Here is a 144,179-nt window from a genome sequence, read left to right as displayed (position 1 = left end):
ACCCCCATAGTCATGATATGCCGACTGAACCGGGTCACATCGGAAAGGACCCGATGCGCCAATATCGGGGGGGGGGGGGGTTACTCCAAGTCAGACAGCTGGTACCCATGCTGAAGTAACGTTTTTCAAAAAAGCCTCACCTACACATACTTACTTTTGTGAAATTATACCCTTTTCAAAGTGCAGAAACTTAAAATAGATACCCCATATACATACTAAAATCATACTGTTTGCAAAGTGAGGTAACATGAATTCATGAGATTCCCTTTTCATCATTTTATTCGGTACAAGCGTAAACGCGTCAAATAATTAAATAACACCAGCTGAGCGCGACATTACACCCAGGGGGGGTTGGCACGAGAGGGCGCCGTCTAATCTGGATGGAACGTTTCAAAGTCAGTCGTCTGTAGGCCATCGTCGAGGCAACAACGTCCCTTTTACAAACAGATGAAATAATTACAGCGATTTCTTTACAGAATAATCCTCAACAAAACTTAGAAACATCACGTAGAACAATACAGGCTCTAAAAGTCTGTTGCAAAACAATTCAACCAGCAACCAGTTTGACGCCACAATTTCTTGCTGGAGCCTGAGTTCTACTTTTATTGCGTTCAAAACTGTTCCATTTCAAACTGCATACTAATTAGGTAACTTGTCACTGATAAAAGTTACTCAAAATATTTTGAAAAATTTTGAGCAATAGTACTAGAGTGAAATATAAACGTGCCTCTAAATTCTCCATGAATTTCGTAACCTGCTATGATCCCGTTGAAGAAAAAACTTGTGGTTACTCTCAACAGTATGCTTGACTCTGATCAAAAAGGTGTCTCAAAAAACACTTTACATCAGTTTTTCGATTATTTTTTCTGCAAGACGAGTTTTTCATTGCTCATCATGAATATTAATTTATGCAACTATTTCAACCATTCGTGTCATACAACTCCCCCCTAATTACACCATAATTTGCCTTCTTGGAACACGATGAATCGCGCATGCGCTAGTCGTAAGGCGCTCTGTGATTGGTCGTCGAAAACATGTCTTGTTGCACGAGATTTCCTATTGCATTGAGTCAAATATCACGTTATGGCGACTGTAATATAAAAAAAATAAAAACTTAATAACGGCTAGTAAAACCAAAAAAAAATATACATAAATAAACAAAAAATAATACGTTTGACCGTCGTATCTCTTCACAAATCATAATCAATATTCCAGAAATACTAACTTATCAATCCAGGCGAAGGTATTGTCATTTATCATTTTCTTCAAGATTCCATACTCAGCTCCCTCAACGTCCAATTTAAGAATAACGTAATCTTCTTGTCTTGTGTTGTTCTGAATCCATTGTGAAAGGTCGATCACAGGTACAGTAACATGGCGATTGAGATGTCTGAGTCCACCTTTATTATTTGTCTTTTTCTCATTTGTAAATGCAAACAGTGATCCACCACCCCACTGCATATCTCTGTTGTTGTTAATTTTTCCGGGATACCACGCACCTTCCAAATACACAGTCATGTTGCCTGTAGAACATAGAAATATTACTATCCTCGGGGGCGGACATCCGGGCATTTTCACCGCCTGGCAACCATCGCGGTGAAAACAAAGGCCAAAAACTCGCAGAAAACAGTACTTTGGGATGGTTGTTGAGACTCCCCTGAACAGTGTAACAATATTAGCCCTGCGTTTGTAACATATATAAATTTGGTTGTTCAGGATTACTTCAAAGTTAAGTTTGTGTTGTTTTCTCGAATTTTCACCGGCTCCACCGGCGTTCTACAACAGCGCGCACATGCGCACAGAGCCCATAGAAATACATGGTACAGTGGTGCGCGTCTTAGCACCGTGGAACGTCTTGTGACGTAGCTCCGCCCCCGAGGATAACCTGGCTTATATTTACTTTTTTGTAACAATTTATATACTTTTACAGCAATTATTGCCTTAGAGGTCGATATTATATGGCCATCTTATTAGCATTTTTTTTATCTGGTGACCAAACTTCAAATCTTATAAATCGATATAAAATGTCAACCAAGTTCAATTTTTTTGTGAATAGCACATTTTTTTCAAGATACTAGTTGCATTTTTGCTAAAATTTAATTTGTTCGACACAGAAACACGTACACAGAAAAAAGAAATTTGCACAGCTAAATGTCCTTTATAGACAGGTGGTCTTTATATGGAGGTGGTCTAATTTATTCATTTATTCACGAATATTTATTAAGGACGGAGATTTTAAGGGAGATCACAAGCTAAACAGACAATAAATAAAAACAATGATAAATAGTGTGTATACTGTTGTTGAAGAGTAATGAGTGAGTGCAATAACCTAATATCTTATTTTCCTTGTATAGTATAAATCATTTTTTTCCACAAAAATTGGCAAAAATTCCCGTGAAAGCTTTCGAAAATTTCCAGCAGCAAAAATTGTTGGATTATGGAAACAAATGGCCGAAGAAGAAGTTCGAATTCACAACATTAACTACAGCAGGGAGAGCCTCTAACGACTGAGCTGCCCTGTGTTGAATAATCATTGAATAATTCTTAAATTATTCATGAAGTCCGAAGAGCTTACTCAAAAGTGTTGGTCTACAGAATAGAAAGATGTTTTTTTGGCAGAGTCTTATAAATTGCACTCAGAGCTGGGTGTTTGTTTTTTTCGCTGAAAACACTTGTGTTTAGAAGTGGGTATATAAATAGAAAAAAAATGGTTTAGAAGTGACTAAGGGTTATGAGAGTTGGGCTGCACACCCTTAACCACTTAATGTGGAAGTAGCCCCCCCCCCCCCGAGGGACTGTATATTAAGAGGAGCTTTTATCGATCTTTATAACCTTAAAGCGGGAGGGTTGTCACCTGCGCACGCGGGAATTGAGTCCCAAGCCAGTCCCAAGCGATGATAACAACACACGCTAAGAACGCAAAGGCTCATGGGTAGACGCTTGTTTGTAAACAATGACACGCTATGGCCACGTGACGCATGCGTAGGTGACGACCGTGACTTCCCCGCCTTAACAGTATAATTCTCAGTCTGTTTTCTCCGTATTTCATTTTAGTCATATTACCCTATGGGAAACTAGCTCACACTGAATTGTAGTAAGCGCCACACGTCTAACAGTCAATGGGCACGCCCGCCTTAAAATTGATATTAGACGGAATCCGATGCAACGTGGGATTTTTTTGGCGCTCTTGTTAGTAGCAGTTGCTATACAGTTGTTAATGAGTCGACCTCTGTCACGTTTATTGTATGCACAGTGTTGATTATTAAAGTTAGTTGAAATTGTACTCTTTTTACGATTCTTCCGTTCCAATTCATCACCCGGCTGTTGAGAAGACCGAACATTTCTCCCCACAATATCAGGTTGTACGTTTATACTGTCTGTTTTGAATTCATAAGGTCTAAAATGAAAAGAATTAAATGGCGATGGTCGTCGCGCCGCGCATGTGTGACATTGGTTTTGATAAACATTGATTTTCCCACAATCCAATGCGATCTTCTAAAGAAAATCACGAGTATGTGTGTTGACCAAAGCACAACGTACCTTAATAACCACCAGTGACCCTATCGATACCTTACAATCACCAAAAAATACATTACATGCTTGATAACAACTCAGTTTATATCTCGCGCACGCGTGGCGCGGCGACCACTGCCCTTTAACAATACAATACTGAGATATTCTTGTGAATGGCAAAGTTACTTCTTACTGTTTGTGTCTCCAACACCAACTGGTATATGGGCATTTACAATTCCTTGTGATATGTATGAAGCAAAGTACGGGCGTAACTTATCATCTATCTCAAATGAATGGATTTCAAATTCGCTGGCATTCGGGTATACTTCTCGGAACATCGTGACAGATGAGGCCATGTTTGCACCGCAATCTAAAAATATTTTTCTTGTCGGCGATGATTTCTGGTTGTACGTCATCCTCCTAACAAAAATAAACAATTCAATTCCTGGTTACTATTGAGAGGACGGCGTGTTCGAATTGCATGTATTTTACACGCGTTGTGTGCATTGCTATGAGTACCTATCGAACAGGACGCGGCGCGACAAGAACCGCCCTTTGCTGTACAGTGGCGGCGACACAGGGGGGAGGGGCAGAGGGGGCGTTCGCCCCCTCGAAAAAATGTTGGGGGCGTTGTCCCTCTAAAATAAAGCTGAAACCCTTTGTGACAGCAAAATTTGAACCTCAAAACACAGGACATAGCGCTTCAGAGGGTCTATATTTCAAAATGTATAAGGGGGAGCATGCCCCCGACTCCTAGTAAGATCGCGCCTTCGGCGCAAGGTTGGTGAACTGATCTCGCACCCCCACCCCCCCTGCAAAATTTCGTGCCGCAGCCTCTACGGTATGTTTAAGTAAATATCCCAATCGTCAAAAACTGTGGAAAATTGAGGATAAGTGAACGACTAAACACGGTTCATCTATTCTTAGACTACTGTTTGTCAGTTAACAAAATGCACATGCACATGATGTACTATGGAAAACCATTTGAGACCGAATTCATAGAAAAGCGTAGTTGAAAGTTATACACTTACATTTAAACTAAGGCATTCCCGACTGTTATATTCGTTTCTCGAATTCGGTATTATGGCAAATAAGTCCAACATGCATGATAAAACTCCCGAGCGTGGCATCGAACATATGGAGACTTGTTTAATAAAGATACTAACAACACACGTAATTACTAAATGTGTTGTATGGAAGTGTATGGGTTTAAATGATAGGTCCATGTAATTACCAACGGGAAATTAAATTCATTGAACATTTTTCACTAAGAACAACCTACATCGATCATTGTTAACCTCGGAAACGACCACTAATTCTTATTTGTAAACGAAAAAGGTAGCCATCGTATCGCATGCGCACAAAGACTTCCTTTTTGCCATCATCAGGCAGTTCAACGCAAGACAGATGATTCCCATGATATTAAGAAACGCATATAACCGTCGGAAATACTTTAGTTTGAGTATAATAAGCATGCAGCTTTCAACTCGGTTTATCGTGATACGGCGTCAACATATATAATTAAATAGTGAATAATAATTCTACATGACATGGCTGCATAATGAGTGTCACTCAATGTAATAATGTCGAAATATAAGATTTTCGTGAATTTGTTATAACATTTAAATCATCAAAGCAAAAGAATAAATTAAATACAAGAGATTCTCATATGCATTGAGTCAAATGTAATTAAGGCAACATTTATTATACATTATAAAAAATAATACAGGCAAGTAAAACCAAAAACAAAAAGAAGATATAGTTGTATATATTGTATACAGATGTTTGTAACCATGACAGCGATCCCTCCACAGAGAGTGTGTTCGCAACCAGCATAAAGAATAACTTCATATAGAAGAGTAACAAAGCCTACAGTGTGGAATAACTCTACATATTTGTAGTGTTCGCTTTCAATGCCTTTGAACAAAATTTAGTTTTGGATACCGGCGCTATATAAGTTTTTTTTTTAGATAGATAGATAGATAGATTTAGATAGATAACACCGCTAAAATATACCAGAATTGGCATTAGTAGGTGATGAAAACAGTGACAGTCAAATAATCTAAAATCTTATCACGCTAACAACCTGTTAAGACTTAGCACACTGTAGTATTTTGCTGACCAAAGACAGTCTTTATTATGTCAATGTGTTGCCTCCATGGCTCAATGAAAAACGTGCTCAAGCAAACTGTTCAAATCATGGCCTGCCCGGATGTTGCTCTCAGGTGTCTTGTTAATAATTGAAGCTTTGTCAATTATTTTCTTTCACTGTTTTGTTTTATTATTTGTCAATAACCTCATCTACAAAAGATGTTCACCAAGAACAGCTATAAAACAGTATTGTAGCCCACCCACACGTATAAATTAATGACAATATAATTTAATTACCTTAACGAGTTTCCCGTGTAAGTCGACTGTGTGGCTCGTTCTTTTATTGCCTGATCTGACCGTGGATAGTTACATAACAACTTACTGTGTTGTCCTACATAATACCCACAGATAAAACACATGACCAGTAGGGTAACAAACTTTACTTGTTGTCGCTTCATACTGCAAAACCCAAGGAATCAAATACTGAAATCATTTTATGTATACCACGAGGTCCATAATATGATCTTTCTCTCACTGGTTGGCTTATATATAATGCACCTCTCAGTTTATTGTTTTGTTTTTGGAGTTCCTGGACTTGTAAATCTCTCTTTACAACTTATATTAAAGCGCATGATCGTGAATTGGGTTCCAAACGACGATAACAACGTTAACGCACACTGGAAACGTAAAGGCTCATGGGTAGACGCTTGTTTGAAAACAACGACACGCTATGGCCGTTTGCCGCATGCGCAGGTGATGACTCCCCCGCTTTAAACGATCTATTATTGAGTATGTTATTTCTACCTATCAATATTTGTTCACGCTACTTTTTCGTTACTGCTCTTGATGTAATATAGTGCCGATTACGTTTCAAAGTACAACGATAGCTATCTCTCCTGGTGTGTTGATGCCGGTTAATCAAGTGTCTGGGGTTGTTACAAAGTGCATTGGTAATTGCTTTCCAGATGCTTGAGTTAGGTTTATGTAAATATCTTACACTCGCTGTATGAAAAGCATTATATGCTCAGATAAAAAATACGAAGCATCTATAATTAGGATTGCTGGATACATGGTGATGGCGACATTACTTGCTAGTCCACAAAATCTAAAAGCACGTGTTTTACAGTAATTATGATAAAGTCATCTGCTGATTCAGTTCGAGAATTGTATAGTACGTGATGCATATAATATAACTTAATTTATAACCAGACACCACACATCCCTGGTGGAGAGTAGTTTATCAGCCACTGTACTACATTCAAGTTTATTGATCTGGTATCATTCCCGGGGGTCCGACTTAAAGAATGATCTGGTACGCATGTCTGTGAAAGAAAACGCGTTAAAAGGGTGTTTTTTTAAAGAAAGGCACGTTAACGCGCGTTACGCGTATAGAGTTACCACTTCAGTCAAAATGGACAAAAAGGGTGTCTTTTCTGATACTGCCAACGTGATAAGGGTGGTTATTTTTAAATGAGATTATCGTTTCAATGATCGCAAAAACGAGGAAAACGTCCGGCCCCTAGTTAACGACCCTCGGACACGGGCGATCACGGCATTTTGAAAACCCCTTCCACAGACATGTGTTCCAGGTATTTCCACAAGTCGGACCCACGGGGTATCATCATTGTAAAACATAATAATTATGTGTATCCTGCATGTGTTAAAGAACTGACTGGCGTTGATAATGAATTGTATCACTGTTTGTTATATTTTCCAGTTCACAATACACCCACTAGAATAGGTTTGTATGTGTGATATCTATGGGGAATTCTACATCACAGCTAATAATCTATGACAACAGTGTAAATATACTAACCTCTTTGTTAACTGTATTATATCCAAAGACAGGAGCATATGCCGGTATGTTCACATGTGTAAAATTAAAAAGAAACCTGGGGATTACCACCTTTGGAAGTCAATTAATTGAATAATGCTTAATAATTATGTATTAACAGTATTGTATCACCGCTGATAAAGTGACATCAATTGTTGAATTAATGTTTAACCTTAGACACGTGATCGTCATACTTTGTACAAATAAAGTTTTTGGAAGTTTATGGGGAAGTACAATATGTTGCTATTCTGTTAGTAGTAATTTAAAAAATAGTTACAAACATATGAAAAATATCATCGTCATGACTGATTACTAGATATACTAAATTAATATAGGAATAATTGATTAATAATTGATACTGTATCACGTGCAACATCTCACTACAGTAACATTACCCTGCACAACGTACTCCGCGCTAAAATTGGTCGTATATACGTTTTCACAGAAGTCGGACATTAATAAATAGTTCGGTTGTCACATACATTTTGTTTCTACTTTTTATAGTACGTTTTTGGGTAAAAAAAAAACTTTTGGAATATGGCCGTGCGTAGTGAGGTGGCAGAGGTAACTATTGCGTAAAGTGCAAAGAGCTGTGGGAAGAAGTTTGCACAGACCTGTGTCATATGACGCCTTGCTAGCCGATTTGGGCTAAAATAGCGCTCCGCCGCCTGTTTACACTAGTATTTATACACCGAATAGGTTTGTATGTCTGATATCTATGGGGAATTCTACATCACAGCTAATAATCTATGATAACAGTGTGAAAATAGTAACCTCTTTGTTAACTGTATTATAGTAATCCAACGACAGGAGCCTTTATTTTCACATGTGTAAAAAGAAACCTTAGGTCCCCCACCCGTGGAAGCCAATCATTAATTAAATAATGCTTAATAATTATGTATTAACAGTATTGTATCACCGCTGATAAAATTGTTGAATTGATTTTTAACCTTAGACACGTGATCGTCATACGTTGTACAAATGTTTTAAAATAATTTTTTTGTAAGTTTATGGGGAAGTAAAATATGTTGCTATTCTGTCAGTAGTAATATAAAAATAGTTCCAAACATGTGACAAACATCATCGTCATGATTGATTACTAGATATACTAAATCGCGTTAAAAGGGTGTTTTTTTTTAAAGAAAAGCACGGTAACGCGCGTTACGCGTTTATAGTTACCACTTCAGTCAAAATGGACAAAAAGGGTGTCTTTTCCGATACTGCCAACGTGATAAGGGTGGTTATTTTTTAAATGAGATTATCGTTTCAATGATCGCAAAAACAAGGAAAACGTCCGGCCCCTGGTTAACGACCCTCGGTCACGGGCGATCACGGCATATGACCAACCCGTACTTACACTGAAGCCTGAGGGTTAGACAGCTCAAATATCGCGAGATAAGGCGCGAGTTCAAAGTAAATAGGTTTTAAAACACTCAACGCATTTAGGGTATGTATTTTAGCTTTCTATCAGTGAAAAGGATACGAAATTTTGACCTTTTAAAACGTGTTCAGGGTCACTTTTAAAACCCCTTCCACAGACATGTGTTCCAGGTATTTCCACAAGTCGGACCCCCGGGGTATCATCATTGTAAAACATAATAATAATAATTATGTGTATCCTGCATGTGTTAAAGAACTGACTGGCGTTGATAATGAATTGTATCACTGTTTGTTATATTTTCCAGTTCACAATACACCCACTAGAATAGGTTTGTATGTGTGATATCTATGGGGAATTCTACATCACAGCTAATAATCTATGATAACAGTGTAAATATACTAACCTCTTTGTTAACTGTATTATATCCAAAGACAGGAGCATATGCCGGTATGTTCACATGTGTAAAATTAAAAAGAAACCTGGGGATTACCACCTTTGGAAGTAAATTAATTGAATAATGCTTAATAATTATGTATTAACCGTATTATATCACAGCTGATAAAGTGACATCAATTGTTGAATTAATGTTTAACCTTAGACACGTGATCGTCATACTTTGTACAAATAAAGTTTTTGGAAGTTTATGGGGAAGTACAATATGTTGCTATTCTGTTAGTAGTAATTTAAAAAATAGTTACAAACATATGAAAAATATCATCGTCATGACTGATTACTAGATATACTAAATTAATATAGGAATAATTGATTAATAATTGATAGTGTATCACGTGCAACATCTCACTACAGTAACATTACCTTGCACAACGTACTCCTCTCTAAAATTGGTCGTATATACGTTTTCACAGAAGTCGGACATTAATAAATAGTTCGGTTGTCACATACATTTTGTTTCTACTTTTTATAGTACGTTTTCGGGTAAAAAAAAAACTTTTGGAATATGGCCGTGCGTAGTGAGGTGGCAGAGGTAACTATTGCGTAAAGTGCAAAGAGCTGTGGGAAGAAGTTTGCACAGACCTGTGTCATATGACGCCTTGCTAGCCGATTTGGGCTAAAATAGCGCTCCGCCGCCTGTTTACACTAGTATTTATACACCGAATAGGTTTGTATGTCTGATATCTATGGGGAATTCTACATCACAGCTAATAATCTATGATAACAGTGTGAAAATAGTAACCTCTTTGTTAACTGTATTATAGTAATCCAACGACAGGAGCCTTTATTTTCACATGTGTAAAAAGAAACCTTAGGTCCCCCACCCGTGGAAGCCAATCATTAATTAAATAATGCTTAATAATTATGTATTAACAGTATTGTATCACCGCTGATAAAATTGTTGAATTGATTTTTAACCTTAGACACGTGATCGTCATACTTTGTACAAATGTTTTCAAATAATTTTTTTGTAAGTTTATGGGGAAGTAAAATATGTTGCTATTCTGTCAGTAGTAATATAAAAAATAGTTACAAACATGTGACAAACATCATCGTCATATTTGATTACTAGATATACTAAATCGCGTTAAAAGGGTGTTTTTTTTTAAAGAAAGGCACGGTAACGCGCGTTACGCGTTTAGAGTTACCACTTCAGTCAAAATGGACAAAAAGGGTGTCTTTTCCGATACTGCCAACGAGATAAGGGTGGTTATTTTTTAAATGAGATTATCGTTTCAATGATTGCAAAAACGAGGAAAACGTCCGGCCCCTGGTTAAGGACCCTCGGTCACGGGCGATCACGGCATATGACCAACCCGTACTTACACTGAAGCCTGAGAGTTAGACAGCTCAAATATCGCGAGATAAGGCGCGAGTTCAAAGTAAATAGATTTTAAAACACTCAACGCATTTAGGGTATTATTTTAGCTTTCTATCAGTGAAAAGGATACGAAATTTTGACCTTTTAAAACGTGTTCAGGGTCACTTTTAAAACCCCTTCCACAGACATGTGTTCCAGGTATTTCCACAAGTCGGACCCCCGGGGTATCATCATTGTAAAACATAATAATAATAATTATGTGTATCCTGCATGTGTTAAAGAACTGACTGGCGTTGATAATGAATTGTATCATTCATTGTTATATTTTCCTGTTCACAATGCACCCACTAGAATAGGTTTATATGTGTGATATCTATGGGGAATTCTACATCACAGCTAATAATCTATGACAACAGTGTAAATATACTAACCTCTTTGTTAACTGTATTATATCCAAAGACAGGAGCATATGCCGGTATGTTCACATGTGTAAAATTAAAAAGAAACCTGGGGATTACCACCTTTGGAAGTCAATTAATTGAATAATGCTTAATAATTATGTATTAACCGTATTGTATCACAGCTGATAAAGTGACATCAATTGTTGAATTAATGTTTAACCTTAGACACGTGATCGTCATACTTTGTACAAATAAAGTTTTTGGAAGTTTATGGGGAAGTACAATATGTTGCTATTCTGTTAGTAGTAATTTAAAAAATAGTTACAAACATATGAAAAATATCATCGTCATGATTGATTACTAGATATACTAAATTAATATAGGAATAATTGATTAATAATTGATAGTGTATCACGTGCAACATCTCACTACAGTAACATTACCTTGCACAACGTACTCCGCGCTAAAATTGGTCGTATATACGTTTTCACAGAAGTCGGACATTAATAAATAGTTCGGTTGTCACATACATTTTGTTTCTACTTTTTATAGTACGTTTTCGGGTAAAAAAATCTTTTGGAATATGGCCGTGCGTAGTGAGGTGACAGAGGTAACTATTGCGTAAAGTGCAAAGACCTGTGGGAAGAAGTTTGCACAGACCTGTGTCATATGACGCATTGCTAGCCGATTTGAGCTAAAATAGCGCTCCGCCGCCTGTTTACACTAGTATTTATACACCGAATAGGTTTGTATGTCTGATATCTATGGGGAATTTTACATCACAGCTAATAATCTATGATAACAGTGTGAAAATAGTAACCTCTTTGTTAACTGTATTATAGTAATCCAACGACAGGAGCCTTTATTTTCACATGTGTAAAAAGAAACCTTAGGTCCCCCACCCGTGGAAGCCAATCATTAATTAAATAATGCTTAATAATTATGTATTAACAGTATTGTATCACCGCTGATAAAATTGTTGAATTGATTTTTAACCTTAGACACGTGATCGTCATACGTTGTGCAAATGTTTTAAAATAATTTTTTGTAAGTTTATGGGGAAGTAAAATATGTTGCTATTCTGTCAGTAGTAATATAAAAAATAGTTCCAAACATGTGACAAACATCATCGTCATGATTGATTACTAGATATACTAAATCGCGTTAAAAGGGTGTTTTTTTAAAGAAAAGCACGGTAACGCGCGTTACGCGTTTAGAGTTACCACTTCAGTCAAAATGGACAAAAAGGGTGTCTTTTCCGATACTGCCAACGTGATAAGGGTGGTTATTTTTTAAATGAGATTATCGTTTCAATGATCGCAAAAACAAGGAAAACGTCCGACCCCTGGTTAACGACCCTCGGTCACGGGCGATCACGGCATATGACCAACCCGTACTTACACTGAAGCCTGAGAGTTAGACAGCTCAAATATCGCGAGATAAGGCGCGAGTTCAAAGTAAATAGATTTTAAAACACTCAACGCATTTATGGTATGTATTTTAGCTTTCTATCAGTGAAAAGGATACGAAATTGTGACCTTTTAAAACGTGTTCAGGGTCATTTTGAAAACCCCTTCCACAGACATGTGTTCCAGGTATTTCCACAAGTCGGACCCCCGGGGTATCATCATTGTAAAACATAATAATAATAATTAGGTGTATCCTGCATGTGTTAAAGAACTGACTGGCGTTGATAATGAATTGTATCATTCTTTGTTATATTTTCCAGTTCACAATACACCCACTAGAATAGGTTTATATGTGTGATATCTATGGGGAATTCTACATCACAGCTAATAATCTATGACAACAGTGTAAATATACTAATCTCTTTGTTAACTGTATTATATCCAACGACAGGAGCATATGCCGGTATGTTCACATGTGTAAAATTAAAAAGAAACCTGGGGATTACCACCTTTGGAAGTCAATTAATTGAATAATGCTTAATAATTATGTATTAACAGTATTGTATCACCGCTGATAAAGTGACATCAATTGTTGAATTAATGTTTAACCTTAGACACGTGATCGTCATACTTTGTACAAATAAAGTTTTTGGAAGTTTATGGGGAAGTACAATATGTTGCTATTCTGTTAGTAGTAATTTAAAAAATAGTTACAAACATATGAAAAATATCATCGTCATGATTGATTACTAGATATACTAAATTAGTATAGGAATAAATGATTAATAATTGATAGTGTATTACGTGCAACATCTCACTACAGTAACATTACCTTGCACAACGTACTCCGCGCTAAAATTGGTCGTATATACGTTTTCACAGAAGTCGGACATTAATAAATAGTTCGGTTGTCACATACATTTTGTTTCTACTTTTTATAGTACGTTTTCGGGTAAAAAAAACTTTTGGAATATGGCCGTGCGTAGTGAGGTGGCAGAGGTAACTATTGCGTAAAGTGCAAAGACCTGTGGGAAGAAGTTTGCACAGACCTGTGTCATATGACGCCTTGCTAGCCGATTTGGGCTAAAATAGCGCTCCGCCGCCTGTTTACACTAGTATTTATACACCGAATAGGTTTGTATGTCTGATATCTATGGGGAATTCTACATCACAGTTAATAATCTATGATAACAGTGTGAAAATAGTAACCTCTTTGTTAACTGTATTATAGTAATCCAACGACAGGAGCCTTTATTTTCACATGTGTAAAAAGAAACCTTAGGTCCCCCACCCGTGGAAGCCAATTAATTAAATAATGCTTAATAATTATGTATTAACAGTATTGTATCACCGCTGATAAAATTGTTGAATCGATTTTTAACCTTAGACACGTGATCGTCATACTTTGTACAAATGTTTTAAAATAAAATGTTTGTAAGTTTATGGGGAAGTAAAATATGTTGCTATTCTGTTAGTAGTAATATAAAAAATAGTTACAAACATGTGGCAAACATCATCGTCATAATTGATTACTAGATATACTAAATCGCGTTAAAAGGGTGTTTTTTTAAAGAAAATCACGGTAACGCGCGTTACGCGTTTAGAGTTACCACTTCAGTCAAAATGGACAAAAAGGGTGTCTTTTCCGATACTGCCAACGTGATAAGGGTGGTTATTTTTTAAATGAGATTATCGTTTCAATGATCGCAAAAACGAGGAAAACGTCCGGCCCCTGGTTAACGACCCTCGGTCACGGGCGATCACGGCATATGGCCAACCCGTACTTACACTGAAGCCTGAGGGTTAGACAGCTCAAATATCGCGAGATAAGGCGCGAGTTCAAGGTACTAGTAAATAGATTTTAAAACACTCAACGCATTTAGGGTATGTATTTTAGCTTTCTAACAGTGAAAAGGATACGAAATTTTGACCTTTTAAAACGTGTTCAGGGTCATTTTGAAAACCCCTTCCACAGACATGTGTTCCAGGTATTTCCACAAGTCGGACCCCCGGGGTATCATCATTGTAAAACATAATAATAATAATTATGTGTATCCTTCATGTGTTAAAGAACTGACTGGCGTTGATAATGAATTGTATCACTGTTTGTTATATTTTCCAGTTCACAATACACCCACTAGAATAGGTTTGTATGTGTGATATCTATGGGGAATTCTACATCACAGCTAATAATCTATGATAACAGTGTAAATATACTATCCTCTTTGTTAACTGTATTATATCCAACGACAGGAGCATATGCCGGTATGTTCACATGTGTAAAATTAAAAAGAAACCTGGGGATTACCACCTTTGGAAGTCAATTAATTGAATAATGCTTAATAATTATGTATTAACAGTATTGTATCACCGCTGATAAAGTGACATCAATTGTTGAATTAATGTTTAACCTTAGACACGTGATCGTCATACTTTGTACAAATAAAGTTTTTGGAAGTTTATGGGGAAGTACAATATGTTGCTATTCTGTTAGTAGTAATTTAAAAAATAGTTACAAACATATGAAAAATATCATCGTCATGATTGATTACTAGATATACTAAATTAATATAGGAATAATTGATTAATAATTGATAGTGTATCACGTGCAACATCTCACTACAGTAACATTACCTTGCACAACGTACTCCGCGCTAAAATTGGTCGTATATACGTTTTCACAGAAGTCGGACATTAATAAATAGTTCGGTTGTCACATACATTTTGTTTCTACTTTTTATAGTACGTTTTCGGGTAAAAACAACTTTTGGAATATGGCCTTGCGTAGTGAGGTGGCAGAGGTAACTATTGCGTAAAGTGCAAAGACCTGTGGGAAGAAGTTTGCACAGACCTGTGTCATATGACGCCTTGCTAGCCGATTTGGGCTAAAATAGCGCTCCGCCGCCTGTTTACACTAGTATTTATACACCGAATAGGTTTGTATGTCTGATATCTATGGGGAATTCTACATCACAGCTAATAATCTATGATAACAGTGTGAAAATAGTAACCTCTTTGTTAACTGTATTATAGTAATCCAACGACAGGAGCCTTTATTTTCACATGTGTAAAAAGAAACTTTAGGTTCCCCACCCGTGGAAGCCAATCATTAATTAAATAATGCTTAATAATTATGTATTAACAGTATTGTATCACCGCTGATAAAATTGTTGAATCGATTTTTAACCTTAGACACGTGATCGTCATACTTTGTACAAATGTTTTAAAATAAAATGTTTGTAAGTTTATGGGGAAGTAAAATATGTTGCTATTCTGTTAGTAGTAATATAAAAAATAGTTACAAACATGTGGCAAACATCATCGTCATAATTGATTACTAGATATACTAAATCGCGTTAAAAGGGTGTTTTTTTAAAGAAAATCACGGTAACGCGCGTTACGCGTTTAGAGTTACCACTTCAGTCAAAATGGACAAAAAGGGTGTCTTTTCCGATACTGCCAACGTGATAAGGGTGGTTATTTTTTAAATGAGATTATCGTTTCAATGATCGCAAAAACGAGGAAAACGTCCGGCCCCTGGTTAACGACCCTCGGTCACGGGCGATCACGGCATATGGCCAACCCGTACTTACACTGAAGCCTGAGGGTTAGACAGCTCAAATATCGCGAGATAAGGCGCGAGTTCAAGGTACTAGTAAATAGATTTTAAAACACTCAACGCATTTAGGGTATGTATTTTAGCTTTCTAACAGTGAAAAGGATACGAAATTTTGACCTTTTAAAACGTGTTCAGGGTCATTTTGAAAACCCCTTCCACAGACATGTGTTCCAGGTATTTCCACAAGTCGGACCCCCGGGGTATCATCATTGTAAAACATAATAATAATAATTATGTGTATCCTGCATGTGTTAAAGAACTGACTGGCGTTGATAATGAATTGTATCACTGTTTGTTATATTTTCCAGTTCACAATACACCCACTAGAATAGGTTTGTATGTGTGATATCTATGGGGAATTCTACATCACAGCTAATAATCTATGATAACAGTGTAAATATACTATCCTCTTTGTTAACTGTATTATATCCAACGACAGGAGCATATGCCGGTATGTTCACATGTGTAAAATTAAAAAGAAACCTGGGGATTACCACCTTTGGAAGTCAATTAATTGAATAATGCTTAATAATTATGTATTAACAGTATTGTATCACCGCTGATAAAGTGACATCAATTGTTGAATTAATGTTTAACCTTAGACACGTGATCGTCATACTTTGTACAAATAAAGTTTTTGGAAGTTTATGGGGAAGTACAATATGTTGCTATTCTGTTAGTAGTAATTTAAAAAATAGTTACAAACATATGAACAATATCATCGTCATGATTGATTACTAGATATACTAAATTAATATAGGAATAATTGATTAATAATTGATAGTGTATCACGTGCAACATCTCACTACAGTAACATTACCTTGCACAACGTACTCCGCGCTAAAATTGGTCGTATATACGTTTTCACAGAAGTCGGACATTAATAAATAGTTCGGTTGTCACATACATTTTGTTTCTACTTTTTATAGTACGTTTTCGGGTAAAATCAACTTTTGGAATATGGCCTTGCGTAGTGAGGTGGCAGAGGTAACTATTGCGTAAAGTGCAAAGACCTGTGGGAAGAAGTTTGCACAGACCTGTGTCATATGACGCCTTGCTAGCCGATTTGGGCTAAAATAGCGCTCCGCCGCCTGTTTACACTAGTATTTATACACCGAATAGGTTTGTATGTCTGATATCTATGGGGAATTTTACATCACAGCTAATAATCTATGATAACAGTGTGAAAATAGTAACCTCTTTGTTAACTGTATTATAGTAATCCAACGACAGGAGCCTTTATTTTCACATGTGTAAAAAGAAACTTTAGGTTCCCCACCCGTGGAAGCCAATCATTAATTAAATAATGCTTAATAATTATGTATTAACAGTATTGTATCACCGCTGATAAAATTGTTGAATTGATTTTTAACCTTAGACACGTGATCGTCATACGTTGTGCAAATGTTTTAAAATAATTTTTTGTAAGTTTATGGGGAAGTAAAATATGTTGCTATTCTGTCAGTAGTAATATAAAAAATAGTTCCAAACATGTGACAAACATCATCGTCATGATTGATTACTAGATATACTAAATCGCGTTAAAAGGGTGTTTTTTTTTAAAGAAAAGCACGGTAACGCGCGTTACGCGTTTAGAGTTACCACTTCAGTCAAAATGGACAAAAACGGTGTCTTTTCCGATACTGCCAACGTGATAAGGGTGATTATTTTTTAAATGAGATTATCGTTTCAATGATCGCAAAAACAGGGAAAACGTCCGGCCCCTGGTTAAGGACCCTCGGTCACGGGCGATCACGGCATATGGCCAACCCGTACTTACACTGAAGCCTGAGGGTTAGACAGCTCAAATATCGCGAGATAAGGCGCGAGTTCAAAGTAAATAGATTTTAAAACACTCAACGCATTTATGGTATGTATTTTAGCTTTCTATCAGTGAAAAGGATACGAAATTGTGACCTTTTAAAACGTGTTCAGGGTCATTTTGAAAACCCCTTCCACAGACATGGGTTCCAGGTATTTCCACAAGTCGGACCCCCGGGGTATCATCATTGTAAAACATAATAATAATAATTATGTGTATCCTGCATGTGTTAAAGAACTGACTGGCGTTGATAATGAATTGTATCACTGTTTGTTATATTTTCCAGTTCACAATACACCCACTAGAATAGGTTTATATGTGTGATATCTATGGGGAATTCTACATCACAGCTAATAATCTATGACAACAGTGTAAATATACTAACCTCTTTGTTAACTGTATTATATCCAAAGACAGGAGCATATGCCGGTATGTTCACATGTGTAAAATTAAAAAGAAACCTGGGGATTACCACCTTTGGAAGTCAATTAATTGAATAATGCTTAATAATTATGTATTAACAGTATTGTATCACCGCTGATAAAGTGACATCAATTGTTGAATTAAAGTTTAACCTTAGACACGTGATCGTCATACTTTGTACAAATAAAGTTTTTGGAAGTTTATGGGGAAGTACAATATGTTGCTATTCTGTTAGTAGTAATTTAAAAAATAGTTACAAACATATGAAAAATATCATCGTCATGATTGATTACTAGATATACTAAATTAATATAGGAATAATTGATTAATAATTGATAGTGTATCACGTGCAACATCTCACTACAGTAACATTACCTTGCACAACGTACTCCGCGCTAAAATTGGTCGTATATACGTTTTCACAGAAGTCGGACATTAATAAATTGTTCGGTTGTCACATACATTTTGTTTCTACTTTTTATAGTACGTTTTCGGGTAAAAAAAACTTTTGGAATATGGCCGTGCGTAGTGAGGTGGCAGAGGTAACTATTGCGTAAAGTGCAAAGAGCTGTGGGAAGAAGTTTGCACAGACCTGTGTCATATGACGCCTTGCTAGCCGATTTGGGCTAAAATAGCGCTCCGCCGCCTGTTTACACTAGTATTTATACACCGAATAGGTTTGTATGTCTGATATCTATGGGGAATTCTACATCACAGCTAATAATCTATGATAACAGTGTGAAAATAGTAACCTCTTTGTTAACTGTATTATATCCAACGACAGGAGCATATGCCAGTATGTTCACATGTGTAAAATTAAAAAGAAACCTGGGGATCACCACCTTTGGAAGTCAATTAATTGAATAATGCTTAATAATTATGTATTAACAGTATTATATCACCGCTGATAAAGTGACATCAATTGTTGAATTATTGTTTAACCTTAGACACGTGATCGTCATACTTTGTACAAATAAAGTTTTTGGAAGTTTATGGGGAAGTACAATATGTTGCTATTCTGTTAGTAGTAATTTAAAAAAAATAGTTACAAACATATGAAAAATATCATCGTCATGACTGATTACTAGATATACTAAATTAATATAGGAATAATTGATTAATAATTGATAGTGTATCACGTGCAACATCTCACTACAGTAACATTACCTTGCACAACGTACTCCGCGCTAAAATTGGTCGTATATACGTTTTCACAGAAGTCGGACATTAATAAATAGTTCGGTTGTCACATACATTTTGTTTCTACTTTTTATAGTACGTTTTCGGGTAAAAACAACTTTTGGAATATGGCCGTGCGTAGTGAGGTGGCAGAGGTAACTATTGCGTAAAGTGCAAAGACCTGTGGGAAGAAGTTTGCACAGACCTGTGTCATATGACGCCTTGCTAGCCGATTTGGGCTAAAATAGCGCTCCGCCGCCACTTTACACTAGTATTTATACACCGAACTTGACACTTCTTTTTACAATTTAAGTTGACTTTTAATCACATATTTCAGTGAAGTAATGTTTGGTGAGTAAAATATTAATGATCATATATACATAATTCAATCTTTGGAACAGCATAAACACAAGTACATATGAACTATAGAGGGCGCCATTGCATCGCAAAGCTTAGTTTGGTTCCCTGTCCAAATGTCAACGCTGAGGGCGGTTAAGAAAATAGTACTACTACTTGTAATACTATTTTCTTAACCGCCCTCAGCGTTGGAATTGGGACAGGGGACCAGACTACGCAAAGCTATGTTGTGTGTATAAAAACTACTGTACTATCCTCGGAGGCGGAGCTACGTTACAAGACGTTCCACGTTTCTAAGACGCGCACCACTGTACATGCATTTCTATGGGCTCTGTGCGCGCTGCTGTGAAACGCCGGTCGAGCCGGTGAAAATTCGAGAAAACAACACAAACTCAACTTTGAAGTAATCCTGAAAAAATAAATTTATATATGTTACACACATAGGGCTAGGGCTCGCTCTTATTGATGCTATCGGGCGACGTAGAATTAAATCCAGGCCCACCCAAAAAGATTAAAAGAAGGACAACAAATTATAAAAGAAACCACGACTTCATGCAGTTCTTCGGTATCTACCCGTCATGAACTTGACGACACCTCAGACAACAATGGTGCTATTGTTCGTGAAAACTGTGATGTCAGTTGTGAAGCCAGTGGTGGAGCGTTTACTTTAGTGGATGTCATGGGTGAGATACGTAACCTGAGACATGAAATTACAGATAGTATAACAATAATAATAATAATAACTTGATTTAATTTAGCGCAACAATTCCAACATATGAAGATCAATGGCGCTGATACAATTAACAATCAGTTAAATATTAAAAGCACAATTAAATAAGTGCGTTTTCAGTCTGGATTTAAAAATGTCTACTGAAGGACTAGAACGAACAGACAGAGGTAATTCATTAAAAAGTTTCGGGCCTAAATTTTCAAAAGCACGGTCTTTGTATAACACCTTGGACTTTTTACTACTCATCTGACGAGTTTTAATAAGAAACTTCGATTCAGATCTTAAACTACGACTCGGTACATAAAATTCGATTAGTTCACATAGATAATTTGGGGCAAAAGCATACAAAGATTTATACAATAGTAAAGTAATTTGAAACTGATTCTTTGTACAACTGGTAACCAATGAAGTTTAATAAAAATGTCTGTAATGTGATCATATTTTCGAGCACTGAATGATGATGGAATGAAGATTTTATCCAATGAAGTAAGAGATGTTAGTAGCAAAGTGAATAACAATAGTGAACAGGTGTCATATTTAATGGGAGAGAACAAAAGGCTTAGTGATCGTTCAAACTGGTTGGAATAGGAGCTTGATAAAATGAATTTTGATGTAAAGTGTCTTTCCAGTCAAACACACAATTTATGTTGGTGTTTGTTAACAATATATAACCAACCTATAGTATTAATAGCAAATGCGTATAGACCACCAGCGGGGTCACGTTATGCTGATAAAGATTTCTTTGACACATTGGAAACAGAATTATTGTTTTACACTTCAAAATACAATTGTCAGTCAGTTATACTGGGTGATTTTAATGGGGGAACAGGTAATCAACAAGGTGGTATTGACTTAGATACTACTTACTTGCCAATTGGAAACATTGAAAGTAATGGAGATATAATAACTCGTGTGTCAATGGACAACAACGTGAATCTGTATGGATTAGAATTACTTGATTTTTGTTCCACAAGCGGGCTTTATATTGTAAATGGGAGTCTATATAAGAATAGAGGAAGTGGAAATTTTACATTCATTTCTGAGACTGGTTTAAGTGTAAATGACTATGTTCTTGCAAGTACAGAGTTTTTGGGAAAGATTACTGATTTTACAGTGGGATCACGTATTGAATCAGACCATATGCGAATAGAGTTTATAGTAGCTTTTCAGAATGGGGTTGTTAATGACAACAAAGAAGTGCATCTTGCTACTCATCAACACAATATACCCGGTAAACTTAGATGGGATCAGAGCAAAAAACAGATGTATCATGATAATTTCTATTCCACTAATCAATTACGCTACTGTTTCCATAAACTATTGAGCAGGGTGATGTGGCTAGCGCCACAGTTTCCTTAAATGACATAATGTACTCCTGTTGTAGTCACATGAAATTTGATGTAAACAATAGCACGAAAAGGAAAAGTGATAACCCATGGTTAGACAGAGAATCTGGTAAAATGAAAAACGAAGTCTACCAGGTCCTTAATCATTTTAGAAACTGTAGAACACGGCCAAAATTGGAACTCTATCTAGAACTGAAAAAAAAAGATACAAAAGCTTGATTAACAAGAAATAGTTAGCTTATCAAAGCAAGATGCGTGACAATTTGGTAAACCTTGCTACACAACCTAACGCTAGGCAATTTTGGCGAAACTTTAGTGATAAAACAGAGAGTATATCAAATAATATTACACAAGATGAGTGGTTTGATTATTTTAGCAAGTTATTTAATCCAGAAATTACAACAGATGGAAGAATGGCAGACTTCCATTCATTGGTCCAAGAATATGTTAATGAATTGAATTTTGATGACTTGCATAATATTAACTTGGACTGTAGTGATTTAAACTGTCATATATCTATGGCAGAAATAAAAAAAAAAAACATTTAACAAAATTGAAAAATAATAAAACGCCTGGTCAGGATGGAATACCGACAGAATTTTGGAAACACGCCCCACAGGAGATATATAATATGTTACATATTTTATTCAATAATGTTTTGGACAGGGGTTTATTTCCCATGGAATGGGCTATAGGATTAATAATTCCAGTTTATAAGAAAGGGTCTAAAGGTGAACCGGGAAATTATCGTAGTATTATGCTATTAAATACTACTAGTAAATTGTACATAAGTATTTTGGCAGGTAGACTTTCGGTATGGATTGATAATTATTGTAAAATAGTTGAAGTACAGAGTGGCTTTCGGAAGGGAAGGGGTACCATGTATAATGTATTTATTCTGTCTACACTTATTGAAAAATATGTATTTCATTTAAAAAGCCGTTTATACTGTGCATTTATGGATTACGAAAAAGCTTTTGACCGTGTTCATCATTATTCCCTGTTCTATAAATTAGCCAAGGCTGGTATAAAAGGAAAACGCTTATCATCCCTATTTTCAATGTATACACATGTTCAAACTGCTGTCAAAACACCAATTGTGGTCACCGTTTTTTTCAAATTAAACGTAGGTTTGCAACAAGGGTCAGTTTTATCACCACTATTATTCTGTTTTTATGTTAACGATATTGAAAATGCACTTTCACAAGGGGTTGAGACTTGTATATTCCAATACTTTGAAACTAATGTATTTACTTTATGCAGACGATCTCGCGCTTTTTAGTAGTTCTCCTATTGGTTTACAGCGTTTGTTAGATAGATTGGCTGATTATTGTAGCAGATGGAGATTGAATGTAAATCTGAATAAATCTAAAATTATTGTATTTCGGAAGGGAGGGAGATTAAAACAAGTTGAGAAATGGTTTTGGAAAGGAGGAGAAATAGAAGTTGTCTCAAGATACAATTATCTCGGTGTAATTTTCTGTAGTTCGGGTATCTGGTACCAAGCACAAAAACATATTGCAGATCAGGCAAGGAAAGCTTTATATTCCCTACAAAGTATGCTTTATAAATTTGGGGGATTACAACCAAGTATTGCATTCAAAGTTTTTGATTGTAAAATTCTCCCAGTTCTTTTGTAGGCAGCGCAATTTGGGGAGTCCATAAATGTAATGATATTGAAAAAAATCACCATAAATTTTGTAAATTTATTCTGGGGGTAAATTTGAAAGCCACAAATTGTGCTGTCAGGGGTGAACTGGGTAGACACCAAATACATACATTTATTAACATTGAAAATAATTCGTTTTTGGTTGAAATGTATAAAATTAGACTCCCCAGAAACTGTTAGAGATTGTTATCAATACCAGTATACTCGGGCAAACCAGGGGTTAAATTACTGGGCACTGTATGTCAAAAACTTGTTAAATAAATATGGTTTTGGTGAAATATGGGTAAAACAACATGTGGCTAACTATGACCTCTTTCTATATGAATTTAAACAACGAAGTTTTGATATTTCTGTGCAAGAATGGTCTAATAGGGTTGTAGGGTATCCCAAAATGCGTACATACTGTAAATTTAAATGTAATATGACTTGTGAAAAGTATTTAGAATGTATTTCAAATGTTAATTATAGAAGGGCACTGTCTTGTTTTAGAACTTCTACACATGACCTAAATATTGAGACTGGGAGAGGAAAAGGGGTTCCATTGGAACTGTGGTTTTGTTTTATTGTAATCAAATTGAAAATGAATATCACATGCTTCTAATTTTCCCACATTATGCCAATCTTAGGCTAAAATTTATTCCACATTTTTATTTTTCTCCAGCAGCAGAATGGAAATTTATTTCGTTAATTAATTCAATTAATTCAACTACATTATATAGCGTCCGGATTACTTTCGGAAATTCCGTCACGTTTCGGAAAGTTTTAATTTTCACAACTTTTGAATATTTATTCATACTTTTAGGTTAGTGATGAGGTTATAATAATTTTTCATTTCACTTTAATTCTGTTTTTGCACCCATCAGACCCCTTTAAAAAGTCATTTCTGGCCATTGTAATGGCCTTTATTTTTTTAATGGCCAGAATATCAACCAGAACATTTTTAATGGTCAAAATATTGACCAGTATTTTCAAACTGGTAGTTATAATCACCACTATTTTTACACTGGTCAGAATAATAGTTATTTTTTATTTAATGATGGAGTGGGTGACAATCTATTTTTAATGGTATTATAATGATCATTTTATTTTTCAGTACATGAATAAAATGGTAATTTTTTTTTCATGTCACAGATATACCCAGTAATGGCACATGGGGATTGACAGCTCTCCTCTTTTTCCTCCCTCGCTTCAGTTTGCTTCAATTTTAAGCCAGTACAATTGTAGGTAAACATAAAATACAAGATTTTGAAAAATTTGAAATATGGAATTATATATCTTGAAAAAATATGAAGTTTTGGGTTAATTTGTTTTTAAAATCACAACAAATCATGCACTTGATACTGTTGACTTAGTAATATATAGTGTAATGCAAGCAAATAGAGGGCGCTGCAAAGTGCAACAAGTCTCAAACTTCGGCTGCAACTTCTCCAGCTATTTTTCTTTAAGAGAGGACGATATCATTCAATCATCCAGTGCATTGCAACTATAAAGTATCAGTGAGTACGCACGTGAATTTTTGCAAAATGGGCATCAGTATACAACAATATAGAAGTAAAATTGGTTGTTTCCAGCAACCCAAGCCGAAAGAAAGAACCGGCCATATTGATTATTCATTAAGTGGCATACCACCTGTTAGATTCTTTTGCCTAATGTTACTTGTAATGTGCGGTGACGTGGAATCCAACCCCGGTCCTAAACAATCAACATTGACAGAGGATGGTATAATCTCAACGGAAAGTCCACAATCTATGAAATTACGGAGTGGCAATAAAACCAGTGGTGCTAATATAGATGACACGAGGGCACCATGGGAACAAATGTTAAAGGAGATGAAATAACTAAATGGCAACATGGATAATCTCGCTAGTAACCTAAATACGAAAATTAATAATCTCAATGGTGAAGTTCAGAAACTAAGAAGTGAAGCTAAAGTAACTAATGACAAAATGAAGAGTCTCGAGTCTGAAAATAAACAGTTAAATGAGAAAATCGACCGATTGGGAAATAAGCTAGACACGTAACAGGGCCAACTAAAACGCGACAACTTAATATTCCACGGCATCAAGCAAGACGTAAATGAGACATGGGATGATTCTGAAGAAAAAGTTAAACATTTTATTAAGGATAAATTAAACATAGCAGACAACATAGAATTCGAAAGAGTCCACCGAATGACCGGGTCACGTGTTAAACCTCAACCCATTATCGCCAAATTCAGTCATTTTAAAGACCGCTCAAACGTGTTAAAGAATGCGAGAATAAATAGAAGTTCGTTGGATGCTGGTATGCGTGTCGGTGAAGATTTCTCAGATTTGGTGAGAGAAAAGAGACGCAAGTTATGGCCGAGTATGCAGAACGCACTGGAAGAAGGTAAGCGCGCGCAACAATGAGATACGATAAGTTGATTATCGAGGGTGAAGTTTATATCTACGACCTTAAAACTCAGACCGTGGTTAAAAATGGATAAAGGTTCGGCCAGGGCTTACGCAATGATATCAAACTGCAGCAGAACTCTAAAAATACTATATTTGATACGAACTATACAACTACTAACAATCTTAATGAATCGTGTGATCATAATGTTATTAATTGTATATGCTGGAATGTCAATAATGTTTGATCTAAATGGTCAAACCCTGATTTTCTTTCTTATCTAAAGAAATGTCATGTGATTTGTCTCACAGAGACATGGGCCACTATAAATGACACATTTTCCCTTGATGGGTATAAACCCTTATTTATGCCACTTTTGGTCACGTGCATCATTGTTCTCGCCAACGATTTATTTTTGCAAACAGGGTGAATTTATATGCAAATTGTAAATAGCAACGCATTCGCAAATATGCAAAGTGTAAACGGTCACACTTTCATTCATATGCAAAGTGTAAATGCTACACTTTGTATCAAAAGTGTAGCGTTTACAATTAACATATCAATAGAAGTGTAACCGTTTACAATTTGCACAACAATCAAAGAGTTACCGTTTACAATTTACATTACAAATTAAACAAAGTATATGCATTTAATCACACAAATCACAATGAGGGTGCAAATCAAACTAATTTAATTATACTTTCTATGGAAAAAAAGTACTACAACACTACAATTCAATATTGACACATTTGTTTCCGTCCTGGATCTTAATTTTAATTTGTTTAGAACAACAATCATTTGAACGACACATTTCCCTGAATTCTGCATGTGATGTTGCAGTCACTGGTTCAGGCGGTGGCTGTTCACATCTTTGAACCTTAGGCTTGTGTACGGAATCGGAATCGTCAATTACGATGGCTGAAGTACTTGCTTTCGGTAGTGGAGGTTGGAGAGCATCAGATACGATTTTCTGAAGAGAGTTACTTGTTAGTTTATATGTTCTCAACCCATCATCCGATCTGTGACCAGTGCGTTCTTTGATTAGTTGCTCATCAAAGCCTTTTTCATACAACGAAGTCGCCGCAGTAACCTAAAAGTATGAAAAGAATGATTTGAGAAGTAAATAAACCGACATTTATTTGCATCGAGTTTGAAATACGTTTTCACAATGTACAATATTTGATTTCAATCGGCGAAATTCAAACACATTTGAACCCATCCCAAGATCCCACCCACCCCAGAATCACTTGAGACAAACTTACCCGAGTGTCCAGTATGATACCCATCTAATCCAGCCAGATCACACATTCTTTTTGGATATTGTCGTAAAGTATTTACTCCAATCTTCTGTTTAGAAAATTTGAGCCCTCCGCTGGACGTCAGTGGACGTCGGTAGAAGGGATCTTTTTGGTGGAATACATTGCAAATAACGTTTCAACAACTGAACAACACAACGCGTGTTGGAAGGATCGCCGTATTGGCGCACATTTTTATACGGGATTTTCCGCGAGTAATACAGTCCTCCTTGATTATTTTTACACGGTCTACCATTAAATTCAATATAGTCAGCTTGATTGTCTGATCCTTGTACGAACTGTTCGGCTGTAAGGTTACTATGTTCGTCGACTGCTCGGAGAGCGAACACTTTACACACATAAAAGTAGACCGCATAACTCAAATTTGTAGCAGATTCTATGGAAAAAACCTTATCCCACAATTTGTTTTCATCATCATCTGTGTATGGTTCAGCTTGACGTTTAATAACACCTATTCTCCGTCTGTCTATACTCTTCATTACACCGTCCAGGGTGTGATGGAATTCCATAAATTCCCGAGCATGTGTATCCATAAAGCACAAGTCAACTCTTTTGCATTCGTCACGTAAATATCTCTGAATTGCGCTACAAAGCACACGCAGGCTATTAGATGGATATTCTGTTCCGTCTTGTCGATGAGCCTCGACAACAAAGCGACACAACCAAAATGAAAGTTCACGTACACCAAGTTCGCTGCATAATCTGGGAACAAATGTGAACACGTCACTACTGCTTACCCCGTGCTTCTCGACTCGTTCATTTCTGGCTCGGCCCCATTCATCCCACACAGACACTCCCCAGTTAGTACATCTACGCGTGTTATTTGGCACTCGCGAATTCTGAATGGCAGCTATCTGTTCATTGTCTACAGGTAAATCGAAACGTTGACGTTCTTGTTGTTTTGTTAACTTAAAATCTTCTTTTTCGTCGTATTGAGAGCAAAATCTCTCAATGTCATCGTTGTACTCCGAATCGGAGATGTCACTGTATTCGACCAACCATCACTGAGCGCTGCCTGCATTCGAAATGACAAGACCATGCTTTGACACGTGGAAAATTCAAATGTATTCAAAATATTGACCAATGAGTGGAGTTTATTTGAAAAGACCATTCAGCAAATAAGGTTTATTGGTCATATCACTTAACATCCAATCGTATTCGATGAACGCAGATGAGCTTTACTAATTTGAATCTCAAAGAGCATTCTCATGCAAATTTGAAGTGGCACAATCTTACGCACAACCGAAACAGTCACTAAAAATCTCTTGCAATTTAATCGTTTTATGCATGGGGATGCGTGGTATAAGCCGTTAATCGCAACTCGTTGTCGTGCGTTTACAACTATAAAGGCCACAGTTTTTGTCAGCATCTTGTAAACGCACGAGGCCTCGTGCGATTAACTATACATAGTATTCGACCCAAGCATTGTTACCTTGGCAGGTACTCTGGTGGAATTCTATCGTTATGCAAAACGCATGGTTTCAAGTCAGTAAATCAATTGTATAGCAAGTCTGCGGATATAATGTGAGTGAAAATGAAAACTAATGATAATGTATTACTTATAATTGGTATTGTATATTTATCTCCCGAGGGCTCTTCTTCATATTCTGATATTAATTTATTTGATGTACTTGAAATTGAATACGCTAAATATTCCCAAATGTATCCCAACTACCATTGTTTGGTCTGTGGTGATTTTAATGCTAGATCTGCGAATCTGGTAGATTATTTAAGTCAAGCAAATACTGTACATGTTCTCTGTCATGAAGAATATTTGAGTGATGATATTTTACCACCAAGACGGTCACATGACACAGACAAACCGGTACGGCCAACGCCTTTTAGAGTTATGTAAATCATCTGGGTTACGTATTATGAATGGACGTTTTGCAGACAATAGCGGCTACTTTACGTGTTTATAAAGTCAAGGTGGTAGTGTTGTGGATTATTTGTTATGTAATACCTCAGTTATGAAAGATCTAACAAATTTCTATGTGGGTGACAGAATTGAGTCAGATCACCAACCTTTAATTTTTAGTGTGAAACAAAATCGCAATGCTATAGTAGCTTCGAATGTTGCACCGGTTACAAGTGATGATCCAATAATTTATAAAATAGCCTGGGATGAAAAATATAGCGAAAATTTTCACCGTTTTTGGAACGGAGAACGCGCTGCTTTCATGTTGGAATCAATTTATGATTTGATGAGTAGCAATAGTTTGGATGAGTCAATTACTCGTATTGTTGATCTTTTATATACTGCCGCAGCTGAAATGAAACATGTGGTCAAAAATGGAGACCAAGGCAGCATGAAAATTCAACAGTTTGGTATGATCAAGATTGTTCTGTTGCAAAAACCATGGCAACTAGAGCACTGAATGAATTTAGACGAACCAGAACACATAACTCGCTCGATAACCTAAGAAAGCAAAAAGCCAGTTATCGGAAATTATTGGCACTAAAGAAAAAACAATTTGAAGAGAGAGAGAAATTTAAACTACTGGAAGCATCCAAACAAACAAATTCAAAAAACTTTTGGTCTCTGCTAAAAACAAATAAAAATAGCCCTTCTTTAAATATTTCTAACGATGAATGGTTTGGTTATTTTCGAAACCTGTATCATGATTTATATTTCAGCTTAATGGTGGTTGCCATGGCATCTACTGATATGGGTTAAATGACGAGACAAGTCAGCTTAATAGTGGTTGCCATGACATCTACTGATAAAGGTTAAATTACTGATAAAGGTTAATGATGAGGCCAGATGGCGAACTAGTCGAAATCAGCCGAGACATCTCATGAGTTTGCAACTTTTAAGATTACACGGTACGATGGTCGTAACCCAAAACTAATGGTGTTTGCGATTTTAAACTTATGCGGTGTCTTTGTGGAATGTTATTGCAAGACTATTAAAACCCATAAATATAAACTGACGTTGACAATATGATAGTAGTTTTCTTAATAGAGTGACGATTAATCAATTGATTATGATGTGTAAAACTTTCATGTGATTGGCTGTTTGTTTGAAGGCAAGGCCTTAAAGTCTCTTATACTGTATTGTAATTGGCTAATGGGTGACAAGTAATAAAAAGTGATTTGAAGCTGTCTCGGGTGAAAGCTGGGGACAAGCGGAGAATCGAATGGACATGAACGGAGATTGTGTGTGTTTTTGTGAGTCCAGCGTGGGGAACAATCGAATCCCGGTTACCTAAGTGAAAGGTTTCAAAACATCAAAAATACCTATCACACCTGTTCAATTATAATGAAGGTGAAATTGATGTGGACTTTTTTTACGAAGAGGTTAAACAGTTTGTGGACAATTTTAACTTTCAAGAAAGTGACCAGGATTGTAACCATATTAATTGTGACGAACTTGGGGGCGAAATTACACTCGAGGAAGTTAACAAAGTAATTCATGACATGAAAAGGGGTAAAGCTACAGGGTATGATGGCATACCAGTTGAATTGTTAAAAAAATGTCCCACCGAATTTACAGTTTTACTAGTTAAATTATTTAATAAGTTATATTCTGCTGGTTACTTTCCGAGTGATTGGGTATTGGGGTTGATTTTACCGCTATACAAAAAGGGTGACATTCAAAATGTTAATAACTATAGGGGAATTACATTATTATCACTGCTGGGTAAAGTATTTGCTTCTATAATATATACCAGATTGAACAAATGGGTCGAAAGAAATTGCCCTTTGAACGAAAATCAAGCCGGATTTCGCAAGTCGTATAGCACGCTAGATAATATGTTTATATTAGACACCATCATAAATAGATATTTCACTCTTAAGAGCAGACTTTATTGTGTGTTTGTCGATTTTGAAAAAGCGTTCGACCATATTAATCATTATATGTTAATCTTTAAATTGCTAAAAAATGGTCTTCATAGTCGCTTTTTCAAAATTGTACAGTCTATGTATAGCAATATAAAGTCTCGTGTACGAAGCCCAAAAGGGGTAACGGAAACGTTTAAATGTCTATGTGGGGTTCAACAAGGCTTTATTTTGTCACCTCTTCTGTTTGCTTTGTTTATAAACGACCTTGGTGACTATTTGGAGCACAGACTTTCAGGTGTATTTGTTGGTTTACTTAAATTGTTTTACTTACTATTTGCTGACGATTTAATATTATTTAGTTCGAATGCAGTTGGTTTACAAAGACTGCTGAATGATTTATCGGAGTATTCGGGTAAATGAAAACTCAAAGTCAATATTAGTGAAACAAAAATTGTAGTTTTTAGAAATGCCGGCAAATTAAGGCATTATGAGAAATGGCACTACAATGGTGAACAACTTCCGGTTGTGCCTCATTTTTGTTATCTGGATATTACTTTTTCGAATAATGGTCGCTGGTTTAGATCCCAAAAAGTGATTGCCGAGCAGGCGAGTAAAGCAATATTTGCTTTAAAAAAGATACTAGCAAAATACAGTGATATTGATGTACAAATGTATTTAAAGATTTTTGACTGTAAAATTTTACCAATATTGATGTATGGCAGTGATGTTTGGGGTTTTGACAAAGGGGTAAATATTGAGGAAACACATCGCAAGTTTTGTAAATTTATTTTAAATTTGCTTACAACCACAGCAAATCCTGTAATTTATGGAGATTTAGGCAGACAACCACTAATCCATTTGCGTTACATACGTATTATTAAATTTTGGTTGAAAATTTTAAGAATGCAAACACAGCGTTATGTTTACCAATGTTACCTTTTCCAGTATAAAGAAGCGGAAACAACCGTAAATGTTGGGCTTTCCAAGTCAATGAACTACTATTTTCGCACGGTTTTGGTTTTGTTTGGTTAAAACAAGGCGTGGAAGATAACTGTTCCTTTTTGTCTCTATTCACCCAAAGAGTTCATGATATGTACAAACAAACTTGGTTTACAGATCTCAACAATTATCCTAAACTCGATAAATACAGAGATTTTAAGATCGATTTTGGATGTGAAAAATATTTGCATTTAATAAAAGACAACAAGTTACGTTCTGCGCTATGTCAGCTTAGAACATCATCCCACAACCTTCGGGTTGAATCTGATCGTAAACTAAACATACCGAGGAATATGAGAATCTGTAAATTATGTAATTTAGGGTTGGTTGAGGATGAATGCCATTTTTGCCTTGTATGCCCACGTTATGTAAATGTTAGAAAAAAATATTTACCTATATTGTATCTGTCAAATCGGACTTACGAAAAATTTCTTCATTTAATGCAGTTTGACAACTTATCTGTACTTCAAAATTTGTATTCTACGCTTCTAAACACAGAGACAATCTACTTAACCAGTTGTGACTAGTAGATTCAACAATTATTTAAAGGAATCCCTCTGTATGTATTTTTCTATTTTTTTTTATTTATTGTACCATAGGCCTGAGGCCATTGTACTGAATAAAATTCATATCATATATTCATAACTATTCTTATTCATAACTATACTAAACTTGACAATCAATACAAGCACATTCTGTGACAGTATTCTTGAGATAAAAATGGACTGACAATGAGACTCTGTACTACATCCTGTTCTTATAAAGGCAATGTCCAGCATTATTATATCTTGAACAAACAAACCTTCGAAAAGATTGCAACCCCCAAAATACTCAGCAACTGACTTTTCACCAAAAAAAGTCACATAAACAGCTAGTTACTCCAAAAAGTCACAGGGAGTTACTCCAAAAAGTCACATAAACAGCGAGTTATTAATCCGAAAAAAAGCCTGTCTTTATGAGTGTGGTCAAACATAAACAAAATTCCCATTTTAATAATGACAAAAAACTGAAGTTCAGTCTTCAAATACACCCAAACTATAACATTTTACATTGAAATTACTTAACCAGAAACTTTTCATAATGTGTGTTATACACTGTAGAAGTTTATGTAGAAGGGGCGATGGAAGGTGATTTTAAAGTGGCTTAGACACAATCAACTAAAACATATCCATGATGCTCTGCTTAATTTTTACATTTTGCTATTTTCTCTATTATGAATTGTTTAATGCGATATGAAAAATATCTGTGAAAATATTCCACGACTATTGCATGTGTACAAAACAGTGTTGGGTGGTTCAGTAAGTTATATGGGGGGGGGGGGTCTAGCATAGAGCTCCATGTGTGTAGCTAGCTCACTTCGGAGTGAATGGCATGTTTGTTTGTTCACGGTATTATAATGTTGGACAATAGTAGTGTTCATGCTACATGAAGTACTGGCTAAGATTTAAGCTGATTTAAGCTGACATTTTGACTAGACCCAATTGCGTCCAACACATACCAGGATTTTGGCAAATTTTCACCATTTTGTATGAAACTATTTTCACAACAACATTAATGTTTTACAATAAATTATACCAAACATATGTATAATTTAGTAGTAGTAAAACTTTTTAAGTTTTATTGAATTAAGAATGCACCAATCTCACTAGGAATATATTCAAATTTAACCCTTAGTGTGCTATTAATAACGGCTCATCAAAGGTATTGAATTACTGAACTGGAACATATATCTTTGTATAGTTTCCAAAACTAAAATATTATTTCATGCTCTGCCCCCTCTCATTTAACAAGTTCATTATTTAAAATCATTTTAAAAATGTGACTGGAATGTCCAGGCCCAGATTGGTCCAGGCCCAAACTTCTGCTGCTGCAACATCCGTCCATTCCTGCATGTGCATACAATTGTTTCTATGAGATTCTGCGTACAGCCAGTTTATTGTTTGAACTGAATAACACATTTCTAGAAGTTTATTTTTACATTTCCAGATAATACTATATATAATTTAACAATTTCAGGAATAGATTAGATTGCTTGCTATTCCATTAGAAGTGTGATTTTTAACAAGCGTTCATATGTTTTGCTAACCAAAGGGAAACAAAAGCATACTGACAGGAAGTCACCACAGCCGAAAGTATGACAAAGGCTTACACTTCAAAATGACTGAAAAGTAAATATTTTATAACCAAAGACCATCTATGCATAAACAACTAAAGATCTGGGAGGTACAGCTTTGAAAAGTAAAACAAAAAGTCATATGGGGGAGGGAGCGGGTTAAAACATTGATTCAGCTCAGTGTACAAACATATGAAGTACAGAAATTGGATAATTAATGAAAACATTAGACAAAACAAGACAAGTATGCCATGTTTTGTTTTGTTTTTGAAAAATCGTGATGTAGTGCACAGCCATAGAGACTTTTTTAGTGGATAATAGTATTTTAGGTTTGCAATGTCATACTCCTCCAGATATTCCTCAAGTTTTCTTGAGAGGCGATTAGCTTAAGGAGGGGGCTGTGCAACATGTTTTTTCTCCTCTTTGTTTTTGTGCTATTCTTTTTCTAGTGTAAAATATTTTTTCCCAAGATGTAGGCGTGTCAATTTTTTTCCTATTATTGATCTCTGCGTAATTATTTCAATAATATTTTCCTGTTAATTATTATTAAGAAGAGGAAAGATTGTGGAGTGAGTGTGCGTGTGTACACAAGGGTCAGCAAGAAGAACCATATAAGATAGCTGAAAATCATGAAATACCAGTTGAAAGATGGTGTCACTTTTATTTAAATTTTATTTAAATCTGTGTGCAAGCGTAAAACTGATAAACATGTGAATGCTAAACCATTGCATCCATCAATACTGATTAAACTTTGTTTTCCCTTAACGTCCATAAATCCTGGTTCTTCAACTTCTTACGTCCCATATATATAGTTTTTTTTCCTTTTTCTAAATTGTCATTATCTGCAAAAAAACAAAAAAATTGTGGTGTCAGTGTATGCTGGCATATTTCTGGCAAATAGCAATGTGGATAAAAGGACATCTTGTGATATGTTAATTTCTCCCCTATGCAACTCAGATATACTTCCAAAAAAATTATACCCGTTACATTCTGATTGAAAAAATATAAATATCGAAACATGCATCTAGACAACAGAATAAAATAAAATAAAAATTGTTTTCTAACCGAATATATTAAGGGGTTGTGCCATATATACACACAGTTTATCTCTTGAGCGACTAGGACAGTACACAGTCCCTCTGTGGACAGTACATTGCTGTACTTGGGAACCTAATTTCTGAGAACAATAGGGGAATTTAACTTCCTACAAGACAAGAGACAAAAGAATGTTATGTAACAATGCAGCTGCATGATTTTGTCTCTCAAAATAGGAAGCTGTGTACATACAAAATTATAGAGTCCCTCCACAATGGGAATGCTACCATGAATGTACAAATTCATCGATCCCCTGGGACTTTCATAAAATAAATAATTGTATTATAATTATGATCCAAAGTTTATACCATATTTGCTCTATTTGCTCTAATATTGCATTATGAAAATATTACTTATTTCGACCATTGAAGATCCCTTTAATTTACCTAAGCGCATGTGCTGCTAATAGAGTAATTATGGTAAGTGTAATATTGTCCAGTCTCATATGTGCAATGTGGGTTATAACCTCCTGTATAGATAATCTCATTAATACATATACCTAGAAGATGTATACATCTGAAACAGTTTTTACTAGTATTCCCATTTGTCAGTGTATAACAAGTGCTCTATGCTATATCTGTTCTAAATATGATGAAAAATCCACTTGTTATAATGAGTCTACACAAATTTTGACAGATTATTGTTTGCTTTTAGGCAGTTTTGTTTCTTTGCAGAGAAAACTGATTTCATAGTGGAATAAAAACTGTTAATTGTTAGTTTCACTCGCATCGATAGAATGGACTTGGCTATTCAGTTTTGATCAAATTTAATTTTTCTGATTATATTCCAACATGGACGTACTAGAGATGGACGCTGCACGGTGTTTACTCGCTTTGATGTATGTGCGTTGCCGCCACCAGATTACTGTTAATCCAGATCGTGTCTGCATAATTTCCTGTCCACGGGAAACGATCACGAACACGCCCGATTATAGCTCAGTTCATCTTTGTTTTGTCTCGAACGCCCCCGACGATCTGTTTACGATCGTCAAGCGAAAACAAAATGGCGACGAACAGGCAACAGAGAAAGTTTGGTTTCGGTTCGGATTTTGTAGATCCCGACATTTTAGAACTAGACGATAATGATTTTGATATTGAAGACATTGAAACTGTCGACTCAGCCGTCCCTGAAGAGGACGAACAGCAGTATTGTTTCTCGAGAGAGCCCACCATGAACGTGAAAGCTAATGTTAAAGAAGTCCATTTTTAACATCGAATTACAGCGGCCGAACTTTTCCGAACATTTTGAGCTTTGTGCCATCTGGAAATTTCACTCGAATTGAACATCGGATAAAAAAAATCGTCATCCGCTCACATCGGGTTTACAGGCAATATTAAATTAAAATTGTTAACAAATGCAGAAGATCGGTACAAACATGCTCGTAAACTTGCCTAGAATGTACGGATCTGCGTTAAACCTTTGATTTACAACTTAACATTGCACCAGCTCATGGGCAAGGTCTGTATTTTGTTGACCCTGTAGAACATAAAATTTAAGATTCAAATCTTGTCCTGAAAAATCCAAACTAAGATCGGGCGGCAAGATGAAAGTACGCCTGCCTTTTCATAAATTTAAGATGAGTACAATAGAAAGACAATGCGTCTTAACATGTGTGAATCACCGTGCAGCGTCCATCTCTAGTACGTCCATGATTCCAACCACAAAATTGTCTCATTTTGTGTAGCTACACCCTAGCAGCCATGTTTGGCTTATGAAACGGGAGAAGATGTAACAGTGGTGTTGACATAGATTTATTATCAGTTTCTCTTAGGTGTTAGTTATAATCCTCTACCAAATTAAGGTTACTTGAAAGGGGTACCCACAGTAGCATGTCCCTGTTCTCTAAGGTCTATGATTTAAGTACCGTTATATTTTTTGTCCAAGTTGAGTCAGAGTACCCATAATCAATTTGGCTGACCCAGAAACGCCCAGGACTTTTACTGACTGCATATTACCCTTCATTATGATTTGCTTAAGTCTCGCCCATTTTCCCCCTGGATCTTCAATAGTAGTGTTCATGCTCACAAAGTACGAGCTAAGATTTAAGCTAATCTCATATGTTTGAGTTCATGCACGGAAGGAAACAATAGTTAGCACGGGGTAAAGAACGCCCAAACTTATTAAGAATAGGCAAAATATTCAGGAATTTTAACTATGATTGCTCAGTTAGAGTAACTAAGAAGGTTAGTTCTACAGTTATAAAACAATACCAAAGCAAATTCAGAAAGTGCAAATTGCAGAATAACAGGAAGTAGCAGAGTCTCAGCAGTTCATTTAAATCTTTTTTCTTGAGTCAATCTTTCTATATGTGTTAACCTTGATTGTCATGCAGGAAATGGCACACCGAAATAAAAAGTTATGAATATAGTACTAAATCTCCTAAATGAGCATTGAATACAATGTTTTTTTAGCCGAGCAATGCGTTCATGCATGTTTTGTTTTGTCTGTGCTAAGGCTCTGTACTGACCAGATTTACTCTGTACTTAGTATTTCTTAGCCTGTGTTCATGCACATTTTCTTAGCATGGGCTAAGGTATTGGACCTCTTAGCCTTTGCTAAAGAGCTCTGCGTGAATGCTACTAATAAGTGTCTTCTGTTTATTCCTTTCTTAGGCGCACACATTAAGGTTGACTTCCCTTAGATTTCCCAATGTACAGTACACTATTGCTGGTATTGTTTGAAGAGAAAAAAAAAACAATACACATATTTTTCGAAAATTTAAAAAAAAAAACATTTTGCAGTCAGTTGAATTATTAATAATTTGAAAACATTGCCATTAATGGGAACAAATTTACGTTGATGTTTTTTTTTTCAGATTTCAGGAGTTGGAAATAACCTTTGTTTATACTTTTCTTGTAATAACAAACATAGGAGCCAATTCTCATTAACACCTACTTGAGCTTGCTGTTTGACAATTATGAATAATAATGAAACAGTACTTACACAGTGTGCCATGACTGAACAAAAACTTGCGCATTTATTTTTTTCCAAAAAATAGGTATGATAGTACATAGAGCAAATGCCACAGTGTTTTTTAATTTATATAATTTTTGAAAAACAAAAACGAAAGCCCCAAAAGACTACATTAACAACAACAAAAGTATCTAATATTGTATTGAAGTCATTGTAAAATGGTAAAATAATTACAAATTCATACCTTGATGTGCCAGTTGCAGTACTGCAATCGTCCTATGATTCAACATCATCTAAATACTCCGCAGGTTATGTAGTCTACCAGCAGTCACTGGCATCAGCATTACTATGAAATTTCACTGGGGATCGAGACAATATTCGCGAAATTTCATTTAAGTGTACTTGCAAGCGCCAGTGAAACTTGGAAAAATAAATTCCCACACGTATATTGACTCACACGAGATAGCAGGCTTTTTTCTGGGCCATTATATTAGTGACATGAACAAAAATACTGGTCATTTTATGTATGTAATGAAAAATAATATGACCAATAAACTGCCCATCAAAAAAAAAAATTTCATCAACTCCATCATTTAAAAAGCAATTGTAATTATTCTGACCAGTATAAAAAACATGGGTCATTAAAACCACCATTTTAAAAACACTGGTAAATATTTTAACCACTTAAAAAATTCTGGTCAATATTTTGGCCATTAAGAAAATAGTGGCCATTATAATAGCCAGGAGTGACTTTTTAAAGGGGTCTGAAGGGTGTAAAAAACAGTGTTAAAGTGAAATGAAAAATTATTATAACCTCCTCACTAACCTAAAAGCACAAATAAATATTCAAAAGTTTTAAAAATTAAACCTTTCCGAAACGCAACGGAATTTCCGAAAGTAATCCGGACGCTGTTATTAGTAAATCTAGGCAAGTTTATTTTCTTTTCAATGCAGAAACGCCGAAAACTTATGGAATGACTAGGAGATTTATTTATTTATTTTCAAGAATATTTAATATTGTACATGTAAGGCCCATGGCCTATAGTACTGAATAAAGATATATACATGTATATACATAGGGCTAATCGTGTTACATTGTTCAGGGGAGTCTCAAAAACTTGAACCATCCCAAAGTACCGTTTTCTGTGAGTTTTTGGCTTTTGTTTTCACCGCGAGGGTTGCCAGGGTTGCGGTGAAAATGCCCGGATGTCCGCCCCGAGGATACTGGCACTCCAGTATAACAGTAAAATAATAGTTTGCTATACTAGTATTTAATTTATGAACACGGAGTAACACATGTTTTGTATTGTCATCTATTGTATTGGTTTGAATGATAATACATATTATATTGTATTGAGGGGAATAAAGCGAAAATAATGGAGGGCCTTTTTGGTCATTAGTGAGTGCTTATCATTTTACACTATATTATATAAGAGAATGAACACTTTCTCGTACGTACGGTACGTACCAAAGTTATTTCTTCAATCCAAACGCTTTAAATTTTAGTCCATACATGGGTGCTAATTGGTTGGTACTATTCAATATGTTAATCGGCTCATCAGCTAAAAATCGTGTGTCAAATTACCCGAAATCACAATACTATAAAATACTTTATTTTAGCTATAATTGATATTCGCTGAAAAGACTTTTGGGGTGTTTTGTATGGAATTTATTTTCACTGATTTTTGACGAGTGGAATGTAAAATATAGGAATCATTCCTTCAGCAAAAATTAATTCCAAGCGAAAATAAAATATTCTACAGTATACATGAAAATAAAGGGCAATAGTTATCGCCAGGGGCGCTAACCAATCGGCTTTATATCAGAAAATGTTTCCTTGAGCATTTGTACGAAATTTCATGTTGAGGTCTGGACGGAATAGAGGGCGCTAATGATCGCTAATCCTCAAGGGCGGACATCCGGGTATTTTCACCGCCTGGCAACCAGCGGCGGTGAAAACAAAGGCCCAAAACACGCAGAAAACGGTACTTTGGGATGATTGTTGAGACTCCTCTGAACAGTGTAACAAGATTAGCCCTACGTGTGTAACATATATAAATTTGGTTGTTCGGGATTACTTCAAAGTTGAGTTTGTGTTGTTTTCTCGAATTTTCACCGGCTCGACCGGCGTTCCACAGCAGCGCGCACAAAGCCCATAGAAATACGTGGTACAGTGGTGCGCGTCTTAGCAACGTGGAACGTCTGTGACGTAGCTCCGCCCCCGAGGATTGGTTTACATTATATCAGAAAATGATTTTCCTTCCGACTAGAACAAGTGCACCAAGTTTCATGTTTCTATCCAAAGCACAGTTACTAGAATTACACTGTGACCGTGCTCAAAGTGCACAATGTTTCCTCTTTTGTACTTCTTTTGTGCTTATCGCTCAATTGATATAGCGCCATCTATAGTTCAGTATTGGTAATTGCACGTACACGGCGTAATTTCCAACTTTCTTAGTTCTTAGAATTCGTTCATATGCTTGTAACGTGAATAACGAAATTGAAACCAGGGATTATTTCTGTCAGACTGTGTATGTATGTATGTTTATACGGAGACCATAAACACCGTGCGAGAACACGTAATTGTAGCTTGTGATTTTATCGAGTAAGTTAGAGGGCACTGGTGTTATTGCGGAAGTCCCCAGGTCGAGCTTCAGGAAAGGAAAAAACGCGAACGACCATAAACAAAATCTTTTTTTGATGGAAATCAAAATGATCACAACGCTACTTTGATGGTCACGTAAGTTCATTATGTCTTTGATGACGAACGACAATCGATGGACCGTTGTATTTTGGTTGTTTTTGTGTCTCATCGCTTTAAATATCCACGGACCATCTGCGAAAATTCTGCAACTTTCCAACGATCGTTTGAAGATCTTAGCAGCCGACAACGGAGAAATTAAGGCAAATTTTAGTACCCAGTATGACGGACTCGTTAATAGCGGAAACCAAGATGTGTATAAATTCAGGGTTGACAACACGAAGAATGAGGTAAGTAGTGATTAATTAACGTATTTATTATTGTGTTGTGTCGACGAGTTTGGCGTAGTAAAATTATATGAAAGATATGCTCTACCGATCTGAAGTGGTCGCAACACGCAAGCTTTGCTCGGACGTGTGTTTAGGATCCATGTAACCATATCGTTACTCACAACTCAATATACTAGTACTTCTATTCTGTTACAACACTTTGATGTACGTGTGTTGAATACACAATGCCTCACGTGATATGTCAGGTGACTTGAGGGAGGTGGATGGTCTTATCACGGTTGAGATCTAACGTTTGCTTACAATCAGTGTTGCAATTTTTCGCAACATAAGCTACTTCACAGTTTTTTTTATTTCAACTACACATGTATACTTAAAGTATAGGTCAAGGTGGCAACAATTGTGGTGTGTATTGATTATAATAACCATTTTCAATAGCATTTTTATTTATTTATTTATTTATTTATTTATTTATTTATTTATTTATTTATTTATTTATTTATTTATTTATTTATTTATTTATTTATTTATTTATTTATTGCTTCCCTTTTGTAACAGGGGCTCACTATGTAAATTAGGAGCTGCACCAAATAAAAAATACATTTCACTCAAAGACTAATGAAAAAACTTTTGATAGACAAAAAGAAACTAAGTTACATGAACCTAGATAAAAAAATATAACAACAACATAAACATCTAAAAGTAGAAAGAAAAAAATATAAAGAAAAAATATGAAAACTAAAATATAAGAAGTACATTGGAAAAATATTAAATATTATCTGTATACTTCTTTCTACTGTCCATGGCATTAACTAAGAAATTTTTTGTAAAAGTATCAATTTCGTCACACAGGACTGAATTATACTGCCTAGAACGGCTTCATTTGCTGTGTATCAACATGCTCCTAGAATAAACTTTCCCACTGTACGTTGCAGTCTTTCTAATTTTTCCATATCTGTTGAACTAAATACTAGTAACTCACAGGCATACTCTAAGGCAGGTCTAAAAATGTGGTTCCACAGGGATATACCATAATCTACTCTATTTACATTGCTATGGTTACCAAGAATTGATTTCATAATGGGGAATAACTTGTTAAACTTTTCAGACATTTTTGTACATTGTGTATGATCTGACAAGTTTGTTAACTTTCTTGTTAATGATCAACACGTTTGACTTTTCCTCATTAATTGTCATCTTCCATAGTTTGCAGAAATGGTTTGTGACATTTAACATGGATTTGAGTTGGTTCTCATTTGGTGCAATAAGCACCACAAATCAGCAAAAAACAAGCCATTTATACAAATTTCTTCTAAGTTAATAGATACATTAGATGTTAATTTGTCTCATGGAAACTGTTCATGAATGTTAAAAACAACGAACAATAGCTACGAATTAACATACTAACATATAACATACTACATCCAGGCATTTCTGTGATGTTTTAGGCTCGGTTTATTTGAAGATCGACCATCATCAGTTCATTGAATACATCTGTGTTTGGTGCATGTTTTCAAAGAGCGTTGTCGTTTCTCACAATTTTTACTATGGATCACTTGGAACTTGCCTTACTACTTTGAGCCTGAATTTCTCTGCTGAGTCAGTTGACAAATATTTACGAGCAGCACAATAAAAACAAAACGTGATTTTTTTTTTCTCACATGCTCAGTGTTTAATAGTGACTCCACATACATAACATAGTGAATAATCATTTGACGAATAATGGCTGTAATTTTGAAATCCCACAAATTATACACGTAAAGAAAACAAGAAGGAGTGTTTCCTGTCATTGGTTTCTCTGCTGAGTTGAGTATCAAAATGTTTACGTGCATGACAATCAACCATAAAATCACGGAAAGTATCCTTTTCATGCTCAGTGTTTGTGATTGCAAACTGAAATAATGATTTTTACTTAACATGGTAAACAATAAATAATTGTTTGACGAATAATGACTGTAATTTTGAAATCTAGTCATGCAGCTGATGTATAGCAGGTGGCCAGTGGGGTACACATAAACCAGTCTCTAACAGTAGACATATTTGTTATCAACCCAATGTGCACAACAAAATAAACAAGCAAAACTGACAATAATGGCGCTTTCCGGTGTCATGAAATCTCACCTATCAAGAAAACTAGTTTACTGTTGTTTCAGTATTGTTTTCTCGGCAAGGTACTTCACGGGGACAGCATCAAGTTTCAGTCGCTTTGACATATAAGTACCTAAGTTGTTTCAGAATCATCTGATTTCCTTGGTAGTCATTTTGTGTAAAATGATTTTCACACACAACATAATTATGAAAATAATTTTGGTCGCAGTCATTTGTGCATTTGTGATGGACATTATTCTCTTGAAAGTTGCGCAATGACTTATGACTCTCTTTATGTGAGTACTAAATAACCAAGCCTATGACGTCATACCGCTTTCATTCTCGGTTTACCCAATAAAGTACGGTACGCTTGAAAATTGCTGAAATGGCGGCGACTTTTCAAACAATTTTATGACACCAAACGCAGGGCTGAAAACTGCCCGAGTCTGACAACATCTAAATGCAGAGAGTGTATTCAGTGCATGAGAACATATATATATATATATATATATATGTATATTCTTCAAAACAATGTTCCCTCGCTGAGCCAAGAAAAAATATCAGGGAAATAATATAAAAAATCTTGAAAATTATTATTTATATAATATACCGGTATATATATTCAAATCAAAGTTGAAAACGAATGATTTATAATTATATTCTTATAGCTAATAAATAGAATTTAAATAAAAAGTTTCTAAAAAATCTTAACATGGTTATTTTTTTCTTAAAATACATGAAAATACAAAGTGTTATTTCACCTAAGAGAGTACCTTACAATTATATTTACAGAGACAATCTTTAGTACAAAGGGTACATTACTTTGGGGCATGTAAATATACCTTTCTCTTACGTGTTAAGAAAAATGTGAATTTATAAATCTTAACCACCAAATTATGTGTAAATAATATGGAGGAATAACCAAGATTAAAAATAACTAACTTGCATAGAAATAAAATGTTCATTTGCTTAACAGTTTAATTTCCAAAAAACTATGGACATTTAATGAAAACCCATTTTATCTGAAGCTACATCATCATAAGTATTGGAAAATTATTTAAGTATTTATAGAGGTTGAAATTAAAAATTAAAGCTACCTGTTGATTTGAATTACTTGGAAATAAACTTGCCTGTCCCAATTGACGCAACATAATATCACATTAAATGGGTATAAAGTACAGTCTAGGTGTAACTTAATGCCCAATGCCCAATCACCTAGCTTTTCTTTTCGTAATTTCTGTTTTGTCATAAATGTTTTGTAGTAATAACTTATAAGAGTAAAAATTATGCATATTACTCTTCACAATTTGGCTGTCTGCTGGTTTTGAAAACAAGCTAAGTTGTCTTTCACCTTTTCACCACCAGTTCCCTGTTTTCATCACAAATTCACAAAATAGTCCAGTTTATAATCTGCATGTTCCTTCAAAAGATTAGAGCAAAAATAGCCCAATTTTTGAGTAAAAACTGAAAATTTACTCATATTATGTCTGTTGGCTCCAGAATTAGGACTCATTTCCAAATATATTTGAGAATGTAAGAAAAAAGTGCAGAAAAAGTGTGGTGGTGAAAAGGTTAAGCCAGATTTTGAAAAAACAATCTAAGGTAGATAAATTACTCGAGGACTACTAGTATTCAGCTCACTGTGTTGTGTTTCACATGGGGCCAAGAAAAGTAAATATTTACACATGTTTATTACCATCTGTTTAAAGATGTTTGATGCTACAACAGATAATGACTTCATCACTTCAAAAAAATAATTTGAAATTAAAACAATTTTTTGTTGCTATCCACTGTAGCAGCAAACAACTGTGAGCCAATTATCAGAATTTTTTATTCAATAATCTTTTAAAATTAAAAGTGCATTTTTTTTCATCTTGGGAAGAAAAACTATTTCAGCAATGAAATGCTTCATGTAATATACTATATGTATATTAATTATGTTAGTTTGAAATATGGATAATGTTATGTGAAGGTCATTTTAAGGGATGTACCATTTGAATTCTAAGGTGGGTGATTCTCTGTGAGAGCTTTACCCAATTTTTTTTTTCATGGTTAGTTCATGAAATAGTATTTTAATTTTATACTTAACTCAGAAATAAAATCATTGAAAATGTGATTAAATGCAGCTTGAACCTTTTTGTCTGTTTTGTTCAATGTGATTTTTTGTCAATGAATTCTTTATGTGTTACATAATGTATGTGTGTTCTTTATAAGAAATTACGAGACCCCCACCAGGTCATAGGTCATACATGTATCAGGACTTGTAATGCCATTAGTGTTGTTTGAGGGTGCGTGATAGTCCTATCATTGGGATACCATAGCAATCTGCCCAAAAATATACAATATAGGAATGACTAAAACATTTTTTTTTTATTTTTTAGTAAAAGCGAAAAGTATAATTTAGAACATCTCATCAAAATACTGGCGATGTGGAACTTAAAAGTAAATTTGATATAGTTTGGTGAACACAGTTGTCAGGTGTTTTTTGCTGATAAATATAAAATAATTAATGAGAAACTTACAGTAATCATGCATGTAGATTGCATCATGGGAAATACATGCAGATATAATAATTATTTTTTATGATTGAGATGTTGATTATAATTAGGGTTTTGACAATCTTTAATTTTGAGTACAAGTCTTTTATGTTGCCCTGGGGATGTTGTTAATGTAATGAAGATGGGGGTTAATATGCATTCAGTTCATGTGATCTTGTATATATTTTATAAATATCGGTTTTGCTCTATTATTGACACAATTCAAAATGATATTAAAAAGTGATGTTTTCAATTTTTTGTAAAAACCACAAGTTCGATTGCTTATATATTGCATATATAGGTACTACATGTGGACCTCTCTCAGATTTGTTTATTTTGTGATGATATCTTTAATTCTCGAATTGTGGTGATAATTTTTGTATTGTTTGGTAAAAAGTTATACTTTCCTTATATTGTATACAATTTATTGATGTGAGTAGGTGATATATAACTTGTTAACTACAATAAGGGAGAATATCCTCACTTTTTGTGTATTTGTGACATTCTAATTTCCCTAACTATAATTATATACATGAGTAACATTTAAACTAACTCACATTATAGAGAAAGGCATTTTCTCAATTTTTCACAGCAGTGGATATTTGTATCAGTAAGTTTTCATCCATATATTAATTGAGATATATAGTACATGTATATTCATCTAGTGCCAAGGGCTCTGCTCTCTTGGGATCTGTTTTGGTAATTAATTCTTTTACATGAAGTCGCTTAATTAATTTCGCATGTTCTGGGTGTTCTTGCATTTCTAACTAATGAGGGAGTCAAGAGAGATGTTAATTTAGGTGATACATTATTGTATATTCATTTCCATTTTCTGATGCTAGGTTATAAGTGGTAATGTGCAACATGAATGTGACAGTTGAATGATGTGAATGTGATAATGTGCAACATGAATGGACAGTTGGGACATGAATGTGATAATGTGTAGCAGGAATGTGACAGTTGGGTGACAAGAAGGTGATAAGTGTGCAACATGAATGTTACAGTTGAATGATGTGAATGTGATAATGTGCAACATGAATGGACAGTTGGGACATGAATGTGATAATGTGTAGCAGGAATGTGACAGTTGGGTGACAAGAAGGTGATAAGTGTGCAACATAAATGGGAAAGTTGCGTGATGTAAATGTGATAAGGCCAGACTTTTATTATCCCTTGTTTCGCGAACCTGCCGAATGAACGTGAGCTGAAAATGAAATAAAAATAACATTTTATTTCAGCGTAATTTCTCGTGCCCGCCGACTTGCAAGTGCAAAAAAATGCTAAAGAAATATTATTTTTATCTTTATTTCTTTACTGCCCGCCGCATAACAAATCCAAGTTGCATTTTCGTGGGAGTATCATGATCAAAGTACCGAAGTCTCATGCAGATGAGAAACAAGGTTATACATGGAATAAAATGTTATTTCATTTCTTCTCACAATCAATGATCTCACTTACAATTCTTTGAGAATCACACAAATCTAATGGAAAAAAAAGAATTAATTTTATTTTTTTTCGCCCTCCTTAAAAAAATTGCCTTATAAAAACTTGAGAAACAAGGAATAAAAAAAGCCTGGCCTAATGTGCAACATGAATGTGACAGTTGGGTGACATGAAGGTGATAAATGTGAAACATGAATGTGACAGTTGGGTGATGTCAATATGATAATGTGCAATATGAATGTGACAGTTGAATGATGTGAATGTGATAATGTGCAACATGAATGGGAGAGTTTGGTTATGAGAATGTGTCAAATGTGCAACATTAATGTGGCAATTGGGTGATGTGAATGTGATAATGTGCAACAGGAATGTGACAGTTGGATGACAAGAAGGTGATAAATGTGCAACATGAATATGACAGTTGAATGATGTGAATATGATAATGTGCAACATGGATGGGACAGTTTGGTGATGTAAATGTGATAAATGTGAAACATGAATGTGACAGTTGGGTGATGTCAATATGATAATGTGCAATATGGATGTGACAGTTGAATGATGTGAATGTGATAATGTGCAACATGAATGGGAGAGTTTGGTTATGAGAATGTGACAAATGTGCAACTTTAATGTGGCAATTGGGTGATGTGAATGTGATAATGTGCAACAGGAATGTGACAGTTGAGTGACAAGAAGGTGATAAATGTGCAACATGAATGTGACAGTTGAATGATGTGAATGTGATAATGTGCAACATGAATGTGACAGTTGAGTGATGTGAATGTGATAATGGGCAACATGAATGTGACAGATGCGTGATGTGAATGTGATAATGGGAAACATGAATGTGACAGCTGAGTGATGTGAATGTTATGTGATAATGGGCAACATGAATGTAACAGTTGAGTGATGTGAATGTTATGTGATAATAGGCAACATGAATGTGACAGCTGAGTGATATGAATGTGGTAATGGGCAACATGAATGTGACAGCTGAGTGATGTGAATGTTATGTGATAATGGGAAAAATGAATGTGACAGCTGAGTGATGTGAATGTGATAATGGGCAACATGAATGTAACAGTTGAGTGATATGAATGTGATAATGGACAACATGAATGTGAAAGATGGGTGATGTGAATGTTATGTGATAATGGGCAACATGAATGTGGCAGCTGAGTGATGTGAATGTTATGTGATAATGGGCAACATGAATGTGACAGATAGGTGAAGTGAATGTTATGTGATAATGGGCAACATGAATGTGACAGTTGAGTGATATGAATGTGATAATGGACAACATGAATGTGAAAGATGGGTGATGTGAATGTTATGTGATAATGGGCAACATGAATGTGGCAGCTGAGTGATGTGAATGTTATGTGATAATGGGCAACATGAATGTGACAGCTGAGTAATGTGAATGTGATAATGGGCAACATGAATTTGACAGATGGGTGAAGTGAATGTTATGTGATAATGGGCAACATGAATGTGACAGTTGAGTGATATGAATGTGATAATGGACAACATGAATGTGAAAGATGGGTGATGTGAATGTTATGTGATAATGGGCAACATGAATGTGGCAGCTGAGTGATGTGAATGTTATGTGATAATGGCAACATGAATATGACAGCTGAGTGATGTGAATGTTATGTGATAATGGGCAACATGAATGTGACAGTTGAGTGATATGAATGTGGTAATGGACACCATGAATGTGAAAGATGGGTGATGTGAATGTTATGTGATAATGGACACCATGAATGTGACAGTTGAGTGATGTGAATGCGATAATGTGCAACATGAATTATACAATTGAGTGATGTGAATGTGATAATGGGCAACATGAATGTGACAGCTGAGTGATGTGAATGTGATAAATGGGCAGCATGAATATGACAGATGGGTGATGTGAATGTGATAATGGACAACATGAATATGACAGATGGGTGATGTGAATGTGATAATGGACAACATGAATGTGAAAGATGAGTGATGTGAATATAATGTTATGTGATAATAGGCAACATGAATGTGACAGCTGAGTGATATGAATGTGATAATGGGCAACATGAATGTGACAGCTAAGTGATATGAATGTGATAATGGACAACATGAACGTGACAGATGCATGATGTGAATGTTATGTGATAATGGGCAACATGAATGTGACAGTTGAGTGATGTGAATGTGATAATGGGCAACATGAATGTGACAGTTGAGTGATGTGAATGTAATAATGGACAACATGAATGTGACAGATGCGTGATGTGAATGTTATGTGATAATGGGCAACATGAATGTGACAGTTGAGTAATGTGAATGTAATAATGGACAACATGAATGTGACAGTTGAATGATGTGAATGTTATGTGATAATAGGCAACATGAATGTGACAGTTGAGTGATGTGAATGTAATAATGAACAACATGAATGTAACATATGTGTGATGTGAATGTTATGTGATAATGGGCAACATGAATGTGAAAGACGGGTGATGTGAATGTTATGTGATAATGGGCAACATTAATGTGACAGTTGAGTGATGTGAATGTAATAATGGACAACATTATGTGACAGTTGAGTGATGTGAATGTGATAATGGTCACCATGAATGTGACAGATGGGTGATGTGAATGTGATAATGGACAGCATGAATGTGACAGTTGAGTGATGTGAATGTGAGAGATGGGCAGCATGAATGTTTCAGTTGAGTGATGTGAATGTGATAATGGGCAACATGAATGTGACAGTTGAGTGATGTGAATGTAATAATGAACAACATGAATGTGACAGATGTGTGATGTGAATGTTATGTGATAATGGGCAACATGAATGTGAAAGATGGGTGATGTGAATGTTATGTGATTATGGGCAACATTAATGTGACAGTTGAGTGATGTGAATGTAATAATGGACAACATTATGTGACAGTTGAGTGATGTGAATGTGATAATGGTCACCATGAATGTGACAGATGGGTGATGTGAATGTGATAATGGACACCATGAATGTGACAGTTGAGTGATGTGAATGTGATAATGGGCAACATGAATATGACAGATGGGTGATGTGAATGTGATAATGGACACCATGAATGTGACAGTTGAGTGATGTGAATGTGATAGATGGGCAGCATGAATATGACCAAGATCAGATTTCTTAAACTAATACATGTTTATAAATTTCTATAATACATGCTCATTTAATAAGTCTGGCAGCAAATGTGTCCCCGATGAAATATTTTCTAATTAAGGGGTGGGTGAATATTAGCCATTTAGAATTTTACATGCACAACCTAAAGTCTAATGAATTCAGAAATTAATACTATTTGTTTTCCAACACTTGTTTTTGTACAGAAACATTTTTTTTTTGTACACATGTAAACATGTTCATTTGGGGAAAGCACTCTCAAACATACATGTAACAGGTGACTTGAAAACTTCTTGACCAATTGCTTTGATATTTTAGATGCAGACAATTTAAGTGGACCTTAGTCATGTTTGTTCATTTTTTGATGATACCTTTAATTCTCTAATTTTAGTAAATATATTTGGCATTTTTGATTAAAAAATGCAATTTTCAACTGTCTGACTACAATGTACACAGAGAAGCCGACAGACTGCTTGCTTAAAATTAGCAATATTTTGGATTAGCTAACTAAAAAGACAGTAGTGTTTTACAGTAGTCACAGGAAATAATCCAACGAAATGGCCGGGGCAAATGTGCTGTTGCAAATAATCAATTCTATGTGTCAGCACTAGCACTTGCAATTTGCACATACAAAAAAAAAAAAAAAAAAAAAAAAGTCAGGAGAGACAACGGTGACATTCAATGTCCAGAACTGTCGCCTGGCACAAAAAAAATTTCAAAAAAAAAAAAAAAAAAAATAATCAATTCTAGACAACCTCGATCCTACATTGTATATCCAATTCTAGACAACCTACATTGTATATACTTTCCGACAGCATCCTACACCTGTCCTGTATTCCATATGCAAATTAGATCTAATTAGAGAAAAGCTCATACTTACCGTTAGCAGTTGCTGAACATAATTAGAAATTACTGAAATAATTGACTCGGTGTACATGTACAAGGATGTTAAGTATGCTTAATAGAATGTAAAATGCTATGTAAAGTTACGGCCTCATCAAAGAATTATCTTGTTTATAATATTCACTTGTAATGATCAGGTTTGCATCTTTTGTGTGTGTGTGTTTTGTAACATATATTTAGGGTTTAAGACCAAGTCACATGGTTCTTTTGCTCTCAGTAAGATTAAGCGTTTATTCTTGAATGTGCCTATTGAAAGATTAATTACCATAAAACAAATATTTTTAAAATTAGATCTGTTTTAGATCTGTCTACCCTATTTTTGTCTTCAGTGTTATTACAAACACACTGTTTATTTAATTTGGCCATATAATTTATAGTTAATTTACTTTTTCCAAAAACCTAATTAAAATTAATAGCATTAGCAGGTCAATGCACTTTTGTAATAAAATTATCTTAGATAAATGAAATGACTAAATAAATTATAAATAACAACGTTCCACAACCAATAGATTCAATGTTTTACCTTTCCACTCTGTAGCTACATGTATTATCAGTCTTATGAACAGCAATTGTATTTGAGGTTTTAAATTATATATTGTTTAACTATAATTATGGAGGGGGGGGGTTATTCCTTAATGCTATTTGAAGAACCCTGTCTTGTATCTTATCATTAATTTGGATCAAGAACTGATTCCAAAAGAAAAAAGTATTCAGTTGGTTAAAAATTAACAATAAGAAATAATTACAAAAAATACATATAAAATGTTACACTTAAATAATTTTGTGGTAACAGTCATAGCTTTTAGTTGTAAACCTTTCTTGTCCACATTTTTCTGTACTTTTTTTTTAAATATTTTTTGTGCCAGGCGACAGTTCTTGACATTGAGTGTCACTGTTGTGCAAATTGCAAGTGCTGTGTGGCCATCTCTCTGTCAAATGGCATTTTTTTTAATGCGCTATCCTGGCATCAACCAGGCTCGATCGAACACAAGCACCTGCGGACCTTAACCAAGGTTCCCCCAAAGTCGCATTCGTTGGTGAATGAATCTCGGCCAGTGGAATTGGCCTGCCCATTGAGTCTGTGGCACACTCACCCAAGGTAGGGGTCAACCCTTTAATGTTCAGCCTAAGGTAGAATTTGAACTACCAATCATGAGTCTAATGCCACAACCACTATGCTACCAGTGACCGGTTCTTCTGTACTTTTTTCTTATATTCTTCTTTTCTGGGAATAAATCCTAATTTTGGAGCCAACAGACAAAATTCAAGTCAATATTCAGTTTTTACTCAAAATTTGTCAATTTTTGTGCCAATCTTCTGAGGGAAAGGGCAGACTTTATACCCCCTGGTACATGAAACTGGTGGTGAAAAGTTAAAAGAAATCTTTAACATGGTTGGGGCATTTCCACCAATCAGGTTGCAATATGCCCATTCAATAAACACTTGAGGAATACAAATGGAATGGGTGTTGAGGTGCAGGAATGACCTGGTTCTTTTGAAGCAAAAATTGCATTGATTATATGTTAGTTCTGCTTTCAATACTGAATATAGTGAAATTAATACATGATCAACGAAGTCAACTTGAATAAATACATCTGTGACTGCAGCCATATTAGTAGCCTGTTATAGAATTTACATCGATGGTTGAGTTGTTGAAGATGTCTACAAATTTGTGTACCTGGGTGTAACCTTAACAAAATCAGGATAATGGGAAACATGGAAAACAGTATTTCAAAGGGGAGTAATGCATTCATGCAGCTCAATAAAACAGTAACAAAATCAATAGAGCAACTAAACTCATATTGTACAAATCATTGGTGTTGTCAGTGCTGTTATATGGATCTGAAACTTGGAGGATTGCAAAAAGTGACAAAAGAAAACCCAATACTTTTCAAACCAAGTGTTTAAGGAGAATATTGATGGTAAAATGGCAAGATCATGTAAGGAATGAAGAACTATTAATAAGGATTGGAATGGAGAAACTGAGTGCTATTGATATGGGCCCAGAAGGGAAAAGGAAACTGGGTAGACCCAAAATAACTTGGCGACGCATTGTTGAGGGGTAAAGAACCATGGCTGGATGGAAGTCATGGGCTGAAGCTAGAGTTGCAGCAGCTGATAGGACAGAATGGAGATGTTTGGTGGAGGCCCTATGTGCCACTAGGCATCTGGAGAATAGATAAATAGATAGTTAGATAGAAATATAGAATTACAAGTGCACAACAAAGGATTTTTATGTCCTACATGTACATCCTACATGTCCTACATCATCCCATGCATCGATCATTACCTTAAAACTGTACCTTGCTTGTCATTCTATAACCTATACTTACTTGAATTCCATTGTCAAATTTTGGCATCAGCTGATTTTGTAGTCTTCTCATCTCCACAAAAAGTGTTGATAAAAATTGACAAACCTTTTGATAAAAAAATAAAAGCAATATCTGAAACTGTCTGTATGGCCCCAAAATGGTGATGAAATTGACTTTAAATTTGACAAAATGTGAAAATATTTGAACTGAAATTTTGGGTGGGAAAAATATCTGGCACTCAGAAGGCTTAATACTTTTTAGTGGTTTCTTTTCCATCTTTGATAAAATAAAATGATTGAAACTTTTTTTTTCCATTTCAGAGTTATGCCATACGTGTACATGTAAATAGTACAAATGCAGTAGTTGAATATCCAGTCTTGTTTGTGGTTAGACAACAGAGAGGCGTCATGTCATGGCCTGTGCCAATGTATATACTTAGTCAGTGAGTATGCACGTTATAGCATATTACCGATAATGCTAAAAATATACAAATATATATTGTACTGTCAAATACTTTTATCTAGTAAGTGGAATTTATTTTGGCTATATTGTATGAAGTTTATTTTCACTGATCCTGTGGAATTAATTTTGTTAAAAAGACATTTTGTCTATATTGTATGAGGTTTATTTTCACTGATCCTGAATGAGTTATTGTAAAATATAGAAAAAATAGATTTTTTTTCCCACTGATATATTTCTTCAGAGAAAATAAAGTATTTTATTACAGACTCTAAGTTTGGCTACATTGGAAATCATAAGTAGCCATCACATTATCTGCTATTATATTATATTATAGCATTATCAATACCAGTAGATTTTATCATGTCATTTCAGTAGATTATTTGCGATAATGTATCCCATTGGTCCTGATTATCGTGAAAGTAACTGCTATATTCCCTCTGCAAACATGAAGGGTTAAAATTATTTGACAAGTGTTGAGATCCCATAATGTGAATACTGTGGAATACTTTATTTTCGCTGGAATTAATTTTCGCTGAAAAAGTTTTTTGGGCATTTTGTATGGAATTTATTTTCACTGATTTTTGATGAGTTTAATGTGAAATATAGGAAAAAAAGTATATTCGCTGGATTTTATTTTCACGGAATCATCCCTTCAGCGAAAATAGCGAAAATAAATTCCAAGCAAAAATAAAGTATTCCACAGTATACAGTGTAGCTATTTTTTTTCACAAACCATGAACTTAAAAAATAACCTTGAATTTTCAAAATGAAATGCAGTGAATAATTTGATTTTTACAGATTTGCAGAATTTTATTTAATCTAATGGTTGAAAGATTCACTTTGTACATTTGTAGTTGACTTTAGAAAGAGGACACTACTGAAACATGTGACCTGGACTAGCATGTTAATAAATGTGAAGCCTTCTATGAGTGCTATAATGTACTTGTTGATACATTTCAAAAATGTTTTTGTTTATTTTCTAGGTACAAATACAGTAGTGTTGCCCGTACACTTTGTCCATTTGATATGGGTGATGAACTTATTAATGATTTTTATATTGATGTGTCCTGTGCATCTGTTAATTTTACTGATTACACACTCTATGCAACAATTGTCCATGATTTTCAAATGTCGTAAGTATCACTTCTGATTTTCACTTTTTTGATGATGATGACTTTAATATATTTTTGCAACTTTATTAGTTCCCATTTGGACGCAGTTCGAAAACGGGGAATTATGGATTGACCTCTGTGTGCGTTCGAACCTGCATTCTAGACCTGCCTGGAATGATTACATTCAAACTTCACACATACATCATAGACATTATGCACATCAATTTGTTTCATGATCTGATTCAAGAGGGCCGATTGGTGGCCATTTTTACTGAAAAATCATCAAAATCAAGCATTTTTTCAGCTGTTTACAGATGGATTCTGTTCAAACTTGGTACATACATTGGACAATATGTGACCTTGATGCACATCATTTTGTTTTTCAAATCAGATTCGAAATGGCTGACTGGCGCCATATCTTTTCCATGCTTTGACTATGTTCATATTTTTAATATTCATTGTACGTTATCTCATATTTGGTGATCCGATTCAAAATGGCCGAATGTTGGCCATTTTTGTGCGAAAAAATCATCAAAACTCAAACATTTTTGACATTCCAAAACTGGATCTTGGTCATTTAGGGATGGATTTCATTCAAACTTGGTACATACATTGGACATTATGGGTTCCAGATGCATTTCATTTGGTTTTTCAGATCGGATTCAAAATGGCTGACTGGTGGCCATTTTGTTTTAATAAAACAAACATGGCTGCCACCAGGGTTTGACCGGACTCCACACAAAGAAGTTCACTGATTCTGTTATAAACCTTTTGGATTTCGGCATTCCCATGATGTATCATTTGAAAGAAAAGATGAATAATAATAAGGTTATTAGGAGGAGACCTCAATGTATGCGCTGAGACGGTATGCTGCCGCATCGATCTCCGCTGCACGTCGGTCGATACTACCGCTGTACTGTCTTTGTGCATACTTTGAGGTATCCTTGTAATAACCTCATATTATTATAATATGTCATATTATATGACTGGCTTCTGTTCAATTTCAGAATGAATGAGCTCAAATCATTGAGTGTTTCTCCATCCAAACCAGAGGTTAGTGTTCTTTTAATATACTAGACACTCATCTAGATTTTCCAATTCAACGTAATGTTGATATTTATAATGTGGAGATTAACATATTTGTAGATGATGCTCGCTCAGTCAAGAACTTCAGTCCTTTTTTAACTCATAATATAAACGTAACTATAGGCATGTTGCAAGGACAAACATTGCTAAATATAAGTGATGTATGTAGATTGGAACATTTCTAAACATGGATTGAATTATAAAGCATCACTTGCAACTTAAATAACTTTGACGCCATATTGTTGAAAAGCTGGAACTCCATCTGTGAGTGATGCATGAATTTCATGGCTTTGGTTGGATAGCTGCTTTACCCTTTTTGTTAGTACAAGCCAGCCAAATTGCAAGCGAACAAAAAAATCACCTTCAGCTTATAGATTAACATTGATAGATCTTTGTGATCATTTCTGTTTCTTTATTGTAAAAGTCAATGACGACACAATTAATTTCGTAATTTGATTTTCCCTCAAAGACATAATATCCCCCTGAATCTGTCACATGATGAATCAAAATATCCATTTGCACTCTTTTTCGAGGGGGGTGCTCGGGTGAGCGTCCACCCCTAAAAAATCGTGATTGTCTGAGTCGAGACCCCTGGGCGCTGACGCGGTCAAGTACGATATATTAAGTATTCTTGTTTTTCTCTTTCAGTATTATTATTTTTTATTTCCTGAAGGAGTTGAAGCAGTCCATGTGATTGCTAAATCAAAAGACCATATATGTGCTACGCTCTCCGTGCAGGATATATCAGTATGTATGCCTCTTAGTGTATCAATTAAATGATGTTTATAAAAAGGGAAGGTCTGAATCTAGAAGTACTGCTTATGATGTAATATTGAAAAAATGTATATCGTGAAATATATAATTGTAGCTTGAATTAATTTTTGATGAAAAGACTTTTAATTGTTTTATATGGAATTTATTTTCACTGATTTTTGATGTGCTGAATGTAAAATATTTGAAAAAATGTATATTCGCTGGATTTTATTTTCACTAAATCATCCCTTCATTGAAAAAATATTCTGATTGAGAATAATTATATTTTACAGTATTTGGTTATTGCACTTTGTACCTGTACTACTATATAATTGCTACCATTGAATGTTTATTTTATAACAACATTATTTTCCATGCATTTTTAAATTGTACATGATTGGTTCGGTTTTAAATAGACCTTATTGTGAATGGCTGCCAACATCTCATTGAGAGAGTGAGTCATATGACACCCCCAATAGTGTTCAATTATCTAACGCCAGCACATCCACTGTTCCTATGTATTTAGAAAGTGGACAAAATGCAATAGAGAATGGAATACAATTTATGTGAAAAAAAATTTTTTCACATACTGAGATTGACGACCAATTGTGAATAGGATAGGATCCATTTGACGATATGTCAAATATGATGTACATGGAAATATAATATCCGTTAATTTTGAAAAAAAAACAAATTTTAATTGGCTTTCTTTATTTAGTATAATAATGTGTTTCAGCATATCAAGAAATACTCAGAATAGTTTTCTATTTATATTAAATTTATCTTTGTAAATTATTGGTTTTCAAACAAATGATATTTTTTTTTCAGTGTCCTGTGTTTGACCAAAACCGCAATGTTGAATTCACTGGTATATATCAAACTTTGACACAGCAGGCATCCATAACAGTACAGGTGAGACTATACTCACCTAGTGGATCACAAGTAAAACTGGTACTTCCTTAGGGGGTCAGGTTTGTCATATCTGTTACAATACATGTAAGACAGTACTCAGCTGAATAAAAGGGGTTATAGGTAAGGCTATACTCACCTAGGGGGTCACAAGTAAAACTGGTACTTCCTTAGGGGGTCAGGTTTGTCATATCTGTTACAATACATGTAAGACAGTACTCAGCTGAATAAAAGGGGTTATAGGTAAGGCTATACTCACCTAGGGGGTCACAAGTAAAACTGGTACTTCCCTAGGGGGTCAGGTTTGTCATATCTGTTACAATACATGTAAGACAGTACTCAGCTGAATAAAAGGGGTTATAGGTAAGGCTATACTCACCTAGGGGGTCACAAGTAAAACTGGTACTTCCCTAGGGGGTCAGGTTTGTCATATCTGTTACAATACATGTAAGACAGTACTCAGCTGAATAAAAGGGGTTATAGGTAAGGCTATACTCACCTAGGGGGTCACAAGTAAAACTGGTACTTCCCTAGGGGGTCAGGTTTGTCATATCTGTTACAATACATGTAAGACAGTACTCAGCTGAATAAAAGGGGTTATAGGTAAGGCTATACTCACCTAGGGGGTCACAAGTAAAACTGGTACTTCCCTAGGGGGTCAGGTTTGTCATATCTGTTACAATACATGTAAGACAGTACTCAGCTGAATAAAAGGGGTTATAGGTAAGGCTATACTCACCTAGGGGGTCACAAGTAAAACTGGTACTTCCCTAGGGGGTCAGGTTTGTCATATCTGTTACAATACATGTAAGACAGTACTCAGCTGAATAAAAGGGGTTATAGGTAAGGCTATACTCACCTAGGGGGTCACAAGTAAAACTGGTACTTCCCTAGGGGGTCAGGTTTGTCATATCTGTTACAATACATGTAAGACAGTACTCAGCTGAATAAAAGGGGTTATAGGTAAGGCTATACTCACCTAGGGGGTCACAAGTAAAACTGGTACTTCCCTAGGGGGTCAGGTTTGTCATATCTGTTACAATACATGTAAGACAGTACTCAGCTGAATAAAAGGGGTTATAGGTAAGGCTATACTCACCTAGGGGGTCAAGTTTGTTTTATGCATAATAATACATGTAAAACTACTTATTACCTACTACTCAATGTTGTGATTTAACAGGACTTGAGGTAGAACACTGCTCAAAAATAAAATGAAAAACATTTACAAGATGAAGAAAAACTAAAATATAGGTCATATACTCCATGAAAATTCATTGGCAAAATGGAGTGAAATATCATGTTTTGTCAGTTTTAGTGTAATTTTAAGGATATATATCAGTATGTCAAAATGTTGCTTTATGCCATGGGGTTAAAAATGATATATTTTAATAATAATTTCTTACAAATTACCGGTACTTGTACAGTACAAGTTTTAACAAATTGATATTTGGGTTTTCATAGATGAAATGCATTTTCATTTTTTTCCAAAAACAGATTGGACACTGATAAAAAACATCCACATACATGTACATGTTGACTTCAAATATACCATACTGTCGCTGCCATACATGTATTTGCTAAACTTTGTGTACATGTACAACAAAGGTTGAAAACTCCCAGAAAACTGTAGATTGGGATAGTTGTTGAGACTCCTCTGATTAGTGTAACAAGATTACCCCAATATGTCCAACATACATGTATATAAATTTGGTTGCTAAGGATTAATTCAAAGTTGAGTTTGTGCTGTTTTCTTGACTTCAGCTGTTTTCACTGGCTCTTCAACCGGTGTTTCACAGCATGTCGCGCAGAGCCCATAGAAATACATGGTACAGTGGTGCGCGTCTTAGCAGCATAGAACGTTCTGTGACATATCTGAGAATTTTTGAGGTTCATATACAACAGTGACTGTAGAGACATGTGATTGATTTGCATTATGACTGGGCTGAAGCAATGATTGATAATGATGGCAGTTTTGATACATGAACAAAAAATTACTTTATTTACACAATAACACGTACTTGCAAATATGTTGAAAAATGTTTACCGGTAATAACATTTTATACATTTGTATCTAGTGATTCAATGTCAGTACATGTATGAAAATATCAGATTATTTTATTAGTTTTAGATTAGTAAGAAGTCCTGTGACAAATTAATTAAGTATTAATTAACGAACTGTTTCTACTATTTTTTTGTAGCGTGATGATTTTGATGGTCGTGACATGTTTATTGTTGTTGTAATTCACCCTGACGATGCACAATGTGCTGGAATTATAAATCTACAGCCTGCCATGAATAGTAAGAATATTGACTATAGTAGTGTAGACAGTTACCTTGGTAATGGTAGGTCTTTAGACTATTACATGTACTTCATGGTTTTCATTTCATGAATATTCATAGTTTGATGTAACACATTGAATGGTAATGAATATTCATAATGTAACATGTCAGGAAATGATTATGAATATTCATAATGTGGTGTAACATGTCATTGGATGGTCATGAATATTCATAATGTGGTGTAACATGTCATTGGATGGTCATGAATATTCATAGTGTGGTGTAACATGTCATGGAATGGTCATGAATATTCATGACGTGGTGTAACGTGTCATGGAATGGTCATGAATATTCATAGTTGTAGAGCATGTCATGGAATGGTCATGAATATTCATAATGTGGTGTAACATGTCATGGAATGGTCATGAATATTCATGACGTGGTGTAACGTGTCATGGAATGGTCATGAATATTCATAATGTGTGTAACATGTCATGGAATGGTCATGAATATTCATAATGTGGTGTAACATGTCATGGAATGGTCATGAATATTCATAATGTGGTGTAACATGTCATGGAATGGTCATGAATATTCATAATGTGGTGTAACATGTCATGGAATGGTCATGAATATTCATGACGTGGTGTAACATGTCATGGAATGGTCATGAATATTCATGACGTGGTGTAACGTGTCATGGAATGGTCATGAATATTCATAGTTGTAGAGCATGTCATGGAATGGTCATGAATATTCATAATGTGGTGTAACATGTCATGGAATGGTCATGAATATTCATAATGTGGTGTAACATGTCATGGAATGGTCATGAATATTCATAATGTGGTGTAACATGTCATGGAATGGTCATGAATATTCATGACGTGGTGTAACATGTCATGGAATGGTCATGAATATTCATGACGTGGTGTAACGTGTCATGGAATGGTCATGAATATTCATAGTTGTAGAGCATGTCATGGAATGGTCATGAATATTCATAGTTGTAGAGCATGTCATGGAATGGTCATGAATATTCATACAGTGGTGTAGCATGTCATGGAATGGTCATGAATATTCATAAAGTGGTGGAGCATGTCATGGAATGGTCATGAATATTCATAGTTGTAGTGCATGTCATGGAATGGTCATGAATATTCATAATGTGGTGTAACATGTCATGGAATGGTCATGAATATTCATAATGTGGTGTAGCATGTCATGGGATGGTCATGAATATTCATAATGTGGTGTAACATGTCATGGAATGGTCATGAATATTCATAATGTGGTGTAACATGCCATGGGATGGTCATGAATATTCATAATGTGTGTAACATGTCATGGAATGGTCATGAACATTCATGACGTGGTGTAACATGTCATGGAATGGTCATGAATATTCATGACGTGGTGTAACGTGTCATGGAATGGTCATGAATATTCATAGTTGTAGAGCATGTCATGGAATGGTCATGAATATTCATAATGTGGTGGAGCATGTCATGGAATGGTCATGAATATTCATAGTTGTAGTGCATGTCATGGAATGGTCATGAATATTCATAGAGTGGTGTAACATGTCATGGAATGGTCATGCATATTCATAGTTGTAGAGCATGTCATGGAATGGTCATGAATATTCATAGAGTGGTGTAGCATGTCATGGAATGGTCATGAATATTCATAATGTGGTGTAACATGCCATGAAATGGTCATGAATATTCATGATGTGGTGTAACATGTCATGGAATGGTCATGAACATTCATGACGTGGTGTAAGATGTCATGGAATGGTCATGAATATTCATGACGTGGTGTAACATGTCATGGAATGGTCATGAATATTTATGACGTGGTGTAACGTGTCATGGAATGGTCATGAATATTCATAGTTGTAGAGCATGTCATGGAATGGTCATGAATATTCATAATGTGGTGTAACATGTCATGGAATGGTCATGAATATTCATAGTTGTAGAGCATGTCATGGAATGGTCATGAATATTCATAGAGTGGTGTAGCATGTCATGGAATGGTCATGAATATTCATAATGTGGTGTAACATGCCATGAAATGGTCATGAATATTCATGATGTGGTGTAACGTGTCATGGAATGGTCATGAATATTCATAGTTGTAGAGCATGTCATGGAATGGTCATGAATATTCATAGTTGTAGAGCATGTCATGGAATGGTCATGAACATTCATGACGTGGTGTAAGATGTCATGGAATGGTCATGAATATTCATGACGTGGTGTAACGTGTCATGGAATGGTCATGAATATTCATAGTTGTAGAGCATGTCATGGAATGGTCATGAATATTCATACAGTGGTGTAGCATGTCATGGAATGGTCATGAATATTCATAAAGTGGTGGAGCATGTCATGGAATGGTCATGAATATTCATAGTTGTAGTGCATGTCATGGAATGGTCATGAATATTCATAATGTGGTGTAACATGTCATGGAATGGTCATGAATATTCATAATGTGGTGTAGCATGTCATGGGATGGTCATGAATATTCATAATGTGGTGTAACATGTCATGGAATGGTCATGAATATTCATAATGTGGTGTAACATGCCATGGGATGGTCATGAATATTCATAATGTGTGTAACATGTCATGGAATGGTCATGAACATTCATGACGTGGTGTAACATGTCATGGAATGGTCATGAATATTCATAGTTGTAGAGCATGTCATGGAATGGTCATGAATATTCATAGAGTGGTGTAACATGCCATGAAATGGTCATGAATATTCATGATGTGGTGTAACATGTCATGGAATGGTCATGAACATTCATGACGTGGTGTAAGATGTCATGGAATGGTCATGAATATTCATGACGTGGTGTAACATGTCATGGAATGGTCATGAATATTCATGACGTGGTGTAACGTGTCATGGAATGGTCATGAATATTCATAGTTGTAGAGCATGTCATGGAATGGTCATGAATATTCATAGAGTGGTGTAACATGTCATGGAATGGTCATGAATATTCATAGTTGTAGAGCATGTCATGGAATGGTCATGAATATTCATAGTTGTAGAGCATGTCATGGAATGGTCATGAATATTCATAGAGTGGTGTAGCATGTCATGGAATGGTCATGAATATTCATAATGTGGTGTAACTTTCCATGAAATGGTCATGAATATTCATGATGTGGTGTAACATGTCATGGAATGGTCATGAATATTCATGACGTGGTGTAACGTGTCATGGAATGGTCATGAATATTCATAGTTGTAGAGCATGTCATGGAATGGTCATGAATATTCATAGTTGTAGAGCATGTCATGGAATGGTCATGAATATTCATAGAGTGGTGTGGCATGTCATTGAATGGTCATGAATATTCATAGTTGTAGAGCATGTCATGGAATGGTCATGAATATTCATAGAGTGGTGGAGTATGTCATGGAATGGTCATGAATATTCATAATGTGGTGTAACATGTCATGGAATGGTCATGAACATTCATGACGTGGTGTAAGATGTCATGGAATGGTCATGAATATTCATGACGTGGTGTAACATGTCATGGAATGGTCATGAATATTCATGACGTGGTGTAACGTGTCATGGAATGGTCATGAATATTCATAGTTGTAGAGCATGTCATGGAATGGTCATGAATATTCATAGAGTGGTGTAACATGTCATGGAATGGTCATGAATATTCATAGTTGTAGAGCATGTCATGGAATGGTCATGAATATTCATAGTTGTAGAGCATGTCATGGAATGGTCATGAATATTCATAGAGTGGTGTAGCATGTCATGGAATGGTCATGAATATTCATAATGTGGTGTAACATTCCATGAAATGGTCATGAATATTCATGATGTGGTGTAACATGTCATGGAATGGTCATGAATATTCATGACGTGGTGTAACGTGTCATGGAATGGTCATGAATATTCATAGTTGTAGAGCATGTCATGGAATGGTCATGAATATTCATAGTTGTAGAGCATGTCATGGAATGGTCATGAATATTCATAGAGTGGTGTAGCATGTCATTGAATGGTCATGAATATTCATAGTTGTAGAGCATGTCATGGAATGGTCATGAATATTCATAGAGTGGTGTAACATGTCATGGAATGGTCATGAATATTCATAGTTGTAGAGCATGTCATGGAATGGTCATGTATATTCATAATGTGGTGGAGTATGTCATGGAATGGTCATGAATATTCATAATGTGGTGTAACATGTCATGGAATGGTCATGAATATTCATAATGTGGTGTAACATGCCATGAAATGGTCATGAATATTCATGACGTGGTGTAACATGTCATGGAATGGTCATGAATATTCATGACGTGGTGTAAGATGTCATGGAATGGTCATGAATATTCATGACGTGGTGTAACGTGTCATGGAATGGTCATGAATATTCATAGTTGTAGAGCATGTCATGGAATGGTCATGAATATTCATAATGTGGTGTAACATGCCATGAAATGGTCATGAATATTCATAAAGTGGTGGAGCATGTCATGGAATGGTCATGAATATTCATAGTTGTAGAGCATGTCATGGAATGGTCATGAATATTCATAAAGTGGTGGAGCATGTCATGGAATGGTCATGAATATTCATAGTTGTAGTGCATGTCATGGAATGGTCATGAATATTCATAGAGTGGTGTAACATGTCATGGAATGGTCATGAATATTCATAGAGTGGTGTAACATGTCATGGAATGGTCATGAATATTCATAGAGTGGTGTAACATGTCATGGAATGGTCATGAATATTCATAGTTGTAGAGCATGTCATGGAATGGTCATGTATATTCATAATGTGGTGGAGCATGTCATGTAATGGTCATGAATATTCATAAAGTGGTGGAGCATGTCATGGAATGGTCATGAATATTCATAGTATGGTGTATATGTCATGGGATGGTCATGAATATTCATAAAATGATGTAATCATAGACCTTAACTTTTAAGGTCTATGATGTAATGATGGAAATTCACTGAATTAAATGTCATTTCTTAAATGTTTTAACAATATTAGAATTCATCTTAATAATAATATTACTGTATTTTGGATTCATTTAGTGTATTAATCCTTTGAGTTTCCACATTTTCCTTATAAAGGCTTTTTCCTCTCAGGACTCACTCTCTATTTGGATGAAGCATATACACGACACTAACAAAATATAACAAAGAAGCTCAGACTTAAACACAAAAGAAAGTTTATCGGCTTAAAGCTAGATTTAGATTGTGTTATAATCCACCTCTCCCTTGGAATAGTTGTGTTGTGTCCATGACATTTTGAATGCTTGTTTTGTAAATTTGACTCCTAATTGTTTAATTGTTTTCCAGATCCCAATCCTGATTTAGAACTGAGATTAAAAAATTTGACAGTCACAATAGAAGCTACTATATCAAGTAAGTCATTTCTATCATATTATGAGAAGGTATCGTATTACAGGGGCTATGATTTTAGACTTTCAATCAGTGAGTTGTTGAATCAAATCTTGTTGGTTCTTAATGTTCTGTTCTTGAGTAATGCACTTCACTCCTGTGCTTCTTTTGATCTAACAGTAAATGGTAGAGTAGTGATTTCTATGTGTGCTCAGCTTTGATGTGCTATTCAGCTGTTCAGGCTGTAAGCTCCCCAGAAAATTGAAGATGGTTTACGAATTGATTCATATGACGTAGTGGTAGTAATGTTCAATATGAATAGTTTCTCTGATTTTCTGATCAGATTAACGCTATATCAATGCTTACAGTATTATTATTATTATTATTATTATTATTATTATTATTATTATTATTATTATTATTATTATTATTATTATTATTATTATCATCATGTGAGACAGGAAATGGCATTGTTTTTGCAGCACCTGATTATAATGCACTGTATTGGTCGTCAACCATGAATATAAACTCTTATGTATTCTGTTTTTGTGACTAGGCAGGCAGTACTGGATAGCTATTTCAGTCATCGTTGCTTTCTTCGCTCTGTTCTACATCATTGGTGGTGTGGTGATTTTGGTGCAGGAGATTAGGTTTGTATTTGTTAACCTCTATATACTGCCCTCTAGTGTTGAATAACTGTATTTTGTGAAATTTAACTTACTGAGTACCATAATCAACCAACAATACATATCTAAGAATTTGGAAATTTGTTTGTATATTTGCAAAAATAATCATTGCATATTTTAAGAGCTCAGTAATTTATCATTAACTGTTTGAACATCAGAGTCTGCTTTTCTCCTTCACAAAGTTGAGTAACATAATTTTTTTTAATTAATTAGTTAAAATTTCATAATATATCATAAAATTGTTGAGCAAATGAGAATTTATGTCTGTTTGCTAAGCTGTTCATATTACTTATTTTTCATTGTCGTCCATCAGCGTCAACTTCAGGTTGACTTTTGAATACTTTGTTATACTGTGGGTGGAGACTAGTCAGATTTGTTTATTTTGCACTGATACCTTCAATTCTCTAATTTTAGTAAATATTTTTGTCAATGTTAGTAAAAAAATTATATTTTTACCTTCTTGAAAATTACTAGCCCTAATGCTTTGATATTATATATGTAGACTACTTGGGTGGACCTCTGACAAATTTATTCATTTCGTGACAATAAGTTTAACTTTAGTCAAAATTTTTGTCAGTTTAGAAAAAATGCAATTTTCAACAGTCTTATAGCAGACCTATTTCAGCTAACTGGCTGCTTGTTTCTATGGCAAACTATTTTTAGTCTACTAGCAAGTTGGTTTTATCCCTGTAACACCAATCTGCTAAAATTAAGCACAGTGAATATTTCCTATTATTTAGTTATTCCAAAAAATATCTCTTTTCAATTCTGATTGTTTCAACATTGGAGATTAGGACAACCCACTCCTGCAAATAACTGTATTCTATTGTTTGTGTTTAATGATAAACATTATTTTTGAAATATGAGATTATTAATTTCAACAGAACTAGCAGAAGGGATGAAGAACTATTACATTCAGGAGAAAGTGGTAAATATATTATTTTATTATTGACACTTATATTTCTATTACTTGTCAGTAATGTTGTCAGTGTTATGTTTCATTTCATGTTAATTAGGCTTCCTCACTCATAAGACCTTAGTGATCCAGACTTCATATATGGTGATGGTTTGTTCCCATATTAGCATATTATGATATATAACATATTCTACCATTCAGCAATATTAGCATAATGCCATATAAGTTATTCTATTATTCAGCAATATTAGCATAATACCTTATAAGGTATTCTACAATTCAGCAATATTAGCTCAATACCATATAAGGTATTGTATCATTCAGCAATATTAGCATAATGCCATATAAGGTATTCTATCACTCAGCAATATTTATGCATAATGCCATATATGGTATTCTACCATACTGTGTTTTATATGTAGTAATATTCTGTACTTACTACTATGTTAATAATATACTTAACTATAAAAATGGATATTCTGTTTCTGTGAAACCGGTCTAAGCTGAATTCATTTTATAGACAATTAACCCTGTAAACCTTTTTTTCATAAACAATCTCAACTCAACCAACATATATTGGTAGTCGTATTACTATTCAGATTGGACCGATTTTACTGTATATGGTGCTAAAGTGTTGAAATACAATTGTGCTTTCTTTCTGTATGTATGTTAATTTTTATGCATATAGTACTAAGTTGTTAGCAGTCGAGTGCTTACTGTAAAATACTTTATTTTAGCTGGAACCAATTTTCGCTCAAAAGACTTTTAGGATTTTTTCTATGGAATATATTTTTACTGATTTTTCACGAGTTGAATGTAAAATATAGGAAAAAAGGTTTATTCGCTAGATTTTATTTTCACTGAATCATTCCTTCAGCGAAAATTAATTCCAAGCGAAAATAAAGTATTTTACAGTAAGTACCTTCTTTTGTTATTTCTGTATGACTACTATTTAGCTATCTATGGTGCTACAGGGTCTTACTATGAAGGACAAACCAACTCACAAAACATTATTACAGCCTAGCAAAATAATAATATTACAACAAAGTCAGTTCCGCCAGACAGTGTAATGTTGATATCTTGCTGAAGTATGAAAGTAATTAGCCTTGTATTAATTCATATTAAACAGTACTGTCATGTTAACCCAAATAATATCATTAACATAGCATGGTACTAATATATCCCTTTTTTTCTTGAGATGATTTGGTTGGCCCTGAAAATTTTGGTTGGGTTTTGATTCAATAACTATCAGCAGTGGCAGAAATATACATGGCCAATTCGGTCATAAATTTGTCTATTACACTGAAATGTTCTCTGATAGCCAACTCAGTAAAATGCATATGTCATTTTGAAATAAATTGCCTTAAAGATGACAGAGTGGGATTGAACTTGAGAAAAATGCCTTAAATACTAGTCTAATTTGGCAATCACCTAGCATCATGAAGCAAATTTTTCTAGTTAGTATCTTTGTGATTTGAAAAATTGCAGTTATCCATAATCACTGTTTCGCCTGGCATTCAAAACTTTTGATTTTTCCACCAGGCGTTTTATCCACGTCTTTCACATATTACGAATGGAAAATTACTTAAATCAGTGTTTGCTACAGTATGTATACATCTCAGCATATTGAAATAGTCAACACTATCAGTAACACTTTGTAGTTGTTCGATGGTAATGTCAACATCATTGATACTGAATCATGAAAGCTGCCTGTAATCTCTATTCCATGTTAAGTAGTTTTCAATATACCAGTATTCATAGCATATAATGCCAGATTTCTGTGAAATGCTCTGCTGGTCTTAATAAATTGTAATTATTCTAAAATCCCTGGAGTACTACACTGCATTATTTACGGTTATATTTGGCGTTTTTCACCACATCACATGCAGTTGTAATTTCTTTTTCACATTTTTCCTGTGATGTCCACAGTGTTAAATCTTAGGTCAGAATTGATAAGCAGGCTACTAATTACTTGTACATAGTTGCTAATTACTCTCACAGTTATAGACAAAGAGTAAGATACAAGGTGCCACGGTGTCTGAAGGAAACTGACTTTGTTACAGTATTATGATTACATGTTTAAAAACAACATAGCTATCAATATAGCTATGTATTTTGCAGTCACTGTAAAATACTTTATTTTAGCTGGAAATAATTTTTCTGAAAAGACTTTTTGGGGGGTTTTGTATAGAGATTAATCACTGATTTTTGATGAGTTAAATGTAAAATATAGGTAAAAAGGTATATTCGCTGGATTTTATTTTCAGTGAATTACCCATTCAGCAAAAATAAAGTATTTTACAGTACTGTAATATTACTTGGTGGGTTGCTTTGTCCTTCGCAGTAATATTTATTAATATAAATGCTTATTTGTACTTATTTTCTATATTTAGACTTCAATGGTTGAATATATATGGTGTGAATAGTTATTAAATGCTTAATTGAGCTTACTTTGTGTACATACTAATAGACCAGATTGTGCTAAGTTAATTGTTGGCAATCGAATGCTTAAACATGATTGTGCTTAGTCACTGTATGTTTAGTATATATGGTGTATAAGGTGTAATTATCTGTATGCAGACTTATTTAAACTGTATACTGGTGTTATTGTGTTGATAGTGGAATATTTCTGTATGTATAATGTATTCTATATACTGTAAAATGACTAATTTTCACTGGGTTTAAATTTCACTGATTTACCATTTCAGGCATATTCAGTGGGTTTTAAATTCACGGGTTTATCATTTAGATAATATGTTTTATGCTAAATTTTACATATTCACTGGGTTTTAATTTAGCGCATTTTCCAGTCAGCGAAATAAGCCAAATTAAAACCCAGTGAATAATTAACCATTTTACAGTATAGGCAAATGGTCATCACTATTACCAGTACACTGACCAGTAATCTTAAACTGAAAAGCAAATATACATTCATGTATGGTATGTGGCTGAATTGTTGACCATTTGGCTAATATTTCTGGGAAAACTAGCGTAAACATTGGTAAAAGTAAATTTGTGATGGTATAATGGTGTTGTATTTTGTGGGTGTTTGTGTTCCTCCTTTTATATTGCTTAATAAATTGCCTTCTATGTAGTCATTCTTTCTCAAATAAGATAATAATTATTGTTGGCGTTTTAAGAACTGCTCAAATTTTGCTCTGTTAAGGTGACTTTATTTGCAAATCACAATTCTATTGGTGTTGTGTGTGATATGTTTAGTGAGAAAGAGCCCCCTAGCTTATTGATAATTATGATGACATCCTTGTAACAATATAACTTGCATCATTCAGTCCCCTTAAGATATTGTAGCATGATTGTTCATATTGGCAATATTATGTTTCATATTTCATAAAATGTACTCTTTATCATTTTAATATTAACTAATTCATGTCAACATATTTTGTTTTATACTCACAGATTTATTGATTCATTTACAGTTAGCATTTTTGTTTTTTCGTATACCCACATAAATTACGATAAAATTTACATATACTTTGCATAACATCCAAATCACATGTAAATTACGGTACACATACTTTATTTACATCAAATTTGCATAATATGCAAATTTCCATACAGTGTACATATTATTTGCCATTTTTGTATATTTTGTCTAATTTACGCATAAAATGCTAACTTTGTAATTGCATATAATTTGCATATATTTCCATATTCCAGCATATTAGAACTATTCCTATATAATTTACACACAATTTTTATTTGTCCAATTGCCACATGATTACCTCATTTGCATAACTAAATTTCATTAACATTTCATGAAATTTTTCTAATTTACATTAACCCTGTATTTTGCATATGATTTGCATACACATGTAATTTTCATAAATGCCCACATGTCCATATTATATGTAACGTAACATACATATTTACTGTCATTTCATTATTTGTTCAATTTATATAAAATCAAAATCATTGTCATACTGTCTACTTTGCATATCCATATATCATATATCCATATACTTTCACATCGCTAAACTTCCATGTGTGCATAATTTTCATACTTTCATATAATTTTTCACACGTCACATTTTGCATGAATAAATTCACATACACATAGCTTATGATTTTCATATTCTTACGATTATTTAACAATTATTATGATTATTACAAGTTCTGATTTATTGACAATTCCACAATATTTGAATGTATATTTAATGCATTGCATGAAACCTGAATATGTTACTAATTTTTTGTTTATTTTTCTTTCAAATTTTATTCTATGTTTGTGCCTTGCTGTGACAACATAATAATTAACTTCATAATTTTGCTGCCTTGTTCCTGTTTTCTATCATCTACAGAACCTTTCCTAGGTATGAATAATAATTTATGCATAGTGTTTATACAATCTGCATAAAATTACACATATAATTTGCATATATTATAAATAGATAAGTTATGCATAAAATTTGCATAATTGTATGTGCTACCGAATAAAATCATCTTTTTTTCATGTAATTGTAAAAGGTTTATAGGTAACTGTATCTGTAATTATGGGTGTGACAATTTAGTTAAAAAGAATAATTTTTGTGTTTCTTTTCATTATAAAGTATAATGTGTCTTCTCCTCTGAAGAAAAGTAAGCACCAAGATACATTGTTTATTAAACCTTTGGGCGCCAAAGTCTTTTGTCACCATTCACAGATTTTAAATCCACACAATTTTTTCATATTTTTGTTAAAATTTTGTTTTAAACTGGTAGCTGATGAAAAATTATGTCTATTTGGTTCAAAAATTGTAGAAAAGTATGTAAAAGCAAGCAAAATGTTGCACCAATATTTTGCTGGGAGAATATAGGGAACTCAAAGGTTTAATCGAACATCACCAAAAGTTTCAACAATTTGATAAATCAAAAATTAAATTTTTAGCTGTTTATGTTATGTATACATGTGTATAGTCAGCTGTCTAGGTGATGTTTACATGTGTATAGTCAGCTGTCTAGGTGATGTTTACATGTGTATAGTCAGCTGTCTAGGTGATGTTTACATGTGTATAGTCAGCTGTCTAGGTGATGTTTACATGTGTATAGTCAGCTGTCTAGGTGATGTTTACATGTGTATAGTTAGCTGTCTAGGTGCTGTTTACATGTGTATAGTCAGCTGTCTAGGTGATGTTTACATGTGTATAGTCAGCTGTCTAGGTGATGTTTACATGTGTATAGTCAGCTGTCTAGGTGATGTTTACATGTGTATAGTTAGCTGTCTAGGTGATGTTTACATGTGTATAGTCAGCTGTCTAGGTGATGTTTACATGTGTATAGTCAGCTGTCTAGGTGATGTTTACATGTGTATAGTCAGCTGTCTAGGTGATGTTTACATGTGTATAGTCAGCTGTTGAGGTGATGTTTACATGTGTATAGTCAGCTGTCTAGGTGATGTTTACATGTGTATAGTCAGCTGTCTAGGTGATGTTTACATGTGTATAGTTAGCTGTCTAGGTGATGTTTACATGTGTATAGTCAGCTGTCTAGGTGATGTTTACATGTGTATAGTCAGCTGTCTAGGTGATGTTTACATGTGTATAGTCAGCTGTCTAGGTGATGTTTACATGTGTATAGTCAGCTGTCTAGGTGATGTTTACATGTGTATAGTCAGCTGTCTAGGTGATGTTTACATGTGTATAGTCAGCTGTCTAGGTGATGTTTACATGTGTATAGTCAGATGTCTAGGTGATGTTTACATATGTATAGTTTGATGTCTAGGTGATGTTTACATGTGTATAGTCAGCTGTCTAGGTGATGTTTACATGTGTATAGTCAACTGTCTAGGTGATGTTTACATGTGTATAGTTAGCTGTCTAGGTGAAGTACACATGTGTATAGTCAGCTGTCTAGGTGAAGTATACATGTGTATAGTCAGCTGTCTAGGTGATGTTTACATGTGTATATTCAGCTGTTGAGGTGATGTTTGCATGTGTATAGTCAGCTGTCTGGGTGATGTATACATGTGTATATTCAGCTGTCTAGGTGATGTTTACATGTATATAGTCAGCTGTCTAGGTGATGTTTACATGTGTATAGTCAGCTGTCTAGGTGATGTTTACATGTGTATAGTCAGCTGTCTAGGTGATGTTTACATGTGTATAGTCAGATGTCTAGGTGATGTTTACATATGTATAGTTTGATGTCTAGGTGATGTTTACATGTGTATAGTCAGCTGTCTAGGTGATGTTTACATGTGTATAGTCAACTGTCTAGGTGATGTTTACATGTGTATAGTTAGCTGTCTAGGTGAAGTATACATGTGTATAGTCAGCTGTCTAGGTGAAGTATACATGTGTATAGTCAGCTGTCTAGGTGATGTTTACATGTGTATATTCAGCTGTTGAGGTGATGTTTACATGTGTATAGTCAGCTGTCTGGGTGATGTATACATGTGTATATTCAGCTGTCTAGGTGATGTTTACATGTGTATAGTTAGCTGTCTAGGTGATGTTTACATGTGTATAGTTAGCTGTCTAGATGATGTTTACATGTGTATTGTTAGCTGTCTAGGTGATGTTTACATGTGTATAGTTAGCTGCCTAGGTGATGTTTACATGTGTATAGTTAGCTGTCTAGGTGATGATCACATGTCTAAAGTTAGCTGTCTAGGTGATGTTTACATGTGTATAGTCAGCTGTCTAGGTGATGATCACATGTCTAAAGTTAGCTGTCTAGGTGATGTTTACATGTGTATAGTCAGCTGTCTAGATGATGTTTACATGTGTATAGTTAGCTGTCTAGGTGATGTTTACATGTGTATAGTTAGCTGTCTAGGTGATGTTTACATGTGTATAGTCAACTGTCTAGGTGATGTTTACATGTGTATAGTCAGCTGTCTAGGTGATGTTTACATGTGTATAGTCAGCTGTCTAGGTGATGTTTACATGTGTATAGTCAACTGTCTAGGTGATGTTTACATGTGTATAGTTAGCTGTCTAGGTGAAGTACACATGTGTATAGTCAGCTGTCTAGGTGAAGTATACATGTGTATAGTCAGCTGTCTAGGTGATGTTTACATGTGTATATTCAGCTGTTGAGGTGATGTTTGCATGTGTATAGTCAGCTGTCTGGGTGATGTTTACATGTGTATAGTCAGCTGTCTAGGTGATGTTTACATGTGTATAGTCAGCTGTCTAGGTGATGTTTACATGTGTATAGTCAGATGTCTAGGTGATGTTTACATATGTATAGTTTGATGTCTAGGTGATGTTTACATGTGTATAGTCAGCTGTCTAGGTGATGTTTACATGTGTATAGTCAACTGTCTAGGTGATGTTTACATGTGTATAGTTAGCTGTCTAGGTGAAGTATACATGTGTATAGTCAGCTGTCTAGGTGAAGTATACATGTGTATAGTCAGCTGTCTAGGTGATGTTTACATGTGTATATTCAGCTGTTGAGGTGATGTTTACATGTGTATAGTCAGCTGTCTGGGTGATGTATACATGTGTATATTCAGCTGTCTAGGTGATGTTTACATGTGTATAGTTAGCTGTCTAGGTGATGTTTACATGTGTATAGTTAGCTGTCTAGATGATGTTTACATGTGTATTGTTAGCTGTCTAGGTGATGTTTACATGTGTATAGTTAGCTGCCTAGGTGATGTTTACATGTGTATAGTTAGCTGTCTAGGTGATGATCACATGTCTAAAGTTAGCTGTCTAGGTGATGTTTACATGTGTATAGTCAGCTGTCTAGATGATGTTTACATGTGTATAGTTAGCTGTCTAGGTGATGTTTACATGTGTATAGTTAGCTGTCTAGGTGATGTTTACATGTGTATAGTCAACTGTCTAGGTGATGTTTACATGTGTATAGTCAGCTGTCTAGGTGATGATCACATGTCTAAAGTTAGCTGTCTAGGTGATGTTTACATGTGTATAGTCAGCTGTCTAGATGATGTTTACATGTGTATAGTTAGCTGTCTAGGTGATGTTTACATGTGTATAGTTAGCTGTCTAGGTGATGTTTACATGTGTATAGTCAACTGTCTAGGTGATGTTTACATGTGTATAGTCAGCTGTCTAGGTGATGTTTACATGTGTATAGTCAGCTGTTGAGGTGATGTTTACATGTGTATAGTCAGCTGTCTAGGTGATGTTTACATGTGTATAGTCAGCTGTTGAGGTGATGTTTACATGTGTATAGTCAGCTGTCTAGGTGATGTTTTCATGTGTATAGTCAGCTGTCTAGGTGATGTTTACATGTGTATAGTCAGCTGTCTAGGTGATGATCACATGTCTAAAGTTAGCTGTCTAGGTGATGTTTACATGTGTATAGTCAGCTGTCTAGATGATGTTTACATGTTTTTAGTTAGCTGTCTAGGTGATGTTTACATGTGTATAGTTAGCTGTCTAGGTGATGTTTACATGTGTATAGTCAACTGTCTAGGTGATGTTTACATGTGTATAGTCAGCTGTCTAGGTGATGTTTACATGTGTATAGTCAGCTGTCTAGGTGATGTTTACATGTGTATAGTCAGCTGTTGAGGTGATGTTTACATGTGTATAGTCAGCTGTCTAGGTGATGTTTACATGTGTATAGTTAGCTGTCTAGGTGATGTTTACATGTGTATAGTCAACTGTCTAGGTGATGTTTACATGTGTATAGACAGCTGTCTAGGTGATGTTTACATGTGTATAGTCAGCTGTCTAGGTGAAGTATACATGTGAATAGTCAGCTGTCTAGGTGATGTTTACATGTGTATAGTCAGCTGTCTAGGTGATGTATACAAGTGAATAGTCAGCTGTCTAGGTGATGTTTACATGTGTATGGACAGCTGTCTAGGTGATGTTTACATGTGTATAGTTAGCTGTCTAGGTGAAGTATACATGTGAATAGTCAGCTGTCTAGGTGATGTTTACATGTGTATAGTCAGCTGTCTAGGTGATGTATACATGTGTATTGTCAGCTGTCTAGGTGATGTTTACATGTGTATAGTCAGCTGTCTAGGTGATGTATACATTTGTATAGTCAGCTGTCTAGGTGAAGTATACATGTGAATAGTCAGCTGTCTAGGTGAAGTTTACATGTGTATAGTCAGCTGTCTAGGTGATGTTTACATGTGTATAGTCAGCTGTCTAGGTGAAGTATACATGTGTATAGTCAGCTGTCTAGGTGATGTTCACATCTGTATAGTCAGCTGTTGTTTACATGTGTATTGTTAGCTGTCTAGGTGATGTTTACATGTGTATAGTCAGATGTCCAGATGATGTTTAGGCGAGAAGTAGCCAGCAATCTAGGTGGTGTTTCCGTATATATTGGCATATGTATCCTATCCTATCATGTGAAGTAATTTGGGCCAAAAAAGAAGCTCATTATATGAAGCATGAAAAATTGCTATAATAGTCCTATGACATATTGTTCTCTAGTTGTTTACTAGTACAGCAATGTGGTAATAATAGTATCAAAACTATTTTAAAAAAACGCTTCTTAATATAAGTTCAAGAATGTGCACTTGATTTCCCAGGAGTATTTCATCACAGTCGTCAAAGACAACACCCAACTAACCCTCCATCCAATGACATTGAGATGACTGACTACTCCCCCTTTCTTAATTATGGTGCCATCCAAGAAGACACATTGGAGGAAAGAGACAACAAGCATACAGATCGAGGTGCTTGCATAAAATAGCCAGTCAGTGGCCATCTTGGATTGTTACCATGGTACCCGTTGACCAAGAGATGACCTTAGCTATAACTATTACAATGTAACACACTGTGTTTTGGATTATATCTATTTTTAGTTCCATACGCCATATTTTTAAAAACCCTAATATATAGCAAAATCGTGGGATGTAAACGCTGTGGTCATTTCTGGTGTAGGTATCATAAATCCATCATGGCTGGAAAAAGACTTGCTAAATTTTATAAATATATATACTTTCTGCATCATCTAGCTTTCTGGCTCTATTCCTACAACGTAATTCATGTGTTGAGGGTGCTCTGTTCACTCTCACCAAAGTGAGGCTCACTTCTAGGTGTTGAGGGCGCTCTGCTTACACTCACCAAAGTGAGGCTCACTTCTAGGTGTTGAGGGCGCTCTGCTTACACTCACCAAAGTGAGGCTCACTTCTAGGTATTGAAGGCGCTCTTTATTCCCTCCAAAATGAGGCTCACTTCAACTTCTAGGTTTTAATTGTGCTCTGTTAACTCTAACCAAAATGAGGCTCACTTCTAGATGTTGAGGGCGCTCTGCTTACATTCACCAAAGTGAGGCTCACTTATAGGTGTTGAGGGCGCTCTGTTATTAAATAAGGCTCACTTCTAGTGTTAAGAGTGCTCTGTTAACTCTCACAAAAGTGAAGCTTACTGTCATAATTTCATATTACATTATGTCTGTAACGATTTAAAATTATATATTGTATGTTCATTTCAAATATTGTGTGTTGCAACAGCAGCTGCCTTCTTGCCAAAGTAAATGTTTGATATGTGGCTGCTTATGTGTATAGCTACTCATATACAGCTGCCTAATGCAGAAGTCTGTGATAAATATTAGAAAAAACTCAGAGCTATGCCACTTCATTATATATCACTTATTATTGTATGATATTGTAAAGTTATGATATCATAAAAAATCCTAATTCTGATTTGGTGATCTATAACACCTGATATCATTGGTTGAGCTGATTGGTACGAGTGACATCATAGGCCTGTATAATCCATGATGTTGCAAGTATCAACCATGCTGCTCTACAAATAAATTATATCAGGTGATATCTAGCATTTTTATTATATGACCAACCCCTAGTGTGAAAATAATAACAGAGAAATCATGATTTAAGAAACTACATGAATCTATGCTAATTAGGTGTGGCATCTACACATGTTGGTGACCTTTGCAGTTACAGTCTCGGTTTAGGAAATCGGCCAAAATAATACCCTTCCTAGCAATATTTTTTCGAAATAAACTTACAATCAAATTTTCATTACATCATGCAAGTAGTTATCCAGTCTAAAATGTTTACATTGCAATAAGAAAAATCACAGTATTCAGAAAACTGATATGGGAATTAGCTGGAATAGATTTTTACTGAAAAGACTTTTTGGGTGTTTTGTATGGAGTTTATTTTCCTCGATATTTGTTGAGTTTAAGGCAAAACATAGGAAAAAAGGTATATTCGCTGGATTTTATTTTCACTGAATAATAGTGAAGATAAATTACAAGCAAAAATTAAGTATTTGACAGTAATTCCAATATGTCGAATAAAGCACCACCTAGTGGCGGTGTACAGATTTTTATATTATTAGTCTATAGAGGGCGCTCATTAATTATTACTGGATGAACACTTTGTGTCACACTATAATGTACTCCTTTGTGTTTATTGAGTTATGTTCCCAGAATATTATTTTATTAAAAGGTAGATTTGTAGGTACTGTGGATTATGATAATTTAAGGTTATGCTAATCGATTTACTATGGGGGATATTGCAGTTATATGTCAGTGAAACTGCATTGCAGGTCATTGCTAATGCTTACCATATATGGTGGTACTCCCATGATGCATCTCATTATGTGTGAAAGATAACAGTACTCTTGTATACCGATTATGAGTCTGTTGTAACAAACGCTATGCTACTAGTGATCGATCCATCAGTTGTTAACAGTGAGATGCATCATGGGAGTACCACAACATAAATGTACTATAGCACTATACCACATTAACCTTTTCAACTCCCAAGTAAAACTTTGTCACTTTTCATCTATATAATTGCCATATAGGAATTATTTATTTCACAAATTAATGCAGAAATAATATGAATGTGCAATGTTTTAGGCCAACATTTTGGCAGGGAAAATAATGGTTTACGGGTTAAGCAGACGTGTATTCAACATGTGCCTATTTGGAAATGTTCACACATTGTTACTTGATGTATTGTTGCTATGGTAATATATGATCAACTTCAGTTGCTACGGTACTGATTTGTTGCTTGGACTGCTCCCATATCATCACATGATGTACAAATTGTTGTTCATTGCAACATTTATCATTGCTATGGTAACACATGATCAACTTTTTAGTTGCTATGGTACTGATTTGTTGCTTGGACTGCTCCCATATCATCACATGATGTACAAATTGTTGTTCATTGCAACATTTATCATTGCTATGGTAACACATGATCAACTTTTTAGTTGCTATGGTACTGATTTGTTGTTCCAATACATCACAAAAAAATGAAAAACCTTTTCACCACCAGTTCCCTCTTTTTATCACAAAATAGTCTTGTTTATAGTCTACACTTTCCCTCAGAAGATTGGGACAAAAATAGCCAAATATTTTGAGTAAAAACTGAAAATAGATTCAAATTTTATCTGTTGACTTCAAAATTTTGGTTAATTTTCAGAAATATTGAAAAATATACGAAAAAAGTGCAGAAAAATTGGGCAAGAAAGTCTTGTGAAAAAGTTAATTATTATCTATGGCAACTTCTGCTGTTTTCATAGGAGATAGACAATTTGCGTCTTTCAAGTGCAAGTAATATGTTGTTTGATTACATCACCAACCTTGCAGGCTCATTTGAAGTTTATGTGTGATACACTCCGCTAATTGCATATGTTCTCCTGAATTGTACAAAAAGAACACACATTTCAGGAGTACACAGCACTCACTATAAGTCATTCATTCACCTGCACTTGATGTTATTTCAAATGGATACTTGGATAATACCTTAGTTGTTTTTTGACAACTTACTATGAACAAAACACAATGACAGGATGATTGTGATGATATATTCTTATTACAAAAATACCATGTGACACGGAAATCTACAAATGGTTTATATTTGTTGACTTGTGTAATTGTAGGCAATGACGATGCAGACATTGAAGCCCCGATAGCAAATGAACAACATAGACCTCATTATGGTACAACTGAACTGCAAGATCCTTTTAATAAACAAGGTATAGTTTTGTTTTCTTACCTGTAGGGATTAGGGATGTATTACCCAGGTATATGATGGATATACCGGCCTTGTTTGAGGAAGTCTGAAAACTGAAACTATTAATTTGGGTTTATTCATCCAGGAAATCTGTTTTTAAATTGATACAATGCATATATATGTTATCATACATACATGTACATACTCGTTCTGGTTACTATTTTGAAAGAAAACAGATCTACAACTGAACATCTTAATCTGTCTAATATTTATTGTTAATAGATGGTTCAGTGGTTTAGTGAAGAGTTTCTTAGGGACCCTTCATCCATAATTCTACTCCTAACCATGTTCCTCTAGTGCCCCCCCCCCCATTTTGACTACATGTATATGCCCCTCTTCATAACATGTATAGTTATCTGAAGGGCCATATACCAAACATTGTGTGACTCTAGTGTTTAAGATTAAAGGTAGGGGGCCTAAGGAACTCCCTTCGCTTAGTGGCAATGTTTACCTTGGAGTTGTACCGTCGGTGTACATTGTTTTGAAAATTGATATTAAAGTGGCATTCAGCTTTTGTAATGTTGTTAAAACTCCCTATATAGAGTCTATTGAAAGGCATTTATGCTTGAGAAAATGTGTGGATAGCAAGAAATTGGCCTGAAACAGACAGCGACTGGAAAGAACTTTCGGTGGGCCACCCCCAAATAAAGACCTGAAGTTCAGCTACTCGGCATTGTTGTTGAAATCAGTTGACCTACGGAGTCTCAAGCAAATATGAAAGCGAGGTTTACAGCAGACAGCGCCATTTTTGTTTTTAGCGTGTGTAAGTGTTTTTGTGTTTGTCATGTTTACTGTTGTTCGTCATTGTTTACTGTCAGGCGGTGCTGATAATGGTGGCACATCACATCATCATCATAGACATCGTCGTTATCAAGACTCTGATGATAGCTCTATAGATGAAGATGAAATTGATATGTTACATGACATTGAAGAGGAGAAGGACATATACAGAACCAAGGTGAGTACTGTAAAATACTTTATTTTCGCTGGTTATAATTTTAGCTGAAAAGGCTTTTTGGGTGTTTTGTATGGAACTTATTTTCATTGATTTTTAACAAGTTGAATGTAAAATATAGGAAAAAAGGTATATTCGTTGGATTCTAAGTGAAAATAAAGTATTTTACAATAAATGCAAAGCAAGGTATACGAGTCATAATTCAATTCAAGATGGTCAATCCAAGATATCGCAATTCTAAATCATTGTGCATTGTGGGATAGTTATAACCAAATCTAACACAACTCTGCCAATCATAAAGTGTGTCTGCTCCTGCTCTTCCCACAATCCACTATAATTTGGAATTGCCATATATGTTTTACATTTGGCCAACATAGTCCAAGCCGTGTGTTCAGTGTCAAACTGGTATATGCATGCACTTGAAAAAGCAAGATATATTAAATGCTGACATTTCATTTGTGTGTGTGTGGGGGGGGGGGGGGGTTGTTGTGGCATTCTCAATGGCTTGTCAAACATGGCTAATATTTCATTTTGTTTAAATATGTTGCTGTACTATTATTTTTAGGAACTTCTATACATTTCATGTTATCTTATTCTATATGGGGACATTGAGATTATTGCAGTACATGCAGTATTAATTAAGGAACACATTTTGCTTAGATACGTTATTTTTCAGAAACTTTCATACAAGTTATATTACTCTGTGAAGAAAATTGAGAATAATACAGTACATGTAATACATTCGAGGAACATGAATATTAATTATTATTTTTATGTAATTATGGTGACTTTTCCAGCCTGTGTTGTATTTTTTAAGTTTCAGGACTTTTATACTTTTGCTATACAAAAACAAAATATTACATGTAAAAATAGTCAGATTGTACAAGCTTGTACTAAATTTGAAGCTGAATTAGCAATTTATGATGACAACATTTGCAAGTTATCAACTCTTTGAGAAATTCAAGTGCTTGCTAGGCACTAAAGATAGCTTCATTGTCAATTGCTTAAGAAAATTTATTGATTATATATCTAAGCTTTAGTTTAGTCTATTGTTTCATTTGTGTTTTTCTTGACCATTGATTTATTGGATGTTTTTATTTTCATTCATGCTAAATTTTGTGTCAAATAAAATATCTATCTATCTATTACATCGTTCGTTTGTTGTTCATCCATCTAGGTTCTCAATGGATAAGGTTGTAATAGTTATGCTATGTTTTTTTTAAGCATTTATAGTCTAATCCTTTTAATGCCAGCATTTTATCCATCAAAATTTCAGTTCAACATTTTGCACATTTTTTTGTATTTTTCTAAAATCTATTTAATTTTAATCCAAGTTAACAAAATTTTCTTTACTACAAATTATTATCAAAATTGTTAAAAAAAATATGAAAGAAATTACAAAGATTTATTTTTGAAAAATAGCAAAAGTTGACTTTGTTGATCAAATGGTTAATGATAAACTTTGTTTACTGCTCTTTTTAAAATGTGGAATAAGTCATGATCCAAAAGTAGAATCAAGTTTACAAAACAAATTTTTGGCACAATTTCCACATTCTGTATCTAAATATGAAATTAAGGACTTACACTGTCTACACTGTTAAACCTGAATAACTGTTTCTGCTGATGACAGTTGCTTACAATTTGAATGTTTCAGACGTTCCTGTATGTGAGTGACTTGGCTCGCAAAGATCGCAAAGCACTGAGAAAGAAATACAAGCTATATCATTGGAACTTGCTGCCAATATCTGTATTTTATGCTCTGCCTGTCATTCAGCTAGTCATTACTTATCAAACAGTAAGTATATCGTCATGGTGATATGCAAATGAGAATGGTGACCGTAGTTATAGAATATGAGATCGTTGCAAGGATGCGGTAAAGTATGCAGTATCAACGTGTCTATCAACCGACACACAACACATATTGATGCAATTGAGTATGATCTAATACTTAATTTTGTGGTGTCCTTGTAGTGACACTAAAGTGTATGTTATAACATTTTCCTGTTCAAACTGCTGATGGGAAACCCATAACTGACCAATTTCCTTATCTTAAAAATATTGTTAAATCACTAAATATTTAGAATTTACAATTCTTGTAAAGGTAAAAAAAAACAGCAAAAAGCACTCTGTAGCTATGGAGATATGGTGACATAATAATACCAAGGAATTGCAACACAGAAATCATGACCAGTCATTCAGGCTTATTTTCTTACATATAACTTGTTATTATTTTAAAACTTATTTTTGCTGTACTTATCCTATGTAAATCTTTTTTACACGGAAGCAATAAAATTATTATTATTATTATTATTATTATTCTAGTTCTAATGTAATGTTTAAATATATATTTCATTATTTTGTTATTATTTCCAGATGTTCAATGTATCTGGTGATGAAGATATTTGCTATTATAACTTCCTGTGTGCTAATCCTTTGGGAGTAATCAGGTAAACTATGATATAATTTACAATCCCTTACTTGTCCCCAGTGAAGTAACAGCTTGTAATGTTTCATTGAATTAAGTATGGATCCTGACATATATTGTATTTTGCCACAGAAACCATTTTCCAAGTTCAGGAGTGCAAGACATATATATTTTTATGTGCTATTGTAAAATTCTTTATTATAGCTGGAATTAATTTTCGCTGAAAAGACTTTTTGGGTGTTTTGTATGTACATGTAATTTATTTTCACTGATTTTTGGCAAGTTGTATGTAAAATATAGGAAAAAAGGTATATTCGCTTTATTTTATTTTCACTGAATCATTCCTTCAGCGAAATTTAATTCAAAACAAAATAAAGTATTTTATACTATCTCATTGTCATCCAGGCTCAGTTGATAACAAACAGCTGAAGAATGCATGTTAATTTTCCCAAATTTTGCGTACATCAATTAGTGGTTTCAGTGTCGCTGTAGAGTTTCTGTGCACTCATCCAGGGAACCATGGCTTCATGTCGGCCTCATAGAATCTTAAAACATTCACCCAGGGTAGAGATCTACTCTTGTTGTTGTTCAGTTCCAAATAAGCTTAAAGGGGAACAAAGGTCTGGCTTTTGTCACTCTGTACATGAAATTTAAGATCTATGAATGAATTCTGTTGATAGGAACAACTTGTATGTGCTGTGAAATGCCCTAAATATCGGGTATAAAACGGGCTGTGAAGTAGATGACAAACGTCCACTTTGCCTGGTGTCATTTCGCCTCTAGAGGGCCAGTCAATGATGTCATCAGTGAACACTGATAATTGAACCCATTGTTACTTAGTCGTGAGTCTGATGCAACAACCAATGCTAAGCTCCTGCTAATTAGTACTCACTTTGATGTCACATATACAAAAGATGTCATATTAGAATTTTGTATTTAAATGAAAAGTGTCATTTACATGTGTTTTACATGCATGAGACCCATGTTGTACACATTGCAGTGGAGCAACTGTGGCACCCAATACTCAGTATGCATTTGTAGCTAATTTGAACTGATCATTGTAATTAGTCCCCGTTCGGACGAAGTCCGAAAACGGGGACTTATGTTTTGACCTCTGTGTGTCTGTGCGTGCGTGCGTCTGTGTGTGCGTCCGGACCTGTATCTTAGAAATGCCTGGACCAATCACAATCAAACTTCACACATACATCATAAATGATATCATACATATGCACGTCAATTTGTTTCACGATCTGATTCAAGATGGCCGAATAGCGGCCATTTTTGTTCTAAAAATCATCAAAATCAAGCATTTCCCGGCTGTTTACAGATGGATTTTGTTCAAACCTTGTATATACGTTGGACATTATAGGACCTTGATGAAAATCATTTTGTTTTATGATCTGATTCAAGATGGCCGAATGGCGGCCATTTTTGTTCTAAAAATCATAAAAATCAAGCATTTCTTGGCTGTTTACAGATGGATTTTGTTCAAACTTGATATATACATTAGACATTATGGGACCTTGCTGCAAATAATTTTGTTTTTCAGATAACATTCAAAATGGCCGACTGGTGGCCATTTTGTTTTAATGAATGGGTTTCCAGACCCATATGTCTGACTTGTTTTGACTGATTATGTTCAAATTTTTAATATTCATTATACATCATGTCACAGATATACGGATATAGTGGTTTGACGATCCTTTTCAAAGTGGCCAAATGGTAGCTATTTTTGTGCTAAAAAACTTGTTTTATTTTTTAGATCAGATTCTGAATGTCTGACTAATGGCCATTTTGTTTTAATGAATGGGTTTCCAGACCCATATGTCTGACTTGTTTTGACTGATTATGTTCAAATTTTTAATATTCATTATACATCATGTCACAGATATACGAATATAGTGGTTTGACGATTCTTTTCAAAGTGGCCTAATGGTGGCTACTTTTGTGCTAAAAAACTTGTTTTATTTTTTAGATCGGATTCTGAATGTCTGACTAATGGCCATTTTGTTTTAATGAATGGGCTTCTAGAGCCATATGTCTGACTTGTTTTGACTGATTATGTTCAAATTTCATATATTCATTATACATATATTCATAATGGCTGATTTTGTTTTAATTAATGCTGTTCCAGAGCAATATCCCTCAATACTCATTTGACGATCAGATACAAATGTCAATCATTTAAATGTTAAACAATCATCATATTCCTGACATGTTTATATTCCAGCTATATTACTATAAACAAAACTTTATATCTTAAATTTGATAACTAACGGGGACTGTGCCATGCATGGCTTGTTATGTTTATATTTCAGTGCTTTCAACAATCTATTCAGCAATATTGGCTACATTTTACTTGGCATATTGTTTTTAATAGTGATTTGGAGAGAGGATGCGATTCATAAGAAAGCTGTGGAGAGAAATGATGAATTTGAAAAGGTATATATATATTGCAGTTATTGTAGCTTGAGTTAATTAACCACTTGATATATTGTTATTAGATGAGTAAGAATGGACTCTCGCTACACTACACAATATCTATACACTGTAACCTTATTATAAAAACTCTTAAACAATTACTATAAAACACTTTGAAATAGCTACATGCCATTTTAGCAAATTTGACTCCATGCATGAACTAACTGAATCTTAATTTAGCTAAAGTGCCAATAAACTTTCTGTGAGAATATACTCTATTCTAATTAGTGATATCTTAATTTAGCGAAATTACGGATTAGCTAAATTAGCTAAAATAACATGCTAGCTAAAAAGACATGTTTTACAGTAGTTTATTATAGTGAAGTATTAACTATAATGAAGCATATACTGTACTCATCTGACTTAGCACCCACGCTACTCACCTCAAAAAATCACATTTTTTAAGGGGTGGGAACTAAGTCAAACCCCAACAATAGAAATCTTTCGAGGGTAGGGGGGAGTTAGTTAAGCATGGCTGCAAAATTGGACAACAAACAAATGTATGGTATGATAACAAATATTGCTCACTCATCAGCAACTGTCTCATGGACCGCTGTGACAACGCTGCACATTATTGTTTTGCCCTGAGACACATACATGTATATTTAATAACAACCAAAACGAACAACAGTGTTGTTTATCTTTTGGTGCAAATGACAAGTTCTTGCCAACCAATCACTGTACACATGCAAGCGTGCAAAATGAGATGAGCTATACTTTCATTTATTACTTAAAATTCAATTTCTTTCCCTTCATCTCATAGGGGTATGGTATCCCAAAACACTTTGGTTTGTTTTATGCCATTGGTATAGCACTGATTATGGAAGGATTTCTAAGTGGTTGCTACCATGTATGTCCAACATACTCAAACTTTCAATTTGGTAAGTTACCTCTTGTTAAATTTGCAATTTATATGGAGAAGGGTATACAGCTGGGGTCATTATAAATGTTTTATGAATATTATAATGTTATTACAGGTTTTGCGCTAGTCCCACTTACCAAATTTTACGAAATTGAAATTTAACCCTGGATAACTTTATTAGAGATTGGATCCCAGCTTGCCTGAAAAAATGGGTCCCTCTTCAATAATTGAAGTCCAGGAAGCAAAATATGGGGTTAACGCAATCCCTGTTATTACAAGGATACCAAAAAGTATGCATGAAGACAGTACAGGAGGAGTATCGATTGAGACGTAGCAGACGTCAATGTGACGGTGTACTGTCTGAGTGAATCCTCATAATAACCGAATTACCATATTATACATCTTTTCCTCCCAATGATACATCTTTTGAATGCCGAAATCCAAAAAGTTTAGAACAGTTTTAGCGAACTTCTTTAGTGGGGTCTGGTAAAATCCTGTGGGTCGCCATGTTTGTTTTAATTATTAGAGCTTGTTACGTGCGTAATTGTTCCATATTTGGAACTCACATTTCCTAATATGGTAGGATAAAAATTCCCAGTGCAATATCGCAAAATTTCGGCACTCTGTAATTTATGGCGTTATGATGACAGTTATATCATAAAAATTTTATATGAATAAAAATGGATATATCAGAATTCATTGACCAATCCTGCAATAGTATTGTGATGATAATATTAATTCCAATTAATGTTAATGAGTTATCCATCCGCGTAAGTTATTTTTTTTAAGTGGGTGATTGCGGTTGCTTTATCAGACAAAGGCATGCAGACACATTATGGACGTGGACAATGTTTAGCTAATCATGTTGTAATTGTCCTTTGTTTCAGATACATCATTCATGTACATAATAGCTGGATTAGGAATGTTGAAACTCTACCAAACCCGTCATCCAGATATCAACGCCAATGCCTATGTAGCATATGCATGTTTTGCACTTATTATATTTCTAGCTGTTATGGGTGTGGTAAGTACAGTCAGTTTTATTCTTATAAAGTATTTGAAAAATGTTTAAAGCGAGAGGGTCGTCACCTGCACATGCGAGTCTCAAGCGACAATAACAACACACACTAAAAAACACAAAGGCTCATGGTTAGACGCTTGTTTGTAAGCAATGACACGCTATGGCCATCTGACGCATGCGCAGGTGACGACTCCGCCATTTTAATATTTGGGGATGAATCATTTCAAATTTTTAAATTTTTGGTGGAAAGTTTTGTATGTTTTCATATGTACTTGTAAGGAGATATGAAATATTTGGGGAAATTTGTTTTTTTAAGATGGAATGTGACATAAAATATCAAATTATTGTCATTTTCTTTATTTTCATATATTTGATATATCACGTTACAATGATGAAAACTATGAGGTATCCATACTCAGTTAACAATGGATTAAAACTAGCATGTTTTCTCTGTTTCACAACATTCTAACATTGATTTTTATTGCAGGGATATATCTCAATATCTCACAATTTTGCTCAATGATATATGATGAAAAAAAAGTGTCTTACAAGATACTTTATGATTTCTAGAAATATTAAAAAAATTGACAATATTTTTAGTGGGTTTTTAACAAGGGTTCGTATTTTTGTTGTGGTCTATGGAAATTCTGCTTAAATTACATTTTATGCATATTATTTTTATTTTTTTTATGGAGATTTTTTTATCGTTATACTCGATACACATGAGGAGCAAATAAATCAATAGAATAAATATTTCTGAGATATGAAATGTTTTTTAAATTGCAATGTATGCTAATACTTTACAAGCTTATATTTTAACTAGCAGTTATTGTACGTATTGTGCATTGCAGAAAGGAAACTCCTCTATCATACATTATTAATAGTTAAAACACTAAAACTTGTTTTTGTAAAAACAAATATCAACACATTACAATCCTTGTATATTAGAAGTTGAAAACTAAATTATATATGACCAGTTATAGAATGACAAAAATAGAATAGTATTGTCAATATAAAAACAAAATATCATTATGAAAAAACCAAACAAAGGTATCATCAATATAAAAACAAAGGAATCATCAAAAGACGTACTGTAAAATACTTTATTTTAGCTGGATTTAATTTTTGCTGAAAAGACTTTTTGTGTGTTTTTCATGGAATTTAATTTCACTGATTTTTGATGAGTTGGATGCAAAATATAGGAAAACATGTATATATACTAGATTTTATTTTCACTGAACCACTCCTTCAGCAAAAATAGCGAAAATTAATTCCAAGCGAAAATAAAGGACTCTACAGTAAGTATCATCAATATAAAACCAAAGGTATCATTAATATAAAAACAAAAAAATCATCACTATAAAAACAAAAAAATCATCAATATAAAAACAAAAGTATCATCAATATAAAAACAAAAGTATCAATATAAAAACAGAAGTAACATCAATATAAAAACAAAAGTATCATCAATATAAAAACAAAAGTTACATCAATATAAAAACAAAAGTATCATCAATATAAAAACAAAAGTATCATCAATATAAAAACAAAAGTATCATCAATATAAAACCAAAAGTATCATCAATATAAAAACAAAAGTATCATCAATATAAAAACAAAAGTATCATCAATATAAAAACAAAAGTAACATCAATATAAAAACAAAAGTATCATCAATATAAAAACAAAAGTATCATCAATATAAAACCAAAAGTATCATCAATATAAAAACAAAAGTATCATCAATATAAAAACAAAAGTATCATCAATATAAAAACAAAAGTAACATCAATATAAAAACAAAAGTATCATCAATATAAAAACAAAAGTATCATCAATATAAAAACAAAAGTAACATCAATCTAAAAACAAAGGAATCACATCATATAAACAATCATCAATTTAAAAAAAAAACAATGTCATCAGGAAAAACAATTATTAGCATAAAAACAAAATGCTACCAACGATTTTTTTTTGTATGCAAATAATTTAGTATAAAAAACAAGTATTATAACATACATGAATGCAAACGACTTACTGTTGGTATTAGTACTGTATATAAAATAAAAAATGTAGTAAATAATTAGAATTAGGTTAGGTATGAAAATAATGAATCATAAAAACAAAACCATCATTACAATTTCAAACAAAGGAATTAAAGTTGTATTTTCAACCAAACCTTTTCAATTCAGAGTTACATGGCCAAAATCAAATCTGAAAGTTACGACATTCATATATATCAAGACTTGACATGTTGCACAATTTATCAACTACTTTAATCCCATCATGCATTGCAATTTGAATTCAGCTTTAGGAGTGTGTTGAAACACAACTAAACTAGGGAGTACATAATATTTGTGTCATTTGTTTTCAATACTAACAATTAATCCCATCATGCATTGCAATTTGAATTCAGCTTTAGGAGTGTGTTGAAACACAACTAAACTAGGGAGTACATAATGTTTGTGTCATTTGTTTTCAATACTAACAATTAATCCCATCATGCATTGCAATTTGAATTCAGCTTTAGGAGTGTGTTGAAACACAACTAAACTAGGGAGTACATAATGTTTGTGTCATTTGTTTTCAATACTAACAATTAATCCCATCATGCATTGCAATTTGAATTCAGCTTTAGGAGTGTGTTGAAACACAACTAAACTAGGGAGTACATAATGTTTGTGTCATTTGTTTTCAATACTAACAATTAATCCCATCATGCATTGCAATTTGAATTCAGCTTTAGGAGTGTGTTGAAACACAACTAAACTAGGGAGTACATAATGTTTGTGTCATTTGTTTTCAATACTAACAATTAATCCCATCATGCATTGCAATTTGAATTCAGCTTTAGGAGTGTGTTGAAACACAACTAAACTAGGGAGTACATAATGTTTGTGTCATTTGTTTTCAATACTAACAATTAATCCCATCATGCATTGCAATTTGAATTCAGCTTTAGGAGTGTGTTGAAACACAACTAAACTAGGGAGTACATAATGTTTGTGTCATTTGTTTTCAATACTAACAATTAATCCCATCATGCATTGCAATTTGAATTCAGCTTTAGGAGTGTGTTGAAACACAACTAAACTAGGGAGTACATAATGTTTGTGTCATTTGTTTTCAATACTAACAATTAATCCCATCATGCATTGCAATTTGAATTCAGCTTTAGGAGTGTGTTGAAACACAACTAAACTAGGGAGTACATAATGTTTGTGTCATTTGTTTTCAATACTAACAATTAATCCCATCATGCATTGCAATTTGAATTCAGCTTTAGGAGTGTGTTGAAACACAACTAAACTAGGGAGTACATAATGTTTGTGTCATTTGTTTTCAATACTAACAATTAATCCCATCATGCATTGCAATTTGAATTCAGCTTTAGGAGTGTGTTGAAACACAACTAAACTAGGGAGTACATAATGTTTGTGTCATTTGTTTTCAATACTAACAATTAATCCCATCATGCATTGCAATTTGAATTCAGCTTTAGGAGTGTGTTGAAACACAACTATAACTAAGGCTAGAGGGTCATCACCTGCGCACGCGCGGGAATTGAGTTCCAAGCAATGATAACACACACTAAGAACACAAAGGCTTATGGGTAAACACTTGTTTGTAAACAATAACATGCTATGGCCACCTGATGCATGCGTAGGTGACGACTCCCTCGCTTTAACAGGTCAATGGCTCCAAATAATTTTTTGCTGACAATACAACTTACAGTAAAAATACAACAAGATGAACTGAAAAGAAAAAGTGATAAAGTTGCATTACCATTTACTGTATGCAGAACACCTTCTTCTGATTATTGTGATCACCATGACAATTTATAAAATCAGTTGGCATGGGATACTAGATGAAGTTAGCCTGCATTAATGGTTATGAATTGTAGTCACCAAATCTTTATATTTCAGGAACCAATTTTCGAATTTCAATGAAACTTAGTACATAGATGCCCTCGAATAATGCACATACCTGATTAGTTTTTGGTTGAATTTGTGAATGTTAATTACTTAATTTGCATATTAATTGGCCAATTTTAAGCCTTTTCACTCTTTCCCCAAGAACTATAATAATAACAGATTTTAATGAAATTTGATACATAGATGGTCTGCACATACCAAATAAGTTTTTGGTTGCAATTTTTGAATATTTATTACCTAATTTGCATTTTAATTCATCAATGTTAGGTTTATTCACCTTTTTCTCAAGAACTAAAAACAGATTTTAATGAAATTTGATACATAGATGGTCTGGGGTAATGCACAGATCTGATTAACTTTTAGTTGCAGTCTTTGAACATTAATTACCTAATTTGCTTATTAATTACCCAATTTTAAGCATTTTCACCATTTTAAGCAAATTTCAATGATACATAGATGCCTTGGGATAATGTGCAGACCTGGTTTTTAATTGAAGGTCTTGCATATTAATAACCTAATTTGCATATTAGTTAGCCAGTTTTATGCTTTCTCATTTTTTTCTCAAGAATCACTTAACAGATTTCATTGAAACTTAATACATAATAGGTCTGGGATAATTTGCATACTTGATTAGTTTCTAGTTGCAGTCTGTGCATATTAATTACCCAATTTTTAGCTTTTTCACATATATCTCAACCACTCATTGAATTTCAATAAAACTTGTTACATAGGTGCTCTGGGGTAAGCCACATACAGTTTCAGGATTAAATTATGTGCTTCAAGTTACTAATTTGCATAAATTAACCAACTTAAGGGTGTTCTACAGCTATATTGAGTATCTCTCATCAAATTTCAATGAAATTTGGTACATGGGATAAGTCATAGATTTGTTTACTTAAGGGTAGAAATCCATTTATATTAATTTACCCACCTTGTAGAAATGGGTTTATCATTAATGTGCGTAAATGTAATATCTCAATTAAGCACTGTGGTAGATTTGACTATTAAACATACCACATGCTCATATATGGTCATGTGACCTCATTAATATGCATAAATGTAATATCTCAGTTAAGCACTGTGGTAGATAAGGACATTTGACTAACATACCACATGCTCATATATGGTCATGTGACCTCATTAATATGCAAACCGTAATATTGTAATAATATGCAACTAGCACTAGATATATGAAACATCAGGTCATCATATATGATTCATTTGAACCACTCTGATCACAGCTTGCAGTTATATTTTTATGTGATGTATTTGTTCTATTAGAAGTACACCTGTTCAAATTTAAATGACAAATGCAAATCTGTGGTCAAAATAATACCAGTATATAATTAATGATTTTGCTTAATGATGTGCTTCTAATATAGTAAATACAATAAAGATGATTACAATGCTAACAAGCAATAACAGCCAGAAAAAATAACAAAACTAGCAAGCTACTGCTATAACTGTTTCAGTGCGAGTGAAAATCATTTCAAAAAAACATCCAGCTGCCCCTAAATAATAAAAAATAAAAAATAAAAATTTAGCACTTCCATTTTGTTACTTCATCTTTATTGTAATTTACTTTTTCTGAGTCAATATCCAAATAAGGATACGATTATGCAACAAAGATTGTTATTATTATTATTACAATACTGTACATGCATAGATTATTCACTAGGTTTTAATTTTTCCATTTCCATTTTCATTGATTAGTAAAATCCGCTAAATTAAATTACATGTATATGTAAAGTAACAATAGAACCCATTGTTTTTTGACAAATTTGTGAAATTACAACACAGTGAATATGCTCAAAACATCAAAATAGTGAAATTAAATGTCAGTGAAAATAAATGGTTTGACATTATTCCTTATTTGTAATTTATACATGTACCTGTGTCCTCATACCCCCAATATCCTTAGCACACAAGAGTTCTTTCTAAGCTTTCTTTGATTTTAGTTATTATAATCACTCAAGACCATTTTACTTGTTTTAGGACACTCTTCTAAATTTGATTTCAAGATCCCGTTGGATAAGATTCCTCATGAACTGTACAAAATCAAGTCCCTATATTGCTTACAGGAATGAGTGAGAAGTTTTTTTACAAATCAAAGTTCAAATAATATCACAGGGAAGAAATACTGTTTATGAGAATAGGTAAAGCTAGGTAATCTTTTACCAATAAATGTAAAATTGAATCTACATACAATTATGCAAATTATCCTTTTCATCACCAGTTCCACAAATTCACAAAATAGTCTTGCTTATAGTCTGCACTATCCTTCAAACGATTGAGACAAAAATAGCCAAATTTTTTGAGTAAAAACTGAAAATTGACACAAATTTTGTATGTTGGCCCCAAAATTAGGGTTCATTTTCAGAAAAATTTAAGAAATTACAATAAAAAGTCTGGTGGTGAAAAGGTTAAACTACATTATATGAACTAATATGTTGATGTAGGTGGATCAGGCAAAGGTAAGAAATATGCATCGGAGAAATCAAATTCATTGCAAGCATCGGTATGTCGTGGTGTTGTCGAGCATTGTGGTATCTTTGATTTAGGGCGCTGCTTGTCTGCATTTTTATCACTTTTAAATGTATTGTAATTTTCATTATCAATCGTTGGGAAAATGTTGTTAATTTCATGCTGGGATGCTATGTCATCAGCAATGCTGATACGTGGTAGTGTAGCCTGCTCTGATAGGGTTTTCAGTTCAACATTTTCTGTGATTGTCTCGAGACACTGTGGTTGTTGCCGTGGGAGTTGTACACCGTTTATGCTGGAAAGAATGGAATTCCTTGCCCGTGATCTCAGGGGTAGTTTGTATTTTCTATCTTTCCTCCACTGTGTAATTTGCATACAGACAATGATGAGAAGAAATATTCCTACTGTCAAGCCAAGTATAATGCTAGCGGCTTTTATGCTAATTGTTGTCAATGGATTCGTCAGTGTTTCAGCCTCTGTGCACTGACTACGTAGTACCGCGCATGGCATTTTCACGGTGTCATCCAATGTTATACAGACACACAGAGTATAGCGTGTATTCGGCTCAAGTTCTCGAACCGTAAAAAATGTTACAGTTGGGTGTAGTATTGAAGTGTGTTGTTTATTGTCGTTTCCAAACTTATTGTGCTGGATCACATAGCCGCTTATATCAGATTTCATAGCAAGCTGTTTCGGCTTTGACCAGGTTACAGTTATTGCGTCTGTCGTCTTGTGATACACTGATATGTTAGTTGGAAACGGCAGTAATGTATCACAGGTCAATCCCACATAAATTGGTGTACATGAACATGTTGTACTCTTGTCATACCGTGTATGACATGTTCCACCGTTTTTACAAGGGCTGCTGTCACACCCAATAAAATAACTATTTGTCTGTTGAGTGGAATGTTCCATCATCATTGCAGGGGTGGTTGAGTTATCATCTGACTTGTTCAACTTACTCAAAAATGGATGACCTGGATGTGGTGGCCGGGTAACTGTTTCTCTGTTTCGTCTAGAAGAAAGTACTCCATCATTTGTCGTGTCTAACGTTCCAGTTGGAGTTCTCTCAAGTGCAGCCCTATTATTTTGTGAAGTACTGGTATATAAGACAATTTCTGGGACGTGACTGGTTCTAAAATGACTAAACTGGCTGTTTGCAGATTTACTATTGAGAAATACAGAAGCCTTGCTTTGTTTTGTTTTTTTCTCAGTAACCCGGTGTTCTCTAGATGTTGTTGACATTCTTGGTGTATTTTCTGCATCAGTGACTTTTACTTTTCCTCCATCAATCATGGAATATCCCAAACTTTGTGTAGGAGTGTTGTTATGAACTGTACTTTCTGTGATTATTGATAATATGTCCATTTTCTGAGTTTGATTTGTGGTAGAAACGTTTTTAGTTTTCAGTTCATTAGTTTTATGAATACTCCTTACCTCTTCTGTTCTAGTATCTTGAGCTGCTGTTGTTGTCTCTTGTCCTTTGGTTATATTCAACAGTTCAACTTGTTGTTTTGAGCGTGTTCCCATAGCAATAGATGAAGACGGTGATGTAGTTGTTACTGCAGTAACTGGAAGTGTTTTCCCATCATGTTCTACATCAGCCAAGATGTTTTGCACTTCATTTGGTGGTGTTATAGTACACAGTACAACAGAGGAGAAATAAACCAAAGTAAGGCAGATCAAGGAGCCAATGACTCTGCAGTTATCCATTGCACAGCTGACAATGTAATGCACATTGTGACTTGTGTCGACTGAAAGGAAGTGAGAAACTGAGTCTGAACAGAAGGAAGTGGTCTGTTTCACAGGAAATGCATAATTTCTGCTGTTAATTTCAAGCTTAGAATGTTCACAGTTAATATTACTCCTAATTTTTGGCCAGAGGCTTTGTGATAACAGAGACTAAGGATATAGAAAACATTTGTTGCTTTTTGCTGTGTATTGTTAAATTATTGGAGACATGACTGGTTCCCCAATGTCTAACCTTTTCAACACCTGTTCCGTCTTTTCATCACAAATTCACAAAATAGTTCTCTTTAGAGTTTGCACTTTCCTTCAGAAGATTGGGACACAAATAGCTAAATTTTTTGAGAAAAATGTTGAAAATTGACTCAAATATTTGGCTATAAAATCGAGGTTAATTTCCAGAAAAACGAAAAAAGGCAAGGAAGTCTGGTGATGAAAAGGCTAAACTGGCTCTCCTTAGCAGATGCAGATTTACTACTGATATATTAATGGAGATCCTTGTTTTGAAAAGAGAACATTTTTATATAAAATTAGCGTAGTTTGGATGGTTTTGTCGATCCTATATTTTTGTTTTTGGAAGTTATTAACTAAGTGTTGACTCAATGCATGTATCTGGTTTGAATGAATTTTATAATAGTTCAGTTTTAAATATAGTTTGAGTAAGAAACTGATCATAGAGGATATGAAACTTGTTATTTTGCATGTATCTGTTTCTCTTGATAATATTTATATTTTTTATTTTTAATTGAACTCAACCTCCACGAAAAGAAGTACATGTACCAAGCAAAGTTCACTCAGTATTGAAACAAATCAAATATAAAAATAATATTGGAAACAATATTATTGCAAATTTAAATTTGCTTTTAAAAATAAAAAATGTAAAGACAACTACACGGAATGAAGAAAAATATGTAAAGGAAGTCATGTTTTTGTGCAGATAATCTCTGCCATCCAGCACTGAAACTTCCTGTTTCTAACGTAGTGTCCCACCCAGTATTCAATTTCCAGATGAGAACATGTTCCCCTTTCTTATTCTTTTATGATAACAAAATATTATATTTATTTGTTTATTTGCCAATGTTACAGTACAATCTTGTTCTTCGATTTTCTGTAAAAATTTTTAAAATGCGATAAAAGATAGCTCAATCAAATACTGTATTAAAAATGACTAATTTTCACTGGGTTTAAATTTTGCTGATTTACCATTTCAGGCATATTCAGTGGGTTTTAAATTCACAGTTTTATCATTTAGATAATGTGTTCTGTGCTAAATTTTACATATTCACTGGGTTTTAATTAAGCAGATTTTCCAGTCAGCGAAATAAGCAAAATTAAAACCCATTGAATAATGTTTTGCCATTTTACTCCTCATGAATATCAATAGCAACTTAAACCTTAAAATAGACACAAGTCAATATTATTTTACATTCAAATATTTTTGTAAATTCTGGTAAAAATTCTTTGCTTTGATAGTTGGTTTGTACTAATGTAGCTTCTAGGGTGGAACTCTGAGATTTGTAATCATATGGTAACAATTGTAATTGTCATGGCAACAACCAAATAAACTACCATGGTTGTAATATGGCAAGAATATTGTGGGAATAATAACCATGGTAATTAGCTAGTATCATATTCTCTATTCTGTATTCACCATTGGTTGCAAAGTGTCTTTATTGTTTATTCATATTTGTTTTTGATTTGTTTTATATTTTTAGAATAGGTTTTTTCCTTTTTTTTTTTTTTTTCCTTTTAGATTATAGTTTTTTATCCTTTCCTAAGGATTTTATGCGTCTAATAAATATTATTATTGTACGGAACATTGTCAAGTTTGTTTTGAGGAAAGAAAGTAGAGCTATTTTGACTCTGAAAGCGTCATTGCCAATGCCACAGTGTTTGATCATTATGTTTTTCCTAATTCTGTTTTATTCCAGGTTTTTGGTACATTACTGTTTTGGGTTGTGTTTGCAGTGGTGCATATTGTCACTTGCTGTGTCTTGAGTGCTCAGATTTACTATATGGGGCGATGGAAACTAGGTAAGAAAATGATTTAATACATTGACTTGAAAAATATTTAAATTATAATTATATTTCTCAAATAAAACATCAAATCATCTGATTGAAATTTAAATTATGAATTAAAATTAGAGAAATTGTAAAAAAACCAAAAACAATCAAAGCATTGTTTATTAAAGGTTGGTGGTCGTTGCAATTTTCCCACAATCCAATGCGCTCTTCTAATGAAAATCATGAGTATGAGTTTTCACCTGGGTGCAATGTGCAATAATTACCACTGGCAACTTCTTTGATCTGTTCCAACCACAGTCAGCTGGCATCGGTGTCGCTGGGTGTATATGATAGAGGGAAGTTGTGCAACCAAATTTGTGCAGTTCGCAGTTTTTCACTGATAAAAAAATGACTAAGGCAAAAACTCATGGTTTTTCATTATTCTCTATCAATAATCCGCCCAAAATAGGAATATTTCTACTAATTCTTGTGTTTTTTCGACGTTTTATGAAAAACTTGCGATTAGGCAATGACCACCACCCTGATTGATTCTTATAATCTTGTATTGGTGGTTCTCAGTGTATGAAGAACACACAATATCTCTACTCATCCCATCAAACTCTTTAGACATCCCATTATTAAAAATATTATTGGTTTCAGATCTTGGTATTTTTAAGCGTATTTATCTGGTTATGAAGACAGATTGTTTACACTGTACAAGACCAATATATATGGTAAGTCGTAGCGAGTGTAACGAAAGTGGTCAAAGGCTAGCCACAAAGAGAGTTCTATGTGTATATATATGTATATATACAAGAGTATGGAAGAAATCTACAAGGTAGAGTTTGAAAATGATGCATTTCTGTTTAATGGGCAGCACCATTTTGTTTGATATTTCACAAATTATGGGAAGTGAGACTGTTCATTCATGTTCTGGATGCTTGTCTGAAACCAACATTAGTAACTGACAAATTTGCTTGCTGTCCCACTGCATTGGTGTTTGAACGCTACACGCTGCGATAGTAATACATGTATGTTATATAACATAGATTCACTTGTCAGGATTTACACAGAGATTTAAACATCCGATTCATTGAGAATGCCATTCACTCATTACTGTATTAGACAAATGTAGTTGGAAATCAATCTATTAATTATTTTTCTGTCTATTTGAAGGACCGTATGATCTTACTTATCATAGGAAATGTTATTAATTGGTCATTGTGAGTATCCTTTCTGTACTATTTTAGCATTAAATTTTTAGTGCTATATTTTTATAAAAATTGCGGAATTGTTCATATTAGTGATTGTCTGTCACTGTCTATCCATCGTTCATCAACAATTCTATTTTCAACTTCTTCTTTAAAACTACCAAGCCAATTAATTTGATACTTTGATGGTATCTTGGGTGGATCTCTGTCTGATTTCTTCATTTCATGATGATATCTTCAATCATTAATTTTCTATTTTTGGCACATATTTTAAAATTGTGATTTTGGTAGAAATTGCTATTTTTGACTTTTAATACTTAAAAATTATCAACTTTGTTTTGTGTATTTAATACACTAGATCAATGGGCATTATGACCACCAGACATAAACAAAAAACAGACAATATATAAGAATAAAATTAAAAAGTGCAATTAAAATGATTAAATAACTGATTTTGTTAATGTAAACTATTTAGTGTAGAAAAAAATATCAATATCAGATTTACTGGAAATATTATTGAAAACTGACATATATTAGGAATATGATAGTATTTCCCAGTATGGACTGCCACAAAGTCTAATTTAAAAAGTCTGCTGTCTAAGACACCTGGCAGGGGCATACAAACAGATCTTATTTGAAGTGGTAGTACTGTTATAATGAGTATTAATAGTACCAAAAAAAATGTCCAGCATGGTCCTGCTCTGTGGAATTCTAAAAAAATGGATTTGCTGCAGTGTGAATGCAGTTTACAGTACAAAACTTTAATAAATCTGATTTGTACATGTCAATCTTATCTGAAAGCTCTTTTGATTTGGTGACAAAATTACAGAGTCATAATCATATTTAGTATACATACATACATAATAGCAGATACGTCGGAAAAGGATTTACAGTAATATAAATGCTTTGTAAACAGTGAAAGTAATGTCATGAAAATTATAACTAAGGTTTCTGCTTATTTAAATGCTGAGGTATTTAATATCTAATACAGGTGGATTCAGTGACAGTCTTGGCATATATGCCATAATGTTATACAGTTGTTGTACAGAGTCAAATGAAAGTTTTTATTTGACTTTTGTGTAGCTCCTAAAAGTGTTTAGAATTGTCATGAATCGAGTCTTGAGTTTTGGAAACATACAAAAATGTACTCATGATGTCTGACGTCCTTGGCCAGATTAAGTCAGGCTCTGAGGAGTAACAAACTTTCATAGTCGAACATATTATGTGTGTGTTTGTACTGACTCCTTGCATTTTCTTTTTCAAGTTTAAACTTAAGATTTAGTAATTAAAAATTGCCTATTATTGAAATTGTGTTTTGAAAAAGGTGCAATTCATGACAAAAATGTTGAATTATAAAAGTATAAATTGTGCATGTTTACCATGCATATCAAATACCATAAGAATTCAATGCTATCAAAATGAAAACTTTTTTATAATATAACAGATTTTTGAAATTTATGATTCACACACTGTTAATATATAATCCCGTCAATAATCTAAATGAAAAACTGGTTTGAATACACATTTACTAACTCAAGATATACTGGTATTCTTTATTCCAGTGCCATCCTTGGTGTAATATCTCAACCTAAGGACTTTGCATCATTTCTACTTGCCATTTTCATTGTCAACTCTATGCTGTATCTGGCATTCTATATTATTATGAAGGTAAGAACATCATTAAAGGGCTGATATCTAATCTCAAGATATTTTGTGTGTTTTGAGTTCATATGATTGCACCTTGTATTTGATCTTATTAATTATATTCTTGTGGTTCACTACGGAGTCTTACTCAGATTATTTTTGCTTTGTTTTGTTTACAGCTTAGGAATAATGAACGCATTGTACCAAGAGCTGGTCTGTTTATTTGTCTGACTCTTGCTTTCTGGGCTGCAGCACTCTACTTTTTCATGCAGGGTCTTGCACAGTGGGATGTAAGTATTGATTACCACACAAAAGTATCTTAACCTTTTCACCACCATTGTCATCTCTTGTCTCCTTCCACCCACTACACAAAATAGTCCCATAATTCTAATCTTCAAAGGTTCTGAATTGATTATCATACTTAATTGAACCCAGTCAGTTTGTAGTCACTTCACAGAGTGGTAAAATTATAGCCCTTTTAGTTAGCCCTGTTTTCACTGAAAATGTCAGAGTAGAGCTTTTCGTGTAAGGGACTTTCTGTCATCTGCTCATTCTGTGACAATAACTTGAATTTCCTGATTTTAGTTAATTATTTTTTTAAAAATGCTATTTTATTAAAAATGCTATTTTCAACTTCTTATTGATAACAGCCAGCTTAATTGTTATGATATTTCAGATGAACCACTGTCATATTTCTTCATGTTGTGACCATTATATCCCTTGCTCTGATTTACAACCTGCAAACAAATGTGCATAATACGACTTTCAGTGATAAATTTACTCATAGCCTACCACACTTTATTTCACTTGCCATTTTACACATTTATGACTTATTCAAATACCAATTATGCACCATCATACATGATCTTCACTTTAATAGACTTCCTTGTAAGCTATGTGACTACTTTACAACACTAGATTCTCTTCCAAATCAAATCATATCACCTAAAGAGAACTAACTTTGGTCAATTTTCTTGCTTCCAATGCATCTAAAAACTATACAAATATTGTCTCTGCTCTTTATTGATAACTTGATTATGTAGTGAATAATCTTGTTGATTATTAATTTATTTATTTATTTATTCATTTATTTATTCATTCATTCATTCATTCATTCATTCATTCATTTATTTATTTATTTATTTATTTATTTATTTTATTTAATTTATGTTGCACTAGTACGTTTTAATGTACATTATTCATTTCTATATTGAGCAGTAGACTTGACTAGCACCGCTTGTGTTAATTTGTATATATTAATAATGTACTTTGTCAATAAAAAAAGAATAAAGTATGCATCCCAAACAGTAGCAGAGTTTTGATATACTTTGTATGTACTTCCACAGTTTGTTGCTGCAAATCATCATCTAAAAATTAAAAAAAAATTTAATATTTCTTTGACAGAAAACGCCAGCTGTGTCTCGTGAAGGAAACCGTGAATGTATATTATTAGATTTTTATGACTTTCATGATGTCTGGCATTTCCTGTCAGCGTGTGCCATGTTTTTCTCTTTCATGGTAAGTTGACCTACATGTATGTAAACTTAAAAATGTATTGTATGCTAGGTAGGTATGATTGGTTTATACATTTCTAAATGGAAAACATCTTTGGATCAAAGGACGTTTCAGTACGGTGAGTTAATGCTATGAAATGACTTGCCTCAAAGAAATTCAGCCTTATTTTTAGGCATCTTTAAAAAACATACAAAATATATCTTGGTGCGAAATTTGTTATTCATGGTTCAAGTTTATAGAATGTATACTGTTGAATTTTTCCATGTACACTAGTTTGCCTCCACAGAGGTCCCAATGAAAATTACTTTATTGTATTTTGGTCTACCCTCTTTAAATAAAGTGTTAAATAAAAAAGAAAACTAATGCAAATATATTGTAAATACCGTGCTGTTACATTTACAGTTACTATATCACTTCAATACACTACAATATTGCTGGCAAAACAACTTTAAAGACAAGGCCTACTAATCATGGACCTACCAACACAGGATGAACATCAACCCACTGGCTTTTGATCTATGTGCATTGCCACTATTTACTCTCTATTTGAGATTAATTAATGTTTATTAGCTTTTTACTGCAGGCACTCAACTCTTATCAGACTAATCCTGCGATTTACAAGAAATACCGTAGAAGCGTTGGAAGACATACTTTTGGATGTTAGTTCATTTTGTCTTGTGGAGAAGGAGAAACAGACGATATCAACCCAGAAATATGTCACTAGATAGTTAACATACATGTAAACAAACTATGCTGGTCAAATCAAAGCAATATTCAGAGCGAAAAAACCCAACTGCAAACTACTGCAACAGTCACCGAATGTTGCAATCAAAAAAGAATTTACATGACTATTAACATTAAAAGCGTCATGGATCGGAAATTATGTTATGGTTTCTTGAAAAATGTAATAATTTCTAACATTAAAAGTGGAGAAACCGGCTTTACATCCAACGAAAGCAGCGACGGCAAAGTTATTGAGAGTTTCCGGTTGTGATGAAATGCGCATGTCTATTGACCCATCACTGAAACTACGCAACTCTTGTATTATATTCACAAAATATTTAATTTTCCGTACCAGAGCTACGCCCCCTTTTTAGCGGCAACACACATAGTACATCAAAGAGATTAGGCGAACCAATAAATAAAAAATTAATGTTTTTTTAATACTTTAATCTTGATGTTCATCCTGTGTTGGTAGGTCCATGCCCTATTCTAGGTGGCAGCAGAAACTATGCAAAACTCATTTAATTATAGTCACTGTTTCAGAATACAACTTCTACTTAATTTGTGATATCCAAAGTTTTGTTTTCACTTCATTTCCATTGCACAATTTTCATCATTCCTAATAATAAAAACATTTTTGATTTTTTCTGTTCAGACTTTACTTACATTAGATGATGATTTAGATCGTGTCCCGAGAACGAAAATTCCTGTTTTCTGATTGGAGAAGAAATAATCAAAGATGACTGCTATGCATGCTGGGATTGTTGTGAAGACTGTTTTACAATGCTAGTTTTAATGGACTTGGCAAATAATATATATTAGCAATGTGACCATGAACATATTGTTCAAATGTGGTTTTCAATTATCAACTTCGGATATAAAACACTGATTTGAGCATGTCTGAATTGAAAGGGGTCACTAAAAGAAGGCCGTGATTACGTGATAAATGCAAAACTTGGTTGCTATGGCAACAATCAAATATTTGATTTCATTGGCTGAAATTCGTTTAATCAGAAAAATAAAACCTACTGTAAAATACTTTATTTTAGATGGAATTAATTTTCGCTGAAAAGTCTTTTTGGTGTTTTGTATGGAATTTATTTTCACTGATTTTTGATGAGTTGAATGTAAAATATGGGGGAAAATATATTCGCCGAATTTTCACTGAATCATTCCTTCAGCGAAAATAGCGAAAATTACTTCCAAGCGAAAATAGAGTATTTTACAGTATCTGTCATTTACCTTTGTCAGAATGATTGTATTATTACTCTAATACATTAACATGTAAATAATTGTTAGTAGAATATCTTGTTTTCACTTGGCATAAGTAATTCTTCTTCTTATACCTTACCATTGTATAAATAATATCAAAGACATGCTATGTACACCTCTGTTTCTTTCTTATTTGATACAAATAGAATATGTATCATGTTGCAGGGTTATTACACTATTGTATGACTGGTGTCACAGGGTCTACAATCTCAGTTCTGATTTGCATATACATGTATGGTTGTAAATATATACACAGGTTTATAGGTGGTCACTATACAAAGGGTTGGCTGTAGGTGGTCACTATAAACAGGTTTTGCTGTTGTCACTATGAACAAGTTTTACTATAGATGGTTACTATGCAAAGGGTTGGCTCTATGTGGTCACTATAAACAAGTTTCACTATAGATGGTCACTATACAAAGGGTTAGCTGTTGGTGCTCACTATAAACAGGTTTCACTATAGGTGGCCACTATACAAAGGGTTAGCTGTTGGTGGTCACTATAAACAAGTTTCACTATAGATGGTCACTATACAAAGGGTTAGCTGTTGGTGGTCACTATAAACAGGTTTCACTATAGGTGGCCACTATACAAAGGGTTAGCTGTTGGTGGTCACTATAAACAAGTTTCACTATAGATGGTCACTATACAAAGGGTTAGCTGTTGGTGGTCACTATAAACATGTTTCACTATAGATGGCCACTATACAAAGGGTTAGCTGTATGTGGTCACTATAAACAGGTTTCACTTTAGGTGGCCACTATACAAAGGGTTAGCTGTTGGTGGTCACTATAAACAGGTTTCACTATAGGTGGCCACTATACAAAGGTTTAGCTGTTGGTGCTCACTATAAACAGGTTTCACTATAGATGGCCACTATACAAAGGGTTAGCTGTATGTGGTCACTATAAACAGGTTTCACTATAGGTGGCCACTATACAAAGGGTTAGCTGTTGGTGGTCACTATAAACAGGTTTCACTATAGGTGGCCACTATACAAAGGGTTAGCTGTTGGTGGTCACTATAAACAGGTTTCACTATAGATGGCCACTATACAAAGGGTTAGCTGTATGTGGTCACTATAAACAGGTATCACTATAGGTGGCCACTATACAAAGGGTTAGCTGTATGTGGTCACTATAAACAGGTATCACTATAGGTGGCCACTATACAAAGGTTTAGCTGTTGGTGGTCACTATAAACAGGTTTTACTATAGATGGCCACTATACAAAGGGTTAGCTGTTGGTGGTCACTATAAACAGGTTTCACTATAGGTGGCCACTATACAAAGGGTTAGCTGTATGTGGTCACTGTAAACAGGTTTCACTATAGGTGGCCACTATACAAAGGGTTAGCTGTTGGTTGTCACTAAACAGGTTTCACTATAGCTGGCCATTATACAAAGGGTTAGCTGTTGGTGGTCACTATGAACAGGTTTCACTATAGGTGGCCACTATACAAAGGGTTAGCTGTTGGTGGTCACTATAAACAGGTTTCACTATAGATGGCCACGATACAAGGGGTTAGCTGTATGTGGTCACTATAAACAGGTATCACTATAGGTGGCCACTATACAACGGGTTAGCTGTTGGTGGTTACTATAATCAGGTTTCACTATAGGTGGCCACTATACAAAGGGTTAGCTGTTGGTGGTCACTATAAACAGGTTTCACTATAGGTGGCCACTATACAAAGGGTTAGCTGTTGGTGGTCACTATAAACTGGTTTCACTATAGGTGGCCACTATACAAAGGGTTAGCTGTTGGTGGTCACTATAAACAGGTTTCACTATAGGTGGCCACTATACAAAGGGTTAGCTGTTGGTGGTCACTATAAACAGGTTTCACTATAGATGGTCACTATACAAAGGGTTAGCTGTTGGTGGTCACTATAAACATGTTTCACTATAGATGGCCACTATACAAAGGGTTAGCTGTATGTGGTCACTATAAACAGGTTTCACTTTAGGTGGCCACTATACAAAGGGTTAGCTGTTGGTGGTCACTATAAACAGGTTTCACTATAGGTGGCCACTATACAAAGGGTTAGCTGTTGGTGCTCACTATAAACAGGTTTCACTATAGATGGCCACTATACAAAGGGTTTGCTGTTGGTGGTCACTATAAACAGGTTTCACTATAGATGGCCACTATACAAAGGGTTAGCTGTATGTGGTCACTATAAACAGGTTTCACTATAGGTGCCACTATACAAAGGGTTAGCTGTTGGTGGTCACTATAAACAGGTTTCACTATAGGTGGCCACTATACAAAGGTTTAGCTGTTGGTGCTCACTATAAACAGGTTTCACTATAGATGGCCACTATACAAAGGGTTAGCTGTATGTGGTCACTATAAACAGGTTTCACTATAGGTGGCCACTATACAAAGGGTTAGCTGTTGGTGGTCACTATAAACAGGTTTCACTATAGGTGGCCACTATACAAAGGGTTAGCTGTTGGTGGTCACTATAAACAGGTTTCACTATAGATGGCCACTATACAAAGGGTTAGCTGTATGTGGTCACTATAAACAGGTATCACTATAGGTGGCCACTATACAAAGGGTTAGCTGTATGTGGTCACTATAAACAGGTATCACTATAGGTGGCCACTATACAAAGGTTTAGCTGTTGGTGGTCACTATAAACAGGTTTTACTATAGATGGCCACTATACAAAGGGTTAGCTGTTGGTGGTCAATATAAACAGGTTTCACTATAGGTGGCCACTATACAAAGGGTTAGCTGTATGTGGTCACTGTAAACAGGTTTCACTATAGGTGGCCACTATACAAAGGGTTAGCTGTTGGTTGTCACTAAACAGGTTTCACTATAGCTGGCCATTATACAAAGGGTTAGCTGTTGGTGGTCACTATGAACAGGTTTCACTATAGGTGGCCACTATACAAAGGGTTAGCTGTTGGGGGTCACTATAAACAGGTTTCACTATAGATGGCCACGATACAAGGGGTTAGCTGTATGTGGTCACTATAAACAGGTATCACTATAGGTGGCCACTATACAACGGGTTAGCTGTATGTGGTCACTATAAACAGGTATCACTATAGGTGGCCACTATACAAAGGTTTAGCTGTTGGTGGTCACTATAAACAGGTTTCACTATAGATGGCCACTATACAAAGGGTTAGCTGTTGGTGGTTACTATAATCAGGTTTCACTATAGGTGGCCACTATACAAAGGGTTAGCTGTTGGTGGTCACTATAAACAGGTTTCACTATAGGTGGCCACTATACAAAGGGTTAGCTGTTGGTGGTCACTATAAACTGGTTTCACTATAGGTGGCCACTATACAAAGGGTTAGCTGTTGGTGGTCACTATAAACAGGTTTCACTATAGGTGGCCACTATACAAAGGGTTAGCTGTTGGTGGTCACTATAAACAGGTTTCACTATAGGTGGCCATTATACAAAGGGTTAGCTGTTGGTGGTCACTATAAACAAGTTTCACTATAGGTGGCCACTATACAAAGGGTTAGCTGTTGGTGGTCACTATAAACAGGTATCACTATAGATGGCCACTATACAAAGGTTTAGCTGATGGTGGTCACTGTAAACAGGTTTCACTATAGATGGCCACTATACAAAGGGTTAGCTGTATGTGGTCACTATGAACAGGTATCACTATAGATGGCCACTATACAAAGGGTTAGCTGTTGGCGGTCACTATAAACAGGTTTCACTATAGGTGGCCACTATACAAAGGGTTAGCTGTATGTGGTCACTATAAACAGGTTTCACTATAGGTGGCCACTATACAAAGGGTTGGCTGTAGGTGGTCACTGTAAACAGGTATCACTATAGTGGCCACTATACAAAGGGTTAGCTGTATGTGGTCACTATAAACAGGTATCACTATAGATGGCCACTATACAATAGGTTGGCTGTAGGTGGTCACTGTAAACAGGTATCACTATAGTGGTCACTACAAATGGTCGGCTGTAGGTGGTCACTATAAACAGGTATCACTATAGGTGGCCACTATACAAAAGGTTGGCTGTAAGTGGCCACTATAAACAGGTTTCATTATAGGTGGCCACTATAAATAGGTTTTACTATAGGTGGCCACTGACAGTTCTGTACATTGAATGTCACTGTCTTTTGGTCTTGCCTTTTTTATGTTCAAAAGTGCTGACATATGCATTTTGCCAAAGACACCACTTCAATTTTGGTTCTAAATGACAGGGCTGTGCGACCGTCTCTCAGTCGAATGGCATTTTGATGCACTATCCAGGCAACCAAGTCCGGTCAACACAAGCATCTGCGGACCTTAACCAAGGTTCCCCTAAACTTGCATTTTTTAGTGAGTCAGTAATACACTCAACCAGGGTAGGAGTCAAGCCTTTTAAGTATTCAACCCTAGGTAGGATTTGGGTCTACCAATCATGAGTAGAGTGCAACAACCACTCCTCTACCAGTGACTACCGTAATATTATTTGTATTTCGTCATTCACTTATTGTAATCAAATATTTGTTCATAGAAAGACTGATAGTCTGAATTGATAATGTTTTATTGTATGCTTATATTATCATGATCCTCAGAACTTTATTGATGAACTTTTATTAATAAAAATCAGACATAAGCAAGTAAAAAATTGTTCGCTTGTTTCTATCTGTTTTTGTGCCTCTTTATGTTGGCCTTAGTACTGTGAAAATACTTTATTTTTGCTTGGAATTTATGTTTGCTGAAGGGATGATTCAGTGAAAATAAAATCCAGATAATTTATCATTTTTTCTATATTTTACTTCAACTCGTCAAAAATCAGGGTTAATAAATTCCATACAAAACACCAAAAACATCTTTTTAGCAAAAATTCATTCCAGCTAAAATAAAGTATTTTACAGTAACATGTTTCACTAGTGTAGAGAGACTTACAAATAGTGAAGTTAAACTCCTTTGGAAAGGGGTATCATTACCTGCATAACTATTACGTAACATTAACATTGACCTAAAAGAGGGGTAAAATGGGGCCTATAAATAACTGCCATCATTTGGTGACTCCTTGCAAAATGTTTATTTAATTGATTTCAAAACTACATACAAATGTTGTAGTCAATATTCATGTGTAAAGATGCTCAGAATGTGTGTAAAATATCAGACTGTTGTATAAACCGGTTTATAGTTGTAAAACTATTATAATAGCATAGTTGTATGTGCAATATTATATAACATAACTCCCTAGCATTGCCCTGATGTTTGTGAAGTATGGAAGTTATTTTCACGAGTAATGCAGTGTACCCCGTGACCGTATTTTCACGAGTGAATACTACTGAACATAAACTGCATTTTACAGATATGGGAAATAAACACTGTTGAACTGTACATGCATTGAACAATTTTATGTGAAATTCTGTCATGATTTACTGAATATCACTAACAAATGCAGCAACAATGGTAGCAGAATAAAAATTATCAATGATACAATTCAGACCAATCAACTACTATCAAAACACGATTTATAATTCTTTAATAAAATTTGCATATGATGCTATAATGGAAGTAAAACAAAATTGTTATAAATACTCTTTGCTACATTATCTAATATTATCAAAACTACAATATTGACATTATTAAAAAACAGAAATTATATAACATATCAAGTGAAAAATATACAAAGATATGGAATGAGACAAACAATATAAAATACTCTAAACTAGGCACATAAAGACTTTTAAATAATAATAAAATTAAATGTACACTCTATATAAACATTATGAAAAAATATATTGATATATTATTTAAACATTAGCCAAACACAGACTAAAAAGCCATAGTCGTGAAATTGACATTGGAGACATGCATGTCTCAAAACACCAGCTGATGAATAAATTAGTAAAATATGTAAAACAACAGAAGACAAAATAAATTTTATAATAGAGCGGTAGTCGTCGCATCACGCATGCGCGAGATATCCTCGGGGGCGGAGCTACGTCACAGATGTTCTACGTTGCTAAGACGCGCACCACTGTACATGCATTTCTATGGGCTCTGTGCGCGCTGCTGTGGAACGCCGGTGGAGCCGGTGAAAATTCGAGAAAACAACACAAACTCAACTTTGAAGTAATCCTGAACAACCAAATTCATATATGTTACACACGTAGGGCTAATCTTGTTACACTGTTCAGGGGACTCTTAACAACCTTTGCAAAGTACCGTTTTCTGCGAGTTTTTGGTCTTTGTTTTCACCGCAAGGGTTGCCAGGCGGTAGAAAATGCCCGGATGTCCGCCCCCGAGGATATGGGTCTCATATAAACATAGATGGCGACTTTGACTGTTGCGCAGATCGACGAGTATTAACTAAAGACGTTTCCAAGCTTTAATTAGGTAATTTTATGTGGTTGGAAGGTATCGAAGGAGTCACCGTCGGTAATCAGTGCAAGTCGCGCCCAGGTCAAACTCATACTTGTGATTTCCATTTTGAAGAGCGCATTGAATTGTGGGAAAATCAATGTTTATCAACACAAATGTAGCACATTGGCAGCGCGACGACCACCATGTGAACTATATGAAACATTCAACAGAAACTACAATAATTTCTCAACAATGATTTTTATCATGAGAGCCAACTGCATAAACATGTTATCAAATACATAAACAACGCTTTTACTGTAAGGCAAGCACTAACTTAACTTCTCACACTGTATCAGCTGAATACATCATGACAGCGCCACCAATGCCAGGTTGGTAAAAGTAAAACCAACGTATTCATTTATGTTTTGATAAAAAAAAAATTCTTTTAAGCTACACATGTTGAATGAAAACTACAAAATAGTTGAATATTTAATAGCAATAAATATAATAATTATTATACATTATTTGTTGTCTGCTTTGTGACTAATCAGATTTAGAAATACAGCATCTTAACAGTGTCTTTACCAAGTTCTGTTATTGCTATTTTCATTGGATACTCCTTAGATACAACAATGTCTATTGGACTACTGACCTGATCTTGATCTATATTACATATAAACCTACAATCATGACTGTACATTGCTATCCTATTATTATACACATGACATACATATATGTTATCCTGACTATCCACGTCGACACCATAAGGATCTGATAACTGATTATCTGTACTGTCACCACATGAATACAGAAACCTGAACTGAGAATCAAATACTTGTATACGATTGTCATCACTCACAATGATTTGATTCTTACTGTTCACAACTACTGATCGAGGAAACCTAAACTGACATGCACCTTCCCCTATCTCACCTAAATCAGCAACATAGATTCCATCAACAGTGTACTTACTAAGACAGTTTCTATGGCAATCAGCAACCAAAACATATCCATCCTTTGTCAATGCAATACTCCATGGGTTAAATATTCTATGCAGCCTGAATGTGGTAATTATTGTATTGTCTTCTCTACATACTACTATTTGTTTATTACTTTTATCAATGATATAGTATTTACCATCACGTGACACAGCCACATCATATGGTTTGAATGGCTTTGTAAAGCTATTGAATGATAAACACACTCTACAGTGTCCTGTCCAGTCTAATATCTGCACTCGTTTATTGAAAGAGTCTGCCACTACTAGTTCACCTTTGTCATTAGTAGTAGAAAGTCCACAAGGTGAATAGGACCTTCCAGGTTGACTACTTTCATCCCCGATAGTCTCAACACGTGTGACTGTACAATGACTCGGCAAATCTATTCTATCTGACACATTTTCTTCAACCACTCCAGCAGCATCTGCTCTTATCTTCTTTCCTAAATAAATACCAATAACTCTATAAATATATATGCATTAAATTTAAATAAATTGTTATGTAATTGATTTTTTCACAAGATATAGTGGAAACTGTACATGCAAATGTGAAACCACGATTTCAGTCACGATCACTTGAGGGCGCACTATTTTTGCGATTAATGCTAATAACGTTTATATAGGAACAGATTGTCGAACACCAAGTAGACTTCCTGCAACGGCGAACAAATTTGTATCGTGTGCAAAATTACATTATCTTATATGTGATTCATTAACTCAACAGACATTTTCAACAGTATTTTTTAATCGGAGAACTGAGGGCATATGCTTAGTGATTTTTAAATTTTTTTTACAAAAATCCATGCAGATTAACCCAGTCTGAATATAAATTGTATCCATGGTAACATTTAAAGGTATTTCATCAACTAACTGTATTCTTGTGTTTGTAATATTCATTCGGCAACTGATAAATTCATATAATAAGCCAGAACCAGACGAGAGTACATTCAAGACTAGATAGTATTGAATATTGTTCGTCTGTCGGTCTACTCATACATGTATATTACGCCGACTGCACAGGTATTGTCAATATCAGTACGACAGAACACAATAACGTTATTGTACAATTTTTGTTCACATTGATGGACGTATCACTCATCTTTTCTGTGAAAATACGGCATCACTGTTGTCATATTCCACATATTTTAATAATGATGAGAGCCAAATACGCACACGGTTTTTAGTTTATTATTTTAAATACCTCCTCCTCTAATAGTTATGGTAAAACGAACCTGATTATAGAAAAAAATCAGTGACCATAATAAATTACCAAGTCATGGATTTGTTGTTTTTGAAAGTTGTAACATATACCGTAAGTTAATCAGTTTTTGGTATGGACATGAATTGGCAAACGTGATTTATATTGCATCTATCCATTCTATTCTATTTTATTGCAAGTTTATAGCACTCTCCATCCAGGTCAGCATTATTCTCAGCCAGATACCAGATAGTGACAAACCAGGACAACAGGTAAAATGACATTTTGAAAATGAAAAGGAAGTATGGAGATCTGCAAATATATAGAAGAGTCGGTTTCGTGTCTGTTTGGATATACTTCCTTATACAACTGTATTCCTAATTCAAATACACTGTCAATCACCGAACTGTGCCAGTAAAACACCTCCAATATTTTAGACAATTGAAATAATACTGCTTGTCATACAAGTACTAGCACCATACGAGGAACTGAGAAACTGCAATGATCCCTGGTGTACAGTTAGTACCTGTGACAAAAACTTCACTTTCTGGATCTTCACATACAGATCTAGTTTGTGGTCCTGAATTAGTTTCAATATTTCCACTAAGTACAAGATTACTTCTCATAAGATAATGATACAAATAAAGTGCAAGAATCCAGAAAAATGTTGTCAAGTTTTAATTATCATACATTAATATTTTAAACAAATCGTGTGAAATTAGACTCTTATGTACAGAGAAACACATATTCATGCTTTGGTTGACAGGACTCCTCAAGAAAAAAAAAGGAGTTCTTTGCGCAACGAGTAAATCATTTCCACCGAGGCTAGAACTGCATACGCGGTAAGCGTTATGCCAGTTGTCGTCAAAACTCGTATTTTATCGGGTAATGTCGGAATTTCTGCGATATATCGTGAAAAATCAGATTTATCCGGCAATATCCAGCATTTTTGCTAGTGAAATGTTAGAAATCAAGATAAAACACAGTGAAATATTGGCGAATCAAAAAAAATACTTGGTGTGCATATGTATGGCATTGCGACGTACATGTACACCAGCTTTTAAATAAATTGGATCGAGCGTATCGAAGTTGAGCACATTGAAAGGCTAAAAATATACCAACAATGCTATGAGCAATATTCGCCGAAATGAGCATATTGTAGCGAATTAATCAACAGTGATTTGATTTTATGCGCGTAACAATAAACTAACAAGTTTTCATAAACACATTACTGAAACCAACAATTAGTTTCACATGCCGCAATTGCTTTTTATCCGCAAATCAGTGATCCAAAAATGTTTTATATGCATATTAGTAAACCCCACAATCGTGTTTATATGCCTATTATTCAAGGTGGAAGATATGTGCAATTCATGTGATACAAAGATACAGATGTAGACAGTAATACAGTTATACAGTTGTACGCAGTGAAAACATTTTTCTTCCTGAATTAAGAACGGAAAGTTAGTCATCGTAGAATAATTTAAGTAAGACTGCCGCAAAAATATAATTGTAAAGGTATTTGTCCTAACCAAATTCGGATGGCCAGAAAACTGGTTTGTTTTACCAATCTACCCAACGATTTAAATTACATCTTTGATTCCTACAAAAAATATTTACCTCGCTTAGGTGACATTTCTTTCGATATTTTTAAAGTTTACGATTAGCTGTCATAATTACGGTATTGTGTACGAGAGCAATGCAATAGTTTTTTAACATATATGCAAATTAGAAACCACCACCAGACTGTATTAATTTATTATTAATTAAGGTTGGAAATAACATCAAGGTCTGAGCTATAGCAAGCATTAACAGGAGTTCACAAACATATAGAATGGACGGACTCAAAATAACCAAGTAATCGGCATATATTTAAAGGTTAATATAACCCTACCCACGGAACAAAACTTTAAACATGAACTGAGGTAATCAGCATATACGTTGAAAAGTAAAGGCAAAATAATGCTACCTTGCCGAATGCCGTTTTCAACAGGAAACAAATTAGAAGTACAATGTCCCCCAACAGACAGTACACACCTGAGTACGGTACCAAACAATTAAAGTGAGAATAATATAACCAGCTAGACCCCTGTCAATCAACTTTCTAAACAGGGGCCAATGTTTGACACGGTCAAATGCCTTGGTGACATATGCAGGGATATTATACGATTGCTAATATTTAATTTCATTCACAGCATAAATACACATGTCTTTAGAGTGTCCAGGATTAAACCCAAATTGAGCATCATCCGTGTTTAGGAAACTGCGGCATCGATTTAATGTAATATTGGTGCTTCTCATATTCAAACTTGTGAATGGTCACGTTTTTTAGCGGCCATTTCAGTAATTTCACTAAAATGTCCTCGTAGTGTCAAGGACATGTGGTGATCAAATAAAAAAAAACTCTGTATGAGTCATCATGTGTATAAATTAACCACAATATTGTTCAAATTTGAAGGTCAAGATGAAAAAAACTATATATCCTCGTTTTCACAAATTATGACCTCTTTGAGTAGTACGCTCAAATATGTGAGTGACGTGTCATGGTTATAGAACAAATGAGCCAGTTTTAACTATATTAGCCAATTGAAGCAAATTAGTTCCTCTAAAAATACGCTAAAAATAGACCTAACTATTTTTAATAACTCACAACATTTGTGCATAATCAGATAAATATCAAATACAAATAAGGCAGTTTGTTGATTAATTATTTCATCTTTAAGTTGTGTGTTATTTACATCTTGCTACTAAGTGTTATGAAATTATGCATTTTGAAATTATGTTTGGGTATGATGGCCATTTCAGCGTTGTTGTTGTATTTTTTGTTTAAATTATCCAATTCTAACTATAACTCCAAATTCTTCATCAAAATGGGATATATCATCAGTATTCGCACAGACAAATCATATACAACTTCATTCATAATGACTCCTCTCTGCTTAGACTGAACAAAAAAAAACAAGTCTGCCATCAACCAAGGTGAAATAAACAAATTTTTACCGTAATCATAATCGTCCCATTCGATTCCACATTCTCGAAAAACAGATCAGTCAGGTGTTCTAATGTTGGGATTGGCGATTCGGTTTGCCACAGCGTTGACCTGTAGTTGGACACATTGGATGTTGTCAGTTTGGGGTAAATATACATAACTCCCAGTTTGATTTAGTTGGCGACAAAAAAAATAAACAAGAAAAACAATAATTTTTCAAAAAATCTTTTATTATCTAACAATTATACTCCAATTTTTTTTTATCATTGGTCTAAATTTACTTTACTGTGCGCGATTCATTTGGTGTTTAGTTCAATTTATTTAAACAAAACAGTTATTGATAAACATTCTCCAAGCTGGAAACGATGGATTCACGTTGTCTAATATATTTTGAATATAAACAGCATCTTTTTTTTGTAAATATAATGAAAATCAAACATATAGTTCAGTTTATAGCAGTACTCGCCAATTACCCAACCACGCCTCGCACATCCACTGAATCATCCCATCTGCTTGCCCAACAACCTGGCGCGCCCTCATCCAATTACTGACCCATCCACCAAATTACTCACTTGTCCATTCACCCAATTGCTGACCCATCCACCAAATTACTCACTTAGCCATTCACTCAATTGCTCATCCACTCACCCAATTATTCATTCATTTATCTATTCAACAACAAAAAATCATCCACTCACCCAATTAATTACCCTTCCCACCCACTAACCCACTTACTCATTAACTCACCTTATAAGTCACTCATCCGCTCAACAAATTACTAATTCACCACGCACCCAATTAGTTCCTCATCTACTACCCAAAATAAGTACTCATTCACCTAATAATTGCTCACTCGTTCACCCACGTACTAATCCACTCACCTAATAAGTCTCTAATCCGTTCACCAAATCATTAATTCATCACTCACTTAGGAACTCACTCATCACTCACCGAACTGCTCACTCATCTTCTCGCTCACTTACTCGTTCAACACTCGCACACTATAATATACCGATGGTTGGTTAGAGATGTGAATGATACACACAGATGAACTTCAACTATAAATTTAAAAAACAAAAAATCAACAGCAGAACACAGTATTTCAAATGAAATGTTAAAAACAAAAAATAGTCTGTTAATTCCATGTATACAAAAATTATTCAATTTTATTTTGGAGAGTGGCACGTATCCAACAAGTTGGAAATCCACCATCTTAGTACCAATACACAAATCAGGTGACAGATCGAACCCATCCAATTATAGAGCAATTGCTATGTCCAGCTGTCTATCAAAATTATTCACAGGCATTATGAATTGCAGATTAACAAACCACTTGGAGAAAAACAAATTAATGAATGAGATACAATTTGGATTTCGAAAAAACAGACGCACAAGTGATGCAATTTTTCTTCTGAAGACAGCAGTGGAAAAAACACTGTATGGAAAAAAAGAAACTGGTGCTAAATATAAAAGATTATACAGCTGTTTTGTAGACTTAAAAAAAGCATTTGACAGTGTCTCAAGAGATGCTTTATTTCTAAAATTACAAAAAACTGGCATAAATGGCAATTTCTACAACATAATAAAATCAATGTACACTGATCAAGAATATAAAGTAAAGCTAAACAGTGGTATCACAAAGGGATTTCATCCAACAAGTGGTGTCAAACAAGGGTGCAACATCTCACCAACGCTTTTTAACATTTTTAACATTTTCATGAATGACCTCCCTGGTATATTCGGTGAGAATGTAGATAAACCAATCATGATTGACACTTTTCCCCTAAATTGCATTCAGTATGCGGATGACCTGGCAATTATTTCGGAGTCCATAGACGGTCTACAAAACTGTCTGAACAAACTAAATGATTAACATTTAGGTACCATTTTGTACAATAATGTTAGAAAAACTAAAGTAATGATATGTAACAACAGTAATCGTTTAATAAAAAATATGAATTTCAAAATAAATAATGAAGAGATAACATCTGTTAAGGAGTTTTGTTATTTAGGAACCATTTTCACACCAAATGGTAAATTTAAAATAAATCAGTCAAACCTAAAAAATAAAGCTATGAAAGCTTTATTTAGTATACATTTGTACGTCACACTATACTAAATCATAAAATGATCTCTACAAAACTAAGCCTTAAACTTTTTGATCAACTCATCTCTCCAATTTTGTTATATGGGTCAGAGATTTGGGCCAATGAAATTACAAATGAAAACAATTACTTGGAGCAAGCATGCAACCACTTTTACCGGTTTATTTTAGGTGTTAGTAAAGTAACACCATTAATTGGCATAAGAGGCGAAATTGGTAGAATTCCTATAAGGATTAAGGCAACTTTATCGCTAATTAAATATTGGCACAGATTGTCATTACTACCTGAAAATCATATTCTAAAAAGTGCACTAAAAGAAACAGTGTCCTCAAACTCAAGCTGGATAAAACATGTTAAAACAATTCTTGGAATACTGACTTATCTGAAGTGAATAAAATATATAAAGTGGGAAACATCGCTGAATTAACAAAATTGTTGGAAGAAAAATTAAAAAATAAATATATACAAACATGGTATAAGCAACTTAGTCATGTCCCAAAAAACGGAAAATCAGGAAACAAACTAAGAACGTATAATTTGTTTAAAATGGAATATGAATTTGAAGGATATTTAACAGAAATTCAGGACTTCAATTTGAGAAGAATGGTTACCAAGTTTAGACTTAGTGACCATAATTTGGAAATTGAATTGGGCAGGAGAAAATTTCCAAGAATGGAGGCAAATTACAGATTGTGTAAAAAATGCAACACAGGTACTGTAGAAGATGAAAAACATTTCATCCTTGACTGTTGCTTCTTCACTCAAGAAAGAAATACCCTCTTAGAAGATTGTAAATTAGAAATGTGCAGTACAACTAACCGAAATTTAATATTCACTTGCATTATAAATAGTAGTACTGCACTTGCAAAATACTTAAAAAATACAATTTATAAAACCTAATTGTAATACGTATTTTATATATACCCTTTGATTTGTTTGTAATTTTGAAACTTTTGTTGTTTTTGTTTATTTGTGTTTGTTTTTTCTGATCTGTATCCTTACCATACAGCACCCACTGATGGTGCAGTTGTGTAATAAAGTTATTATTATTATTATTATTTATTCAGTGGGCAGCCATTACTGGTTGCTAACTCTAAAGGTACAATGCATCATGGGTGGAGGGGCAAAGGTCAGCAAAGGTCATGACCTCTACAATACACTAACCCATTCACTCACACAATCACACACTTGATCACTCATCCAGTTTCACAATAACACATTCACCAATAACCAAATTATTAACACATCCACTCGCCCCATTATTTACTCATCTACTCATCCAATTACTACCGCATCAATTCACGAGCAAATTACTCTTATCTACCTAACCAGTTACTCACTCATCCACTCACCAATTTACGTCTATTCACTCACCAAATTACACACTCGGCCACTCGCATACTTACTCATCAACTCACTAAATTACTTTTATAACTCATCCAATTCATTACTCAGCCACTCACCCAATTACCCCCCAACCAATTAGTCACTCGTCCTTTCCCCACATTAGAACTCGTTTACTTATCTAAATACTCACTCATTCACTAACACAATTATTCACTCACTGAGCTACTCACTAAATCACTCATCCAACCCATAAATCACTCAATCCTTTTTATAACCCTAAGCTACGCAATCTTGGATTAAAAAATAATATTTCATGACGTAACGTGCTAGTTTGAGACCACATCGATATAAGATTTGAATAAATTATAACTGTTGTTAATAAAAAGACAACTTTGTAAAGGCTATGTGCATTTCGATGAGAATTCCAATCACTGATGCGTGTTACTCTCAAAATAGGCTTAACAAACAAATGCTTATATGGTTGCCATGGCACTGACCTTTAATAGAAGCACAGGACACGGTAACTATTGGTTGCACCCATTTGCTACTTTGTACCAACTTGCAATTGACAGATGTCAACTTAGATTATTTAACTAAACTTTTACGTACTGTAGAGCAGTACTATGTACATCTATTTTAATGCGAACAGTAACGTGTATCTCCGCATAACTGGCTTGAGTATCAACAAATTTAATAATTTAATTTACATGCTATTGCAGTTATTTTCGGAAACTTGAGATTTCGGAAAGTACCACTCACCAAAATAATCAGCCACTCGCCCAAGGTGTTATGATACACTACTAGAACGTGTTCTTTCACCATTATTGAGTGAGTAGGTAAAGCTTTTAGTCTTCATTTACTTACTTTCACCTTTGTTTCGCCTTGTGATTATAATGGTTGAGTCACGCAGATTATACGGCTAATGGGAATTACTATAACTCCACTCTATTGTTCTCGCAATAACTAATCTTAAAAGTATTAGCTGCTGGTTAGTTTTATAATTATTATTAATGATTTGGGATCATTTTGATATACTATTGCCCCATTGCTTTCGAATACTTTGGTACATTACATATTTAGAAATAATTTAAACAACTGGCATTAACATCAGCTTCATCGATAAATTAACATATCATTAATTACTATGTTCATCGATGTCTCCAAAACATATCCCAGGCAGATCCATCATTGTATCCACTGCATTTACCTCCTCTGGTTTGAACAATATATGAAAATGAAGAAAATAATATTGCATTTTACAGTGGGGGAACAATTTATATTATAAATGTCGCAATATGAACTGTCTACTTTGCGAGAGCACGCAGCATGGCAGTTCATTACAAGTTCAAAGTTACGTAGGAATGTGACCTCGTTGTCAGATGGACACATAATTTGAAATTATTTCAATGAATGTGCCTGGCTGAAGTGATATCTCTGGTCGGATGCATAAGTCGTGTAGAAGAGATATACACATTCTGCATAACATAGCATCCCTATCAAATGTTATATTGAGTAAAAATATCAATACGGAGTACAAACAGGAATTTATAGATTCTTGGTATATAGTACACCTTAGACTGGCGCAGTCAGGGCGATTAATTTGTTTTTGTAGTTTAATTAAAATAAAACAATTCGCAAAATGGAGGTGTTAGCGCGAAATCTCCTGTAACTGCAAAATCAGCCCGACTAGAGGTGATTTCGCACTAACACCTCCATTTCGCGATTTGTTTTATTTTATTTAAACTTCAAAAACAAATTAATCGCCCGACTGCGCCAGTCTAAGTACACCTGAACGAATTTCTCTGTGGTGGGGGAGAACCTGTCGAGGCACTGCTTTAATTCTCGCTCATTGTGTGTCTGCTGTGAAATGACGTTTGATTTCCAAGTACAGATTCCTTATTTTACAATTTCAAAGTTACGCCATTTTTTTCCCGGCAATTCCATGACATATGACGGCTTTCTCCATGAAATAATACTTTTCACAAGAAGTGATCGAGGATATCATCACCAAGTCAGATGCTTACTTTGTTATTAACTTGCGACCTTGTTGGGGTACATATTTATACTTTCAAACAATACTTTTGGCGCAATAAAGTCATTTCCTTCATCTTCAAAAATGTTAATAAATTTTAACGGCAGTTAAATCAAATCAACAAGCATAGTGAGCAAAGACATCAACGTTATTGCATCGGCCAATAGAAATTCTCATTTCAGTTTGAATTGTGAAATTTATAAACATTTATAATGAAGAAGGGAATGCCTTTATTGCGCCGAAAGTAATTGACTAAAGTTTGGAAAAAAAAAATGCAACCGACAACGCAACGCCTTTCGTAATTCATCTTTTTGACTATAACTTTTCATTCATACTTCGATTTTAATTGAAATCGAACACTTATCTTAGACGCCGTCTTGTGAAATCAACACTCAAACAAGTTTGCACGAACAAAGGTGCTATTCGATCACCTAATGTTTATAGTTTTGTAATTTATGATTTATTAATATTTAATCCAAAATTGCGTAACTTAGGATTATAAAAAGGGGTCGTAACCAGTACTATAATTAGGCAGCACTACTATAATTAATTTATTTATAAATTTCGACCGCACTGCATCCCATACACTGTCATGTATGACTGAGATAGCACAAAATTGTATATAGTGACGTCATGCATTCCTACCTGAGTTATCATTTATTTACCCCGCTACTGTCTCTGTCTCAAAACAATGTGGTGCATTTTGTTTTTTTAATCAAATTCCCAATGTGTATGTGTTGCCCAATCTTTGCGTCATCATTTAAATGACCAAAATACATTTTTGGGGTCTATGTTCAAATTACAAGAATGTAAAACAATGAGCGCTACAATTTATGTTTTGAAACTAAACACGCTAATTTGTCAAATTAAAAATTTCATACGATCAATGCCATTTTTAAAACAAGTACAAAGTTCGTGGAAAATAGAAAAATTGAAATGTAAACAAGTAACCTTTCGGTTGAGATAGCTCCGCTGTAGCAACATTTCACAAAAACACTTGGAAAGGCACAGACAATTGTATCTTTGATTTTGAACACATTAATCGTCCATTTAAAACTGGTTTATTGTCATATATAAACTATTAAAATGATAGTAAAAAAATTAAAAATATATCAGACTGAGCACACGTCGACTTTAGAAACAAGTTTACCAGGAACAATATTTTAAAAAAGTCTTTAAATTATGATACGTTTATTACGGTGTGTGTTTTAATGTAGTCATATGAATTTATATTAAATTCAAACACTGCATTATGTCAACAAGCGACATGATGGTCAAAATGCTCCTTTGTCCCACAAGAATATTATTGTAGCCAAGTCGAGCAAAACACATCGATAAGACGAAATGCGGTTAACTAACAATAAAGTCTACTTAACTTAATCAAACAAAGCAATCAGACTGGTAGTGTTGAAGAAGAATTCGAAAATATCATTTTTCACCAAAAATTAAAAAAATATTTGCCAAAAGTAGGGAAATTGATGATATCGGCACAAAATGAACAAAGCTGACAGAGGTCTACCCAAGGTATCTAAATACTAAGTATCAAAGCCATTGAGCTGGTAGTTTTCCAGAAGAAGTTGTAAAGAATATTATTTGCCAAAAAAAAAAATATTTTTTCCAAAATAGAGAATTGAAGATGTCGATACGAAATAAACAAATATGACTGAAGTCCACACAAGGTACCTACATACCATGTTTCAAAGCAATTGAGCTGCTAGTTTTCAAGAAGTTGCTGGACGATGGACAAACATTTATATGAACAGCTCCACTGTCATCTAGGATGAGAGCGGAGCTAATTATACATAACAGGCTAAGAAAAAAATAGTTAAATACTAAAAAAATATTTTAAGTGTCTGGTAATCTTTGCTCACAGTCACATTCACAGTCATTCATTCTAATTGATCATCTCATAATCCCTACCTATGGATTGGATGATACGGTTGACACGTGGATTGTCAGCAACCCATACTGCATCACGGTACTCTTTGTTACTGTTGTCAATTACTCCCAGGTGTCTCAGTGATTTGAATAATTCCTGTACTGTTTCAGGTGATTGTATTCTAATTTGTCTTTTTTTCAGTAATTCCGAACAATTGGTTTTCACTTTCTTGAACGTCACTGATAAAAAACATACATAATCACAGTTAGCATTAGATCATACCAACGACTAGAATATAACTCTAATTGTTGTTGCTAATTGAGTAAATAAACTTGATAATAAGTTTAGATGACCATACCATCAGAATAATTGACATGAACCTAACCGTTTTATAACCTGTAAATACAAGTATAGGTATGTGGTCAGCTTTAAGATCTGTTTTAAAAAAACAAGTTGCTCAACAGTCACGACAAGGAGCTGTTTGATTGTTTATTCAACACATATTTACCCTCGACTTGGTGCACTCAAGGTTTTGATATTCACCACACATTCTTTATAGGTCTCATGCCAATAATCAACCAATGACCGTTTGTTCATTCAATTTGAATGCCAGGACCAATGAAATGTTTTAAAGGGAGGTAGTCGTCGCCCCACGCATGCGCGAGATATATGGGTCTTATATAAATAAAGATGTTGACTTTGACTGATCAACGAGTACAAACTGAAACGTTACCGAGCTATAATTAGGTATTGTTTAGCTGATTGGAAGGTATCAAACGAGTCACCGACGGTAATTAGTGAAAGTCGCGCCTAGGTCAAACCCCATACTTGCGATTTCTATTAGAAGAACGCATTGGATTGTGGGAAAAACATTGTTTATCGACACAAATGTCGTACATGCGCACAGGTGCGGCATGTTTGAGGGCGTGCATCACCTGGGTCAAAGGTGAGACTAACATGTGGTATTTTGTTTATTAATTAGCGGCTGTGTACCAGTGGGTTTATTCTGTTTGTATTCGAATGTTTTAATCATGGTGTTTTTCCAGTGATTTTTCTAAGTGCAATCCAGTTTACTTGGGATTTGCAAGAGTTTGAACTGTCCAACATGTTCGTTTTTTTCATGTGTTCGATTACTTGCATTTTAATATAGCAATCTCATCTTATGTTAACGTTGTCGTATATGGAGTTTCAATTAGTGGTATGAGCCCTGAAGTGTGATGGTCAGTAATTAAAAACACAGTGTGAGAACAAACCTGTGTCAATGGTTTCTGCTAACCAATCAACAAGATCTTCAAACTGTAGCTCATCACATAATTCAGATCTGGTTTTAACAGATTGTTTTGATCGACCCTAAGAGTATAAAATTAATGTAAATACAATGTATAACTGTAGAAGATGGTGATGATAATAGTGATTAGGACATCTTAATTCAATGTTTAATATCGCCCTCTTCAGAGAATGCATAACTGAATCACTAATTAAAACAAATAATTATGCATAGATGATATATGATTTAAAATTTACCAGATTATAAAAAGATATACCCAGATTATGTGTAAATATGAGTTAATTGCAAAATCTGCCACCAAGTTTCAAATATATAGCACTAGTTTAAAGGATGGCATATTCCAAGATCTCTTGGAATCGGTATAGCAATAATTCATCGCAAAGTCTGGAATGTGTCAGATTGAGTCAGTCTGTATACGCAATGCATTGTGAAAAAAACACCACTCTACATTCGTCATATATTCCGAGCAAAATATTGACTTTTGTGGCTTACACTGCTCTCGTGCTATCAATTAATGTCAATATGTCATAAATGTTTAATAACTGAATAAATCTTTCAGTCAAAGTCTTTGGTTATTGAAATTAATCTTAGATATTAATCTGGACTAAACAATGACGTCATGCAAGAAATAAAGACAGACTTGTTGGTGGCGTCTCACACTTACAATTGATTCCTCCATCTTCTCCACTTTCTCGTGTAACACCGATATTTCTTTTTGCATTTCCTCCTTTTCCACTATTGTCTTAGAGAGAACACCAATGTGTTTTTCGTCACATTCTTCTTGCATCCTGCTAATATTTTCACGAAGTTGAATAATGTCATCTTCAAGATCCCTGTTTACTCGTTGCTGTTTCTCTAGTTTCTCTGAAAGTATTTCACTATCCGCGTGTGGGTCGCCATTAGTCTCCTGAATGGGTGGTGTTTTTTGTTGTTGGGATTTGTCTAATTCCAACCTAAGAATGTGAATTGTTTCGTCAGATTGTTGCAACAGTCTTGTTTTGCTCTTGATTAGGGACTGAAGTCTACCAAGGCAAGATACCATATGACGCAGGGATGTTAACTGTGCCATTGATGGCCAGAGTGGTGACATTAAATCAAGTCGGTTGACAACTTCTTTTATCTCCAGTCCTTTTGGTAGTGTCAGTCTTGGCGTATAGTCGATTCCTAGTAATATACAAACATACGGAATCAGTATAAATATTTTAACAGACAAGTGCAGTTGCAAGTGTTATCTAACAACAACAAAAAAACAATAACAAGACATGACATGTCATGTCATAGCCCCCGCTCAGAAAAAAATTTAAAAACTTATATTGAACTTAGTTTGTGTCAGAGTGAATTAATTCATTATGAGCTGTATTAAAATTCTGTTATTAAATGTTCAGAATTGATGTGTTACAATTTTAGGGGGTGGGGTAAAAATATATTCATTTGGCTTTTCTGAGACAATTTATAACTTGTTAAACATATAATGCGATGTGCACTTGTAAACAATTATTACCTGTCCCTGTACCAACTTTGAACAAAACTGGATGACACACATCTGAGAAAAAGCTGTTAACAGCTAGAAAAAGCTTGTTTTTTTTAGATTTTTGAGGGAAAAAATGGCCTCCAAGTCGTAAAACTTTATCCAATCAAACAGGTCATGAATGACAATCCTTGGTGTACATTACCTGTGTCAACAACTTTACTTCCCATGTACTTCATGTACAGATCTACATGTAGTTTGTGGCCCTGAATTAGTTTCAATATCTCTAAATAAGGACAAGAGTACTTCTCATATGACAATGATACAAATAAAGTGCAAGAATCCAGAAAAATATTATCAAGTTTTTATTATCATACATTAATATTAACAAATCGTGTGAAATTGAACTTTTATGTACAGAGAAACACATATTTATGCTTTGGTTGACAGCACTTCTCAAAAAAAAAAAGACGACCTGCAAAACTTTATACAATGGTCAGACATGCAGCGAATAGTATGCTTTTGTAATATATGCAGTTTCAGTGGCTTTGCTTTCCGAGAAAAAAATTCTGGCTCTGCACCTGAAAAAAACAAAAAAACATTTAGTCAAAAGTAAGCAGAGGTTGTAGCATATATGCTCCCATTAACTGTTAAATTTAATTAAAAAAGATATTTGTGTACTGTCTTTTCAGTACGAAAACATATTACTTAATATATTTATACCAGCCAGAAAGAAATTGCAAGTTTTCACTGAGCAATTAGGAATATACATGGACAACAATTGATGCATGTGTAGCAATATACTGTTTGAAAGGCTGCAAGATGTAATGAAGTAGCAAACCAATCACTACTGAAGTCTGACTGGCTGGGAAACTGCACAATACATACAAAAATGTATGCAGATGATATATGAGCAGCTCCACCAAATATAAAAATATTCTTTCCATAGTTATGACTCTAATGAGATCGTACAAGTTTATTGTGATTCTATATGTGTTTGTAATATTATTTAGCTTTATTTAGCATTCTGTTTTGTTGGTTAACTTTACTGTATCTTAATGTAGTTTATTTTATTTTTATACGACCATAGAACAACTCACTGTAGTTTGTTTTAATGTTGAATAAAAATTAAATCAGTCACTGTATAGCGGTGACGTATTGCGCGAAATTGTTGCAAGGACAATACATTTCTCGATTTGCGTGTCGTCGTGCGTTGATAAAAACCGCATGGAATGGTCGGCAGTATCGATCAAGTTCATCTAGTGTGACATTCGTGGCTGGCGACAAGATGCCGTATAATCGTTTAAATAGACGTCAAGGAGGAGTGAAAGGCCATAATTTGGTGCTACAATAGACGTCATGAAATGTTGGAAAATTACAGTCACTATATTTATTATGCATTATTTTTTTGTTGGTAGCAAATGATCACGGTACGGTAGCTTACTTGTTTTCGAAGTGTTGTAATTGTTGATTAGTGCTCAGTAGTGATTATATTAACGTACAAAAAATAAATTCGTTGTTAAATAAATTGTTATGAAATGCAAGTAAAATTCAACTTAGTTTTATCGTAAGCAAATGTTTTCGGTTACATGTTAACGCTCGATGAGACAATATCCGCCATGTTATCCATGCCCACGACGCGTGTTTATTGACCAGATAGGTCAAGTCGCTAATCAACCAATCAAAATGCTGGATAGTGCCCATGTGCTCAAATTACCATAAAGCATTTAAATATGACATTTCAGCGACCTCATGGTGAAAGCAACACGAAAGACCAGATTTACCGATGTTTTAGTGCGATCTTTTGGCTTCGTTTCTCATGGGGAAAAAGGCATAATTTTTTTAATCGGATTTAGAAAAATAAATAAACGTACCGTCCCAAATAAAAATGTGCCGGGTGGAATTTTTCTGTGGAAAAAATAAACGTACCGGTACGTTTATATTGGGACATTTAGCATTGTGGGCAAGCTCTCAAGAGTAGCGACATATTTTTAACTTCGCCTATTGCGTGATCAGTGGATTACGTAAATAAACCAACACTTTCAATGAGTACATGCCGACCCAACTAAACTTGTTTATGGCTGTTTATGAACAGTGAGGACGCATCTCATAGAACAATAGCTGTGGAAATCACAAACAAATGTAAATGTTGCGGAAATCAAGCATGGCGATAATGATTTTGAGCGAGGCAGAGTCTGGCAAGCATCTCAGAGCAGCATTGCGCCGACACCACCACAACGTTTGAATCCCGGTGAGAGCACTGCAAACCTCTTAAGTCACGAGGTAAACTTTCAATTTACACAATACATAATCAGTTCCTACAACCATAATAAAAAGGCAGTTTTTCTGGCGAAACTCTCGACAGGTTAGCAATAGTTTCTCACAATCACCAAACCCGAGACACAAACGATAATACAAAGTGTATAAATACCATAACAAGCACAGTGTCTTACCTTTGAAATTGACGAGACACAATTTTGTCCATAGAAGCGTTGCGCAAATAAAGATACAATTCCGGGATACAATATCCTCACAAAATTGACTGATTTCCAACGAGACGAGAACTGCGTAAGCGTCATCAAAACTCGGATTAAACTCGGGTAATTTCGGGAAAAGTCGGATTTTGAAGGAAAAATGTTAAAAATCAAGGAAAAACACAGTGAAACTTTGAAGAATCGAAAAAATAACTTGATGTGCACCATAGCACCATCAATTTCTGTCTCTGTACCAACTCTGAACTGAATTGGATCACACATGTGTGAGAAGAAGCTGGTAACATGAAAATGTGCACACACATTGCACAGACACGACCAAAATTAATACCCCCCCCCCGCCCGGATCACAGATCCGGCGGGGGCTAAAAACACATACCGCCCTCACTACTGTCTTTATTATGACACAACAAACGATTTAGAGATTTCGAGTATTTGAAGATTGCAATAACTTTGAATTATATGAAGCCCGGATACAAATACCTTGTCGTCTAGCTATTTGTGTTGTGGTATTATATGGTGTAAACACTTTAGATGACGAGGGCTTATTTCCTTTTCTGTCTTTGCACACAGGAAGTGAATATATCAGGTCGTATATACCAGTAATATGTTTCTTACTATCAAATGCAGCATTGAAACTTCCAGATAGAGCATCTGAAATATAAGAAACAAAAACAAGGCATGCAAATTAAACCACTATAAGCACAGTTGAGTACAATGTTATTATTTTACATCTGACAGCATAAATATTTAGACGTTTGTTTTAAATGGTCTATACAATGTACGTCAATACCAAACATAGCCCAGGAGACGGACGATACTACCAGAATACTACTGTGGGGATGTTCGCTTAGAAAATAAACTGCAAGTATGGGAAAATGTATGTAACTATATAGACTTGAACTCAATAATTTATAGTCTGGGGAATCTGGCAAATATACATCACGAATATTAAGGTTACGAATACATGTGCACGGTATTAAGGTTACGAATGCCGAGAAATTTTTCCGTTTCAAAACTACAAAACGTCTGTCATTTGGATTTAATATGCGTGCTCACAGATGTATCACGTGCTTTAGTCGATACTGTCTATTTTTAGCGCCCGACAAAGTGAGCAGTTTATAGCAAGGGGTGGCCGTTGTACAGTAACTGGTATCACGCTGAACTATACTCTATGTACACACCATAAGCTAATTCATATATCTAAGTGATTTATTATGAAGAATCCAGTTTCAAATGAATGCAATAAGCATGGACAATACCTTCAAATTCCAATTCCTTTCTGCATTTCTGGTATTCTGTATAATCTATATATGGAGATATATCTAAAGAAATAGCGCCAATACGACGTAAAAGTATCAGAGTAACTATGCTCTGTAAATTTGATTTCAGACGTTTTGCCTGATACGATTCCCATAGTTGAGCTAATGCGCCAGTCGTCTTGCACTTCAAAATGTAGCTAGGTGGGCAGAGAATTAGTGTTGTCAACTCCAAACCGTCGTGACAATGTTGCTTTAGACTTTCCTCAAGATCACTGTTCAGCAGTGCGCCTTCAACGGCCTTTGCCGTACCACCTTCGATGGCAACACTATGGAGCCCTAGATACACACACACTTCACCTGTAAAAAGAAGCTAGAACGTTATAATCACTAACATGATAGTGCAAATGATAACAATTCATTACATAGAAGAATTTGAATATACCTCTATGAAATTTGGTTGTACCTTTATTACGTGTCCGAATCACTGGTGTATTCACAACATCAGACAGGTCATTCTCATGATGTATGTCATCTAAAATGATTGAGAAAATTGATAATAAATTGATAATTAGCTTTTTAAAAATAATAAAAATGAGTGTTTGACACATGAAGAAAATAATACATAAATTAAATAAACACGAACAAACTCAGATGGTGTTTTATTAGTGGTTTGGAGAATAATGGCTCCTCAAAAACTTCATGATAGTTATTCTCTATTCCTTTCTAAGGCAATGACTTTTCAATTAAATTAAAAGTTGAATTAAATAGAAATGCAACAAAGAAAAAAACAACATCATGCATTTTGTAATAAGCATTGAAATATTTGCAAATCCTAGGGTTAGTGAAGGGTGTAGGTATAGTGCAGTTATAATACCATATAATATCACCAGATAATATGATTTACAGTGTAAACAATTCTCGTATTAATCGAGTATAAAAATAACCGAAATTACGACTATATACATTTAAAGGTCAATGCAGGTCAAATGTACCGTTGTTAATGCCAATAACATTCCAACAATTCCTTTGAATGCGACTTTTTGCCGCAATTTCCACGTTATTTCATCCATGGACATGTATATTTTGTGCGTACTAGTATATTATAATCATTACACCTTCAAATGTTTTTGCTTTGGGGTATTTACAACTAACTGGTAAATATTTTATTGAGCTGACAACACATTCATATTTAGTTCACGTATAATGCGGAAATTGGAATGCAGGGTGGAACACCAGACAAAACTATTCAGGTAGCTGACTTAGGCAGCGGCTTGACGTACACAAATGAATCACATATGGAACTAAAACCAACTTCACACAACTGCTCGACATACAGACAAATAAACATGCTTCCGTTAACATTCGAATCAGTAATAACGTTTTTAAAACCAACAATTCCAGCAGTTTTGCTTGGATGGCAAGACAAGCTATGGTTTCACAACGAATACTGCGAGGTTGACGTGGCGGGTGCAATTCTGACTGCACTGACGAGCAAGGCAGCACTATCTTGGAAACAAGAAAAAAAACGAATAATTTGGCAGATTCATACCGACAAGAAAGCGACTACAAGAACAAAGTTTTAAAACAGAAGATAAACCAACGATACGCTGACAATTGACGATATTTAAATTATTCAGAAGCTCGATGTTCACACTTTCGAGGGTAACCAACACACATACACATGAATACATACTTTGTATTCGTTTTTCCAATGGTATGTTGATGTCATCTGGATTTTCCTCGTGTTTTTCTAGTCGACTACGCTTGGACGTGACATGTGATCCATCTCTTTTTCTTTCTACAGTTGTATAGTCAAATAAATACATGTACATCGTGTCAATTTAATTAATTTTTTAATGGGATGCGTGTTGCCTTACATTAATTTCACATAGAAATACGATGCGAAATTTGAAGGTACATACTTCTTTTCTGGATTTCATCCTCCGTCAATTGTTCTTGCGCTTCGTCAGATGACTGGTCTACTTCATTTGCTGGATCGTCTGATATTGATTGTTCAGCTTTATTAAGAAACCGTTCTTTTCCTATTTTTAATAAATGACAATTATATTTATTCATAAGATAAATGAAGCATGATAATTTCTAATCTACTGACGTTATAAGCTGTATTACAACATACAATTAAAAAAGGTGATGTGAATAAATAAATAAATTATTTACCGCTGTCTGAATGAATTGTTTTCTCTGTGAGTGACAACATTGTTTCATTCAGCAATTTATCTGTATAGTTATGTACGAATCCTTTCATCTCAAAGGCAGTAGATAGAGCAGAGGCATAATGTTGAATTACATCAATGATTTTACATTCAATGTCAGTTGAAGTGGTCGACATTTTAACATGTACGTCATGGCCGCAGCATATTATCTTCAAAAATTCATGGCATTCAGAATTCCTTGAAACAAGTATCGGAATTCCAATAGTTAGAGCGTCAAGTAGATAGCCGAATGCAAATGGCAAGTCTGGTGTAATTAACACAAGGTGTGAGCTAGACAGAGTCGGGTGTAGATTGTGCACAGATCGTACTATGTGTGGAATTATTTTTACATTGTGATGTCCTTTAGAAAGAGTCTTTATCAAGGTATCTTCTTCACTAATAGGAACACCAAATATATGCCACGTTATCGACCTAATCAGGTGCTCTCTACGTTGTAGAATGTTAAAAAACGCTTGAGCTATGGCAGTTAGTTTTCCGATGTCACCGGTATCATCACTGGTGGACATTACTGAAATCACAGTGAAGTTCTTAGTCAGTAATGGCATGTTTGCAGTTGTCTCATTTAGAATATTGTTGACTGGAATGGGTTCAAGTTCAACATGACTTACACCAGCAGTTTTCTGTTTATACTTTGAAACAAAACACTTGAATGCACATGGTCCTATAGAAAGTACAGCCATGGCTTGCTGTAACTCCTCTGATGACAAGTTAGAAGGATTAGCAGCAACTGCGCCACCAACCTCTTCGACCTCTGCTTCTTTCAAAGCGAAATCGGGTTGTAAATTCGGGATGTGAACTAAGTATAAAGCTGCATCTGTAAAAATGTTAAGCTTCATGTGAAGAGCTGATTCAGATGTCAACGACTCAAATCCAATTACTATTTTAATGTCATTGAGGCTACTGAGTTCAGTGTAAAAGTATTCAAAAAAAAGTACCCAACTGTGATTTGGCTTTATCCCATGGAAACGTCTTGCTTTTGGAGTAGGGTGTACAACTCGTATATCATGAGATACCGCCATTCTTTCGAACTCGCTATCAACATCAAGCACAGTACAGTAAACAGTCACACCAAGAGTACGGAATAATTTCGCCAGTAGAAGGACGGCATACGATACATCCCAGTTGATGAAAGGAGACCATGACGTACACACCATAAGTACTGCTGGAGCCATTGTATAGTTGATATAACTGAACACCTTATAACATGTTATCTTCTGCTACGAACTGACTTCACGTCCACAGGTAACGTTCCAAACCCCCCACAACTATTGCCCATTGTTCGAGATTAACTAGTGGCAGCATCATTTACATATTTGCCACGCCCGTGGAATGCGTGATGTCAACGCATTATTTCAAGTTGTTCGTATATTGCCGAAATCGCTTTTTTAAAATCTATGTATTTAAATTTTTTAAAAAAATATATAGCAATTTTATATTACATATGCTGATATAGATTCAGCTGCATGTGCATGTTAATTAGTTTCATTTGTCTCAAAATGTAGTCCGTAATTATTGATCACAGATTCGTTGCAATAAATCAAACTGAAGTGGGTTGTCATGACACTATTACTGATTCTCTGTAACATGTCAAGGCTTTTTGTGGATAAAATCACATTCTATTAAAGTCACGCAAAACACACGGTGTTTGTTCTCGTATATCGAAAGTAAGTAACAGCTTCTTCTTTGTTGTGTATTGATAGATGTGGCTTATATTTAATGTGTATATGAGCTGTGAATTAACTTAATTTTCATTGCTTCATTTTTCTTCTTCTGTGGCGCTGCCAGGTTACAGTCTCGAAATGTTGTACACAGTGAATTTTTCAGTGCGTGAAACCTAATACTCTTCGATAACCCTGAAAATACCAAATGGTGAACACAACTAGTAACGAAATAGACGGTAAAACAAATTAAAGACATGTTCAAACGAGAAACTCATTGTAAACATAACTTGTATTTCATTATCCCATTCTTACTAGCCGTAACATTAACTTCAAATACTTAAAACATGAACCATAGTATTGAGATTTTTTCAACAATAGTGCCGTGAGTAGGCAGCCCGTATTGTAATACGTGGGGCAATTGGATTGTAATTGTTCGATTCCAGAATAACCCTAACCACTAAATATGGCACAAGGAAAACCTACTGTTCCAGATGTACGCCTAATTGAAGGCCTGGAAAATTAGGAGCATGTTATAACGTTTGCAGAAATCAAAACTGATTGATACGCATGTGCGGAAATAATTTCCAAAACTACCATTGAAAAAAACAGTTCGGGGAAAACCGATCGATGCCAATTAGTCACATATTCTCTACCGCGGGCATCCAGGTATCTTACAACGAACAACTAAACTATGAAATTATTAATGGTAATGGTAATATTCTTGATGGAATTACCTTAAATTCATAAAACAACTCTAAACTACTAAACTATGAAAACAATTATCAGTGTCTCCAGTCTAAAATTAGAACAATGAACAATGTTACTAACAGACTAAAACCAATTACCTTTTCATATTTCATTGCGCTTTCCTCATAGCGTGAACGCTCTCATTGACTTCAACAGTGAAGTTGAAAAGTGCGATGTCAATCTTGGGTCGGGAATACAACACCAAAATATACGCCTTATTTAGTACTTCCAAACCAAAGATCATCATAGAGTCTGTTTTTGTACTCCTCCCTAGCCCTATTGACAAATTGAAAACTGTTCGACAGCGTTATTACTACCGTGCTATTTTACATGTCAGTGTTCCCGTGGCTGTGTACGATGCTCTGTCAATCGTATATTTTAGAATTTTACATTCACACAATTATCTGGGAGTTTAATATGTACAACAATCATGTTGAGATTTGTGTAATAAATCCATAACCACACAAAACAAGTTGCCTTGTCGCTGATTGGCACTGTGTTATGTATAGCGGCCTAAAACTGCAATTGATTGATATTTATTACATTTGATTTTTCATAAATATTAATCAGTAGCAGTTTTGGTAATTTCATGGACGGCGTCACAGTGTTGTTAGAGTGTGACTTTGTTAACTCGACGTACAGTATCATAGGGAAATGTGTTATTTGGTAGTGCCCAACTCGCATAGTGCAATCGCCCAAAGAACCAGTTTGAATCAACACAACCAGGGTTCACAACACAATATTTCTGTAAAAAGTGACCATTCACATGCATGACAATCCGTTGCATATGTTGGCTATTCATTTATTATATTGTATAATGCATTAAAACAATGCACAGGTTTTCGAAAACACTAATATTTTGCTATTATATTTATTAAAGAAGAAACTACTGAAAATAACAACCTAATGCCGATAAATTATGATATATTAAATGCAAATAGTTCAACCCGAAAATGAAATTTGGAAAGTATATTATAAAGTTATTATCACGCCCAACAGGTTAAAAACATGATATGTACTTCACCTTTTGATAAGTATGTCTACCCACACGAGAAATGGCAGCTATGGTATGAAGTGATTGTTATCTTTCTGTCGACCAGCAAAGATTGGTACCCCTATATAAACACTTCAAAACTTAAATTCAAAATTATGACAACAGATTGACAAAACTGCTCATACCAGGAAAAAAACGTCAATTTATTCAATGTATTATTATAGCCCTAATCACAAAAATCATGTCATTGTCATTTTGTTGTCAAAACGTTTATAATATTTTAATTATATGTTCATCCCATTTTAGGAATATGAATGACGCAGCACTTATTGTTGCTGAGACGCTCGGTTCCCCTTTAGAGGCAGGTATCCCCGCTGCTATTCGTACCCTTGCCTACCTCTTTAAATTAATGGGGCTGGTAGTTCACCTCATGGTACTTCGAAAAAACAGTAAAGAAGAAAAAGAAGCTGAAGAACTCGATGTTAGATTGATCCTTCCATCACCAGAAAAGTCGAGATTCAAAGGCCTTGAAGCAAAACAAGACTGGCTGTACATGCATGCCATCTGCTTCCCAGGGCTGAACAAATTGAGAAATATATGCTTTGTTTGTGGTTTTGGACTAGTGAGTTCAGATGCTGCTCATGATATTAAAGAAACATTATTCAACAAAGCTCATTTTATATTGATTAACACTTTGTCACTAGAATCCGATTTTGATACCCACAGAAAGATTCTTGGGTATCCAGAGCCTAACATGGAGCTACGTCAAGAGGAATTTTTATATACAGATTCCACCCATGCCGATTTGGTCTGTTCGATTTGGAAAAATGTATATACAGACTTTAAAAGAATATATGCAACAATTGAAGAAATGAAACATAAACATTTTCCTTTGTACATGATACCTACGCATCAGTATATGGAGAAACGGCCACTTGATGAACTTGGAGAAGACGAAGAGCTAATAGTAATAACACCAATCCAACCTGAGCATTTAAAACATGATGATAACGGTTATATTAAAATGTTATCACCTGCCATGAGTTCGGTCGCAAAAGGCATGGCAGAAATGAAGAAACCCCCTCCCAAATGGAAAGTGTTTGATGTGTCCTTCAATGATAAGAATAATTACGATTTCAGCAAGTTCAATGTTAATGGATATCTGAGACTGTCTCGGCATTCAATAATGGAGTCAGTGTATGATGAGGTATGTTGTTCACATCTGGCCCTTATCCCCCCTAAATCAATGGTGTCATCGCAGTTCACACTCGCAGCAATGGCAATAGGAATTCCTATAATTGTACCAAGGGGTTCGGAGAGCTGTGACATAATCAACAAGTATTCTGAATATTACCGTAGTGACGTGTCTGTAGACATGATGAACAAAACTGAGAATCTTGAAAAACGAATAATTCACGTTAACAGGTCGTATAGAGCATGTCTCGAAGAAGCACAAAACATGAAAACAGTACTGAAGAGAAAAATACCAAAAGTTAATGATGAATTTGAAACCGCTTTGAATAAAATGCGAAAAAAAGCAAGATAGCTAATCAGTCATAGTCTAGTTTCAACGATATTACTGTTATTCTAAAAAAAGGATAAACAAGGGAATATCTTTAAATAATGCATTAGACTGATGTAGTTAAGTTGATGCATGATCATTAAATATGTTGTTATTAATATTTTTTACAATGGAAAACATATTACTTGGCTGCATAATTACATATAACATGTTGCTATTTTTCATTTTCAATATTACCTGAAAACTCATTGTAAATGAAATAGCTGTTTATGTCAGGTCACTTAAACGTGTTTAATGCACTTAATACTTGGTTTAAAATGACATTTACTTAGAAAGGCAGAGAAGATGAAGGAATGTTTATGTTCAATGCCAGACTGATCATTCATTACCAACAAAAGAAATATATATCGTTTTTGTATAGAATTTTCAGTACAGATCTTGACCTAATTATCAAATCAATTTAGATAATACTGTTCTTAAATGAATAAATGCTTATGTCGCAACTGTTGTAACGTGTTTACATGTCAATTTTATTTCAAATATTAACACTATGCTTACATGTTAAGTTTGTCATTGCGTCGAAATAATATTTTCTACATTCCATCGGTATCAGATTTAAATACAACTATAAATTAATTCAGAATATGCATATAAATAAATATATATATATATATCAGACGGCGAGACAACAACACGTGTGAAACATATGTGGGACTAACAGGAAATGAATTTAAAACCCGGTACAGAAACCACACTGCATCGCTACGCAACCAATCAATAAGAAACGCAACAGAGCTCAGTAAATACGCTTGGTCATTAAAAGATAATAACATCGATTATGACATCAAATGGAGAGTGTTATCGCGTGCTGCACCATATAATACTTCAAGCAAACGTTGCAACTTATGCATTAGAGAGAAATATATTATAATTTTCCAACCACATTACTGTAGTTTAAATAAAAGAAATGAGTTGTTTTCTTCCTGTAGACACAGAGCCAAATCGTTGCTATGCAACAACTAGTTTTAATATCGTAAACCCACTCCATTGCTATGCAAGTCTGTAGCGCTTATAACGTAGTCTGTTTCGGTAGTTTATTTAATAAAGTCTTAACCCCTGATGAGTGAGGTACTCCATGTACCTTACGAAACAGTACTGTAGAGTCAACTTTACTCATGTAGTCGTGTCTTAATTTCTCTGTCCACGTATATATACATATATACAGGAAGGTAGTCGATTATTCCAGGTGAGAGTGCTCGATACTAAACGGTGAGTTTGTAGAGCAGATTCACATACGTGGATTGGATGAACGTTTAAATCCACAAAAATAATGTTTTGCTATACGGACTTAGCGCTTAATGAAAACCATTGCGATAATTTAGTTTGCTTGTAAATCATTTGTGTGTTTTTTTACCGAGCAACTAATTGATAATCGTCCTTATTAAACCAAAAAAGATTGGTCATGATTTGAATAGTGACGACCGTGAAATTTAAACACAAATAACTGCAAGGTTACTCACTAAATGCTGTAAAATTTTCTACTTAAAAGGTATTCCCTTGTGACACGAAATGTATTAAAATCTGTCTCCATATGTCATGATATTATGACTGTTGTTTCAATGTATACTTAGCAATGTATACCTATACAAACCAGTCAACCAGTAATTTAAACAACAAGAAACAGGCAAACAATATTCTTGATAAGACCTTGAATGTTAGAAAAGAAACAAATTCAACGAGTAAGATATCTGCCATAGACTGGACGTTAATAAAATATAAAATAAACCACAAGGTGATTTGTATTACATAATTAATACATCAGTATACTAATTTTAAATATAATACAAGCAGCCTCTCGGCTGAGATAGATCCGCTGTTAGCAATGCATATTTCAATTAAAGAACTGAAGACATCATTAGAATTGTTGAAAATATCAATCTTTACCAAATATTCACCAAAATTAGAGACTTAAAGATATCACCATGAAAAGAACAAATCTAAGAGAGGTCTGCCTAAAGCACATATACATCAAGCATCAAAGCAATCAGGTTTGTAGTATTCTAGGAGAAATCGAAAAGGTAAAAAGTTGACGCGGACGATGGACGACGGCGGACAATCACCCATATGACAAGCTCCGCTCGACAGAAAACTGCTGAAATCATGATAGCAACACTTTAGTATCAAGTCGTCTAAGTATTCTCTACCTTTCCTAAAAAGCTATCCACTATTATACAATCTGTCTATACGAGCCGCACACCATCAGATTTATCATAACGAGTAATGATAGCTTGACCCCTGGACCGGTAACGTTCTAACATGTATACAGCGTACCATCCAGTAGTGCTCACTGACATAGCACCTGATTTCTATAAATACATACTTCAAGATAATGAACTGAAATGAAAGGCTGTGTCCACAACAACAGTACAAAATGTGGTGAAAATAAGAGGTTATATTTGTTCCATTTGATACACTGGTAATTTAACAGGATACCGTAATGGCGTAATTTGAAATCATGCATAGGGTCGAGCCAGTAATTGTTTCTACCGGGGAGTAACAACAGTATTTGTATATTGAGTTTACTTCTCATGTCTCAAAAGGTTAATATACTGGTAATGTATATTCATTTATCTATTTCTCCAATTTATGCAATACTAGTAATTTAAAGTGGTTGTCTAACCTTCATTAAGATAGATAGATAATTAAGCATTCATTTTTTGCAAAGAATATACCCTGAAACTCAATTTGCTCAACAAGTACTTCTCTCAAATTGTGTGACAGGGACCAGTTCTCGTAAAATTTCCGCATTCCATTTTAGTTGGGTACTATTTAGGTTAGGATACAAATTCGTCTGTTATAACTAAAATACTGGTATAGCAAAAATGGGAAACAATCTTAACGTGTAGCATTTTTAATTTACAATATAACCTGTATACAAATACACACCATTCTAGCAGACCAGGCAATTGTACTCTCGTCTCTAATCCATACAGAGCTATATCAGTGTTGTATAGAATTAGTAACTGTATATGTATAGTTGTCTCTGGCTTGGCTTCGCGACCAAAAGATTACGGTCGTTGACTACGTCTGTCGGGAGGACGACGTGTACTAGGGCCTACACAAAGGTTTATTCAACGGATGCAAATATATATGACGGTATATGTAACACACGACGATGTGTAATTATCCCATGTATGCGGTAACCAAGGAAGGCCATGACTTCGTATTTTCATCATTGTCACTTGATTTATGTTTTATTTAATGTCATAATGAAACTTCAATTTCATTCTTATTATCCATTTAGATATTAAATTTCACTTTATAGTTTAAAATGTATTCATAATTTCATTGCCATCTGCTTTTCGTTTTAAAATTCCAGTTTGATTTTTTAAAACGGATTTGCATTTCTGCTTTGCTTTTTGAATTGGTAATTTTGAGGATTGTCAAATGTCACGTGAGACACATTGCATCAGTCACATGAACCCATTTTTAACAATAACAAGGAACCCAAACTTAAGTTGCTTGATAATGTGGTCGGTTAAATCTTGCTGTTTACCGCCAACTAAAACTAAAACGTTGGTACCCAAAAACGACCTCCACACATGGGTCACAATTAAGATGTCATTAATCTAAAGATCAATAACACAAGCGTATTTGAAAAATGTGTGTAATGATTTCACAGTGAACATACATATTACATACATATGTTATTTACCCTTTTGTTGCAAATCTACCACATCATCACTCTCCATACCTTGCGTGACATATGTGGCGGGATGCTGTTTTCGTATATACATATCTTTTTTTGAATATATTTGACAATCAAGTTTATATCTCAATGGTGAACATCTGAAATGTTTAAAAAAAATACTAGAACTCAACATGATGGTTTGTTTTTTACTTCCTGTAACTGATGTGTATATCGTAAAAGACAACTATTTCAACAAACGTCATGCTATCAGATTATAAGGTTATTAATAAACTTTATGAATGCTATCAAATTTTCAGCAAAGGAATGTGGAATATGTTTATTTGCTTGTTACCTGCCACCCCTAGCCAAACTTATACATACTCCAATTACATTTCTCAGCAGTAAGAGCACATCAGTGTAATCACAGATAACTGTAGTGGTTCTCTGTGAAAACATGTACTACACCTTCTGAGGAATTATAGCATCAGCTTTCTTTCAACTTGTCCTTAAACTATTTCTCTTAATCAAAATTCCCATGTGAATTTCATGAAGCATGGGAGGACCAATAATCATCAGTCTGTGGGTAAAGTCTGCTTTAATCACATCATTAGATCAACAATGCACACATATATTACTCTCCATACCTTTACTTGACATATGTGGCGGGATGCTGTTTTCGTATATGCATATACAACATATTTGATGGTCAAGTTTATATCTGAATGGTGAACATCTGAAACGTTTGAAAAAATATTGGGACTCAATATGGTGATTTTTTTTTTACTTTCTGTACCTTATGTGCACATCAAATCAAAAGTCCCATGTGAAATTCATAAAACATGGAAGGACCAATAATCATCAGGGATATTATTTGCCTTTTTTCTAGTTACCCAAATATAATGTCATTAAGCTGACTATTGTTCTCTGTGACTGCGAGGATTTTGCATTGAGCTGGCAATGGTGTGCTTAGCCTGTGACATTTCTAGTGTCATTTTTTGTAATTCTCATAATAACCCAAAACATTAATAATTCGCTGCTGCTGAAGGAAGGATGCGTGCATATATAATTATTTATTACATTCAAACATATTATGTGGATATTGAAACAAGAAGTCCTTGCTAGGTTTATATTAAAAAGTAACAAATTTAAAACTGACAAATTCTGTAGAAACAGTGTCTGTCAATTTTATTACATAATACACCTTATTTTCTTGAAAATATGTTTTTTACTCAATATAGTGGCAATTTATGTTTATGTTAACTCAATCCTGTGATGAATGTTGATCTTTACATCTGGTAGTATACCAATATCTAAACTAGTTTGCTTGTAATATCTCGATCATGTGCCCCACGCAACAATAACTACACCTACCAGTGATCGACGTTTTGTTATTGATAATGTGTGACGGTTATTGTATTACCAACTAGTATATTGCTTATTTAATCCATTGCGTTATGCAGTGTATGGACGTATAATTTGATTATTGCTGTTCTTATTTGAGTTGATAATGTTCTTTAAAAATCGATATTTGCTGTTCCTCCTTAAAACCCTATAGCAGAATGCTTTCAAATTGTATATACAGGTACCTTGGGTGGATCTTCAAATGTTTTTATTTGTTTGAAAGTTTCTCAATTCTTGTTTTGTGAATACCTTTGTCATTTGGTATCTAAATTGTTATTTATGACATTTTTTACACAACAAATCAGAATGCTTCCAAATTTAGTTATTTACGTGAATTTGACATAATTGGGGATGTAAGCTAAAATGGAGGAATAATGCACACTTGAACGCCATTATAATACTTATTACCAAATTATCAAAAAAATATATGTATTTCAAAATACATATTTTCCGCCGGATGAGACCACTCCGTAGTCCGCCTGCTCTATTTACCAATTTGTAATGATACTAATATATACAGAGGTGCAGTGTCAATACCTTGTTAGATCGTGGTCTGCAGGGCTTCTAAACTTCATGACTGGTAATTTGGAGTTTGAATATAACACAAGCAAAAATATTATGTCCATTGTCTACATTGGACGTTTGATCTTGCCATCTATGTTTATAGGTGCAGCTTTTTAGCTAATTTAGTCGATTTATTGAATTTAAAATCTAGGTCTAGATTAAGGCTAGACAAGCTCTGTTGTAAGCTGAATTAGTAAAGTAATATTGACCATGCCTATAGAATCAAATAATGTGGCTGCAATCATGGACTACTTGACTATGTAACTGCTGACGACAGATAACCAGATAAGTACTGTTTACTATTGATGACATGTAGAATATATTCAATGACAGTATGAGTTCCTTTGGTGTCATGTTGTTTTTCGGTGTTCGTATTCTTGCATTTTATATTGCAAATCAACCAATTCAAATCATATTGCCAAATGTAATGGCAGCACAAAACGTTTAATGTGAATGGTTAATAACTGTAGTGTTATACGGCAAGTCACAATTTAAAAAAGATGCTTGATAACCAATAATTCTATTAACAATGTTGTAGTAAATATTCGTATTCGTGCAATGTAATAATATTGCAAGTTATTGCGAGGATATCGAAAAGTATGCATGTCTAGGTGCATACTTTGCGGTATCCTCACGATAACCTTATTACTATACATCTTTTCTTCCCAAGGATACATCATGGGAATGCCAAAATCCAAAAAGTTTAGAACAGAATTAGCGAACTTCTTTGTGTGGAGTCCGGTCAAACCTTGGTAGCTGACATGTTTGTTTTTATTATTAGAGAACGATTACCCGCGTAAACCATTCCACATTTGGAATTCGCATTTCCTAATATGGTAGGTTGAAAATACCCTGTATAATACCGCAAAATTACGGCATGCGTAGCTTATGACGTTGCGGTGACAGATGTATAATAATAGTAAACAAGTCATCTGAAGATGACACAGCCACCACTTGTCAGATGTGATTAAAGTTTGAATGTATATGTATACAATCGGGTAGGAAGATTTAGTTGAATATCAAAAGTATGTTACTCATAATTAACATATTATATTGACAAATCAAGTCTCTACCAAGTTTTGTCTGATTGGACTATTAGCTCACATGATATTAACAAGAATTCAAATTAATAATTAAATGTGCATATAAGCTAATTAATTGATTCCTTGAAAAAATAAATCAATGTGCATCTGTACCAATGGTCACTCTGTCTTTGTACCAATTCTCAGTAAAATCAGTCCAGACATCTCCGAGAAATGATGATGGACACACCCAAAACAACTGGATTTTACAGGATGTTTACATTCAAATCGGTCACCAGGCAAACATATTTAATCAAATCAGGAAATAAATCCATGTGAATATGTATACCTCCTCACTGTGTCTTTGTACCCAGTATCATTGAAGTCACTCAAGGCATCTCTGAGAAATATCAATGGACAGACAATAGTCATGATTGACAATCAAAATGGCTGCCAGTCGGCCATATTTCATCATCGTAAAACAACGTGCATCCGTATGGGTGGTTTCTTTGTCTTTGTAACAAGTATAAACACAATCGGTCAAACCACCTCTGAGAAATGACGA

At 34.5% G+C, this 144,179-nt stretch overlaps 3 protein-coding genes, 1 long non-coding RNA gene and 1 pseudogene across 7 annotated transcripts in view; 2 read left to right on the top strand and 3 right to left on the bottom strand.

Annotated features, from left to right (window-relative positions):
• The window catches only part of LOC144356735 (uncharacterized), a 9,492-nt gene extending 5,599 nt beyond the window's left edge, over positions 1–3,893 (bottom strand). Inside the window, exons 1-2 of the mRNA XM_078011423.2 lie at positions 3,707–3,893; positions 1,226–1,523 (exon numbers count right to left, since the gene is read on the bottom strand). Coding sequence (XP_077867549.2) covers positions 1,226–1,523; positions 3,707–3,869 — 461 coding nt within the window. The 5' untranslated portion in view covers positions 3,870–3,893. The remainder of the gene's footprint in view (positions 1–1,225; positions 1,524–3,706) is intronic.
• A 22,755-nt stretch (positions 3,894–26,648) lies between these two features.
• On the bottom strand, positions 26,649–27,798 carry LOC146745888 (uncharacterized; annotated as a pseudogene).
• A 12,919-nt stretch (positions 27,799–40,717) lies between these two features.
• Positions 40,718–104,524, top strand: LOC100371732 (SID1 transmembrane family member 1-like). Of its 4 annotated transcripts, none has more exons than XM_085499230.1 (26): positions 40,718–41,134; positions 53,895–54,016; positions 55,020–55,169; positions 56,156–56,201; positions 56,883–56,981; positions 57,816–57,899; positions 60,095–60,194; positions 65,550–65,615; positions 66,148–66,241; positions 67,162–67,205; positions 71,513–71,524; positions 76,663–76,809; positions 80,000–80,095; positions 80,952–81,091; positions 82,743–82,883; positions 83,462–83,535; positions 85,832–85,955; positions 86,758–86,875; positions 87,744–87,880; positions 97,974–98,076; positions 98,707–98,780; positions 99,223–99,269; positions 100,820–100,925; positions 101,081–101,191; positions 102,306–102,419; positions 103,795–104,524. In XM_085499230.1, exons 1-26 carry the CDS (start codon positions 40,895–40,897, stop codon positions 103,855–103,857), a joined length of 2,652 nt encoding a protein of 883 aa, XP_085355356.1. In that variant the 5' UTR covers positions 40,718–40,894; the 3' UTR covers positions 103,858–104,524. The 4 variants fall into 4 exon arrangements, with proteins under 4 accessions (XP_085355356.1, XP_085355355.1, XP_085355359.1 ...); XM_085499229.1 differs by having other exon boundaries at positions 60,095–60,239; XM_085499231.1 differs by lacking the exon at positions 76,663–76,809 and having other exon boundaries at positions 40,719–41,134; positions 60,095–60,239.
• A 21,842-nt stretch (positions 104,525–126,366) lies between these two features.
• On the bottom strand, positions 126,367–128,546 carry LOC146745887 (uncharacterized). Its single transcript, XR_014929418.1, has 2 exons — positions 128,478–128,546; positions 126,367–126,605 (listed from the first exon to the last, which is right to left on the bottom strand). It is a non-coding gene; the product is annotated as an uncharacterized LOC146745887 (long non-coding RNA).
• Positions 128,547–133,593: 5,047 nt separating this feature from the next.
• On the top strand, positions 133,594–136,960 carry LOC144356733 (uncharacterized). Its single transcript, XM_078011421.1, has 2 exons — positions 133,594–133,676; positions 135,721–136,960. Exon 2 carries the CDS (start codon positions 135,725–135,727, stop codon positions 136,958–136,960), a length of 1,236 nt encoding a protein of 411 aa, XP_077867547.1. The 5' UTR covers positions 133,594–133,676; positions 135,721–135,724.
• Positions 136,961–144,179: the final 7,219 nt, after the last annotated feature.

Source organism: Saccoglossus kowalevskii, chromosome 5, assembly GCF_978046115.1.
Source record: "Saccoglossus kowalevskii chromosome 5, keSacKowa6.1, whole genome shotgun sequence".
NCBI lineage: Eukaryota > Metazoa > Hemichordata > Enteropneusta > Harrimaniidae > Saccoglossus > Saccoglossus kowalevskii.
Note: the sequence above shows the minus strand (reverse complement) of the source record. Positions and strands in the feature narration are given on the sequence as shown.

Bases quoted from the DNA above. Each gene is read 5' to 3' on its own strand.
- LOC100371732 (XM_085499229.1), top strand. From the start codon at position 40,895: ATGTCTTTGATGACGAACGACAATCGATGGACCGTTGTATTTTGGTTG. The intron at 55,170-56,155 runs GTAAGTATCACT...GTTCAATTTCAG, and splicing joins GTCCATGATTTTCAAATGTC to AATGAATGAGCTCAAATCAT. The intron at 102,420-103,794 runs GTAAGTTGACCT...TTTTCTGTTCAG, and splicing joins CCATGTTTTTCTCTTTCATG to ACTTTACTTACATTAGATGA.
- LOC144356733 (XM_078011421.1), top strand. From the start codon at position 135,725: ATGAATGACGCAGCACTTATTGTTGCTGAGACGCTCGGTTCCCCTTTA.